Here is a 144,179-nt window from a genome sequence, read left to right on the forward strand (position 1 = left end):
GTTTGGAGAAATAATTCACCTCCTTTAAAACTGTTCTTTCCTCTAAGTCCCCAGACACAGTCTGCATCTACATTCTTCTCTTGAAGTCATACTTATTATCATCCAGAGCAATTATTTCCATGACTATTTCTGCCTTCCTATCTGTATGAGTTTCCTAGAGCTGCCTTATCAAAGTCCCACAAACCTAGCGGCTTAAAATGACAGAAACGTATTGTCTTATAGTTCTGGAGGGTAGAAGTCTACCATGTTGGTTCTTTCCACAGCCTCTGAGGGACCATCCTCCCTGTGCCCTCTCCTGGCTTCCAGTAGTTGTCAGCAGACCCTGGTGTTCCTTGGCATGTAGAAGCATCACTCCAACCTCTGTCTTCACATAGCCTTCTTCTAAAGACACCAATCATTGGAATTAGGGAAACCCTAACTCAGTCTGATTAATTATATCTCCAAAGATCCTATTGCCAAATAAAGCCATTCACAGAGACCAGGGTTAAGACTTCAACATACCTTTTTGAGTACTGAGAACACCATTCCTGTTCACTTCAGATCCTTGTGCTTCCGTCAACTGGACTTTAGGACAGATAACCTGTTCTTTATTCCCAGGGATGGAACCAGCTCAAGGAGCCATCTCCATCTCCTCCCAAGCTCAGAATGCCAATTCCATGATGCAACCCCATGGACACAGCCAGCCATGCTCCTCACAAAACTGCCACTCCCTTCCAAGATAGAAATATCTATCAAAAAAAATAATGAAACCCTGCCTGTGTTTCCACCATCCTGAAAACCCTCCCTGCTGGTGCTGTTTTTCCACACCTACTTAGGGGGAGCTGATAATAAGGCACAGCAGGCCCTTGGCCACAACCCAAACATACCCATCATGAAGACAACCGGGTTCCATTTTGGTCAGATTGGGTGGTAAAGAATGAAGTCTCTTATCAAACAGACCTGAATGTAGATAAATCCTGGCTTTGTCCTTTACCACCTACGTGACCAGAAACAAGATACCTCACCTATTTTGCCTCAGATTTTGTATCTGAAAATGAAGTTATTAATAGTACTAGTCATGGAATTATTATAAACATTACAAATGAATATGTAAAGTGTTTGGCTTGATGTCTGTGATGGGCTGAATTGCATCCCTCCAAAATTTGCATATTGAAACCTCAAGCCCCAATACCCCAGAATGTGAGTGTATCTGGAGACAGGGCCTTTAAAGGGATGACTAAGTAAAAATGAGGCTGTTCGGGTGGACTCTGATCCAATCAGACTGGTGTTATAAAAAGGAATTCAGAGGCACAGAGAGACACCAAAGATGCCTGAACTCAGAGAAAAGCCCTGTGAGGCCACAGCACAAGATGTGCATCTATAAACCAGAACCAAGCCTGCCCACAACTCGGTCTTGGGCCTCCAGCCCCCAGACCTGTGAGATAATATATTTCTGTTGTTTAAGCCACCCAGTCTGTGATATTCTTTTTTTTTTTCCTTCCAGCTTTCTTGAGGTAAACTTGACAAATAAAATTGAATGTATTTCAAGTGTACACTGTGGTGTTTTGATGTAAGTATGCATTGAAAAACAATTATCACAATCAAGCTAATTAGTATAGCCATCACCTCACATAGTTACCATCTTTCTTGTGTGGTGGGAACACTTAAGATCTACTCTCAGCAAATTTCATGTGTTCAAGACAGTATTGTTAACTACAGTCATGATACTGCAGCGTAGATATGCATCTTGCATAACTGAAACTTTATACCCTTTGATCAACATCTCCCGTTTCCCTTTCCTCCCAAAACCTGGAAACCACCATCCGACTCTCTGCTGTTATGAGTCCAACATTTTTTAATTCCACATATCAGTGAGGTCATGGACTATTTGCATCTCTGTGTCTGGCTTATTTCACTTAGCAGAACGTCCTCCAGGTTCATCTACATTGACACAAATGACAAGATTTCCTTCTGTTTTTCAGTGAATAATATTCCATCATAGCTAGACACCGCATTTTCCTTATCCATTCATCCATCAACAAACACCTAGGTTGTTTGTGTATCTTGGCTATTGCAAACAATACTGCAATGAATATGGGGATGCAGACATTGAGATGCTGATTTCATTTCTTTTATATAGATATGCCTAGAAGTGAGACCACTTCTTAATTTTTTGACGAACCTCCCTACTGTTTTCCATGGTGCTCCACTAATTTACACCTCACCAACAGTGTACACAGGTTCCAGTTTCTCCATATGCTCGCCAGCATCTATTATCTTCTGTCTTTTTGATAATGACCATTGTAACAGGTAAGGTGCTATGTCATTGTAGTTTTAAATTGCCCTTCGTGATGACTAGTGATGTTGCACACCTTTTTATATACATGTTGACCATTTGTAAGTCTTGTCTGGGAAAATGTCTATCGGACCCCTTGTCCATTTTGTAAATCAAGTGTATTGCTTTTCTTAAGCTGCTAGGTTGTTTGAGTTTCTTATATATTTCCAATATTAACTTCATGTAGGATACATGGCTTCCTGGGCTTGCCTTCCTCCTCCTTTCATCAAAATCCAAATGTCTTTCAAACTTTGGCTAAAATGGCTCCTTGATAAAAGCTTCCACTGGGAATCATCTGCCCTTTCTCTGCCACATCCCAGAGGCCGGGAAACAGAATCCAGATCCACCTCCACTTGCCTTCTCTGTGTTGCTGAGCACAAGTCCCCACTTGTGCTCAGATAAATTCTGTTTGAAATGAGGGAAAGTAAACATAAAGCTGCAGCCTGGAGTAGAGATGAGGAGTGCCAGGACATTGTCTACTTAGGAAACAGCTTTATGTTGCAACTTTGGTAAAATTCAAAACAGGAAACCCTCCCAATTTGAATTCCAAATCCAACGGAATTCATAGGGAAGGAATTCTACCGGCCCCTCCAAGAAACATGAATCTTCCAGACACAATGAGAGGCTAGCTATCTTGTCCAACACCCCAGATTCTCAGCATCTCCTGAGTAAAGAGAAAATGAGTTTCAAGGGAACAACAGAGGTAGCTACTGTCCCAATGGTGTCTGCAAGGCTGAAGGCGTACGTGGCTTTCAAGCATAATTTAAATGAACCTGAAGAAAGTCTAAGTGTTGCCAGTGACAAGTTGCAAAAGGTAAAACCTCATTGTGCACTGCCCACAACACACACCAAGGCAGGCTGGCCGGCAATGGGCATCAGAGACAAGAACTGGACCTCATAGCCACATGGCTATATTTAATGATAGGGTAACTTTGGACAAATCACTTAACCTTTCTGGGCCTCAGGTTTCACCTATCCAAAAAGAGAGCCATAGAAGTTAATGTTAAGTTCTTACTACACCCTAGACACTCTGCCAATTGCTGTCCATGCCGTATGCAACCAGATTGAATGAGTTCACGTGTTTAAAGCTCCCACTTCAGAATGCAACACAGGATAAACATTGAAAACAATAAATGATGGTTCTTGTTACTGTGAAGAAAGATGTTATCCCTACAGCCCGTTCAGATGGACTGACAGATTTTTCGTTTCTCACAGCTCAAGCACTGGCTTTGTCCCCCCACCTCCCACCCAACCCCTCAACCCCCACCCCCCACCCCCCACTGGATGGGGGCTTGGCTGCACTTCTAAAGATTCTCAGCCTCCCTGTCTCTGATCTTCCAAATGTGCGTAACAATCCCTGCTTCACAAGGTCGTTGGGACCAGACACCCAGGTGGGATGTGGAGCTGAAAGGCCTTGAAACGTAATGTATTTTGTGCATGAATAAGAGTATTCTGATTATCCCCCCCACCACTGTGTTATCTTCTGCTCCCATTCCCACAGTAAATGACCATGACTGAATGTTTAAGGGAAGAGAAGATGTATATCAAGCCTCCCCATGGGCAAGTACAGAGGACAAGCTATAACTCCATGCTATGCCATCCCAGAGGTCTAAGCCTTGTACCCTTCAAATTTAGAGGCCACTAATAAGCCACACCCTGGTAAGGTCAACAGAGCAATAAATGGGCCAATGCATTTGACCAATCTCTCTGTCCTCCCCACACCTGTCGCACCACTCTGGCTGCAAGGAGAGATGGTCTACTTAGAAGGTAGTTGCGATGACAATGAATGGCATTGGTGGGGTGGAAGAGGGGTGATTAGAAAGGAAATCATGGATTTTGGAGAGGCACAAGAAATGTTTACTTCTAGCCCCTGCTTAAGTGTGCTTCCCCTGAAATGTTTCCTGACCATGCTGTCTGAAATATCCCACCTTTCCTCATGACTTTCTACCTCTGTGCCTCAGTTTCCCTTTATAAAATGAAGATAACAATTATACCTCTTTTAGGTTGATGATATGGATTAAACACATTATACAGGTAAATGTTTGCAACAGGTATGGTGCGTGGGGTTTCACAAATGTTAGCTTTCATCAATAGTCTTAGTATTACTATTTCCATCTAATCACTATTTTACTCTAGCAGGTATGTTATTCTGAAAGCATTATCTTGGCTTCTGACTTCTTTTATGTGGTTGTTACCTGACTTCCCCACTAGGTCTCAACCTTTATAAGAAGGAGCCTAGACTCTCTCTGCACTAAATGCTTAATAAATATCAGTAGGTTGGATAAATGAATGATTTAATGACTCAATGAATGAAAAGGCAACCCCCACACTCACAGGACTCATCTCTCAAATCCCAACAACATATTTGTAGAACACAGTTTCTTTTTTTTTTTTTTTTTAAGATTTTATTTATTTATTTGACATAGAGAGAGGGCTTGAGAGAGGGGGAGAGAGAGCACAGTAGGGAGCGGGGCAGAGGGAGAAGCAGGCTTCCCACTGGTCAAGGAGCCCCTGCAGGGCCCAACCCAGGACCCTGGAATCAAGACCTTAGTGGAAGGCAGATGCCCAACTGATTGAGCCACCCAGGTGCCCCTAGAACATAGTTTCTTATATAAAGTTTAGACATGAAGAAATAGGGACACTGAAAGATGGACTATCCACATAGGAATGTGGGTGAGCAGTATGCTGGCTCTATGCCAGGCACCATGCAAAGCCCTATTGATTGATTATGGATTGATTTAACCAACCTCGTGGTTGTCTGTTCCACAAATATATGTTAAGTTCCTTTCCTGGACCACGCACTGGGCTCCCCAGCCCCATCCACAAGGGAGACTGTCTTTAATCCTGGGCTGCACCATACTGTTGGGCTCGCAGTTATACACACAGGAAAGCAAGACTGGGGGCAGACCTCACAGTGAAGTGGGGAGGCTGGAGGCCACAGACCCCACAGCACTCCTCCTGAAACAGCTGAAGCACAATTGAGTCTCTTCTTCCTGTGACACCTGATTTCCTCATAGATGACTGTCACAGCCAGAGCTACATTGTCCCAAGGACAAGGCCATCTAGGTCCAGTTTCGTGAGCCTGCAAGTGCAGCTTTGTTTGTTCCGGTGGGGGCAGGGGGAGGATGTTGATAAGCATCACCATGATCCATGACTTACCGTTCATTTCCTAATCAGTCATCACATTTTGTTCAAGCTTAATGCTGACCTATCGTATTTAACGCCACATTCCACAGCAAAAAGCTACTGCTGAGATTACTGAGGGAAACCCGCCAGCTCTTGGCCTTGCTGCTGCCTCAAGCAAAAGAAACTTGGATTTTCAGGATATTTTCCCTCTCGTTATCTAGGGGTTTTCACTTTGTTCAAAGACTGTGTCGACCTCCTCTTCCCTCTTTCCCTCTGTGGTGCCGAAACAACCCGAATTACTTACAGCAGAGCTATGTTTCGCAACTACCTCGAACTTCTCTCCAGCCCCTCCCAGCAGTTGCACGCACACGCATGCGCATACACGCATTATGTCATTAGCCAACACAACTTGAGACCTTCGGCCAATCACCTCCCTCTCAGCCTACATTTCATCAACTCTAAAATGGGGAGATTGGACTAGGTCATCCTTTTCTGTTCTGAAATGACACCATTCCAGTTTCGCATGATTCTCAAATGATGGCGTTAGAGTCCTAAATTATCTAAAATGGAAGAAAGGTGTCGAAATAATCCAAGATGCCATCCTCCATCTTCCAACGGTTTTTCCACATCTCCATACCAACTATCCTATTATTTACTCAATTATTTTCCTTTAAGTTGACTTTTTTGCTTAAAGGCCTGTATTTAAAAGGGACAATGTATCACTACCATAATCAGAAAATCATAATCTTTTGTCATAAACAGAATCATAACTAAAGGAAAATAAAGCAAACAGAAAATTCTATCTAGGTACTATCACCCACCCGAAGACACTAGCCGGCTGCTTGCACCTCTGTGTTGAAATGGCAGCATAGCTGGTGTTGAAAGGTGGCTAGAGTAATGCTTCCACAAAAGGTGATTTCTCCTGGCTTTACTCACCATTGACAAGGGCCACAGTTCTCTCCCCAAGGCGTGCTGGTGTAATTTATCAAAAAGGCTGGATGCCATGCCACCCAAGTTCACTCTCACATCCTTCTCTTTGTGTAAAACATCTTCACTGTTGTTCTTTGTTCACTATGATACAGTGTTGGAAAGTGTCCCTGTCTGCATTTGTGACCATCTCCTTCACCTCCAGGTACTGCCAGGCAGCCAGGACAGGGAAGTAGAATACTCAAACATACCCTTACACACAAGCACAAAATACCCCCCCAACAGCTTAAAAAAAATTAAAAAAAACAAACAAACAAACAAAAAAACAAACAAAAAACAGCATACTGCCTTCCCTGGCTCTTCCCCAAGTCCACAGCTCTGGGACTCTCTGACCTTGGGCAGTTCAATGTTGCTGCCTTTTTGAAAGAAATCACTGCCAGTGTACAACCAAGAACAGCTTCCCCTGAACAACTGAGGAGCCTCTGGGCAGTTTGTCCTTTTCCCCTTCCTCTCTTCAGAGACACCAAGAGGAGGAGGAAGAGTGGGACAGAGACTAGAGGGGTAGAGGCAGGAAAGAGCACAGGGGAGGCGCTGCCTTAGTTTATTTAGCATGGTGTAGGGAAAAAACACTTCAGTGTCTCCTCCTTGGATGCAGTCTGGCATCTACTTCCAATTCTATCATTTTGCAGCAACATAAACTTGGGTGAGTTGCTCATCCTCTCAGAGCTATCATCTCGTCCTTTGCAAAATGGCTCCTGTTGTGAAGATGTCCAGAGTTCCATCAGGTACAAGGCCAGCCAGGCAAGAGAAGAACACTCCCCAGAGATACCTTCTCTACCTCTTTTAGCTTTTCTTAACTTTGGCATCATTCATGGAGGTCCAAAATCTGCCCTCTTCATATTTGTTTGTTTGTTTTGCCTCCCAAATCCTGGGTCTCATCTGCAAAGTAAAACAAAGAGAGAGAAAGAGAGAGACAGAGAGAGAGCACGTGCTGTGAATTTTCATAATTTAAGGGTTTCTCCTATGATCTGATTATGGAAAGTGATGTATAGGGGCCCAGTGGAATGACAAGGGAGCAAAGAATGGGGAAGAAAAGACTTTACACCAGCAAGCCCAATAATCAGCCGCTTTTGAATAATCATTAGCAGCCTACTGGAAGCTCCAAGTCCCCAAAAGGTTTTCGGGATGAGAGAGTAACACCATGAATCTAGGAAATGTGGTGCATTTTGTGCATAGATTTGAATTAGAATTCTTGGTTGGTTTTGCCTCTGAAGTTGGGGAGGTAGGCGAAGGCACAAAGAAAAACAGAAAAACACTTCCCCCTGCTGGCGAGAAGGTAAATAGCAGCATAGATGTAAAAAATTTCCATGAGTGTGGATGTAAAAAATTTCCACTCATGCCCTAAATGTTTGCAAAGGATTCACTACGTGCATTTGAATTTAAATTTTATGGAATCCATTTTCCCATCTGAAGCGACCTTCAAAGGTTGTAGAAGTGATCAAAGAACAGGGGCCTGTTTTCCAATGATTATGTTCTTCACAGGACATTACTTCTTTTCTTGAACAGGAAATACATTAATATGATTTTAAAATCAAAACAATATAAAAATGATATGTTGAAAAATGTCACCCCTGTTTCTGCCTTCTTTGCCCATACTTCAGATGCTTTTATTATATTTTTTATGTAAATATAAACATAGGTGGCTATATAATCTTTTTCCCTTCTTTCTCATACAGTAGGTAGCTACTCAACACTGTTCTGTATATTGTTTTTGTCACTGATATGTCTCAGAGATGTTTCCATTTCAGGACACTGTAAGCTTCCTCATTCTTTCTTCACCGAGCATCTTAAATACAGAAGAAAAAAAAAAAAAATACACTGCCAGTTGGGAAACCATATACATTGGTTGACTTAATTGCAAAATGTGAATGATTTAAAATTTTTAGCATAGAAATGACCTTCCGCCCACATGACCCACAGACAAGCACTGTCCATGACCCTTTGTAATAAACTTGTCTCCTGCTTAGATTTTTGTTCCGGTCCTCCTGTGAATTAGCATCTCTGCCGTGGTACCCACCGCGTTCTGTGCCAGAACAGAGCTTTGTCACCACTGAACTTTACAAGCTGGCGCTCAGAACTAAAACAGCTTCATGCCACCGAGATTTCTATTAAAAACCCAGGGTGAAGAAAAAAGCCTTTCGCTTCAGCTGAAATGCTCTCGTAAAGGGCAAAACGGAAAATACAAACACCGCTGCCTTTTTGCTGGTTGGTTACCACAGCCCTCAGCACCTCCCAAGCGTGGCAGTGGGAGCCAGGTTTGGCTTATTTGAAACAGTTAGAAAATGGTGCTTCCAGTGCAGACAGCAAGTCAGTGAGATTGTCAAGGTCAAAGAAAAACCCAATTATCTATAACAAACACTGACCGTACAATTAAATTATACCAGTCAGAAAAATGTTTGATCCTCTACAACTGGCTTTTCCAGAAAATTCACCCTCAAAGCAGTCTGCACCATTGGTTAGCATCCAGCTGACCAATTTCCTTTTGTCAGCCAACATACTGCAACATGTCACTAGTCAATACGTCAGTGCCCACTCACGTTTCCGGGGTCCACCCTAGCAGTCACCCACAGCTTCAGTGCGAGCACACAGATATCTTACCATCAAGGAATTGCTTCTCTCTACCCAAGGGCTTTTCTGGCTACAGAAGTACGCTCTGGACAGTCCAGGCATGCAAGGCAGGACAGAAGTGCCAGGACATGAAGTTCCCCATAGAGCAATGTGGGATGAAAACTGGTAGATACATACCATAAATAGTCAGCCTCCTTCCCTCTTGCTGGAGTGATGCTGAAGGGTGTTGTACCCAGACTTTCGGGGGACACAAGTGCAAATGAGCCCCAAATGCTCACAGTAGTGAGCCACTCATTGACACGTTCTATGTTGGCTTTTTTCCTTCTCCACTCTCTTGTATTCTTCCTGGGATCCCCCCCCCCCCAATGACAATCTGGGTCCAATCAGGAGATAGAAAATACACAGTAACCCACACAAAGAAAGTTGAGTACAAAGAACCATTAACTGTGCTAGAGGAACCGTAAGATACAAAGAGACTCTGTAAGGCACCCTATGGCTTCAGATGAGTACCCATGGAAGAACCAGCCTTGGGAGGGATCCAGACATCTTTGGAGAAGGTGTGGCTCTGCCCACCAGGGAGCCAAGAAGTCTGCTGCTATGGCCAGGCTAGGGCTAGTCCAGAAGTGCTTGTGAGGCCACACTCCAAAGAGCAAGTGAGAAAGCCAACAACTAGAAACTGATCTTAGGGTGTAGAGTCAGGGAGTCCTTCAGAGACTGTGCTGCAGCCTCTGGTTTCCATGTTGAAGGGGCTACACGAAAGTTATGACCACCTTTGCAGAGACTGCAAAGTTGCCAAAGGGCCATGTTTTGGCCTGTGGCTGAGGGAGGCCCCACTGGTGCTCTCACACCCTTAGCTGAGCTTCATCTGGTCCAGAAATGATAGGAGACCTTCCTCTTTATTACTATTAATAATAATAATAATAATCTTATTATAACAAAAGACAGAGTCTCTGAAAGACTCCCTGACTCTACACCCTAAGATCAGTTTCTAGTTGTCGGCTTTCTCACTTGCTCTTTGGAGTGTGGCCTCACAAGTACCTCTGGACCAGCCCTAGCCTGGCCATAGGCCATATCTACTGAAGTTAAATAGTCACCAAACCTGTGGTCTAGTAATTCCACTAGCAAGTATAGACTGAAAAGAATAAGAGTATATATTCACCCAAAGATACTACAAGAATGTTGACAGCAGCTTTACTCACAATAAGGAAAAACATCAAACAATCCAAATGTCCCCCAAGAAGAGATTAGATAAATAAATTGTGATGTATTCATAACAATGGATAAAAAAGACAAAGTACTAATATGACATGATAAATCTCACAGACATTATGATGAACAAAGAAGGAAGTCTCAAAAGCAAAATTACTATAAAATGCCATTCTTGTGAAGTTAAAGAACAGTGAAAATTAATCATTGAGGCTAAGTGTCAGAACAGTGGTTATCTCTAGGTGAAGAGGTTACTGACTGAGAAAGCACACGAGGGAACTTTCTAGAATGGTGACAAAGTTCTGTATCTTAATCTCACTGATAGTTATACAGGTGTATTCAAATTACCCAGGTATATTTAAAAAGTCCACAAGCTGAACACTTAAAATTAGTGCACTTTGACAAACCTTGAAGTTCTTAATTTTACCTCAGTTTTTTTTTAAGATTTTATTTATTTATTTGACAGAGAAAGATCACAAGTAGGCAGAGAGGCAGGCAGAGAGAGAAACAGACAGAGAGAGAGAGAGACAGGCTCCCTGCTGAGCAGAAAGCCTGATGTGGGGCTCAATCCCAGGACCCTGAGACCATGACCTGAGCCGAAGGCAGAAGCTTAACCCACTGAGCCACCCAGGCGACCCTCAGTTTTGTTTTGTTTTTTTTAAGGACTTTATTTGAACACCCCAGTTTAACAAATTAGTAACTGAAAATAAAAGGCCTTCGGAATCAGAGTTCTGGGTTCAAGTCTCATTTCCACCACTTCCTACCTTGTGAGAACTTGAGAAATCTACTTAGCCTGTCTGAGCATCAATTTCCTCATTTACAGAATGAGCATAATAACTCAGTTGTCTCCAGTCTGAAGACAGGATTCTACACATAACACGTGAAAAAGCACCTAATACTTACCAACTATTGTGTTCAATAGCTCTTCATTCCTTCTCCAGGAATTTCACAGTCCCTTAACTTTGACTTCCCCAAAGCATGGTTTGTGTCTGTGATGGCAAACGTGGGATGGGCTCGTCCCCCACTGTCCATTCCCACACCTGAGGATAGGGTAATCAGTGGCGCTCCTCTTCCTTGCTGACCCCTAAAGCCATCTCCCGAGGTGTTCCCTGAAGCTGCACATTCCATGAGGGCTGGCACATGAAATAAAACCTATGTCCCATCCTGACCCAGGTTATATTCATCTTTGCCTTGTCTGTAGCGTCTAGTACAAAGACTTGTCGAGGTTGTGAAAAACGATAAAAGAACTGATATTTATTTAGCATCTAAAGCTCAACAAACTCAGCCCAGGGTCATACATACAGAGATGGTACCTCTTAAATCTTCACAAAAATCTTGTGAGAGAAACATAATTCTTGTTGAGTAGTCAAAGAAAATGATGTTCAGTCTTACTGAAGTAAGAAGCACCAATTCACAGATCACAGGTGGCTAAGGCAGGTATAAATCCAGGTCAGTCTGTCCCAACACCCAAGGTCTGTCCACCATGGCATGCCACACTCCATCAGCTATGGAAAACCAATGCATGCCTAACATTAGACAACAGACAATTATGGATGAATCATTCAGAATCGAGAACAAGGAAAATAGACATGCATGCTGCCATTAAGAGTGAGTTAAAAATAGAACATAGGAAATGATTTCATGCCAAGAAGTAAATAAAAATAAGTGAGCCCTGATGGTTACAAAGGAGCAACACAGAATCACCAGTCTGCCACAGTAATAATTTATTGGCTGCTAATTCTGCAGATTTGCTTTTTCAAACATGAACACATGAGGTATTCTGCCAATGGAGCAGAGAGCCCCTTGGCTAATCCCAGCTGAAGGTCAGCTTCACAATCTCTGCAGAGCCCTGCCTATTTTTCTTGCTTTCAGTTTGGTCTGCTTTCCTGCCATTCCATGTACCTCATCAGAGATCAGAGATGGGAAAAACAGAGCTGGCCTCTGACAAAACAGAGCTCTTTGCTGGGGAAGACTGAGAAGACCCAGTGTGCACAGGCCCTGTGCCATTTTGAATCTGGAAATACACATTGTAATGCCTTCTCTCCTGGGGAAGCAGAGGAAACAGGAGAAAAGACAGGGTGGGGTAAGAATGCCAGACTGTTAGAGCCACGAGGACCTGCAGATGCCATTCTGCCCATTTCTCCAAATGCCAGTCATGACTACCATATTCCTATGCCATCTTTATTATTATTTTCTTATTCTCTTCCTTTAAATAAGTCCATTTACTTGACTGTATTGACCCTCATCCTAGGAAGCAGATCAGTGAAATTATACGTTTGATGTGCTAGCTGTAGTTTTCCTTACAGATATTAAAATAAATATGGTAGTTATGAAAGTTAAAAATGTTCACCCAAAATCATGATGAGATATCACCTCACACATGTCAAAATGACTAAATCGAAAACACCAGAAACAATAAGTGTTGGTGAGGATGTGTAGAAAAGGAACCCTTATGCACTGTTGGTGGGAATGTAAAGTGGTACAGCCACTGTGGAAAAAGCATGAAGGCTTCCTCAAAAAATTAAAAATAGTAAGAGTACACTTATCATGATAAGCACTAAGTAACATATTGAATTATTGAATCATTATATTGTACAACTGAAACTCATATAACACTGTATGTTAAGTATACCTCAATAAAAAAAGAAATGAAAAAATTAAATATAGAACTACAATATTATCCAGCAATTCTACTTCTGGGCATTTAGGAATCAAAACCCTATTTCAACAAAATATTTGCCCCCTCACATTCATTACATTACTACTTATAAGAGCCAAGACATGGAAACAACCCAAGTGTCCACTGATGGCTGAAGGAATAGAGAAAATGTGGTCTGTATGTAAAATAGAATATTATTCATCATGAAAAAGAACAAAATCCTGCCAATTGTGATAATATGGATGAATCTTCAAGACAGTATGCTAAGTGAAATAAGTCAGACAAAGAATGAATATTTACATGTGGTATCTAAAAACACTAAACCCATAGATACAGAGATTATACTGGTGGTTACTAGAAGCAGAGTATGAAGGATGGGAGAAAATAGTTATAAAATAAATAAGTCCAGGGGATATAATGTACAGCATAGTGACTATAGTTGATACTATACTATAGATTTGAAAACTGCTGAGAAAATAGATCTTAAAAAGCTCTCATCACAAGAAAGAAAAATTGTAACTACTGTGGTGATGGATGGTAACTAGATTTATTGTGGTGATCATTTTGTCATATATATGATATCCAATCATTATGTTGTCACCTGAAATTCATGTAAGGTTATAGGTCAAGTGTATTTCAAAAAAAAAAAATCGTTCAGCCCTCTAACATGTAAAATCAACAATGCAATCCCCTAGTGGGGCATGTACCATTAACATGATGACAAAATATTGCTAAAGGTTGTTGGATTCTAGATTTTTTTTCAGTAGTAGCAGAAATTCAATGGTACAGGCATCTGGCTGCCTCAGTCAGTAGAGCATTTGAGTCTTGAACTCAGGGTCATGAGTTCAAGCCCCACATTGGATATAGAGATTACTAAAAATAAATAAAATAACTTTTTTCCGAAGTGTCCATTTCTAGGGGCACCTGGCTGGCTCAGTTGGTACAGCAGTGACTCTGGATCTCGGGATTGTGAGTTCAAGCCCCACGTCGGGCATAGAACTCACAAAAAATAATTAAAGAAAAATTAGAAGTTTAAAAAAAAAGAAAGAAAGAAATTTAGTGGTCCTAGGGGATTTTAAGGAAACCCAGCCTACCCAGTCCACAGCATAGTGACTCTGATGAAAGAGTAGGGTGGCCAGGAACCCCAACCCTTTAGCATCCACACTGCTGCCACCCCATCCCGAACCCCTGGCTGCCCCTTGTAGATCACATAAAGTGCAAAGAGGGGTACTGGGGACACTGTCCTTGAGGAGGAAACTGAGGCACAGGGGAGAGAGCTGATGAGCAAATATTGAACATGGAAGTGATTGCAGGAAAGATCTTGAGCCTGAGGCCTCTGACATACATCTCGAGATACCTGTATTACCCTTGTGCCTTGCAAAAGCTTCCACACTGGGCCAAGGAGATGGCCCATGGTCTCCCTCCTCCTCTGGCTTCCTCCACACCTCTGGTCTGGAACAACCCTTGAAGCATGAGAAGAGGCAATCTGGGCCAGGAAGGAAGGTAGAACAGTGGGTTTGGACGACGATGGCCAAGGTGCTACTGTTCTGAATGCTCTTTGCACCGAGAATACACAACCAATGCATGAGAGCTTCAGGGAAACAGACACAATTCAAATGCACCTGGACCATTTGGGCCCCCGTTCTCCCCTAACAGACACTGAAGCATCTAGAAACGCACCCACCAGCAAACCCAAATCCTACTCCACAAAGATCGAAGAATAATTTGAGACAGCTTCCACATCTCGGTCTCTTTCCTCAACTCCTCCCTTTTCTCCTCACCCTATCCCTCTCCAGCCATGCCTCTCTGGCATCCCTTTCTCAGGATCTTTCTCTCTCAGGGCATCCAGTATCGTTTCACCTGGAGAGCACGCCAGCCTCTGCAGATCTCCCCACCCACTGTGCTGTTCCACACACCAGCGGCGCAGCCCACCCTGCTGGTGATGGAGTCTTCCTCGTCTGAAGCCTGGAGGTGGGATCATAAACAACAAAATTCGAACCGTCTTTTTCTGTCCACCAGATTTTAGCTCAATATAAGCAATCATTTTCCAGAGCAAGAGGGAGAGAGAGTAAATAACACAGGGCCCACAGCCTGCCTTTCAGTGAAGAGCCCCATCACTCTAGCTAATGTGATTCCTCCCAATGGTGATCCTGTGTTGGTTAGAGGTCAGGACCACTATACTGACAACTGCACAGGGGTGGGGGGGTGGTGTGTATGTGTGTGTGTAAGAGGAGAGAAGATGACTCAGTCGTGGGGTACTCGCTGTCCGGAGGGGCAACTCTGATTAGATGCTGATTAGAATAACTAATTAGTAACAGACATAATAATAAGACATTACAAGTTGCTCATTCCATGTCTTGTTTATTTTTCTCAACCGCCCTGCGAGGTTGCCATTCATATCAACCCCATTTATGTGGACCAGGTTGCCCAGAAGAGACTGAATTCTAAAATTGGTTGATAATAAAGAAACTACCATCTCGAGCATTTTGTGTGGTTTCTCACGTGAAAAACTTGATCCTACTTTTGGGGCAAGTGGTCCTTTGTCTTGGAAATCCCCATTTCAGAAATCCCTCTGGGTTACACATATGCAGAGTAAGTTCATTCATACCCACAGATTTTGGGAAAAGGGGCTGTTTTAGTGGAGAGGGTGCTTGGGAAAAGACTGTGTTTAGAAGAGAAAGGCTGATAAGTGGAGTGATAATGGATCTTCTCTCATATATTTTTTAAAATTTTGATTCTTTATTTATTTATTTTTTTAACATTTTTAAATCTGTAAGAATCTACATAGTGGGCCAAGAAGCCTTCTGGGAGAAGAGGGCTTGGTGTTTACCTACTAATTACATGTATTAGAACACATCCGATGGACAAGGGTGGACACATATGAGGCCAGATAATGGGAAGAAAAAGAAGGATCTCCAAGAGGAAATTCATCAAGAAGGAGGAGTATGGATGAGCACCCCAAGCACATGTTGTTGGAGCACTGCTGGTTCTGAGTCATGAGTGGATGCTGTAACTCCCAACACTGCTCTCCGGGTACCAGGCCGTGACTTAGGAAATATGGTTGCTCTGTGGTGAAGTGGAAGAGCTGACATCTGATGGGCCATGGACCTGCAACCCAAGCCAATCAGAGTATTCCTAGTCAAAGGTAAACCAAGAGAAGGACCATCATGCATTGTTCTGAGGGACCATTTCTGCTCACCACAGGGACAGCCCAGCTTCAGCATGGGGACAAGGTTGCCAGGTATTGTTTGATATAGGAAAAGACATTAGGGTTCAAAGCCAATGGACAAGAAAGAATTCTTGAGACGTCTTTGATGCAAAAAGGTAGTTTTATTAGAGAACAGAGACAGTGTGTAAACCTGGTGATTCACAAACCTGTACCCCTGGGGCTAATAATGTATGTTAATAAAAATTAAAAAAAAAAAAAAAAGGAAAAACAGAGACAGGACTGGTGGGCAGAAAGAGCTGCACTGGGGTCATGAGGAGTGGCCCATTATATGCTTTCAAGTTGGAAGGGGGTTAGGGTAGCCTAAGTCTGTAAGGAATTTTGGAAGCAAGGTTTCCAGGAACTTGAGGGGGCTACTTATTGTTGGGAAAGGTCATTTATTACTGTCTAATAAAACCCTAATTATGAGACCCTTCAGATGCTTGGTCATGCTTGGAGGATGATGGCCAACATGTATCTTGGGGGATAGAGATAAAGGAAATTTCCAAAGCAATTTTTTCTTTTTTTTTCCTTTTTTTTAATCTATTTCTTTTCAGTGTAACAGAATTAATTGTTTATGCACCACACCCAATGCTCCGTGCAATACATGCCCTCCACAATACCCACCACCTGGCTCCCCCAACCTCCCACCCCCCACCCCTTCAAAACCTTCAGATTGTTTTTCAGAGTCCATAGTCTCTCATGGTTCATCTCCCCTTCCAATTTCCCTCAACTCCCTTCTCCTCTCCATCTCCCCATGTCCTCCGTGTTATTTGTTATGCTCCACAAGTAAGTGAAACCATATGATAATTGACTCTCTCTGCTTGACTTATTTCACTCAGCGTAATCTCTTCCAGTCCCGTCCATGTTGATACAAAAGTTGGGTATTCATCCTTTCTGATGGAGGAATAATACTCCATAGTGTATATGGGCCACATCTTCCTTATCCATTAGTCTGTTGAAGGGCATCTTTCCAAAGCAATTTTTATATGTTAAAGTAGACTTACAGGATTCTGGGGATTGGGCTAAAATTACCTGTTGCCCTTAGCAAAATATTAGCTGAGTCCCTAGAAGAAGGTCACTCTGCCTGTTTCAAGGACTTGTCAATGAGCTATAGGTGTAGGGAAATTTAGTAATTTCTCTTCTGCCTTTGTTTCCTGCATTATTGTTCTTCTCCCCCAGCAGAACCCCAGTGGGGATTCTTGGGCATCTCATGAAAGGCCCCTGAAGACAAGGGGTGGACAGGGGAAGAGACGGCACTGCCTGCTCATCTGAGCAGGAGGACTGCAGGTAGGAGGACTGTTAGCAAAGGGAATCATGTTGTATTTCTATGAGCTGTTGAGGTCCAGGGATTTTCAGGTTATGAGCCTATGAGCCAACTGAGGCTTAGAGAGGCTTAATAAGAGGATCTCAGCAGTTCTTAACCTTCACAACTCGCAGAACCACCCAGGGAGCTTCTCAGACAAACTGATGCTGTGTTTGAAACCTAGTCCAACTGAATCAGTCCTCTGAGTGGAGCCAAGGAATTGACAATTTTTGAAAAGCTCCCTAGGTGAATCTAATGTGTGGCCAGGTTGTGAAGTACAGGACTAACTCAAGATAGAGGAGTAGATGAGAGAGAGTGAGAGGGAGATGCTGCCATTTTATGGATTAGGAAGCTGGGAGCTAGAAATTCAAAGGAGCAGCCCCAGTTCATTCTGTCAGTAGCAAAATCATAGGTCACGTCTAGGTCAGTCTGACTGCTGCCCCACGTGGATTGTATTCTATCATGTTGCTTTCACAACTGGAGAATGAGAAAAAAGGAACCAAGACAGACAGAACAACAGAAACACCCTCCAAGACTTCAGCTTCCTACCTGTTAAAAATATCCTTGCAGGAAGTAAAAGGATTTTACAATACTCCTGCATAGCAAGGAAAAGCCACTCAGGCCAGATCAACATATTTCAATAAAGGCTTCTTTCTCCCCACTTCTTTGTAGCTGGAAATGTTAAGCTCAGAGCACTGAAGGTATGGAGACCAGAGCTGCATGAAAGGGAGAAAGAACGCAGCTGGTGTGGCTTGGACTCTGAGGGAATCACAGGCGTGCCTGGGCTCCCAGCCACAATGAGCTCAGACAGAGACCGCCACCTTGTGGGAGAAATAGTGCAAGACAGGCTGGTCCCAGAGCCTCAGACGTCACCAGAGATGTGGGGCCTCCGGGCACTAGCACTTTCCTCAGAGTGTCTGTGAATATGCAGTGAATTTCAATTAGAGCTTCCCTTAGAATTTCAATCAGAGCTATCATTTATTGAAAGCTTACAATGCACCATGTTCTAAGCAAGGCCGTTTAAGGGGGCCCTTCACAAGCCACCCCCACCAACACCAAACAAACACACACAAACCATGGGGTTGGCGGTATTCTCTTCATGACAGCAATGAGGAGACATGCCTAGAGATGTGGATAACTGACTAGCTCAAGTCACAGAACAAGTAGTGATGAGCCGGGATTCAACCTTGGGCTCAGGATGGGGGGTGGGGGATGATAGTGACCCTCATTTGCTATTTGGAATGCAGGGTCCATTGACTCCAGAACTCTTGGCAGAGTATGTGATGGGGGAAAATGCAGGCAGGAAAATGAATGCCAGCCAAAAACCTGTCCTGGCAACTGTCCCACTCGCTGTCTTTTTATGCCCTCTCCTTGGCCTGTAACTGGGCAGAAAACATGGGTGAACCTGAGGGGCACTTGAGTGATGTACTGGTAAGTATTTAAAAACTGGCTTTGTTGGGGGGAACCCTCATTCGTGGCATTTTTCAATGTCTGTGGTATAAATATTCCCATTGTGGCCAATTTCAAGCTACCAACTTGGCATCAACTACTTCACAAATTTCCTGAAAATTTAACACAAGCTTATTGTCTGAACTGGCTCCAATATACCTATGGAACCGATTTGGTCGAAGAAAATAATACTGGGCAGTTAGAAGTAGGGACCACCCCATCCCCCAGTCGGTCAAAATAACCCAGAGTGTTTTAGCACCCTTCAGTGATCTCATTCAGGTTTCTTCTCACAAGGGCTAATGTGTAATTTACTTCATTTTGGCAGACCCACACAACCGGGTTGTGCGACTGGCATTGTGCACAGAACACTAATGAATGAAAGCTCTGGGTTCCACAGGCTGAAAATCCAAGTGAGTGACCTTCCAGACCAGAGGAATAGGTTTCATGAATCAAATTGGAGAAAAGGTCCATCCAAGTCAAGACTGGGTTCCATGGATGAAGGAACAAATTAGAACCCTTAAAAATGAAAAAGCAGAGTGAGAGTGGAGATGAACTACATATATATATATATGTATGTATGTATATACTCTCTATATGACTCTCCCACTGGGGGAGAGGAGGTCACAATGAATATTCGTCTTTGAAAATCAATATAAACCTAAACAGATAATAATGGGATTTCTATAAAAGAAAAAGGAGTAAGGGGAACCTGGTGGCTTAGTCAGTTGAGCAAGCAACTCTTGGTTTCAGCTCAGGTCATGATCCTGGGGTCATGAGATCAAGCCCCACATGGGACTCCCGCACTCTGTGCAGAGTCTGCTTGAGATTCTTTCTCCCTCTCCCTCTGCCCCTCCCCCTGCTCATCCTCTCTCACTCTTTCTCTCTCTCTCTCTAAAGTAAATACAATCTTTAGAAAGAAAAAGGAAGGAAGGAAGGAAGAAGGAAAGGAAGAAGGAAAGAAAGGAAGGAAGGGGAGGGAAGAAGGAAGAGGGAGGAAGGGAGGGAGACAGACAGACTATGGTAACTGGGGATCATGCTTTCCTTTGGATTCAGATTCACTTTGCTGCTTCTTAGAACACTGGGTTAAGTTTGGTCTTCCTGGGAGGGAACAGTGGAATGCCTACCTGCACAGGCTTTGGGGTGACAACCTGTGGCACTGATCAACTCATGTGACATTTATAAGCCTCAGATTCCTTGTCTGTAGAATGGTGGTATTGATGATACCTTCAAACCCACTTCTCAGGTAAATTGAGTGTGAACATTTATCCACATTTTATTTCAAATTGTCGCCAAGGGAAAATACTTCAAGAACACTAGTTCAAAGGTTTTCTTTGAGGAGGAAAACAAATGTGATTTAATAAACATTACTTGACTGGAGGTTTAAAAGATGAATGTGTGGTTTACAGATTACTAGAATAGCATCAGGCTTAAAAGAGAATTGTACCTTTGAATATCTGGTTAAAAGTTATTGCATGTATCTAAAGAACAAGAGTTAGCAGAATGGAGTCAATCTAACTTCCCAGAAGGACTCTAAATCACATTAAACTCCATCAGAAAAAAACACCAGCACTTTATCAGGAAGGCTAGAGGCTTCCCAAAGGGGCTAAAAATCACATCAGCCCACAAAGTTCTGCCCCGGATCAGATTTGGAGTGATTTCCTTTCGTGGTAACCATCACACTGGGCTGGTGTGAGGATTAAATGAAGTGCTAACAGCAGTTAACTTCTACTAAATGTGCATCCTGTGCCAGGACCAGTGGTGAGCACTTGACATCCGTTACAAAATCATGTCATTCACCAGTTTAAAATTCTCCAGGGGCTTTTCCTTGCACTTAAGACAAAACACATCTCCTATCCTTGATATCAAAGCCCTACATGGTCTGATTCCATCTGCTACCTCTTTACCCCTTGCCCAATATCCTCCAGCTGCAAACCTTATTTCTGCTCCTCAAACATAATAAAGCTGAATCCTGCCCCAGGACCTTCGCACTAGCTGCTCTCCCTGCCAGGGCTGCTTCTCTTCATTTTCTCATGGCTGGCTTCCCTAGGACCTTCAGATTTGAGAAAGACCATCCCTAACCTGAAAGCTGCTAGTCCCTCACCCTCAATCATATGGCTCTACTTAATCTTCTGTAGGGCACTTATCTCTGTCTGAAATGTTATTTTTGCATTTATTTGATGACCAGCTAATTCCACTGGGACAGAAGCACTGTTATGACAAAGGCTTATCTGTCTGGCTTACCTGCTTTCCCTCCAACATCTAGAACATTTCCTGAGAGGGCACCTGGGTGGCTCAGTCAGTTAAGCTTCTGCCTTTGGCTCAGGTCATGATCGAAGGGTCCTGGGATGAAGTCCCACATTGGGCTCTCTGCTCAGCAGGGAGTCTACTTCTCCCACTCACTACCCCTTTGTGCTTTCTTTCTCTCTCTCTCAAATCAATAAATAAGATCTTTAAAAAAAAAAAAAAAGAACATTTCCTGACATGTAGTAGGAGCCCAAAACATACTTGTGAAATGAATGAATGTTATCAATCATATCTTCTCCTAAACCATATGGTTGCTCTATTATTCTTTGCATTAAACAAATAAGAAAACAGCACAGAGAGATGTGGAACAATTTGCCCAGTCAGACTGCTAGAAACCAGCAAAGCTAAAAATGCATACCCAGTTGTTGCTCCAAAGCCCCTAGGCTCTACCCCTTCATAGTCATGCCCATAAAAACAAGCTTCTTCACTCATATAATCTATTTTATAGAATACACATTTAGTCTAGGAAATTGGTATAAATCTGCCCTTGCTTTAGACTTTAATCTGTTCTTCTACATTCATTAGTCAAAGAGCTATGTACTGGTTTATGTTAATCAAAATTAAGAAATATGCTCACTTCAGGAGTGAACATGCCCATATTTGTAGGACTATATTTTTCCTATGTCTAACCTTGAAAATTAAGCTTACTAACTTACTTACTCATGCCTTCCACACCCCCTGCCCACCCACTATCATTTCTTTTAAAACCAGGTTCAAGGCTGCCTTCCTACAGAGTGCTTGCTTCACCTCTGAACTCACCTTACCCCAGCACCCTTCCATATATGTACACGTTCATTTTTTTTTCCATGTTGTCCTCATTTTTTACATGATTTGACTGCATTTATTTTACTTCAAATATATATTATAATTTAAATTGAAGCTTAAAAAGTAGGTATTGTTTGTACTTGCCAAGCATGTTTTGTCTTAACAGTGAGCACTCTGGCTCCTTGAGAATGGGGCCCATGCCCACGGGGCTTCCTGTATTAGGCAAATGTACATGAGACCAACAAGATAGTGGAGAACATCCCTTCAGTTGCCTATTAACAGAAAATGTGAATATATAAATAAAAATGCACTTTCTTCTCTCTTCCTTCCTTGTTGAAATGTCTAGATTTGGGGAACAACACAGATATTTTCTTTATTGCAAAACTCACTGTTTAACCATGACTGTAATTTGTTCAACATATTTACCACATCAAAGTATGTATTTCTGATCACCTAAAATAGTGGAAATTCAAGTTTACATTCAAGCTAAAAGAATCTTGACAGCTAGTCAGGCTTTTTTTTTTTTTTTTTCCTTTGAGAAATGGGGTTGGGGAGGCACAGAGGGAGAGGGAGACAATCTTAAGCAGACTGCATGTCCAGCACAGAGCCCGATATAGGGCTGGATCCCATGACCCTGAGATCAAGACCTGAGCTGCAATCAAGTCAGCGACACTCAACCAACTGAGCCACCAAGGTGCCCCAACTACTCAGGCTTTTATTATCATTTTTTTAAATGGTTACCTGAATCTCACCTATTAATTATGATCTCACCCCTTTTCACAGAAAGAGTGTGCAAAACATTTGAATAACTTCCTAACTTAAATCCAGAAAAGCACAACCATTGCTTTAGTATTCATTGCCAAAAATAATTACTGATGACTATTTTATTGTTTTCTTTGAAGAAGTGAGCATTTGTCTTATCTTTCTCTAACTAACTTTGATATCTCTTGAGGCATATGGTTCAACTCCATGGAAATCATTCTCTAGGGACACCTGGGTGGCTAAGACAGTTAAGCATCTGCCTTTGGCTCAAGTCATGATCCCAGGGTCCTGGGATCCAGTTCTGCTTCACCCTCTGCTTGCCACTCCCCCTGCTTGTGTGCATGCTCTCTCACTCTCTCTAATAAACAAATTAGAAAGATCATGATCCCAGGGCCCTGGGATCCAGTTCTGCTTCTCCCTCTGCCTGCCACTCCCCCTGCTTGTGTGCATCCTCTCCGGCTCTCTCTAATAAATAAATTAATAAAATCTTTAAAAAAAAAGAAAGAAAGAAAAAAAGAAAGAAATCCTTCTCAAGTCAAATCTTTGTAGTGAGAAAGTTCCTGCATTTTAAGAGCTGTCCCCACCCAACCCATGGCCTCTCTGAATAACTGAGGCACTAATATGGAAAGAACAATTCATCTGCCTCGAAGAATATCACATTTGTATTGACACTGTGATGCACACCCGCATCGATTAGGAGGAAGTGTTGAGGTCGAGGTGGTTTACAAAGGGGTAAACACTGATGAACGTTGGTGTTCATTAGGCTCCTGCACACCTGACACCACTTTTCAGCATCCCTTCCCATCTTAGTTCCCTCCCATAAACATAACAAAGCACATTCCATATTAAACAATAGGACTTTCAACAGTTAGGATGATTTTTGCAATTTGTCTCACATAATCAAAGATGACTAGGACAAGTAACTGGGTTGCAGGAATATGGGGAATGCGGGCAGAGCCTTCACCGCCGATCTCTCATCTGTGCTTCACTCGACGGGTTCACAGATTTTTTTTTTTTTTTCCCCTCTCACAGACTGACTCTGTCCGTGTGGGACAGGATCTAGTGGTTGACTACTCCAGACATGTGTTTACAGCGTGACGACCAGAGAGGGACACCAGTTACCTTCAAACGTCACAACTTCTAATTTGTGCAGCTCAGATCAAGGGATTAACCCTAGATTGTTAACGGTTGTCTATAAACCTCTTTATTTTCCTCATTGTCTACAAAGAACATGAGTCATCAGTGTAATCAGTGCCACTTGAATTTAAAGCCAATAAAACTGGTCAATAAAATTGGATGTGACCTGAGATAGCCTAGCTGGCCACCCACACTGCTTCCCATGGCAATGGCTCAATTGGTTCACTATAGCGTGGGCCCACCCTTCAGTCTTGCAAGGCCCGAAGGTGAATATCAGGACATGAAGAATGGATCTGAATCCAGGTAGTTTCACAATTAACCAAACTCTTAGAGCTTTGTACATTAAAATAACTCCGGGGACTGGAATTAGACTAAAAAAATTAAAATCATTCATGGGGAGAGGTATTTCCACCCAGTGGAGAGATTACTTTGACTCTCTCCAGGTGTTGAACAGCATCTTTTCTTCTGATAGTAAACTCCCCCCCTCTTTTTTTTTTTTTTTTAAAGATTTTATTTATTTATTTGACAGAGAGAAATCACAAGTAGGCAGAGAGGCAGGCAGAGAGAGAGGAGGAAGCAGGCTCCCTGCTGAGCAGAGAGCCCGACGTGGGGTTTGAACCCAGGACCTGGGATCATGACCTGAGCCGAAGGCAGCGGCTTAACCCACTGAGCCACCCAGGCGCCCCATTTTTTTTTTTTAAGATTTTATTTCTTTATTTGACAGAGAGATAGCAGAAGAAGGGGGAGCAGCAGGCAAAGGGAAAGGGGGAAGCAGGCTCCCTGCTGAGCAGAGAGCCCAGTGTGGGACTCAATCCCAGGACTCTGGAATCATGATTTGATTCCATGATTTGATTCCAAGGCAGACGCTCAACCAACCGAGCCACCCAGGCACCATCATCCCCCCTCCTAGTAAAATCCAAATGTGAAGCCAAATATGCCCCCAATGTTACCTAATGATCACAGAGTCACAAGAGGAACAATTAAGATCATCTAATTAAACTTAATGGCTTCCACCTAATAGCTGAAGGGGTTCAGAACAAGTGTTTCCAAAATATGCCACTTTGGCATGAGGATTATTTTGAACTAAAGGTAGTCAAGACCCAGCAGATTCAGGAAAAGCTCTTTGCCTCCTCCTTAGCTGCCTAAGCTTACACAGGAAAGGGAGCCTGTAACACAAAGAGAACTATTACCAGAAGACACTTTTTTTGAAAAAGTTCCGCTTTTTATTGGACATGTTACAAAAGAGGTTTAGTCAAAAAGACTGAAGTCCCCGTCATCATCAGGCTCCTCAGATTCTTCTTTCCTTACTTCCATTTCTTCTCCTCAGATGGGACAGCAGGGTTGAAAGGGGCAGGAGCTCCTGCTAGGGCAGTGCCAGCTGATGGGGCAGGTCTACTAGTGCCTACACTGCAGCTGTGCTGACATTGGCCAAGGTCACTGCAAACAAGCCTTTACACCCACTGCTTTACAGTTGGCATTGATCTTATCTTCTGTGACTGTCACCTCATCATCCAGCAGAGTGGATGCAGGTGAGCTCCAGGGGGAGGCCAGACTGCAGGTAGCTGGATGAGCACTGCCAGGCACCATGCTAGTCACTGGTGAAGGAGGACCTCACCCCAACATGGCCTCACCTTCCTTTGAACAGCTGAGCACCTTAGTGGCAGCTGAAGAAAGGGGTTAAGAGATCCTTTCTTTCCTAAGAATGGTACCTGCAGAGCAGGGCAAGCTTTGTTTTCCAAACATCTCTTGCCTTTCCATGAATAGCCTTCCTTCCCTTCATATCCCCAGACCTCTACCACTTTCCTCAGTTGTTACCTGGCTGCCCCCTTCGGGTCTCATATGTTTATAGGGTTCCTGTATGTACAGAATGACATTTGTTTTTCTCCTGTTAAATCTGTCTCATATCCATTTAGTTGTTTGACCAGCCAAATAACCTAGCAGGGAAGAAGGGATAATTCTTCTGCCCCTACATACCAAACATATCCTCTCCATAGACAATGCCAATTCTAGACACTTTGGATCCCTTCCTTTCACAGATGCCTGTCAGCCATCTCCCCTCTGAAAATATTCCTTACTCTAAGGTCAAATACTCTTATTACTTAAGTATGCAATTTCTTGCTTATAATCACTATTTTCTCCTCCTCAGAATTTCCACCTAGAATTTCTACCTAGATTCCACCTAGACCTGAATTGGATTTAAGATATTCAGATAATATCACATAATTTCCATGGATCTTCCTTTCATTTCTACTTTCCCTAATTTCCTTCCAGGAGGTGTGACTTTTTGTTTTCAGGGCACCATCTATCATCTAGAATATTCAAGAAACATATATATACACTAAAGCTATTTTTAAGATAAAAACAATCAGGTGCCTGGGTGGCTCAGTTGGTTAATCTGCCTTGGGCTCATGTCATGATCCCAAGAGTCCTGGGATCGAGTCCCACATCATAATCCCACATTAGGCTCCCTGCTCAGCAGGGAATCTGCTTCTCCCTCTGCCCCTCCACCCTGCAACCCCCCCCCTCGCAAAAATAAATAAAATAAAGACAACCATCGTGAAGACTAATGCTTATTACTGTAAAGCTCCTTTCCGTCTTTATAAGCACATATAGAATATCTTTTATTTAAGCCATCTGCTATAATGTCACCCCAGTTGTCAAAATAGCCAGCAATTCAGAAACATTAATAGATACTGGCTCCTTAACTTCATAATAAATCTTAGTTTTGTTAATCTGATCACTATCATTACCAGTTTAAATCTTAAAAGCTGAGAAATATGAAAAAAGTGATGTCATCTGCGTTAAAGGAGTATCTTCTTATGAAAAAAAAAAAAAAAGTGTTCACACCAGAAAGCATGGAACAAAAATATGATAAAAAGACTCATTTAAGGGAAAGATAAATGGCCATCAGAGTTCCCCAAACATAGATGAGAAAATTCGTATTTTAAAATTCTATCTTGGTATACCCACCATCTCCTTCCCCCAAGGCTAAGAGCGATTTTTTCACTAAGTAGCAAATCTGCATGTATCTTAATGGACAGTTTAATGTTAACTGATGGGCTACATCACAGGATATTTCTAACAGAAATGAAATAAAAATCCCATAATAAATTAACATCTATTATGCATATAGTATATACCCAGTACCATACTAAAGACCTGGTTTTCTACCTTGATTATATTCTCATTTATGGCACTCTGACCTTTTACTTTATACCCTGACCTCTGCTCAACATGCAGAGCTTCCCCCTTTCTCTCTGTCCAAATTGCACCCATTCTATTGGCGGGGGGGGTGGCAGGGAGGCAGAGGAGAAAATCTCAGATGCCAGGCTTGATCTCACAACCCTGAGATCATGACCTGAGCCAAAATCAAGAGTCAGAGGCCTAGGGGCTCTTGGGTGGCTCAGTTGGTTAAGCGCCTGCCTTTGGCTTAAGTCATGACCCCAGATTCCTGGAATTGAGCCCCAGGTCACATTCCCTGCTCAGAAGGGAGCCTGCAGCTCCCCAAGCTTGTGTGTGTTCTCTCTCATGAATAAGTATCTTTACAAAAGAGAGATGCTTAACCAACTGAGCCCAGAGGCGTCCCACAACTCCAACCATTCTTAATGATTTACTTCATCTGGGACGCATATTATAAACCACCGTCATTTATATGACTTGGCTACCCTGTGAAATAAGCATTATTTGCTCTGTTCAGAGAAATAACTTGTTATCTAGTGAATGGCACTTCTTCAATACAGACTTCCCAACTGGAAGGTCTCACAACCACACCTTTTGCTGCCTCCTTCCAGCCCAGGGATTGGCAAACTTTTCCTACAGATTGCCATATGGTAACTCATCTTACCTTTGCCAACCAGTCTCCATCTCAGCTGTAGCCTTGCAGCCAAAGCAGCCAGACAATTGAAACCAAGCAAACCCAACAGGTGTGGCTATGTTCCAATTAATATTTATAAAGACAGGTAAACAGGATTAGGTCCGTGGTTTGTCTAGTCTGGTATTTCTCAGATGGTGATCCCTCAGCGTTTGCTGAAAAGTGAATCTCGGGTCCTGACCCAGACCTATCAGATTAGACTCTGGGCATGGGTTGGCACTGTGTGTTGACCAGTCCTCCAGATTTATGAGGCATGCTGAAGTTTGAGAGCCACTGCTAATGTTCCTGATTACCCCCACAGGACTCTCCTATCGCATCAAGTATGAATAACTAAGGTGACAGATATGTCCCACTTCACCAGAAAGTGTCCATTCCCTGCCTCCCACCCCTCCCCTACTCCTCCCCCACCCCTCCTGACTTCTCTCCTCCTCTGGATTTCCTGCCCCAATATCCCAGGGGCTTATGTAGCCCAAGCCTGATTCTCTGTAGCCATTCCCACTATCTTGTTGTCCCAGTTCCATCATCTATTCTCCTACCAGCTAGGTCTCAGCTGCCTTCTTAAATTCTGCAGCTCTTCCAGGTAACATATGCTCACACAGCCCCCATTTCCAAATCACCCCTATTCTTGAGCACTCCTAGAATGGCAAGGAATGAGGTTTCCAGTGTCTGCCAAATGTTGCCCAGGAACCACCCATCCCCCTCTCTAGTTTATCATCCCCCTGCACCACCCCACCTCCATGTTCTGACCCCAGAGCAAGAAGGCAATTCTTTCAAGCTCCTTCAAGATAAAAAGCAATCCCCCTTTCACGTTCACATTTGATAACGCTCTGCCCAACTATTATCTCCACCTGTACTGGTGATTTTATACTGCAGCAGAAATAGAGGGATAGCTGTGAGCTTGGAGTTTGCTATGGAAAGGCAAATAATACTTGTCCTCTCCCACACAACCTTACAAAAACTGTCACAAGAACTTAGTGGGAGTTTGAACCCCACCTAAAAACGTGTTCTATTGTCATTGAAAACATGAACTTTCGAGGTTTCAACTGGGATCAGTGTTGATGGAGGGTCATTTAGGAAATGTTGGTCAGTCTTTTGATTATGAAAGGCAAGGCCTAGGGTCTGATTTGGAGTGGGGAAGCCCTGGGGAGGAGAGGGAAAGAAACCAATCCTGCCCAATAAGCCAATGGGCTTCGTTGGGGGTTAGGAGATAGTCATAAACCACTGACCTTCACTGGATTAACCCTCAGAGACAAAGTTTAGAGGATGGGGTAGAGGTTAGCGGTCAGGCAGGCTGGTCTGTAGAAGAGGGGGAAATCACAGGGCCCTGTAAGGGCCTATTTAGCCAGAGTGATTCCAACCGGTTAAACAGCGATTTTGTTGTTTATACAGTAGAACTTAAACTGTCCCTGCCCCCTTCCCCCCAAGGGACTTACTTAAAAACTGTCCTAGAAACCAGTCCCAGGTAACAAAGCCCAAATACAAGGGCAGGTCAGGCCAGGTAGAGGTATCCAATCAGTGGGGGCCCATACTGTCTCCCTAGCTACCAAGGAGTATGGGCCCCTCCCTCTGGGCACCAATTCTGACCAAGGTGATAGGCTAGTTCAAATATCTACTACAGGGTAAATTGTAATTCAATTGGTCACTTATGTGTGACCTAGCATGACTGTGTAGCTTTCTCTGTGTGTTACAATCTCATTGGCTACCTGTGCATGGCCAGGCCCAACCACATAGCCTTTGCCCTTAAAAGCTAGTCTGTAAGGCAGAGAGAGGTCTCCTCTTTGTAAGACACGGCCCCAACAGGTCGGTTTGAAGGTCGGTTTGATTCTCGATGCTTGGCGTGAAATAAAGCTTTGCTTCACGTTCGCTTTGTTATCAGTCTCGCTCCTTTGATTATGGACCCAACAGCCCAGACACCTGGCAGGAGTATGGTGTCCAAGGATATAAATGGCTACCAATAAGTTGCTGCCATAATAAATAACATAGATTTAGCAATATATTATATCATTCCCCTCATTCCCAAAGTACTCATAAAATTTCTTAACCATCATCTTAGCATCAGACTTAGGAAACAAAATCTCAATCATGTTCTTTGAGAAAAGCAATTGATCCTTATCAGAATATTCCAAATTCCGACACAGTGGGGTAGGGGAACAATGGCATTTTTTTTTAAGACCTCACACTCTCACTATTGTCAAAAATTATATAGACAATTATATTGTCACAAGAGATATCAAAGCAAAGAGGTCATGGTAAGAAATGATGACTGCTTAAAACAGATTAAAAAAAAAAAAAGATTTAAATATATGCCATTTCCCCTCCAGGTATTCACAATACTCATCTCTAGGACCTGTCTTCAAGAGTAAAGAAAAGTACCTTTGAAGAGCCAAAGCAATGAGGATTAGCGACCCTCATTCTTTCAATGTAACTAGTTGACAAGGCTGCAAAATTGTTCAAGTTACACTGTATCTAGTATGTGTATACCCAGTGTAACTTGAACCCATGGGTACAGTTATTTCTTTTAGATTCAATGTGTATTGTTGAGTAAAACAGTTAACACACATTTTATAAAATTGATTGTGAATCATCTATTTAGATTATAATCAGTTCTCACCTTATTACCTTTTAGAAAATATTTAGGATTTTCTATATGTTACTCACAAAACAAAACAAAAAAATTAAGATTTTATTTATTTATTTGAGAGAAAGAGAGAGAGAACACACAGTAGGGTGAAGGGGCAGAGGGAGAGGGAGAAGCCACTACCCACCGAACCAATTTATTTTTGCCAGCAAATGCCTTATTGTTTCATTATATTTTTAAAACCTAGATCACTATGCCTAATTAAATTTATGGAGTTTTGCTGAATGTTTATGGGTGATTCTTAGTTATTCCCTAAAAGCTGAATAAATTTGATACATGCACCTATATATACCAAATGCCATGGCTCTTATCATACTATACACTTAGTAAATAACACATATTTAGAACCATATTGTATTGCATTGTTGATAATTAAGGGAAACATCACATTTGCATCTTATTTTCTCTAATTTTAAAAATGGATAAAACAATTATGTCTTACACTATTTTAATTTTCATTGCTTCTAGTAATCTTTTAAGATTCATTCCATGACTTTTTCTCTCTGCAGTCTTCATAAAGATTCTCAAAAAGCATGACACTTTATTTGAACTGAAACAATGAAGCCAAACTGTTTCTCACAGAAAGTGAATCCGATTTGGCTAGTTTTATGTTGAAAACAGGCTCTGTTAATTAGGGTATATGACACACTTTCCATGCTTGACAAAGTTTCAACCTGAATGAGCTGTATCATTAGCTGCAAAGTTTTGACCAAAACAAAACTGAAGTATAGGATAACAAAACAAAATTTAAAAAAGCATTTTATCTGAAACCATTTATGAAAATGAACAATGTCTAGATTTTCCCCAAACTTTGGAATATATCAGGTTAAACAAGGTACATCTCACTGAAAAAAAAAAAAAAAAAGTCTCATTTACAGTCGTTTGATATTTTAATAAAGTCTATTTGGTTTATTTCCCAGAAACTGAAAACGTGAACAAGGACTAGATAAACAAATCCTTTGGCAAGTCATGTGGTTTTCAATTCTTTTGCTTTGAAGGAAGGTTGAACAGTGAACTCGTAAGTCATCAAATCTAATTTTTTGATACCAAGAACTGAATGGCATTGCTACAATAAAAGTCCATTCCCAGATATAGTACTTGTTTATACGAATACGGTTTTTCAGGGCATACAGATGTAAAAATTAGAAATAAGAATAAAAGCTAAAAAAAAGAAAAAACAGAAGTGATGCTCAGCTTTCCAGAAACGAGACATATTCAACCACACACATATGAATTTGTAAAAGTAAAATATCCACTTCACCAAGAAAAGTATTTTCCAATAAACTTTACATTCCATTAAATAATTGGGAAAAATATTTATTCTACTTTGACCACCTACAACAGTAATTTAAAAACAAAACAAACAAAACAAAAACAAAAAAAACTCAGTCCAGAATCACCCGATTTGCCTGTTGTCTGTATAACCTTGGGCATTTTACTTAATGTCGCAGTTTCCTGATTTTGCAAACTGAGGACAGTATTTACTAAGACGTAGCTCAATGTTGTTCTAAAGACTGAACGAATTAATGCATATAGGAAGCGCTTAGCGCCATGCCGGGCACAGAATGCGAGCTTTATAAGCGTTTCCTGTTACTACTATTAAAGTAATCCATAGCAAACCCTCAAAACTAAAAGCTTGTGTGTTTGTCTTCACCGGCGGGAAGATGCTGGAGGGATGGACCAGAGGCACCCTCGGAGAGTAAGAGGGGGATGCCCACGGGAAAACAGGACGGAGAGAGGGGAAGAGAGACAGGAGGCCCCTGGAGCTCCCTGCTTGAAGAGAATGGGAGCGGGTCACAGGCTGAGAGCGCAGAAGGGTAGGAGAGTTTAGATAAGCAGTTCCACCTACGGTTCGCATTATGCCTGCGGATCGCGACTGCTCGGTGAAACAGGAGCAAGAGCGTCAGGCCTAAATGCCACCAGGCACCCGGCCAGCTCTGCACCCGCGCCCCCTCGGCCCCCGGCCAGGAGAGTCGCTTGGCTCACAGGCCGGACCACCCCCAGCTCCGATACTGACCTTTGGCCCAGACGCCGCGGCTGGCTCGGCTTTGTCGCCGCCACTTCCGCCGCAGCCCGGCCTCGCGAGGGCGCCCGCGGACAGCCGGAACTGGCCCCTCGCGGCCCCCGTCGCCGCACCTTCCTTGTTATTGTCACCGCCTTTTCCCCCCTCTTCCCCTGGTTCCCTTTCACTTCCGGGGTTGCTCTGGATCCGCTGGTTCCGTAACAACATCCCGTTGGCTTCCCTCAGGCGGCGGGACCGGTGCAGCCGCCGCCTACCAGGAGCGCCCGCCCGCCCGGGCCTGCGCCTTCCCTGGCCCAGGCCTCCATGGCCACCAACCCGCAGCCGCAGCCGCCTCCTCCGGCGCCGCCGCCTCCCCCGCCGCAGCCGCAGCCGCCGCCACCGCCGCCGGGCCCCGGGGGTGGCCCGGGTGCGGCGGGCGGCGCGGGGGCCGGTGCAGGTGCCGGAGACCCGCAGCTCGTGGCCATGATCGTGAACCACCTCAAGAGCCAAGGGCTCTTCGACCAGTTCCGCAGGGACTGCCTGGCCGACGTGGACACCAAGGTTCGGGGCGCGCGGGGGCTGCGGGGGAAGGGGAGGACCCCAAGGGCCGTCTTCTCCGCCACTCACTCTCATTCGTCCATAGGCAGGCTGCGCTTTGACTTCTTCAGCTAGGGCTCCTCCTGAGCCCTCCCCAGGTTCACTGTGCCGCTGCTTCCTCTTTGAGCGGCTGCCAAGCACCAGGCACTGTGCAAGTCTCGGTGCGTTCATTCATTCGCCGATCCTTTCGTTCGTTTAACCGACTAGTGTTAATAACCTACTACGTGCAGGCACTGCTTAAGCGCGTGGAATATAGTGGTGACCAACACGAAGTCATTGTTCTCAAGGAGACTCGTCTGAAACACTAACGCTAATCGGGCTTTCATCTCGGATTCCCCCCCCACACCCCCCCGCGGCTCACTTTGTATCTAAGTTATTTTTGCGTCTTCTTTTGAAGATTTCTGGGCGGTAAGAGTCTTGTCTTTGTCCTTTGGGAAAATGTTTAAGTGATAATGAATCAACTTAACTTGCGGTGTGCCTTGCTGTACACTGTGGGGATGCAAGGGTAAGGAGGCAGACCTAGACGGCTGAAAGGTGGCTTAGGGAGATCGGGACTCTTGTTTCCACCAATGACTACCTGATTAAGGTAGTTTAGGTCAGGTCACTTCTCTGAAGTGGCAGGGGGTTGGGGATAAGGTGAAGGGTTGGAGGAGAGGTGACAGCAGGTATTGAAGGGGAAAAAGGACAGGAAAGAGGAGTGAGTTCTAGAGAATAATGGGAAGAGGGGGAATGGTTAGCAAAGTGCTTCCGTGTATAGAAAGAGTTAGGGGCTAGAAGGGGAAGGATTTTGTACCAAATACCAGAGTGAAAGGGGTGGTAGCAGAAATGGGTACACTGAGCTGGTTCTGGGGAAAATGAGCAGAGAACACCAGGAAAGCGCAGTCAGTGAGACAGATGGAAAAGGGAGTCTGGAATTCTGGAAACTCTTGAAAGAAACAATTGGAAAATTGGGGATTTGGTCTTATATTTGGTTGGGTCCATCAGACTGTAGTTTTGATGGAGTGAGGGTTTTCTCAGCAAATTCAGCTTTTTTGAGGAACCTCGTTTCTTTGAGAAAGGGGTGTTTGCAGCTTCCACAGATGCTTCCTTGTGACTCATAGTTCACCAGGATTTGATGAGAACAGCACACAATTCTGCTGTCTCCTCTGGGAAAACCCTTTGGACAGTCTGGGGATATCTTCTCTTATAAGGGCTCTGGTCCACCTTGCAGACCAGGAGTAGAATTCACCTGTTTACAGTATTGGGGTCTTTACATCACAGAGAATTAAGTATACTTGTGGATGTTTTTCTATGTAGGAAGTATATAGTTTTCTCACTTTGTTGTAGGGAATATGCACAGCCATCATTTTGAAAATAATCCCTATTGCTCCTTTTATTTCCCCCCCCCCATGGGAGATTAGACAAGTCCAGGTAGATGTTACCCAAATAAAGCTGGTTATTTGTATCCATCAAGTAGAGATCTCAGTTTGCTGTTCCGAAACTTAAAGATCTGTATGTTATCCTTGTGTACCCACATTGGAAATTTAAATATGATGAAAGGGGCGCTACATTATCTAAGACTCAACTTTTTTTTTTTAAGATTTTATTTATTTATTTGACAGAGAGAGAGAGAGAGATCAGAAGTAGGCAGAGAGGCAGGCAGAGAGGGAGAAGCAGGCTCCCTGCTGAGCAGAGAGCCCAGTGCGGGCCTTGATCCCAGAACCCTGAGATCATGACCTGAGCTGAAAGCAGAGGCTTAATACACTGAGCCACCCAGGCATCCTAAGGTTCAACTTCTTCTTTCCTACTAAATGTTATTGTTGCATGTCAATAATGTCCCAGCCAGATCCTCTCAAAGTAGAGTTTGAAAACCGTTATTGGGGGGAAGGAAGGAAGTACTGTTATCTTGACAATCTAATGAGGCTAGGACCTTCTCCCAAGAAAAATGCACGTGCATATTAAAATACAGTTTTTGTAATTCAGAAATGGTCAACTCTAGACAATTATATGTGGCTTAAACTAATACATAGTTTCAAGGAGTTCAGTGGCCACAGAATAAGGTCTCTTGTTTTAATGTTTGAAACTAGGGAAGAGTAGAACCGAAATGATACCCCTTCCCTGGCAGAGGAGTTTGCCTGGGTATGGTGGAAATTCCGCAGCCCTCACGTCCTTTCTCTTTCTTTATTCCTGATGCCTGCCCCCTTCTTTTTCTCTTTGTCTTTCTACCTCTGTGAACTGCTCTTTCTGGTTATCTTGCATCTCTCCCCGTGACTGTCTCCCTCTTCCTCTCCTTAGCTTTACAAACAATTATGTCAATTTTAATTTAATTTAAGGTATTTCTTCTTATTTTATAGCATCTTGTACTCCCTTTTCTTATTAAAAAAAAAAAAAGGTCTTAAGTTTGAAAGTCTCAAAAAACATACAGAAGGGGCGCCTGGGTGGCTCAGTGGGTTAAAGCCTCTGCCTTCAGCTCAGGTCATGATCTCAGAGTCCTGGAATCGAGCCCTGCATCAGGCTCTCTGCTCAGCAGGGAGCCTGCTTCCTCCTCTCTCTCTCTGCCTGCCTCTCTGTCTACTTGTCATCTCTGTCAAATAAATAAATAAAATGTTTAAAAAAAAAAATACAGAAGCCAAGGTTTTCTTTGGTATGAGCTTAACATCTTCCCAGTGTGCTGAGTGGACCAGAGTAGGCCCGAGATGCCTCATGCAGAGGAGCATCACTAATAGAACTGTTGAGTCTCAGCTGTAAGAACACCTTACAATTGAGACCTCTTGTGGTATGGTGCTTTTGGTCACTGAACCCAGAAGACTGACCTGCTTTGTGTCAAACTCTAACCTACAGTATATACTTTGTAGGGTTGTAGCAATAACTGAAGTGTCAGTCACATGCATATTTAAGAATCAAGACATTTGATACCTATCAGGTGCTTTCCAAGAGCCGAACTGTCATCCAGCCCAGTGTGTTTAAAGCAAGGCGAGAAGTACCAAAGTCTGCCTCCATTCCAGAAGACTGTAAAACCTTCCAAACTGTCCTGGGGTCCTTAGCCAACCAAGAGAGGGATCTGACCATAGCAGATCAAATCAGCCCTCCTACCCAAAGAATTGGAACCTTGGACATCCTAACTAATGCTAAGGCTCCTGTGCTGTAGATTACACGCTGCCAGATCCCTGGAGCAAACCAGAGGTTACAAAGTTATTCCAACCTTTTGCTCTGAGGTTACACTGGAGAGTATGAAGAGGGAAGATCAAGAGAGGCCCATCATTCTATCCCAGGCAGGGAGCTCACCAACCAAATAAATGTAGCACCTTTCTCCCCAGGTAATAAAGGTCAATTTTGGATGCTTTCTCAGTTACAAGTGTCTCCTGCTCACTGTGATTATTGCCTGTCTTTTTCCTTTTAGATTTGAAAGGAGTACCAAAGAGCATATAAATTTATTCACCCAACAAATATTTGTTACGTACCAGGCACTATGTTAGGTGCCAGGATACCGCATCCCTGCTGTTATGGAGCTTGCATCCCAGCAGAGAGAAACACAAGGAATAATGTGTAATAGGTTCTGTGAAAGAAATAAAGCAGGGTGAAGGTGGAAAGGGATGCTGATTTGTTTTCAGTAAGTTGTCCGGGGAAGATTTCAGTAAGATGATACTTGAGCCATCACTGAATGAACTGAAGAAGCCATCTAGCTATATGGGGCTGAGCATTCTAAGCAGAGACCACAGGTGAGGGGGAAAGTGATAGAAGATGAGATAGAAGTGGCCCTCCTGTCCTCCCTTCACAGATCTGACAGGCCCTGGAAGCTATCATAAGAGTTGGGCTTTTTTACTAGAGCAGAGAAGCCACTGGCAAGTTTTGAGCCTAAGGGCATGATCCAACTTCTCTGTTAGTAGATGGATTGGTTTTAGGAAATTATTAGTAGTCCTGATATGGTTTGGATAATGAATTATATGATTACCCTGATTTTAGAAGATTTACCTAACTGCTGTATGAAAAATAGACCTCAGTTGATTAGGAGTAGAAAGAAGCCAGGAAATCAGTGACAAATCTAGACAAGAGATGAGTGCCTTGGACCAGAGTGGTAGAAGGGGGTGGGTCTGGCCAGATTCAGACTGTATTTTAATGCTAATGGTGACAATTTGCCAGAGGTGTGAAGCTGGGGAGAGTCAGGGATGACTCCAGGTCTTTTGATCAGAGAGCACTGGCAAAGAAAGAAAAGAGAGCATCTCAGAGGAAGGTTGGAATCCAAGATACTGCTGGAATCACTAGGCTTTTTATTGAAAGGAGAGTGTGGCAACAGGGAGAATTACGTATTGTCCTTCAAATTGGAACTTGCTATGGAGCCACTAGAGGGCTAAATACACTGTGATGTTTGAGCCCAGTGGGAAGGATTATGTTTTAGAATCACTGGGTGAAAAGAATTAGTTTTAGTTCACATTGATGTTGGAAAAATGGAGGGGGGTGTGAGAAATGATCATGAGTGTTTCTTGTAGGATAGAAAATAGGTATCAGCAAAAGTCTGGAACTTGGGGAGGGATAAGCTGACATCACAAAGGGATGAAACCTTACCATCTGTGCTGGAGATAGTTATCTAGCCATCTCCTCTAACAACTGCATTTTAATTGCTTATCTGCCAAGCAATGTTGTAAACTATGTGAAAGCAAAGATTAAGGGAGTGGGAGGAGGAGGCTTCCATTCAGTGGAGAGATAAATGCTGGCCCCAACCACCTACAGTGCAAGAGTTGTTGGAAAGATGGTATATATAGAAGGAACATGGGGGAAGGCTAGGGGAGCCTAGTATGGGTGTCGGAATGACATCACAGAGCTCACCCTTGAGCTCTGAAGGTGAGAAGTTTGCCAAATGGAAAACAGAGAATGGTAAGTATAGAAGATTGAAAGGCAGGAGAATTTATCTCAGGAGTATAAGCTTTGAAGGAGAAAGAGAGCAGCAAATGGCAGAAGATGAAGCTGTAGTGTTGCTGAAAGTCATTCAGAGATGCTCAAATTCATCTACATTAAAAGCCACATGAAAGATAGAACATGAGTTGGGGGGGCAGCCTCTAGGAATGGAGTGTGCAGCCCTGCTGGGGTGGGCAAACATTCCTTCTAGGCAGTGTCCTTTTAAGAAGTGACACAATATGGGGCACCTGCCTGGCTCAGTGTGTTAAGCATCTGTCTTTGGCTTAGGTCATGATCCCAGGGTCCTGGGATCGAGCCCCCGCATTTTGCTCCCTGCTCAGCAGGAAGCCCGCTTCTCCCTCTCCTGTTTCCCCGGCTTGTGTTCATTTTCTCTCTCTCTCTCTCTCTCTCTCTCTCTCTCTCTCTCTCTGTCAAATAAATAAATAAAATCTTTAAAAGAAAAAAACAAAGAAGTGACATAATCTGTGTCCTCTCTCCTGATTCCCCTTATCTTAGGGGTTCTCAGCCTCAGCACTGTTGACATTTTGGGCTAGATAATTCTTTGTTGTTCTGGCTTCCCTTCTTCACTCTAAGATATTCAGCAGCATCCCTACCCTCTACCCACAGAATGCCAGTAGCAGCTTCCTGAGCTGTGACAACCAAAAATGTCTGTAGACATCATCCAATGTCTCCTGAGGTGGAAGTAGAGGGCGAAATTGCTCCCAGTTGAGAACCACTACCTTACATCAAATTAATGCCCAGTTCTAGTGTTGCCCCTTTGTAACTTCTCTTGGTTCCATGCCTTTCAGCCCATTTCTACCACCCCAGTACGGACCTTCATCACTGGAGTTACTGCATCCTTTCCTATATATATTTTACGTCTCTTTACTCTCTCACTGTTGGAAGATTAATCATCAGAAAACTCAGCTGTCACATATCACTCTGCTCATGTGCACTCAGTTTCTCTCCTCAACTCCATAATTCCAGGCTTCTTCTTCTTTTTTTTTTTTTTTAAGATTTTATTTATTCATTTGACAGAGATCACAAGTAGGCAGAGAGGCAGACAGAGAGAGGAGGAAGCAGGCTCCCCACCGAGCAGAGAGCCCAATTCGGGGCTCAATCCCAGGACCTTGGGATCACGACCCAAGCCGAAGGCAGAGGCTTTAACCCACTGAGCCACCGAGGTGCCCCAATCCCAGACTTATTATTCAGGTACCCAAAGTGCTCCAGCCCCCAGCCCCAACCTGTTTCCAACCTCCTATCTCTGCCCTTTTATATTCTCTTATCCAGACAAATTGGATGCCCCCAAATGCTCCTGACCCCACATTTTCTCATTCAGTTGCTCTTTGCTTCTGTTGTTGGCTGTTTGTTCAGGGCCCACCTTTCCAATTGCCGGCTGCGTTGGGGAACCTTGAAGGTCCAACTCAGATGCCACGTTATCAGCAAAGACTTCTTCCTTTGCTCTTCTCCCTTTCTTTGTTCCAAATCATCTAACATTAATATTTATTTGTGTCTTGTTTTCTAGTCCCTTGTCTACAAATAAGACATTTCTTTCTTCTTTGTGTTCCTCCCATCTCCAAACATCTTGTCTTAGGCAAAGTAAGGAGTATTTGAATGTCTACATTATCCTAAAGCAGCATAGGCATAAGCTGAGAAACTTAGTTGCCACTAAGTTTGATACGGTAATCTAAAACACATTGACACTGTTAAAAATACTCAAATTCCTAAGGCTATAAATACTGATATTGTATAACATTGGAGATTTTTAACATTTGTGTTGTTTTTTTTTTCTCCCCTCTCTAGCCTGCCTATCAGAACCTGAGGCAGCGAGTTGACAACTTTGTTGCGAACCACTTGGCAACTCACACATGGAGTCCCCACCTCAATAAGAACCAGCTAAGAAACAATATTAGGCAGCAAGTGCTCAAGTAAGTCTCAGAAGGGCCCAGCCCCTGGGCAGGCTTGACAATGTCCATCTACTCTGTGGAAGGCAGGGATGTTACATGGAAGTCTGATGTTATTTTGTCAAGTTTGATTGGCCGTTGCATATGTGATGCTGTGTAATTTTAGAGCGAGCTGTCTTATCACTGCACATTCCCCATAAATTATAGCAGTGTGATTTCTCCTGTAGACCTGGGAACTAACTGAAGGAAGAGGATGACAATGTGACTTAAAAAAAAAAAAAACCCTAGCGTAGAATATTAATAGATGGTAAGTGCCAGAATATTGCTATACCATCCATTCACAACTATTTTCTTGACCCTAAAAGATCAGGCTTTTTTATTCCTCTTTGACAAATAAAAAGACATTCTAGATCATTGCAATTAAAATAATTGCCTCTGGCTTGAGGTTGTGTCTTGTATCTTCTAATACAGTACTCCCAGCCCCCCCCCCTTTTTTTTTTTGCACTTCACTATGACTTTTAACTCTGTTTTTAGTGATGATACGCCCAGTAAAGGAAGGAAAGTGTGTTTGGACCTGTCAGAGCCACTTTTGGGTAAACATAAGATAAAGAGAATGAAAAGAACTGGAATGTTTAGAGGGACCTTAAAAAAAAAAAAAAAAGTATTCCCAAAAAAGCAGATTTACAATACTATCTTGTTCTTGAATATAAATATTTGACAAGACAAGAAGACCTCGACCCTGTATCTTTGCTTCACCACCCCTGCAGCCTGCTCAAGGGATTACTAAGTTATTTAAAGAGTACCATGTCTTCCTCTCTTGACAAATATTTACATTCAAGCTCATCTTTTAGAATGAAATGTGACTTCCAAACCGTTAAATCCATTTTCTACCTGCCACCTTTTCATACTCTCTTGTTCTATAGGAACCTCACTAACCTAATAGTGTGCGTACTCCATTGATAGTTCTACCTGCAAGAAACCCCACAGAACTTCCTACTCTGACTCAAAGACCTATTTAGGTCCAGGTAATACGAGAAACCAGGAGCCTGGGGGCTCTTACTATCTCCTACCACAGAAGAGAAGAGGGAAATAGAACAATAGTTTTATTGCCTACATTTTATAGGAAGTTTAAGGAACCTATAAAAGAGCCTAGGAGAGATCAAAAGATACCAGGGAGGGCTGCATAGTAAGATCTGATGAGAGAAACCAAAGCCCTTCCTAAAAACCTGAGGCAACAGTGGTTTGCTGGGGGGCGGGGCCTGGGGGGGTACTTATTTCCAGGCTTTCAAGAAAACAGTAGGGGGAAGGGGGAGAAGCCTACTGACTATTTCTACAGAGTACTCCTTATTACTGAGGGCTCTCACCCCTTTCACAAATGATTACATAGCTTTAAAAACGGAGTTTTTCATGGGTTGGAAGGGGAGGTGCTCTCTTTTTTTCATATATTGAGAGACTAAAGTGGAAGGCAGATTTCCTTGTATTGCATTTACTCTTTAGCATACAAAACCTAGAAAGGATGGAAGCTGTCAGTTACTCTTTTCTTGCTCCTCTAAAATCAAGCACTTAAAACTCTTAGGGCACCAATATAAGACATTTTCACAGACTCTTATTTGGTGAGGGGTTGCTATACCCCATCAGTAAGGGGTTCTCATGACTACTAATAGTTACTGTTGTAGTATGAATGGCTTCTAGAGACATTTTAGAACAAGGGAAACAGCTGTATCTTGGATAGCTTTGTCATTGCTCTTCTTGGGACATTTGTTAATTTTCTTCTAGCCATGTTATTTATTTTTAAATAAAATATTCTCTTATTTGAATTCCATTAGTAAAGTCACATGTTACTGATTATAACATTTTCAGGCTTCCTTAAAGAGTTGTGTCCAACTACTGTTGTAGGGAGAGGCTAGTCCCTATAAATAGAATTTCGAAGAGTTTTTCATACAAAGACATTGAGAAATATTCAGTTGACCATTAGCTTGAACCATCTACAGTTGCCATTTTTGTAGAACAAAAACCATCTAATTTCAGCAGTTTCAAATAGTTGAACTTAATCGTTGCTATTCTGACTCAGTAGTATTCTTTTTATGCATTCATTTGAACAACAGACTCTAAAATGCTCGTTAGCTCTAAATAATGATCTTAACTGAGCAATTTAAAAGGAAGACAATGAAGTAGCTTCAATCAGGAAAAATACCACCTGCTGGCCTTTTGGCCTTGCCCTTGGATGGATACAGGGTTGTGGCTTCTCAGGTGAGGCAGATGTGACCACACCGCGCTTGAGTGAGCCCACTAAGAGCCCACAGTGCTATTAGTGGGTTTACTTGAGTGCAGTGTGGTCACAGGACTGGCCTCCACTTTAAGATCAGAGCTGACCTTGGTGGAAGACTACACTGAAGTAGATGAGGACCTGGAATATAAGCAGAGAAAGAGGCTGCGGCAGTAATTTTAGGGCGGGTGGGTTTTATTTTTTATGTAATGCCTTTGTATTATGCCTTAAAACATTTTTAAGATTGCTTGTCCTTTTCTTTTCCACCTGCTACACTTTGAAGGCACCTCTAAGATGTAACAGTGTTTGCAGGACTTGCATTTTTTTTTTTTAATCTTAGAACTTTAAAAAGCAGGTTACCTACTTTATATGGTGTTGACTCATTTTTTTCTATGGCCCACATAAGTAGAATTATAGTATGACAAGGCTGCAAGGTGCCGCAGGAAATGGAAATCAAATCCATCCTCTACTCCAGACTGAGCTGCACTCAAAAATAGCATTGTAATGTAAAAGAAGAAACACCTCCCCCATTCTGCAGAGAGAGCCTGAGGCCTAGAGGCTGGAAGGACCAGCACCCTGCTCTTGCAGCACTCTCCAGGGAACTTTGGCTCCTTGGGTGGTTTGTTTTGTTTTGTCTTAAAGAAGAAACACGGTTCAGGTACATTTCTTAAAATCCTTGTCCTCTTCTCTCTCACGCACGCACTTGCTCGCTCTCTCTCTCTCTCAAAAAAAAAAATAAGGAAAGAAAGAAAGAAAATGCTTGTCCTCTTATTTTACTCAGGGTTTTGTGATTTTCTACACATTTCAGACTTCGTTGCTCCCTTTGCTCCTGTATCTCTAGTGTATATTTCTCTGAGCTCTTTCTTCCTCTTCTGTGGAAATCAAGGCTCAGTGCAAATGTCTTCTCTTTGTGATGCATTCCCAAATGTTCTTAAATATATCTAATAATTCTTTGTTCCACTCTTTCCCTACAGTAGGTGGTGTGTTGTAGTGCCTATCTGGTATTTTAATTGTTTGTTTCTATTTCTCCTGCCAGCTGGGGACCAGGTCTGATTTGTAGTGGACAGTGACTAGCATAGTGACATTTATAACATAATGGTTGAATGAATAAATCACCAGTTATTATAGAGGAAGATAATAAAAAGAAAGCCAGAAGTCTTAAGTTTTGTTTTTGTGTTTCTGAAGTTTACTTTCTTTTTTTGTAAGTTTTAATGAAATTACACTCTGTGTGTTCTTCAATTTTCCTAAAGATCCTAATACTACAAAAGTTTTACATTTTTCTGTTAAAAAAAAAAAAGTTGTGGACTACATAGATTTATTTTATACCCAGAATTCAGCTTTAGTGAACATTTATTCCCATATGCCCTGCCAGGGTTGGAGTAAGATAGGCATCACCTGTTAAGGGTGGACTCTAGATAGTCTATTGTGTCTAGTTTTCTTTCTTTTTTTTTTTTTTTTTTTTTTTTTTTAAGATTTTAGATTTAAGATTTTAAGATTTTTTTAAGACAGCAAGAGAGGGAACACAAGCAAGAGAGTGGGAGAGAGAGAAGCAGGCCTCCCACCAAGCAGGGAGCCCATGCAGGGCTCAACCCCAAGACCCTGGGATTATGACCTGAGCCAAATGCAGATGCTTAAAGACTGAGCCACCCAGGTGCCCCTATTGTGTCTAGTTTTTAAGGATTTGTTTTTTGTTTTGTCTGCTTTAGTATTTCCACTAGTGATACCAATGATAAACAGCATACCGACTTTCTTGTAGTGTGGCATATTTCCCACCGCCTATCCTTTCCATATATTAAGATGAGTGGATCAGGGCAATTTAAGGTTGCACATACATGTAATAGATAGAGTTTACTTAAAAGTAATTAATGCAAATAATTTGAAATTGTTTTTTACCTTTCTGTGAAAATTTTCTTGCGTTTCAGATCAGGAATGTTGGAGTCTGGTATTGACCGAATTATTTCTCAGGTTGTGGATCCAAAGATCAACCACACATTCAGACCTCAAGTAGAGAAAGCTGTGCATGAGTTTTTGGCCACACTAAATCACAAAGAGGAAGCAAGTAGCAGCACAGCCCCCGACGATGAGAAACCAGACTCTTCCATCATTACACAAGGTGCCTTGCTTTTCCTCTTGGTCAGTTCCATTGCTTTGCTTCTTGAACCGAGTATAAAGTTAGGGATATGTAGTTCCTTAAAACATCTGTCTCCATGGCAATGCTAGTGAAATTATATTTATTTTAAATATCACCTATATTCCTTAACTGACAAAACGTTTCTTTTTTAGATTAACACAAAATAATAGACATTTTACTAATGTATTGAGAGAGTGTGTGTGTGTGTGTGTGTGTGTGTGTGTGTGTGTTTATGTGTGTTTCAGTAGAGGGAATAATTAAAATAACTAAAGAGAATTAAGACTATTCTCAGTATGGTGGCTTTCCTGTGACTCAGTATTAGAACAGTAGAGAATTTAGAATGTACTAGGTATTAACACTGGTATCCAAAAGTCTAAAGAAATATGAATGGTGTGTATAGCATATGTGTCTTATAAAGATGGCAGTGGCTTGTAGTGTTAATTCAGCAGAGGGGCTTACCTTCTGCATAAATTTTTTCTTTCTCTTTTTTTAAAGGATTTATTTATTTTAGAGAGAGAGTGCAAGTGCACGAGCACAGGGAGGGGCAGAGGGACAGGGAGAGAATCCTCAAGCAGACTCCCTGCTGAGTGCAGAGCCCCACACAGGGTTCAATCCCATGATCCTGAGATTGGGACCTGAGCCAAAATCAAGAGTTGGGCACTCAACCAAATGAGCCACCCAGGCGCCTCTGCATAATTTTTTTTTTTAACACTTGTCTTTCCCTCAAAGGTGTCCCAGTTCCTGGACCCAGCGCTAATGTAGCCAATGATGCCATGTCAATCTTGGAAACCATAACTTCTCTTAACCAAGAAGCCAGTGCGGCCAGGGCTTCGACAGAAACGTCAAATGCCAAGACCAGTGAGAGAGTATCCAAAAAACTCCCTTCTCAGCCAAGCATTGACACTAGTACTGAAAAGGAAAAAACTTCAGAGGACATAGCTGATAAAGAAAAACCTACACTTGATTCTGCAGGGGAAGGACAGGAGACAGCTCCCAAGCCTGAAGAATTTACTGATCTCCCTTGTCCAATTGAAGAAATTAAAAATCACACGAAAGAGAACAATAATTCAGTTCTGCTGAATAAGGATGTTCAACAGGAAAGCAGTGACCAAAAGAACAAATCAACAGACAAAGGTGAAAAGAAGCCAGAGAGCAATGACAAAGGAGAAAGAAAGAAAGAAAAGAAGGAAAAGACTGAAAAGAAATTTGATCACTCCAAAAGGAATGAGGACCTACAAAAAGTAAAAGAGGAAAAACAAACAAAGGAAAAAGAAATAGAATGTTCAAAACTCCCTTCAGAAAAGAACAGTAATAAACCTAAAACCATTGAAGGGACAAAAGAAGGTATATAAAAACTTGCAAAAATCTACAACTGTTTACACATCAGAAAGTGTCCATCGGGGACAAGGTGTCAAATTTGCCTTCAGATTTTAGTAACTATTTCAGCTGTTTCAAAAGCCTAAAAAGTCATATCCCCTTTGCTAAAAAATGAAGAATAAACATTTGTATATTTTCCATGTCACTGTACCAACTCACAAAGTAAATGAAGAGAAAAGGTCTAAACCTTATAATTTAACTTGTAATTTATGCACATACATTATTCCAAGCAACTTAATTCATAGTTATATATCCTAATCTTTAAAATATTAGTAAATAATTCACTTTCTTAATATTTGCTTTGGTATATGTCATTTACATCATAAATTAGTAGTTATTTTTACAGAATACTAGTTTGCCTTTGTATTTTCTCAAAACAGTTCTACCTTGATACTGGTTGCAAATGATGAGAGATTTCTTTTTCTTTTTTTTTTTTTCTTTCTTTTTTGAGAGATTTTTATTTCTAAAGTTGAAGATCCTTGACATGTATTTAATGCAGGAATTATAGATGTAATTAGGAATTGGGTGCTGAATATGTTTTTGTAACAATGTGATTTATCTTCATGTTTTGTTTCCTTCTTGAAGATTGCTCTTTGATAGATTCTGATGTGGATGGACTTACAGACATCACAGTTAGCTCCGTCCATACCAGTGACCTTTCCTCTTTTGAAGAAGATACTGAGGAGGAAGTTCTAATGTCTGATAGCATGGAAGAAGGAGAGATTACATCAGATGGTAAAGCATTTTACTTAATAATGCCTCTATGAAGCTTCCCGTGGAGCATCATTTGTATATTCAGATGGCTGTTTCGTGAAAGACAGTATGGTATAGTGGCAAGAGTATGGGACTTTGTAGTTGAAAGATTTGTTTCTGAGTCCCAGCTCCGAGGTTGTCTGAGCAAGCTTGGTAAGTTACTCAACAAGCCTTGGTACTCCATCTTTTAACTCCATTCCTCAGGTTTATTAGAAGGTGTAGATGAGACAGGGTACATGAAGATGCTGTATGTGTGAGTGTATGTGTCTGGGGTTGTACAGGTGATGTTGAGGGAACACAGTCCACAAGATTGCCGTTACTTCTGACACCAGTTGCAAATTTGGGATCCCAAGCCCACCCTTAGGTTTGATAATTCTCTAGAAGGACTCACTGAAAGCTTTAAAATTTATGGTTATGGTTTGTTACCGCTAAGGGACACACATTAAAACCAGCCAAGGAACAGGCATATAGGTCAGAGTCCAAGAAAGTTCCAAACATTGAGCTTCCAGTTGGCCTTTTCCTATAGAGTTATGGAGAGCATTGCTTTCCTGCCATTGATGTCAGACAATATGTATGGCTAATCGCCGACTAGGGAATAAGCCTTGATGTCCAAAGTTTTTGTTGGTGCTTCATCATGTAGACATAGTGTCTGATCTCAGTCCCCAGCCTCTCTGAAAGTCAGGCTGATACCTCATGGCCCAAATCTTCTACCCCAGATCATACTGTGATATGATTAATTTGACCCAAGAGCCCCAAGCAAACAGAAACACCTGTCAGACACAATATTCCAGAGACTCAGAGATCACCTCCCAGAAGCTAGACCACAGTCATGCCTTGTCCCAGGACACAACCATACTTCTCTTTACAGTTCGTTTTTCAGCTAATCCTTATTAAACACTTACTGTATTCTAGTCATTGTGTTAACTTCTCACATTCCTATGTGTACAAGCTTCTGTAATCCTCACAACAGCCCTGGGGAGTGGGTCCAAGTGAGGAAACAAAGTTACCAAGAGAAAGTTCCTTGTCCAGGGTCACGCAGCTATTGAGCTACAGGGCCAGTTTCAAACCTGAGTCTGGGCTTCTAACCAACATTTTGTGTGGCTCTGTATCACATGATTAAGTTCTGCTTATGACCTTTTTAAAAAATCAAATATTTGCAACTATTTGTAAGTAGCATTTTGTAAATTTGCTATTGACTTTTGGATAAAACACTGTAAAGAGAAAATCCTAGAGGAGAAAAAGTAGATGCTTTTAATTCCACAGATGTATTTTTCAGTCTCTCCCATTTTGCATTCTTAGTAGCCCCAGGATGACCAGCTCAAAAAGCAACATCAGTATTCAGCCACTTTTCATACCTCTTCATGAGGTCAGTTCTGTAGGCTTTATGTAGGATGATGGATGCTACTCATCCTGTGAGCACCCCGCTTTCTGAAGCTGACTAAAATTCTCATTCTGGTTGCTTTTGTGGGGCTCTTCAAGTTTTTTCCTAGACAGGACTCCTGGTTTTCTATGTATGAGATCCAAAAAGTAAGAAGGTGATTATTTTTAAAGTACTAAGTGGTAGGAAATGAAAACCTTGTTTACAAGTGTTCTACTTGACTGTGTCATGGGGCAACATACCCACCTTCGTAGGGTAGAGGTGTTTTATTATTATTTATTTTAATTTTGTTTATTGATTTGAGAGAAAGAGCATAAACAGGGGGAGGAGCAAAGGGAGAGGGAGAAGCAGACTCCATACTGAGCAGGGAGCCCAACTCTGGGCTTAATCACAGGACCCTGAGATCATGACCTAAGCTAAAGTCAGATACTTAACCAACTGAGCCACCCAGGCACCCCAAGGTAGAGGAGTTTTAGTGTATACTTTGTGTAGGGCCTCTTGTGTAGGGACTCTTGTATCATTAAAATCTCAAATTAAAGAAAAGAATTTCAAGCCCATTTTAAATTTTGCTTCAAGTAAATTTACTCAGTTTTACGGTGGTAAAATATTCATACCAGGTCCACTGACCTACAAATGAGAATTAACTATTTGTCAAGGAACCATAAATAGCGATAAGATCTGATTTTTCTTTGCTTTCTTTATGTGTGAGAAGTTAATTGTAAGAAATAAATTAAGATTTGGATTACAGCCATTAAAATGTTTATTTCTGATTTTTTGCATACTGATATTTCCTGTTGGACCTCAGATGTACTTGAACTACATTGGTACTCTTTTGCCACTTGATGTGGTTCAAGCATAGTGTTAATTTTATTGGTCATTCACAGAAGCACTCCTTTTTCTGTTGGCTTTCTTCCAGATGAGGAGAAGAACAAGCAGAACAAAACAAAAACTCAAACCAGTGATCCCAGTGAAGGAAAAGCAAAAAGTGTACGGCACGCTTATGTTCACAAACCGTATCTTTACTCAAAGTATTACAGTGATTCCGATGATGAGCTTACTGTAGAACAACGGCGCCAGTCGATTGTAAGTTCAGACTAGATCTGTTGCTATTTTAACCTATTTGACTGGTCTGTGTGCAGAGTACTGGACAGCACACCAAACTGACATGTCGGTTCTGCCTTCAGGAACTTGTCATTTAATGAGGCAGTACAGACATAAACATGGAATGTGGGTCTTTGTATCTTGATCAGTTGTGAGAACTTGGTAACAATGCTTCACAGTATGGACATGTTTGAATCCAGAGTGGATCGAGCCATATAAAGAGGATGTGCAGCCATCAGTATAATATGAAGAGGGGGTACAGTCTGCATATTTTCTAGTTAAAGATGAGTGCTTGGATTATTAACAGCTTCTTAAAGAAAAAGATTGCCACTTCATCATATGTGTACATCTGTTTTAAGATGACTTAACAGTTTTAGAAACATTAAAATACGGAATTACACATTAGAATAAGGAAATAATGCACAGAAAAATAATTTGAAAGAAGTAGGAATGCTAATAATGGCTTATCTCTTGAGAAACTGGCTTCATCAGGATTTATGCCTATACCTAGGATTTTTGGCACTTTGAGACTTTGAGTTCTGAGTGGGAATGGGGTGGTGGGAGTAACCCACAATAACTGGATTCTTGGCTTTTTTTTTTTTTTTTTTTTTTTTTTGACAGACAGAGATCACAAGTAGGCAACGAAGCGGGCAGAAAGAGAACAGGGGGGAGGCAGGCTCCCTGCTGAGCAGAGAGCCCAATGCAGGGCTTGATCCCAGGACCCTGAGATTATGACCTGAGCTGAAGGCAGAGGCTTAACCCACTGAGCCACCCAGGCGCCCCTCTTGGCTTTTTTAAATAGAAAAGCAGAAAGTCCCACATATAAAACCTGGGTTCCAAGAACATAACCAGCCAGTTGTATTTGTTGTAAGACTAGCCTGTCTCTTAAATCTGCACAACTTTCTCCTTTAGAATAATTTAAAAATTATGATATATTTGCCTATGTATACTTGATGTTCATACATAATTTCCAGCTTTTTTTTTTTTTTTTTTGAGAGAGAGAGAGTGAGCAGTGGGGCAGGGGGCAGAGGGAGATACAGAAAGAGAATCTTAAGTAGGCTCCATACCCCAGCGCAGAGCCCCACATGAGGCTCAGTCTCACAATCCTGAGATTATGACCTGAGCTAAAATCTGGAGTTGGATGCTTAACTGACTGAGCCACCCAGTGGCCTCTCACAGCCCTTCTTTTAGTTAAATTAACTGGTTTATTAAATCACCATTTCCCAAAATGATACCTTTCCCATTCTTTAAACTAATGGCAATCTGAAAGAGTAATAAAAAATTTTCACATCTGTCTTACTCTTCTGGTAGCTTCCAAATGGTATAATGAATATGCAGCATTGCAAAGCCCCTTATTTTGTAAGAACATCTGAAGGGCAAACATTTTTTTTTTCAGTGTTTTTGCTTTTTCCTCATAGGGTAACTGTGACTATTTTGTGGTTTTAGGCTAAAGAAAAAGAAGAGAGGCTTTTAAGAAGGCAAATTAATAGAGAGAAACTTGAAGAAAAACGAAAGCAGAAAGCTGAAAAGACAAAGTCTTCAAAAGCTAAGAATCAAGGTATAGGAAGTGTTAACTTTAATATTTTAAATGTCTTATATACTTCATTAATTTTAGATACCCATATTACTTATGAGATGATTATAAAATATAATGATCTAAATTACATCTCAAAAAACTGTGTTAAAAAATTAATCTATTTTCAGGTATGGGAGATTCCTTTTTAATCTGATGTGTTGAATAGCTTTTTAAATTATATTTCTGTGTCTAAACATTCTGTCGGGTGCCAGCTTATACAACTCACATTTTAGCAATTTACTTTCTGTGATTATGGAATGAATTATCTCTGGAAAATCAATTGTTATCCCATGAGTAATCAAGCCTTGATGGTGATATCAGTAGAATTAATCAATGCTTTATGTTATCTAAAGTGTCAGACATTTATCTGGAATATTTCATTGACCCAAACTGAACTTACTCTGGGCAGTGATCCTGTATAATATACAAAAACATATATACATTTGCAATTAAAAAAGTAAGGCTCCTCCATCTAAAATATTTATTTTATCCCAGCACAACTTAAGGATATTAAAGCTATCTAGCATTTTTACAATAATTAGAAAATCTTAATGAAAAAGAAATACTAATGTTGTTTATAAACTCTGTTCTGAAATACAATTTATTGATTCTTTCTTTCCTAGGCAAAAATAGTGTGGATTTAGAATCATCAGCAAAGAGTGTGGAACCTAAAACCCCCAGAATTAAAGAAGTCCTTAAAGAACGGAAAGTTTTAGAGAAAAAAGTAGCCTTAAGCAAAAAAAGAAAGAAAGATTCGAGGTACTTATTTTATCTGGCAGCATTCCTCTGGTAACATTCCCCCGGCATGCTTTCAGAAGAGAGGCATTGACAGGGTTAATAAAGAGCAGCCATACCTTGAATGTGTGTGTCATTATCACGTTTATGAAAACCATAGGGTTTCACTTCTTGTCGCATAATTCATTGTGTTAATATCTATATTTCAAAATAGTGTTTCTTAATCATTTTTGGAGGGTGGGTCCCCAGAAAAACACACATGCATAAACTAGTTGTTTCTAGAATTTCAGAGTTCATAGCCCCTCTAGAATCTCAGGAAATATCTCCACTGTGGACATTCAATAACCGCTTATTTACAGTGACTGCATGCATTTTCCAGGCTTGCTAGGCATTCTCTTCAGTGGTAATCATGCATCTCCCCATAATCCAGAGGGCTGAACCAAATTCTTACTTATCATTGTGTTATCATAGTTAATTCTATAAGAATTAGAAAGCTGAAGAGACTCTGACAGTGACTCTGAAGTCCTTGGAGCCATAAGCTATGACCAGGTTGCAATTATGGACATTTATCACAGACTTCAAGGTAGCAGAATCAATAATCTGCAGAACTCAGAGGAGTCTGCTCTCAGTTTTCTTATTGTACCTCATTACTGTTAATCTGAATAAATATGACTACCATATTTACTCAAAAGATGGTAAGACGTTTGAAATCTAATGATAGCCAATAAAGTATTCATTTTCAAGCAACAAATTGGGAATTTTTTTTCAAGTATACTTTCCTTTAGTGCCAAGAGTAAGTTAGTCACACTGGGGATTATGTTTGCTTCTGTTGACTAACATAGGAATTAAACTGAAATGCAGGGAGGCTTCATTTATGGATCAAGTGTTTATAATAAAGAAAAACGAAGCTTTTTTTTTTTTTAAACCTTCCTGAGAAACACTTATATTTGATTCAAATCAAGTTAATGTATGACTCTTCCTTCTCATTTAGGAATGTTGAAGAGAATTCTAAAAAGAAACCACAGTCTGAAGAAGATTCAAAAGAAACTCTCAAGACAAGTGAGGTGTGTCTTAATTAATAAAACCTATTTTAAATTCTCTTTTGTTAGATGTAGGCCATTCAATCCTTTGGAGTAAAACTTAGAAATTCAATTTGCTCTTTTCCAAGTTAGATAAAAAATCCCTCATCTTTAGCATTCTTGAACTCCCATTCTATTATGGCCTGAATTCCTCATTTTAACTAGTTGATTCATGTAATCTTTTATTTAGTTAACAGCTACTTTTTCCTACTTTCCTTTCCCTCACCCCTAACTCCCCACCCCTATTTCTTATACTGACAATAACAAAATTGCCAGTAATGATAATAAGAAAAATGGGGGGGTGTGGCGCCTGGGTGGCTCCATAGGTTAAACATCTACCTTCCGCCCAGGTCATGATCTGAGTCCTAATATCAGTCCCACATTGGGATCCCTGCTAAGTGGGGAGTCTGTTCTCCCTCTGCCCCTCCCCCTACTCATGCTCCCTTTCTCTTGCTCACTCTCTCTTTCCCAAATAAATAAATAAAATCTTTAAAAAAAAAAAAAGAAAGAAAGAAAGAAAGAAAAGGGAGGGCTCTAAAATCCCTCCACCATAGCGGACCATCCATTTCGTTCTCATACACTCTTCATCCATAAATGTATGTAATTTTGTAGAGTGGATATAATCTTGCAAAATGATTTTAACATTCCTTCTTACTCATCTCATGTTACTTTGTAAGCTTCTAACTATTATATTTAATGATTGCATAGTGTTTTATTGAATAGACATACCATGATTTAAGCATTTCCTTAGAGTTGAGCACTTAGATTACTTACAAGATTTGGTCAATTGAAATAGTAAAAATTACGTTCAGTGAATGTTTGGATTATTTTCTTGGGGTAAACTTTTACTTTCACGGATTTAAATCCTTATTTGCCCTGCCATATTTGTAATTCTGAAGCCAAACTTTTTTCTTTTTCGAGTAAGCTCCACACCCAACCTGGGGCTCAGACTCATGACCCTGAAATCAAGAGTCACATGCTCTACCAACTGAGCCAGCCAGGTGCCCCTAAACCCTAACTATGTTAGGGAAAACTAGTAATTTAAAGATTATTTGTTTGTAGCCAATAAATAATCTTCATTTCTTTATTTAGAAATTAAAGGTATATTTATGAGTATATCCTGATGTTTTAATGGCGTATTTTAAAATATTTAGCTTCATTTTGTGATAAATTTCTTTGAAAAAGTATCTCATAAAATTTTATTCATGTTAATTGGTTGGAATTACTATAAAATTAGGTTGATAAAATCCTGTTCTTTCTTCGATGAATTTTAAAGTGTTTTTTTAAGATTTCACTATGCCCTACTCCCGAGTTAGTACAATTTCATTAATCTTTGTGTTAAATGCTAAGACAGTACAGTGATAAACTGACCCAGAGACACAGAAATCTTTCTGAGAACTTCACCCCATTATTTGAATCAGAATAATTATGTAGTAGTGAGACTGTACTAAAGTATATTTCATTTATTAAATCTAATAATCTCCTCAGTGTCATACCTTGGGGCTGGGAGGAAGGTCAGAAGTGCTCGTCCGTCAGTGTCTTCCTTTGGTTATATAAACATACACATGCTTGGGGCACCTGGGTGGCTCAGTGGGTTAAAGCCTCTGCCTTTGGCTCAGGTCATGATCCCATGATCCTGGGATCGAGCCCCGCATCGGGCTCTCTGCTCAGCAGGGAGCCTGCTTCCTCCTCTCTCTGCCTGCCTCTCTGCCTACTTGTGATCTCTGTCAAATAAATAAATAAAATATTTAAAAAAAAACAAACATACACATGCTTTATATGTGATATGGTTAGTGTTACAGTGAGTTATCATGTGCATTTGAAACTTCCTAAGTAAAATGTCCTACAAGTAGCCTGCATTCATGAGGTTTCCATAAATAATTCAGGCTCCTAAATTAAAATGTTAGGAAACCTTTATTTATTTCAGTATAAAATTTTTAATTATCTTCAATGTCAGATATGCTTTGGGACTAAAAAGAATATCGGACTGTCATTTGTGCAGCTTATATTAATGGCTACTGGGTATTAGTGAGCTTTAATAATTTGAAGTTAAAGGCCTCCCAAATGCATGGACAGATCTTAGGAGAAATAACTAATTGTGCACAGATGTCTGTGATATAGTGGGAAGCGTCCCCAACTGAGAATGAAATCCTCTCAACTTGTTGCCTGGGTATCAAGTTATGGAGCCACTCTGACCTTCAATTTCCTGGTGCATAAAATGAGGTCACCCATACTTACCACAGGCTGCTGGCTGAGATTAAGTGACATGTCACACATGAAAACATTCAGCATATCCAGTGTACCCAAATGTTAAGTTTAAATATAAAAGTCGATTTTAGTATTGCTCATATTTTAACTTTTATTTTCTTACAGCATTGTGAAAAGGAAAAGATATCTTCTTCAAAGGATCTGAAGCATGTTCATGCAAAAAGTGAACCAAGTAAACCTGCCCGGAGACTTTCAGAATCTTTGCATTCAGCTGATGAAAACAAAAATGAATCCAAAATAGAAAGAGAACATAAAAGACGCACGTCTACCCCTGTTGTGGTGGAAGGGGCACAGGAAGAGCCTGATACAAGAGATGGGAAAAGGCAAGCAGAACGGTCGGAAATTAGCACAGAAGAGCCCCAGAAACAGAAAAGCACACTTAAAAATGAAAAGCATCTAAAAAAAGACGATTCTGAAACAGCACATGTGAAAAGCCTACCTAAGAAAGAGACAAAATCTTCCAAGGAAAAGCCTGAAAAAGACAAGACTCTGTCAGAAGACAAATTATCTACAAAACATAAATATAAAGGTGACTGTATGCATAAAACAAGTGATGAGACTGAGCTTCATTCTTCAGAGAAAGGTTTAAAAATGGATGAAAATATTCAAAAGCAAAATCAACAAACGAAACTTTCTTCAGATGAAAAAACTGAACGAAAAAGTAAACATAAGAATGAAAGGAAGTTATCAATTTTAGGCAAAGATGGAAAGCCAGTTTCTGAATATATTATAAAAACTGATGAGAATGTTCGTAAAGAAAACAACAAAAAAGAGAGGCACATATCAGCCGATAAGACTAAGGCAGAGCACAAATCAAGAAGATCAAGTGATTCTAAAATTCAGAAAGATTCTCTGAGTTCTAAGCAACATGGAATCGCATTACAGAGAAGATGTGAAAGTTATTCGGAGGATAAGTGTGATACAGACTCAACTAATTTAGATAGTAATTCAAAACCAGAAGAGGTGGTTCACAAGGAGAAGCGAAGAACAAAGAGCTTACTAGAAGAGAAACTTATGTTAAAGTCTAAACCAAAAAGTCAAGGCAAACAGTTAAAAGTAGTTGAAACGGAATTACAAGAAAGTGTCACAAAACAGGTGGCCACTCCAAAGCCAGATAAGGAGAAGAACACAGAAGAAATCGACCCAGATAGACAGCGGAAGTCTAAAGTTGAAGACAAACCTGAGGAAATTGGTGTCGAAGTTGTATTGGACAGTGCCGCTTCCTTAGCACATGGTACACAGAAGGATTCTAGTCACAGAACCAAGTTACCATTAGCAAAGGAGAAATACAAGGCTGATAAGGATTCAGGCTCCTCCAGACCCGAGAGAAAGTTATCAGATGGGCACAAAAGCAGAACCTTAAAGCATGGTAGTAAGGAAATGAAAAGGAAGGAAGAAAATAAATCAGATGACAAGGATGGTAAAGAAGTTGACAGTAATCATGAAAAGGCCAGAGGGAATAGTTCGGTTTTGGAAAAGAAATTAAGTAGAAGGTTGTGTGAAAACCGAAGAGGAAGCTTATCCCAAGAAATGACCAAAGGAGAAGAAAAACCAGCAGCAAACTCCTTGAGCACTCCCAATAGTTCCTCTGTTCAGAAACCAAAAAAGAGCAGTGATACCACAGTAATGCCTGAACAAGAGCCAATGGAAATTGATTCTGAGCCATCTGTTGAAAATGTATTTGAAGTATCTAAAACCCAAGATGGCAGCAGTAATAGTTCTCAGCAAGGCAGTGACTCTGAAAATGTTACGAAACAAAAAACCAATATCATTCTAAAGGATGAATTAAGAACTTCCACAGTAGATTCAAAAACAGCAGCTCCAGCCTGTAAATCAGGACGTGGAACAGGAGTTGTTGGTAATTCTGAAAAGCACGCTGACCATAAAGGCACCCTTACCAAGAAAGTGCATATCCAAAGTGCTGTGTCCAAACTGAACCCTGGGGAAAAAGAACCCATTCAACAGGGAACTCATGAAACAAATACAGACTCTGAAACTAGTCATAGACTGTTGTCACGAGCCCCATCAGAAAATGATAGGACACAGAAGAATTTGAAAAACACAACCAGACTCACTGAAGAACATGTTGCTCAAGGAAATGCTGATCGTGAGCATTCCCCAAATTTAGATCCTTTACCGTCCTTAAGTTCAGTAACTGTGACCCCTCAGAAAGAATTTTGTGATGCAGATATAAGTCCTTTGATTGACAAAAGGACTGTTTTAGAAGGTGGCACAGCTAGCACTTCCCTTGTAGAGCACTCTGATATTCCTAACCAAAGTTTGACTCTTAGGGAATCAGAAGTCCCTAGGACAAGTGACAGCAAAGAAAGTGGAGTAGTTTCCACAGTAGATACGCTGGCAAAAGCAACCATGGATAGCAGAAGACACATTCCAGAAGGTTTCCAGCCTGCTGTGCTGCACACTAAACAAGGAAAAGTAATTGTGCCTGTTGGTAGCAAGTTAATGGATGTGAATACAGAAAATGAGAATGCTCACAAAGAAGGCAGCTTTATGGACATGGCCAGAAAAGAAAGTGACTTCAACACAGAGCCCAGTTCAAAGGAGACAACAAGAGCGGTACTAGAAAATGGCAAAAAGCATGGCATCACTGTTGACCCTGTGGTAGGCATGAGAACAGAAAAAGATACTGAGACCGTCAAACTTAAGTGTAGTAATGGCCCAGGTGAAATGGAAAACAAATCAGTTGTGGTTGAAGGAAGGACTGAAAGTAGCGAGGTTGACACCAGTGCTGGAAGTAACGCTGCTTCCCCAGTTTTACAGCAAAGGAATGGAGAAACTGCTGATGGCACAGCCGGGTCTGGCAGAGCAGAAAAGACTTCTTTTGCCACTAGCACTGCAAGGAAGGACGAAGGTGTTCCCCTAAATACAGTAAAGGCAGGGGATGCCACGACCACTTCCTCAGAAACAGGAGAGGGTGAGGTGGCTGTGCCCTGCACAAGCATTGAGGCAGATGAAGGCTTCATAACAGGTGCATGCTCTAAAAACAATCCTCTTCACACTGGGGCAGAAGCCAGTGAATACACGGTTTTTGCTGCAGCAGAAGAAGGCGGCGGTGTTGTCACAGAAGGATTTGCCGAAAGTGAAACCTTCCTCACAAGCACCAAGGAGGGAGAAAGTGGAGAGTGTGCTATGGCTGAATCTGAAGAGAGAGCAGTGGGCCCTGTGACTGCTCACGAAGTCACGGTTGAAGATGATGTCAACAGTGGTGTGACAGAAGAGAAGGATGACGCTGTCACCAGTGCCGGCTCTGAAGAAAAATGTGATGGTTCTTCACGTACGGACTCGGAAATGGCTGAAGGAACTATTACCTTTATTAGTGAGGTTGAAAGTGATGGCGCGGTGACAAGTGCTGGGACAGAAATAAGGGAGGGCTCCTTAAGCAGTGAAGAGGTGGATGGATTCCAGAGAAATCTGACAAGAATGGGCCCCAAAAAAGAAACTGAGGGAACTGTGACATGTACTGGAGCAGAAAGGAGAAGTGCTACTTCTATTATGTGCCCAGTAACAGGCGCCAAACGACAGGAAGAGCATGTGGTTACAGGCGCAGCTGTGGCCCTTGTCAGTAATGACACACCACCAGGAACCAGTGCCCCCCAGGAAGGAAATGCTTCTGTGAATGATGGGGCAGAAGGCGAAAGTGCCGTCACCAGCACAGGGATAACAGAAGAAGATGGAGAGGGGTTGGGGAGCTGCACAGGTTCAGAAGAGGGCAGTGAGGGCTTTCCTCTAAGTTCTGAATCAGAAGACAACGGAGAGAGTGCAATGGACAGCACAGTAGCCAAAGAAGCCACTAACGTACCATCCGTCGCTGCTGGGCCTTGTGATGATGAAGGAATTGTAACCAGCACCGGTGCAAAAGAGGAGGATGAGGAAGGTGAAGGGGTGGTGACCAGTACTGGAAGGGGAAATGAAATTGGGCATGCATCCACTTGCACTGGGACAGAGGAGGAGAGTGAAGGGGTATCAATTTGTGGAAGTGCCGAAGAAGGTGACAGTCAGATTGGTACTGCAGCAGGGCGCGTGGGAGCAGAGGCTGGAGCCACCATCACCAATGCCAACGAGAGCAATGTTGACAGCATGAGTGGTGCAGAGAAAGGCATGAAACATAGGGAGATCTGCTCCAGTGCAAAAGGGATTGTAGAAAGCAGTGTAACCAGCGTGGCCTCAGGGAAGGGTGAAGTGGCACCAGTTCCTGAAGGTGGTGAGGGTCCCATGACTAGTGCAGCTTCAGGTCAGAGTGACAGTTTGCTCACCAGAAAAGAAAAAGTTGATGATACCACAATTTCCACCGGCCTGGTGGGGGGCAGCTACAAGGTGCTTGCATCCAGGGCAGTCCCAGAATGTGAAGCTGGTAACACATCACCCAGTGGAAAAGAAGACGAAGGTATCATCACCTCAGTGGACAATGAAGAATGTGATGGCCTTATGGCTAGTACAGCCAGTGACAGTGTTACTAACCAAACTTGCTTAGCTGGGGGTAAAAGTCCAGGCAAAGGCTTGATGATTTCCACCAGTACCACGCATGAGTACAGCACTCAGTTAAGCACAGTTACAGGCGTGGAAGAAGGTCATTCAAGTGCGCTGAGAACCGGAGAAAATAAGGACGGCACCAGAATAAACATGGAGGAATTTGAGGCCCCCATGCCCAGTGCAGTGTCAGGAGATGAGAGCCAGCTCCCTGCTATGAGAAATGAAGAGAAAGATGAGTGTGCCATGATTTCCACGAGCATAGGGGAGGAGTTCGAAGTGCCCATCTCCAGTGCCACAACCATCACGTGTGCGGAAAGTCAGCAGCCAGTGGCCACCATGGAAGAAAGCTCTCAGGACCCCGGCCTAGTGAGCACCGACGACTTCGAGGGGCCCATGCCCAGTGCGGCCACAGCGGTTGAGAGCCCTCTTGCCTCAACCAGCAAGGAGGAGAAAGATGAGTGCGCGCTCATCTCCACCAGCATAGCAGAGGAGTGCGAGGCTTCTATTTCTGGCGTCGTCGCGGAAAGCGAAAAGGTGCGACCCACCACCGTGGGTTTGGAAGAGAAAGACGGGAGCGCCATCATCTCCACCAGCTCGGGAGAAGACTGCGAGGGCCCCGTGTCCAGCGCCGCCCCTCAGGAGGAAGTCCAGCCCTCCGTCACCCGAGCAGAGGAGATCAGCGACACCACCATGATTTCCACAAGCACCTCCGAAGGCCGAGAAGCAGTCATGATGGGCGCTCTCCCGCAGGACGACGAGCCACCTGGCACGGCAAGGATGGAGGATTTGAGTGACGCCGCCATCATCTCCACCAGCACGGCTGAGTGCGTGCTGGCGCCCGCCGGCCTTGACAGGCTGGATGAGAACCCGCGGACTGCGAGTAGCGTGGATAGGAAAGCGCAACCGTCGGCTCACAGGATGAGCAAGAGCGAGGCCCCAAGGCCCCGCCCGATGTGCGCAAACAGCTGTCCACACTCTGGGCCGCCGGCAGGGGGCAGAGCCGCGGGCACCGAGGAGGGGCCCCGCAGGGTGGCATTCCATGAGCCCTCTGCTGCGGGCGGCCAGCCAGGGGCTGCACAAACATCGGAGGAAGGGTGCAGGCGGGACGGTTCCTGCGAGGTGCCGCTAGTGGGGAAGGGACAGAGTGAGAGCAATTTGGGCCTCATAAATGCGGCAGAGAGGAGTGTGTGGCTGAGCTCTGTTCAGAGAAGACGGGGGAGCCAGGAGGCGGCTACCGCAGGCCATAGCACCTGTTGGGCAGGAAGGGATCTGCGGAGGGGAGTGGACTCACCTGAGGATCTGGCGGGACCAGAGCAAAGGGCGGGGCCAACGACTGAGGACCCCTCCCTCGGGATCCACTGCTTACCAGCAGTAAGTCCTGGTGCTAAGAACACCGATGACGTGCTACCTGCCAGAGACACTGCAGTGGAGCCATCCTCCCCTGAGCAGTCCTGGCCCATGCCCCCCGTGAACACTACCACTGAATGTATTAATGGCCAAGAATCAGAAATTGGCCCTTGCCACGCGCTAGTCCTTCCAGCTGCCTACAGTGTAGCTCTGTCTGCTCCAAACTATGAGCACGACCTGAATGTAAAGGGTGATCACAATGGCAAACAGCTGGTTCAAGGGTCCAGCGAGAAAACAGGAGATGCTAATGGCATGAGGAAATCATCCCAGGAAGAGGCAGACCTCAAGGTTCCTCCTGAAGAAAATTTGCATGACATAGGTGAGAATCTCTCCAATTGCACATTTTAACATCTTACAAAGATGATTGCTTGTAGAGTACATTTTAAACAGTCTTCCAAAAGAGGATTTTGGTTCCAGAATGTCACAAAATAATTTCTCAAATGGGAAGATTGAGCTTAGAAACTTGGGTTTAAAACTGAAAACCTTAGACCCATTTTTCCTGTTCTAGGAGAGCAGAGGCAGGAAGCTGGGGGAGGGGAAGTCAGCCAGCCACGTGCAAGTTGGTATACTTTGACCCTCAGGTTTCTTGTGAGTCAAAATGAACACTACCTTACAGCAGCCCTGCGAAATGAGTATTTTTTTTTATCATCCTCATTTTACAAATGAGGAAATGGGTTCTGATTGTTTAAATAACTTGCATAGTCCTTGGGGCCTGTTAGAAAAAAATTACCTCTGAGCTTCAGTTTTCTGTTGTGTAAGATGGGGACAATAGTAACAAACACCAATCCAGCCTTCATCTGATGTCCTATTGTCTTGTGGTATATGTCAGTTCAGTTCAGCTGGCTACTTAAAATCAGGGAAGCACTTTTTTTTTTTTTTTAAACTGAGTTTTATGTTCAGGTAAAATGAGTTTCTGATTTGAAATTTGAAAGAAAAGAAAAATGTTTCCTCCTGACAGGCTTCAAAGAGTGTCAATCTTGCTAGACATACTTGATAACTTTCAAAGGGGTAAGCTTTTGGGCTCAGTCATTCACTATGCCATACAACTTGGAACACTCCGTGCCAGCTACTACTGTGCTAGGCTCTGGGAATGCAAAGGTAACTCTTCAAAATGGGAAACAGCTGTGAATCCAGCCTTGTATTTTAAGTAGGCAGTGACATTCTGGTGGCAGATGCTTAGAATCTTTGAGAACTCAGAGGGACATCATGGGCTAGACTTGAAGGGGTCAGGGATGTTGACTTTTCTACTCTGGCTGTATAAATTTTGGTGTCCTGGACTTTTAAACTGGAACAGACTTGAATGTCATCAAATACAGCCTCAGGAAGCTGAGGCCAGTAGATTGAGTCCTGTTCATTGTAGGGACTTAAGAAAGGCGCCGTTAAGAAGTGTTCCAAGTGTTGAAATAACTTGAAATTTTTCCATTGAATTTAGCCTGGGTAAATTGAATGCTTTGCAGATTTTTATGACTTAACCCTTGCTACAGTCTGTTACTCCTTCCCCTCCCCACCTTTGTTTCCCTGAAGGAGCAAAAAACAGAAGAGGTTTTACCAAGGAAAAGCCTGCAGCCTCTTAGAGAAAGGAAGGATTTTCTCTGGAGGCTTCTGTGTGGGTGGGTGAAAGAACTGGAAGCCACAGTCACAGAGGGACAAGGGAGAGAGAAAGGACTACAACAGGGATAGGATTGAGTCTCCACCAGAGAAAATGCCATTTTCCTTTTGTCTGCCTCATGGCTTCCTAATTTGATTTTCAGCTTTGCTGTGTCAGAGTGAAGCAACAAAGTGAGTCTATTCATAAACATTTTCTTTGTTGAGAATATATAACAGTGGCCCAGAATATTTTCTTTTAGGGCCAAACTTGATACAGAACACTGTAGAAAAATATTTGGAAATGTGATGTCTCCAGAAATAATCTTTTGTTATTCTTTCTGGGCAGCCGTCTTAACAGCAAGAAACAATTTCACTTCCCAAAATGAGTAAATGACCCCTGCCTTTCATCCAAGATTTTTCATCCATATTCCTTTTATTGTTTTCTACTGATGGCAAAATAAAACAGCAGAGGAAGGGGTCATGGCATGCTAGATAATAGCATCCTGTTACCTTTTGATTCAGCGTGTATTTTGTAAGCAAATTCTTTAATTGGTTTAATGGTCTGAATTTCATTAGGCAATGAAGAATCTCCACTGAATGTTCTGGGAGGACGAGCTCTGAAAGGCACCTTGAAAACTGAGGTATGGCTGATAGTCCAGTTATGCTGAGCTATAGGTGATATGAGTGCCATTTGACTACACGCAGATGTATGTGTCCTTAAGCATCATGTGGCTCCTGTTGCCAATGTACTTAAAACACTTACACATTGTTTCTGTCATATCATGAGGCAGGAAAGCTAAGAACCTCAACAATCTCAGTAAATAGTGCCATCATAGTTCCATTTTCTCAAACTGGTCAGCAGGAGTCACCTTCAGTCTCTTCTTATCACCCCATATTTAATCCATTGCCAGTTCTTGCCCCATCTATTTCCAAAATATATCTTGAATCTCCACACACCCTTTGCAGCCTGACCTCATGGCACCCTCTTGAGTATATGAGAGACAAGATAGTAGTAAACCCTGGGACTATGTACATGCAGAGGAGACTCCACTTACTAGCAGGAGCCATGGGTACACAGACAGGAGGGTTTGCAAGGAAGATATTGGAGTGGGGTTTTACAAGTAGAGTAGAAGTTTACCAGAGGAGAAAGAAACAAAAAGAGCCTTGCAGGCAAAGATGCATGTTCTAGACACAGAGCAGAAGGGCCAATTTTGAGCCATGGGCACTGCAGTGATAATGGCGTTGTGTGGACAAATGCAGACCTGACGAGGGAAGGGACATGATTAATGAGGGTCTTGTGTGTCATTACTGATTTGGAGTTTAACTTTTAAAGCAACGGGAGAACCATTGATGAATGAAATAGATTAGATTGATTTTGTTTTTCATTTTCGAAAGTTGGCATGTATTCATTTTCAATTTTGCACAGACTTGAAAGTAGTCTTTTATGTTGTTACAATATGCTAGATGTTTTAATTAAGTTTAGGTTAGTCGTGACTTCTTGTTCTAAAAACCTCAGTTAACTTAGTTTTTTATGGTGCTTTGGTCTTTTTAGACATTTATACCATCGGAGGAAGAGAAAAACCATGAAATTCTAACAGCACCAGCAAGTCCATGTGGGAGAAAGCCAAGTGGAGTAGGTAAGCTCCTTTCCGTGTTGGTTCACATTAATTTCCTGGCCTATGGTTTTATCTTTCATTACAGCTTAAAATCAATAACTGAGAGGTGCCTGGGTAGCACAGTCAGTGAAGCATCTGCCTTTGGCTCAGGTCATGATCTCAGGGTCCTGAGATCAAATCCTCCATCAGACTCCCTGCTCAGTGGGGAGTCTGCTTCTCCTTCTCCCTGTGCCCCTCTTCTCCACTCATGTTCTCTCTCAAATAAATGAATCTTAAAAAAAAAAAATCAAAATAATAGCTGATTCATAATAAAACACCTGACAGGCAATGTGAATTTGCCTCTCACTTTTTAAAATAGGGTGGAGAGGATTCTTTACTATTTTATTTTTAGCATATACTTTTTCTCATCAGTTATCGGTCAGTTTTATGTAAGGTAACATGTAAATCTCTTATTTCCAAATAAGTACAGCAGAAAGCAAGTTGCTTTGAAGCAGACTCTTGCTCTTTCCCCAAAATGTGTCTCCATGCACCTTCCTGCCCTTCCAGGTGCTGTCACACCTCCTTTCCAAAAGCTAACTTACAGCCCATGCACCCACTCACACTTCTGCCTGTTGGCCCTTGGACTCTAGCTGGGCCCCAGTAACCACTGACGCTGCTGCCAGTTTGTACAGGCTCTTCCCAGTCTCTGTGTGCTGTCTTCAGGGTCTACTTCATGTTTTGTAGGAGAGAGCCTCTTAAGGCAGCAGCTCCCAAACTCAGGACCACTTTATACTCTTAAAAATTATTGAGGATCCTAGAGAACTTTCGTTATATGGATTATACCTGTTGACATTTACCAAATAACAAACTAAAACTGAGAAGGTTATAATATACATATCCATCCAATATAATTAACTCACTGTAGGTTAACATAAATTACACTGTTTTTTGTGAAAAATAGCCGATTTTCCCAAATGACAAAACGCAGTAAGAAAAGCGACATGGTTTTGCATTTTCTCAAATCTCTTTAAATCTAGCATAATAGAAAGCAGCTGGTTACTCGTGCTGTTCCTATACTCAATATGTTGCTGTTGTTGTCTTGGTTGAAGTATATGAAGAAAATTCAGCATCACACTTAACATGGTTGATTTTAATAGCCTTTTCAGATAATTCTGGGAACATCACATGGCCTCTGGAAAATTGCATTGTGTACTCATGAATTTAAAAGGTGAATAACATCTTAGTATTTTGACAGTAGTGTGGACCTCGTGGAGCCCTTGAATGACGATTTCAGGAGCCCCAGGGGTCTTTGGACTGCACTTTGAGAACCACTGGGTTAGGGAAATAGAAATGAGAATTGTGACAATGGACAATTATTTCTGGTTTGTATTCTAGTCATTACGGTATTGTCTCTTCTGATCTGCATGTTAACTAGGGGGGAAAGTAAAAGCAACTTTAGAGCCTGTCATCAAATTTATGCTATTTCTTTCTTTTTTTTTTTTTTTTTTTTTTTTTTTTTTCCTCCCATGTTAAAATGTCCATGCAAGCTGCATAGAGCAGTCAGGGTGATTTTAGTTGCAAGTCACAAAAAAACCTGCAAATGTTTATAGGAAATGTTAATTAGCTCACCATCTTAAGCAGTTTAGGCTGTTAGAACAGAATTCCATAGACTGAGTGCTTAAGCACCAAATACTTATTTCCCTTGGTTCTAGAGGCTGGAGGTCCAAGTTCAGGGTGCCAACATGGTCAGGTTCTTGGTAAGGAATCTCTTTTTGGTTATATTTTCGCATGTATGCATGTAGAGAAAGAGATCTCCTCTCTCTTCTTATTTCCATAAAGACACTAATCCCAGCACAATGTTCCACCCTCATTATACTTAAACATCCCAAAGGCCCCACCTCCAAATACTATCACACTAGGGACTTGGGGTTTCAATATATGAATTTTGGGGGGACTCAAACATCCAGTTCATAATAGTATTCACAAAATTGCAAAGTTCAGGCAGAGCATGATCCAAGAGCATGGTGATGTCCCCAAAGACCCATCTTGCAAAGACCCAATTTCTTCCCTTTCCCTTAGACCCCAGTAGAGGTAATTGCTTTCTTATTTGTTAGTCTCTAGAGAAATATCTTTGTCCTCTCATTCCTGGCCAAAATCCCAAGACTTATTCTGATTCAGCTTAGTTACCTTTGTCCATCCTAAACTAATTACTTTGGCCAGATGAACGTACTTGCTGGTTGATTAAAAGTAAATCAAGTGCTCTGTTCCTGGGGTGAGAGTAGAGCTGGTATCCCTGGAAACACATTGTGCCCCAGACCATAATCCAAGCTCTTGGGGAAGGTGCTAGGAGAGCAACTATATGTTTACAATGTGATGACCTTGGCTCTTTAAATTATTCCCCCAACAAACATTGGTAAGCAAGGTAAGGGAAATTGAGGTAGAGAATGAAGTCCCTGTCTGCGCTCAGGGAGTTTGCAGAAATAACATGCCAGGAGAAAGGTGCTCTCTGTAATAAAGATACATTCGTGTCTGGTGGGGTCAGCTTTGCTGGGGAGGGCTTTGGGGAGGGCAAGGGTTTAAACTGAACCAATCTCTCTCTCCCCTTTAATTATAGAAAGTAAGACACATAGAAGTGCATAATCGTTTTCCCACTTCTCATGGTACCCTCCTTAAATACAACCCTTTATTTAAACAAAAATGTAATCATAGTATTTATAGTGTTTTCTAATTTCTTTTCTTTTTTTTTTTTTTTTACTTAGTGTATACAGATTGACTTCATTTGTTTTAACAGCTGAAAGTAGTCTATAACGCCTTTTCCTACTTGTTAGATCTTCAGTGGTCTCCAGTTTTATAGTATTTACTATTATAAATAAAGCTGCAATGAATTTTCATATGTGTGTAGTTACGTGTTTCCCTAAGTATTTCCATGAAAGAGAATTGAAGGCTCAAAGAATATGTAAGTTTTGAATTTTCATAACACTCGTCACTCCCCCTAAGTTGGAACCAGATATGGAGGCATGAATAAGTTTGCATTAGGTGGACACAGCAAAGGGAAGGGCAGTGTGTAAGGAGTGGTGTGTATAAATCCTCACCCAGGACTAACTGGGGTGATCCGGGGCAGGGACCTTCTAAGGCAAAACTATCTGAAGAGGTGACCTTCGAAGTATGTGATCTCAAAAGCCTTATAAACAGAAGTATCAGGCAGTCCTGGAAGACCACCCCCAAGGCCTGAGAAACCATTCATGCTGATGTGTTAAAACCATAATGATGACAGATGTATTCAAAACCTAGATGTATTAGTTAAAACTTGTATATATGTGTTAAAGTACAAATAATTGAGCACCTAGGTGGCTTAGTTAAGCTTCTGCCTTCGGCTCAGGTCATGATCCCAGGGTCCTGGGATGGAGCCCCACATCCAGCTTCTTGCTCAGCAGGGAGTCTGCTTCTCCCTCTGTTCCACCCCCCCATGCTCTCAAATAAATAAATAAAATCTTTATTTAAAAAGGTACAAATAATTAATAATCCCATTTGTTAATTGTCAAGAAGGTAACATTTTTGGATTCTGAAGTCCTTTGTTCCCACAGTTTATTCCAGATGACTTCACTGTGTTTAGGTACGATTCAATAAGGGATCTACTTACGTAAAAGGAAGTTGTTTAAAAGAAAAATGTGTGTTCTGTCATTGTTGAGTAGAAACAGTAGACCTCGTACTTCAAGTTTCCAGAGAATATAAATAGACCATTGCTGTTTGAAGGAATAGAATCTAACTTTTCACTTGATGGCATTATTTTTAAATGAACCAGTGTCACTTTGCTGCTGAATAGTTACAGCAAAGGTCTACCTTTCTCCTAAGCTTCAGATGATCAAATAGGTAAATAGGTGCAGGGATTTAATGGACCACTGCCATTATTATAAAAATGTAGGCAACATTAATTTCTGTTGTTTTTCTGGAATAATGGCAGGCACAGTTTATAGAAAATAATTGGTCAGAATTTAAATAGTTCACAAGGCAGCTAGGCAATAGCGACATAGTCCTGCTTTACCTTTAAAAATCCTAAGTTTATTCTCTGTGGTTCAGAAACAATATTCAGTTTCCTTATTTCTTATTTTTGTTTTTGAACAGCCGAACTACAGAGGGAGCCTTTCTTGGTGAATGAATCACTTAATAATGTAAGTCACCATAATGGTTTGGGTTTTGTTATGGGGCTTGGTGTTTTGAGAGCAAATGTAAAAGGGCCATCTAGCAAAGGTGGTCTGTGCGTTCTTCAGGAGACAGGAGGCTGTTTGTAGTGCGCTCTCCACTCACGTGCAGCATACCAGCTGAGATACTCAGGCCAGTGTGAAATTGTATTCGCTGATGTTGGGAATTTTAGTTGTTTTCCCCAAGAAAAAGATCACTCTTGAAACATTTAAGGAAACAGAAGAAGGCCCAGATACCTCAGACTAGGAAACTCACCTCAGAATTACTAATGAAATCCTTCAAAGAACCATGAACTTTCTACTTTTTATTATTGTAACAAGTTTGATAATTGGATTACAACATCTGAAATTATCCTGGTGCTATAAACAAAACATTTTATTTTAAGAACTAAAGTTCTTTTTGTGTTTCTGGAAAGCCTTTATGAAGATACTACACTCTAATTGCCACGTATACATATTCTTTCCCAGCTGTGGCTGTCATAATGTCTTTGGTGCTTGAAAGAAATTTTATGTCTTTCTTAATGCACAGGGGACCTGATACCAGGAGAAAACATTCTGTAAAGTGCCTGCAAATTGCAAAGAGACACATTATTTCCAGTGTCCCAAGAGAACTCCGGGGAGCTCTGTGCACTGCCAGACATCAGAGGGCTATCTTCACCCCTTGAAACATCCTGCTTTATGGCTAGAAACTCATATACAGTCAGCTGAGTAAGAGGAAAGAGAAAAGCCCACTTGGTTTGGTTCAGATTTACTCTCCTGTGGAGCCAGTGCTCCTCCTCACCTCACTACCCTGAGGACCCTGGCAGCTGCCTTTCCCCAATCTGAGAATATCACTGGCCTTTCCAAATATGCATGAAATTCTGTAACTAGGATTTAGAATGTTGTAGGAAATTCTAAGACTTCCCCTCAGTTAAAAAAATAAAAGTACAGTTGACGAGATTTGCCAGAGAGATGATGACAAAATGACAGAATCCTTTAGCATTTTTAAATAAAGAAAAAAGTCATGAGGATATGGGATGGGAAGAAAATTCATAGAATTCAGAATTTATTTATTTATTTTTTTAAATTTCTTACACTTTTGTTATAACTGTTCTAAAGACAAGGAGAATAAAACATAGTAGGATGATAATTTGTTAAACCGAGACTTCTTCAAAAGGAAGATATTCTGTGCTCTACCTCTTGTGGATGAAATTTAAAAGAGCATGTATTCCAGCCCATTTCCACATTTCCCACAAACAACCAGGTTATGTCAGTTCTCTTACTTGTTTTTTCTGCCTTTAAGACTTTGGTGATATTATCCATAAATAATCTTTTCTGTGGTATGTTTAGGCCAAAAATATGGGCTCAAGAGCAAATGAAGAACTTTGTAGCAAATCTCCTAACAAAGAAGGTAAGTTAATGAATTTTGTAGTATTAATGTTGGTTTTAACTGTAGTTTCCATTTGTTGAATGCTTTCTATATGCCAAGCCCTGTGCTAATTACTTCACAAATTTTCTCTTACTTAATTCATATGATTTGGTAGGTATTAACAGCATTACTTCTGTAGCTGGGGAACCAAGGGTGTGAGGGGTCCACTGCCGTGTTCAAGGTCCTGCAGCTATTAAGTGGTGCCTTGACGTAAATAGCTACTAGAACTTTCTCAGTAACTTCACTGTGGACTTAATCCAATGGGAATACAAAATGTGTAGCTGCCTGAGGTTTGTACTGTAGAAGTTCTGTGTTTACTTCTGACAGGCAGTCTCTGTTTGGTAGATCAAGTGTATCACATTTATGTCGATATTCTCCTAGGAGTCAGGCCTCATTCCATGAAACCTGTGGAGGCTACCAACTCCAGAGGGATACTTCTCCTCTCAAAAAGAACATAGAATGTTGTTGATACCTTATTCCAAGAGTGGGGAAAGAAGTCTTTTTATAATAATATACCATATTTCAAACCAAAGTAAAGCAGCAATAATTATAAACAGTCATGTACTTATCACCTAGTTTTGTCATATCTTTAAAAGTGTAGTATATTTGCTTCAGGTGCTTTTTAAAAAAAATTACAGATATAGTTGAAATCACATATGCCTCACTGATCCCAGTCTCTCTTATCTCGCTCAAAAGGGAGCCACTGTTCGGCAATTGCTATATATATGTCCATAAAAAATATGTAGCCTGATGTTGCATAGTTTAGGAAGAGGAGATCACATTAAAGAAACTGTCTCCACCTTGTTTTTTCATTTGGCATTATGCTCTGAAATTGTGTCATGTTGATATGTATAACTCTAATTACTTTATTTCAGTTGCTCTTTGGTATTCCATTGTGTGAATATATCACTGTAATTCTCTTTTGCTTTTGTTGGTGGGCATTTGGGTCTTTTGCAACTTTTCCCAATTGCAGAGTGCTACCACACATGATCTTGTACCTCTCTCCCAATGCATATGTCATGTACCTGGAGCTTAGTGTGGAATTGCTGAGTTGGGGGATACCTCTTCAGCTTTACTGGATGTGCCAAATTGTCCCTGGGTGGTGTACCAATTATAACTCCACACCTTCTCCTTTTTTGGTTTTTACCAGACTGGTGAATGTTTGCTAATCTGACAGCTATGAAATAATACCTCTTGTTTTCCTTGGATACATCTTCATATTGTGTTGCTCCATGAGCTGGAGGAAACTGGCTGTGAAGTCACTGTGCAGAGTCCAGTGACCTCATCCCTCCATAAACCTTTTTATTTACATTCTGCAAATGGGAATCAGGGAGCTTACGTGGTTGCTATGAGGACCCCGTCAAAATGACTTATAAAGTGTCCTTCCCGCTGCCATGCACACCCTAAGATAAGTATTGAAATGAATAAATACTTAACTTTTTTTTCCTCTTTTTTGTATTTATTAATCAGAAATATCCAGCGGCAGAAAAGACAGTGAAGCCTTAAGAGATCACAGTGTTGAAGCAAATCCTAAAGAGGTGGGTTTGCATAAGAAACTCAAGTATTCGTGTTTTGTATATAGTACTTTTGTACAAAGGCCTTAGTTCTTTGTATGTATTAAAAATTAAGTGGCTCTCCATATCACTTTTATCTGTTTATACTCTCGTGTAGGTAATTATTGGTAACTATGTCCACATTGTAGTCAGGAAGGCTAAATGTTATTTCTTACACTGTCTTTCCTCAGTTCTTTGCTAGGCCACTGAAAGAGGAGAACACTACCAATTAATTTAGGACATGCCACTGATTGTAAGACATATCTTGACTTCAGAGATGGGAAAAGAAGCATGTTGTTGTTTTTTTGTTTTGTTTTGTTTTGTTTTGTTTGTAACACATTTTAGAATGGTTGGAATACAGTGACTAACCAGAAACAGGTTCTAATGTTTTGTATGGATTTACATTCAAATACAATACAAAAAAAAAAAAAAAAGAAGAAGACTCAACCTTACAAAATAAGTATCATCCAAATCTAGATGCCGAAAGTGTTATTCTAGATTTTTAAAAAACTTATTTCAGGGATGCCTGGGTGGCTCAGTGGGTTAAGCCTCTGCCTTCGGCTCAGGTCATGATCTCAGGGTCCTGGGATCAAGTCCCGTATCGGGCTCTCTGCTCAGCAGGGAGCCTGCTTCCTCTCTCTCTCTCTCTCTCTCTGCTTTCCTCTCTGCCTACTTGTGATCTCTGTCAAATAAATAAAATCTTTAAAAAAAAAAACTTATTTCAAAGACTAAAGCTAATAAATGTACTGTCATTTCAGTAGATTTGGTTCCAAATTCTGTTGACTTTAATATATAGTCATTCTTGATTCCAGGTTGAAGAGGAAGAAAGGCAGATGCCTAAAAGAAAAAGAAAGAAGCATTATCCCTCTTCAGAAGATGAACTGGGTAACATATTTAGACCATATATATTCCTTTTTCAGACATCTTAGAAGATCGTATTATTTTTACATCCAAAATTTTGGGCCAATATCGAAAATTTTTGAGAGGAATAATTGCTTACTTTTACAGCTCTGGAGTCCAGTTTGTATCCAGACTGGCTTGGCATCTCCAGGGCTTTTTCTGAAGTTGATTTAGAAACTACATTTTTACCTGCAGAAGACCCAAACCCTGGAACTCAGACCCACACTCCCTCTGTAACCTGTGCCTGGGCCCAACCAGGTGCCATCTAACTCCTTATTTTATATCATCAACAGATGCCCCACAGAGCTAGTAAAGCACGTTAATAAAAATTCATGTAATAGCCCTTGTGTGCTTCATACTGTTGATTTTCCCATGGTCTATAACAGTGCTCCCACAGAACTTGCCACAATGATGGAAATGTTCTTTTATCTAGTACAGTAGCCACTAGCCATGTGTGACTATTGAGCAATTAAATGTGGTTGGTGTGAATGAAAGACTGGATTTATAATTGCATTCAATTTTAATTACTCAAATTTCAGCATCCACATATAGCTAATAGCTACCCTATCAGATGGTATAGAGACTTATACATTGATACCTGGCATGAGGTACAAATGTAACAAATATTTATTAAGTCATATGTGAGAAAGAAAGGAGAAATACTTTCCTTTTTTGGTTAGGAGCATGTAATTATTTTTTAATTCTTGAGTTCATATTTTAGATACTATTCATGTTATTTTATACACATAATAACTGTGTGAATTAGGCATTATTACCATTTTATAAATAAAGAAATTAAGATTCAGCAAGATTGTGACTTTATTCCCACCAAGTAAATCTGATTCCTAAACCCATGGTCTCAATCACTATGCTGTACCTCCTAGGTGGTAACCACATTCAGGAAGTTAGACATATCTCTGGGAACTTTGTATGCCCTAAGCCCTTACCATAGAGTCTTCTAGCATATTGGTATCAGCTAAGCATTTGTGGATTTTTTATTTTATTTTTTATATTTTACTTTTTTTGGTTTTACAGGGGCCACAGTCAGTGTTCAGTGCTTAAATCACATGACATAAATACATTTAGAATAACTTTTCTCTTCACTGTATCACAAGACTAAAAAAGAAGTCTTAAACTGTCTTAAAATAGAACTATGCATTTCATTTTTCATTTAGCTTTTATTCCTTTGTGATTCTGTCCAAACTGATTTACAGATGATAATCCAGATGTCCTAGATTCCAAAATAGAAACAGCACAGAGGCAGTGTTCAGAAACTGAACCACAAGATATAAAGGTATTCTTTCCATGTATTAATTTTAAGTTTTGGGGTAACCTAATTTCATCACTGTGAACACTTATTAAAATAATTCTTTTTCATTCTAGTATTCTTTTTACTTTACGTATCTCTAATATTCATTATATTATAAAATGTATATTTTTTAGGATCCTGCAGGAAAAAAAAATACTGTACTTTATTATTTTATACTGTAAGAGTGTATTAATTTCACAGTTTGTGTATAACCATTGCATAGGTTTCTGTTCAGTGATGTCATTGACTTCAGGCTTCTAGGTGCTTCCTTCCAAAGTGTCAGATGCTTTACCACAGATGTGCTTGTACCAAAACATTGAAATAGAGTGATATATATTATGTTAAAGTTTTAATAACCTGCCTTCTCTCTACTTTACTTCCTGCCTCTAAAATATAAGTTGTCCAAGGATTGGCCTCTCTCATTGCCTTTTTTTCATATGGTCTTATTTTCATCTGATGACTCAGGGAAGTGGCTCACAAATTTTATTTCTGTTCCTGCTCTCTAGGCCCAGATTTCTCCATTTCCTGCTAGATAGCTCTTCTTAGGCATGCTTCCATTTCTGAGACTCAGTGCTGCTCATTGTCTATTCCAAACTAGTTCCATCTCCTTTCTCTGTCTTTCCCTAATTTATTTTTTTCCACCATGTTCCAAAAGTGTTTAAGTTAGCTTATAGAAACATTCAGTTGAATTCTAGCTTACTAAAACCAGTTCAGAGTCTCTGTTTTCTGCCAGTGACTGATGAACTAAATAAAAAGTAGTCAAAGAATTTTAACAACCAAGTAGAGAGTCCTGTATCGTCATGAATTTCAATTGGTCATGGTGAAGGAAAGAAACGGGATTTTAACCCCATCCTTCCGCCTGCCCTGTCTAGAACAAGAATCCTGAGACAGTACTCTTTAATTTGGAGAGAGGCAGGAATATTGAAGGGGTCTCTTTTTATTATCCCTTCAATATCATGAAAGTTTTTTAATGCAGAATTTAACTAAAATATACCAACCATTTTCACTAAGAAATCACATCTAGATAATGTTTTCAATGTTTATAAGACAAATGTTTATAAGACAATTCTAACTTTATATTTTAATTTGTGTGGGTTGGGTTTGTTTTGTTTTTTACATACTATATCAGTATTACAGTACAACATTTTGGTATTTCATGCTGAAAACTGTTTTGCAACTAAGAGTGAATGATTCAACTGTTGAGAGACCGTTGCTCTAAATCAGCCTACCCTGATACTCTGAAATTCTCATAGGCACTTTCCCTCTTTATCCCTTCCCCTAGTCCCCTCCTCCAACACCCAATAAAGAAAAGAAATCTGTTGCAAGTTCCTATCACTTCCTTCTTTGGAGTTTCTCTCAGAAAGATAAAATACGGGATGAGGGAGGAAAAGACCGATTCTGTTTTGCAGGGAGGAAGATAGTGCCCCTGTTGCTTTATGGTTGAGTTTTATCTCATTCTGTTCTACCTTCAGAATTTGTATCTCTTTGTATAGCTTCACTAGCTGCAAGAAAGAGTTACTTTTTAAAATTCTGTGACAAACTTATTAAAAAACAGCTAGAAATTTGTTTTTGAGATAAAAAGGAAAACCTTGGGGAGGACAAGTGAGGCAGGGTTAAGAAGCTTCTTGTATTGTTTAACTTCTCCACAGGAGGAGAACACTGGAGATTTGGAAGAATTATCTAAAACAGGTTCTAAGACAAACAGCACTGCTTCAAGGGCCATGGATGAAAAAGGTGAGTATACTATACAGACTTGGATGAATTGTTTTGAGATGAGACTCATCTCTCACCAGGCTTCATAGCCTAAACCGCGCCAACTTGTTTGCCCTCCCTTGAGAATGCACTTTATACTCACAGGGCTTGGGAATCATTTTGAATTTGGGTCTTAACCCAAAGTGCGCTTCTTATCAGTTAGCCAGACTCCTGCTTGTTAACTTCAGTGGCATAGGCCCACGATGACGTACATGTGCATGTGTGACTGGGGCCATGCAGGACACCTGGGCAGGTGTGGTGGCCATGTGGCTGACTGTGGTCCCCAGACCTGAACAGAGCTCTGCTGTCTCTGCAGACGAATACAGCAGTGGCGAAGCTGCTGGCGAAAAGACAGAGCAGAATGACGATGACAACGTGAAATCTCAGGAGGTAGGGGATGTCTTTTTTGTATCTTCCTGTTCAGATATTTAAGTACTAATGGCAAATAAAATGCATTAAGTGCTATTACCTAAAGTTTTTGTCAAGTGCTTTTGAAGTAGTTCATTTTTTTAGTGCAGTGGGACACCCTTTCATACTATGCATTTTATCAGTGTCCATTTGATTAATTTTGGTCTCTTCATTTTCATTTCATCCAAACATTTGTTTGAGACCTATTTCTGTCAAGACTGCATAGGATCAGCCCAGAGCTGTACCTCAGTTGTTAAGTCACATTCCTGTCCTGGCAGTGGGGCATGGCCAAGTCAGGCAAGTGTTTAGGTCAGAGAATCGGGCTGCTGAGCCCTGGAGTCTGGACAGGACAAAATGGGGGCAGCACAGCGGGATGTGCAGAAGGCCTACAGCTGATGCCCAGTGAAACCCAGTTTTGTGAGGCCAGGTGGGGGATTCCTGGAAGGCAGCAGGAACAGGCCAACCTCCAGCCCTGCCCCTCCCTGTCTCAGGGGATTTGCAGGGAGCCCAGTGCAGGGAGGAATCCACTGGCCTGAGACAGGCCCTAAATCAAGGGAGCAACCTATACAACAGACACATCTAGATAACCATTACCAAGTTTGTCTGACACCCTTTTTTTAATTTTATTTTTAAATTCAAGTTAGTTAACATGTATTATTAGTTTCAGAGGTAGAATTTAGTGATTCATCAGTTGCATGCAACACCAGCACTCATTCCATCAAGTGCCCTCCTTAATACCCATCCCCCAGTTACCCATCCCCTCACCCACCTCCCCTCCCACCACCCTCAGTTTGTTCCCTAGAGTTAAGAGTCTCTTCTAGTTTGCCTCCCTCTCTTGTTTTTATCTTGTTTTATTTTTCCTTCCCTTCTCCTGTGTTCATTAGTTTTGTTTCTTACATTCTACCCAGTACAACTTCTTAATAGTTCCTATTGTTTTCTCATACTTCTGTATGAGAAGTTCAGTGGCCTCCTTTATTTTTCGTAAGGGATAACATTTGGTCACAAGTGACTAGGACTAAATCCAAATTTAAATGTGCATGCATACCGATTGCCGAAGTCAAAGTGGACACAAAATGCTCACTTCGATTACCTCATCATAGTTTCACAGTACAGTTCTCAGTGTTTGTCAGGTGATGGAATGCACAGAGAGAAATGAAGCACAGGGGTCATGTATTATTTTAAGTGACAGGATCGGAGACCTCTGAGGAGGGAACTCTAAATTTTTATTGCTTTTTTCCCCCTCCCTTTCCCCCTTAGGAAGATCAGCCAGTAATTATTAAAAGGAAAAGAGGAAGACCTCGTAAACACCCCTTAGAAACAGCGTTAAAAACAAGTGAGTATTTTTTATGTTTTCGGTTCACACGCAAGACATTTTCAGGGGGTGCCTGGCTGGTAGAGTGTGCAGTTCTTAATCTCAGAGTCGTGAGTGCAAGTTCCATGTTGGGTATAGGGCCTACTTTAAAAAAAAAAAAAAAAAAAAAAGACATTTTCAAACTGATTTTCTAAGTGAGAATTTTATTTTTTGCTTTTTAGAAGAAGACTGCAAAACAGATACTGGCCTTGTCACTGTAAGTAATTGTAACAGATGAGAACTCTGGGAGTTCTTGACCTGGATAGTGTATACTGCAATATTTGTATTTTCCACTACTTTATTTTTTCAAATATTAGAAAAGTATTAAAAGAATCCCTTAAATAAAACACTGAATAACTATTTAAATAATTTTTCAGTTACTAATGTTTTACATAAACAGTCTTCAGTCTGATCCCATCCTCACTTATGAGTTTGCTTCTATAAAAATTATCTAGGGACTTAGCTTCTTGTCATCCTTGATTAAAATACAGAAAATGGTCGTTTTATACGGTTTTTAGGTAATTGCTTCTTTATGGAAATCTCCAGTGTGTCTCACCTCTTACTACTCTCTGTAGAGTTCCTCTCATAACAAACATACACTGATTTCAGTGCAGGAAAATCCTCAGTGACACTTTATCTTTTTAAACTTTATCTTTGACTCTGAAGTGTATATTCAGCAAAAATCATTGTATCAAGACTTCATTGCATGACAGCATTAGTAGAAGGACAAATATATGTCCAGTGTCCTAAAAGCAAATGAGGTTCCAGCCTCGGCTTTGCCACTTACTCCCAGAACTGTGATGCCGAGCTGATCATGTGACCCTCATAAAGCTCCTATTGGACATAAAGTAGCATAAGAATACCTATAGTGCTCACCTCAATAGAATTATTACAAGACAGCAAAATGAAAGCACCATAGGCAAACACATTTGTCAGCACATAAGACAGCATGGGGAATATGAGCAGTGGCCTGGCTGCGTCACCTCCTGTGCCCCTCTCCCAGGGTTGCAGTGGAATGGCTGGGGAAGAGGCTCGTGGGAGCCCTGATTGTCTTGTGGAAAGACCATGTGTTCAGAAGCATGGCATCTATATTTGCTTGGTATTCTTAATTAGCTGCAAAAGATAGGTTCCAAGTACTCTGCCTCCATAATAGAGGTCCTAAACCTGCCTTGCAGAACAGATGACTTTCTTTGTGATGATGACTAACTGCTGACTTCAGTTTTTTGTTGGTTTAAATTTAGGTAGAACAGTCTCCACCTGGCGGCAAACCAAAATTCACACAGACAGGTGTGTACCTAGAGCATTGCTCTGCGTTGGATCCAAGGAAGGGGTGGGGGCAGTTGGCTATTGGGGAAGGTTTTAGAGTTTCATTGTTTTGCCATGAAGTGGATTAGAAGGTTGCCCTTGTAGCCCTGGGAGACTACAGCTATTGGCTTTTCTTGTGATCTGAGCTCTTCTTGGTTTTGGAAGTGTCTAAGAAGCCTCCAGAGAGGAGGGTAAAGGCAACAAAAAGTAAAATGGGGATGACATTGCTGTGTCCAAATCATAATTTACTGGATATGTTTAAGGGAAAAATAGATCAGCCTAGGAACTAGGCACTCTTACCAGGAAGTCAGGAATTTACTCAAGAGCCTATTGTTCTCAGAAAAAGAAGAATTTTGAAAGCAGCCTGTGTAGTTTCTAAAGCCAGAGTGCAAGAGATAAAACTGTTTCAGTTATTTTTTGTCCTCCTTCCAAGGAGAGAAATACTCCAAAATGTTGACAATGATTGGCCCTGGGTGGTTAGATAATGGGAACATTCCATGTTGTTAACATTGCCTGAATTTTCTGGAATTTTTACAATGTGTATATATTAATGTCTTGGTTAATTAAATTTTTTTTTTTTACATAAAAACAGCAAGACCGGGGCACCTGTAGCTAGGTTGGTTAAGCAACTGACACTTGATTTTGACTTAGGACATGATCTCAGGGTCGTGAGATCAAGCCCCATGTCAGGTTCCGTGCTCAACAGGGAATCTGCTTGAGATTCTTTCTCCCTCTCCCTCTGCGCCTGCCCTCAGCACACACGCTCTCACTCTCTCTCATAAAATCTTTTTTCTTTTTTAAAAGGCAACAAGGCCTTTCGGTGAGTTTTAAAGTGATGGCATAGGCAAAAAAGATGAATGTGACACCTGTTTGGGGTAAAATAAATAGCTGGTGCGATCAGGAAAGTACGTACATAATCTCACCAAGGTACAGCAAATACGTAATGTGGAAACCTTTCCACGTAGTTAACTGTGTGATCTTGTAATCATATTTCAGTTGTTCTTGTCTCTTGGAAAATTAAGGTTGATTTATTATTTTTTTTTACAAGGGAAAATTTTGCTTATGTTTGGTTTTTAACCAGTTTTTATTCATAATGTTATAATATTTTGAATCGATACAATGAGAAAGAATTATAAAGAAACCTTTATAATTTGAACGCCCTTTAAGGACTGTAATTGGAGCTCTGCGGGTATGTTTGGGGTTGGGCAGCACTTTTCCGAGTCTGGGTAATGGTGACCAGTTACGACAGGCTTCTTCGCTCTGGCGTTCTTGGTGTGACTCTTCTGCCCACATCAGTGTACTGAACCTGCAAAAAGGGTATTACATGGACCTCGCCACCAGTGAGAAGTACCTTTGGGTTGTTGAGTGTCTAGGGAGCATCCCTGAACTTTAATTTCAAACAGTGCATTAAACTAAACTTCATTTTTCCCCAAGATACATTGTCAGAAAATTGTAACTTCTACAGAAAGCAAATATATAAAGAATAGGCATACACAACCTAAAATAAGTTAGATATGTACTTTTCTAATTGCTCTGATGTAACTGTTTATAGTCAAGAGAACTCTAGCTATTGCACTACTTATTAGTCCTGTGACTGAACAAATTACTTAAATCAAGTTACTTGAGTCTCGGTTTTCCTAACTACCAAAGGGATATCATAATGGAGAGGGAGCTACATAAGATATCAGTGAGATCTGTAATCCTGACCTGTGGGTCCTGGTGTGGTTTGAGGGCTCCGCAGATGTCCCTTTCCTCCTCTCTTTCTGGGTGCAGAGTATTTGATCTGAAAGGGACCATACAGGTGGTCTGACCCTTTTATCTTATGGATAAAAACCGAGGCTTGAAGAATTTAAGTAATTTTGTCAGATTGCATAGGTTATTTGTGAAAAGTCTGAAGTGCAAATCTGGAGGTCCTGACTTGTATTCGAATGTACTTCCTGCTAGGTATTCTGACTCAAACTCTGCTTGCCTGATACAAAATAATGATAAATTGTTAAACAGTACATTAATCAGCACTGGTACATTCAGAGACAATAAGCCAGACTGTTGAAAAGTTAATTTTATACTAAGAGAGTGTTAATGCAGACATTTTCCTTTTCTTAAAGATGAGTCCAATAAAGAAACCACGACCCTACAAGAAAGAGGTATAAGCAACGTAAGTGTCAGTTTTCTTATCAAGGTATGTCCTTTAGGTACTGAACAAGGTATGTTCAATTAACCATCCTTTCAACTTTAATTTTATTGCTTCCAGGACGATGGTGAAGAAAAAACAGTAGCAAGTGTGCGTCGGAGAGGAAGAAAGCCCAAGCGTTCACTCACTCTGTCAGATGATGCTGGTGTGTTTCTGGCACATTTCTTAATTGCAGGGTCTTACCATTTCAAAATCCCCTTTTTTAAGAGTTTTTCTCTGGATAAGGAAAAAATCCAATGGGGCACAGTCAGTATTAATATTACATAAATATGTGTGAAATGACTCTAATCCCATGTCAGAAATGGTACATCCCAGATGCTTTTCTGAGTACATGTGAATTTTTCATGAATGCTGGCTGTGAACTGCCTAAGTAAACTATCCCAAATGTGTTTGAGATTAAGTTAAACAGTTGTGAATTGCAAGTGCTGAAACAAAAGGAAATGGAAAACCACTTCTTCTGCCTCCAAGTCCCTAATATCCTACATTCTAAACTCCATGACTCTCCTTTGGAAGTGTCTTGGGGAATTGTACAATCCAGGTGTTACCCTTCTATTTGAACAGAATCTTCAGAGCCAGAAAGAAAACGCCAGAAATCAGTTTCTGAAGCCACTGAGGACAAGAAGGACCAGGATTCTGAGGAGGAAGAGGAGGAGGAGGAAGAGGATGAGCCCTCAGGAGCCACTACAAGGTCCACCACCAGATCAGAGGCTCAGAGGTAACGGGGGCAACAGAGAGCTTCCAAAGGCCTTCACCACCTTCTCCATCAGACAGCAGCTTTGCCTTTCATGTGATTCTCTTTTCATTGACTCACTCGTGCCACAGTGTAAGCCATTTCCTTTCGTTTTATCTTAAGCAGAGAGCACATGCTCTTAGCCCTTGGACACTGCAGTTCTTCTTGGAGAAACCCGCCTTGCATCTTAAACGATTGTTGAGGATCACACCAGGCTTTGCCAGGTTCAAAGTGCCTGTTCGGTGAAACCCATTCAGTTCCTGTACAGATATTTATTGAGCCTCAGTAGCTATCTCAGATACTATTCTGGGCCCGTGGGTGAAAGCAGGTCCTGTGTATACAGAACAGTCCCTACATGTAGCACGCCCGGGTCAAGTGCAAGAGAAAAGGCAGGCATACCCATCACCATCCTAGGATGCTTGGAATTCTGCAGTGCTGTGGAATAGGTTGACATGTGAAATTGCCCATGTGCAACCATGTCTTACTAACATAAATTAATTTCATGTTTCCCAAAGTTTATTCTGCCAAACCGCAGTATGACCAGAAGCCCCTGGAAAAAAGGTGCCCTGGTCAAATGAGTTTCAGGAATGCTGGTGAATTCCTTTTCCTTCTTAAGTCACAGCGCACATTAAAATATTAAGAGCCTGGCATAGTCCTAAAAGAAAGAAACCTGTTAAACTTTGAACAAATATTATTTGCCAATTATACCCCAGCCGGTACCCATTAACATCAGTGTTCTTTTCCCACTGCACATTTTGAGACACGTTGCATCCGTTTACTGTTTATCAATCTACTAAAGCAAAAATATTTTCCATTTCCAAGGTGATTCAGTAGTTGTTGATTTGGTATCATCTTTTGTCATTTCATTAGCCATCATTAATCAAAAAGTTCAGGGACATTTATTTCATGAGTATCACTTACTATATCTGTCACCGAAGTGTAACAGTAATAATGTCTGTGTTTATATAGAGACTTAAAATCAGCCTATTTCTGTTCACTTCATACTTGCATATTAATAGCCATTCATGCCATGGTTTGATTTCTCAAAAGAGTCAGATTTTAGAGCCACAAGACTTTAAGAGCTCCCACAGCTGAAGGTAAGGTGGGGTCCCATATTTGTTTTTAGATGGAACAACTCAAATAAACGGAAGAGATAGAAGCAAGTTTCCTGCTGATGGGAGAGGCTGGGGGTGCTGGAGCACACCCCCCCAGCACCACCACTCCTTAAACACCCACACAGAGATCACCCAGGACAGCAGGGCCCCACTTCAGATAGTTTCGTAAGCCACAAGTAGTGGTGAGGTTGCCCTTTTAAACTTCGTTCTTTGAAAACAAATCTTATTTGACCTGTGATTCTGTAAACACCTAGACTGTCAGTACTCCTCCTTAACGGACCTTGAGAACTTTTGATTTACAAATGGATCCTTTTCTCTTTGTTTAGATTCGTCAGCATCAGTTTCGGTTCCTGGGCTCTGGCATCTTCCTCATTGCAGATTCTTAGGGTTGGCTGGGGTCTTTATGGGTTACTGCCTCACTGTCTGCACCAGCAGCTCCTCTGCAAAGGTCTTTCTGCTTGCAGGTTCCTTGGGGACAGGGAAGCCTCCTTCTCCTCAGCTTTCTCTTCCTTGTGTCCAGTAGAAGTCGGCCTCCCTGAGGCATCTGCTCTTGTTCTAGTTCTGCTCTTGGGGCTTCTCTGCAGCATTTCCCTGAGCATTGGAGGGCAGCTTCCAGGTCTTCTGTTTCGATCCCCCTCCTCACTCCTGTTTGTTCCAGAATTTATCTGCTCTCCTCTGTAAGGAAGCACAGGTTCTGCACAGAGTGTGGGCTGATGAACTCAGAAGAGGGTTGCCCCACCTTATCCTGGGGTACCTGCTTCCACATGCACCCAGTCTCTGTTCCCTTGCTGGACCTGCACACTGGCTCAGCAAGTCCTTTCTCTTACAGTTTCATTGGCAAGCCTGCTCTTCCATCCCCTAGTCCTTGTGCAGTTGCCTGCCTGGACCAGTTGCAGGGTCTGACCAGCTGGCCTTGTGAATTGTACTGTTTTTTACTATCCTGGCCCTAGTGAGCACTTGAGGAATTGTCATCTTGTCCACCAGTGTATTGTTTATTATCATGGAGTCGTCTTTCTCTAAAATCATGACAAAATACCCTGCACAGTAAAAGCAAAGACACCATCATGCAGGCAGTTAGTTGTGGATGACATCAGACCTACTTTTTACCAACAGTCCAGAAAACCAACCATTTTCTGCTTTTTTTGTCCCCATTCTCTGACTCACCCATGAGGAGCGTCGTCCTTTCTGAAGTGGCCCTGGGCCTGGCGTGTTCAGTATACCGCTGCCCGGTGTTTTTATCATCTGTTTCAGAAGGCATCATAGCAAGCCATCAGCACGTGCAGCATCCACGTTTGGCAGCCCAGAAACCATTTCTGCTAGAAATCGCCAAATATTAGCAAAAGAGAAGTTATCTACCCGCGAAAAAGTTAGTAAATCTCCCCCATTAGGAAGGTAAGTCCCTGCTTACACTTGAAGTCAACTTTAATCCCCAGAGACTATTTTTGGTATGGTAATGTTTCCTTCCCAAATTCCTTTAAGATTTTTCTCTTGCCACATAACTGTCTTGGGATCATTGGTTTCCCAAATGGAAACCCACTCCAGAAGGCATTGGGGCCGCAGAAGGAATCTCAGGCCTCGTTTCACGCCCTCCTCCACAGACTTGCCCTTGAGCTTTGTGAGCCTTACACACAGACTCCTGTCCACCAGGACCAGAGGTGAGGCGTGTTTCTTCCCGAGTGTCCCGGGTCCAAGTACTTGGCTAAAGCGGCACAGCATGGCCAGTTGCGTCACAGCCCAGAATCGTTTCTGTTTTAGCCAGCATGTTAGAGAAGCAGTGGGGTAAACAGAGTAAAACAGCCACTTCCAGCTCAGCCCCTGGCTGGCTCCCACCATCTACAGCCTCGTTCATCCTACCACTTCCCACAGGCTGCGCCCAGCCCTCCTTTGTGGCCTTGGCTTGTGCTGATTCTTGAGTGCCCTTGCCCCAGCTGCCAGCAGGCCAGGCACTGCCATCCTTCCCACTCCCTCTTTAGGAGGCCCCTGCTGCTTTAGTTCCTCTCTGTCCTTCCCGCAGCACTACCAGCCTGCTGTGCACAGGATGGTGGTGTATGCCATCTCTGAACTCTAAGCTTCTTTCTTGAGATGTGAGTCTTGTCTTATTTTCTGTACATTATAGCATCGACAGAGCTAAAAGACTCTTCACAGTGTACCAAAACTGTCATGATCTTCCTAGCATATGGGTAATGTAGTATGTGTTATCAGCCCCATGTTCTAGAAAGGGAAGCACAGTAAAGTGCCAGGCATCTTTCATACGCATTCTCCCACTTAATCCTCATTAAGTGAAATGTCATATTTATCCTTATTTTATAAGTGAGGGAAGGAATCTCAGGAAGGTCTGGTCCATATTTCTCAAAATGGAATTGCAGACCAGTTGGGGAAACTCAGTGCTAAGATTCTGATTCTGTAGGTCTGGGTAGGGCCTGAGAGTCTGCATTTCTAGTAGCTCCCAGGTGATGCTGGTGCCGTTGGTCACAGACCACACGTAGGGTGCAGGAAAGGGCTTGGGTGACCCCCCTGAGCTCAAACAGCCCGGAGGACGCACCCTGACCCCGAGCTGCTGTCCCCTGCTACATGGAATCTTGCACAGCACTGGCATGCCCACTGCTCTCCAGCCCTTCTCGGTACATGCATGTATGTTGAAACTGTATCCTATGCAGCACCGAGCGACTCGGTTCGAGTTTACTCACTTGTGCCGTCAGAACAGTAAGAAGACCTGTCTTATCAGTGCAGCTCCATCAGTCCATCTCTTGCGGTCTGGGTTTTCCAGGCCTTTTCCTTCATGGATAGAACTATGGCTGCTTGCTGATATGTGCCTTTGTGCAACATACTGGGGAGAGAAAAAGGAGTAATACCCAGCAGTGGCCCTGGAAAAGGATCCTAGCAGGGACATTCGTCCATGACTTGGAAGCTTTTTTGGCACCACTCACACTAAAACTCTGTTTCGCAGTACACTTGCAGAATGCTCACATTCTGCCTCTATCACTGCAACAAAACTTGCATATTGTTCAAAATAATGACTATAGCCTACAGCTGGCAAAAGCCAGCAGGTAATTGACAGTGGTAAGCACTCTGTTGAAGACACAAAGTGCTGTGGATATCCAGAGAACATCTTACTCTCTGGTGAGGAAGGCTTGGAGGGCTTGCTTTTGAACTGGGACTTAAAGACAAGGATGTCTGCTAGATGGGAGGTATGGGGTGATCTCTAAAAACTCACATGCCAAAGCATGAAAATGTGAAAGAATGTCCTGTGTTTGGGAATGGCCATATTTTGGCAGGACTGTAGCCCAGGGTGGTGCAGAAGCCAGGGCAAATTATAAAGGACTTCGTGAATTCTCGGGATGACTGATCCAGAGGGCATCAGATAATCAAGAGGAATATACGTATAAAAGATAAACAGGACAGTGACTTGATTCATTGGGGTTTCTGACAGATAATTCTGGCAGATGGGAGAGCAGGGATAGGCTGGTGGCAGGGAGATTGGCCAGAATGCTGCTCTGAAATTCCCGTGCCTTTTCTAACATTGCCGGCTCTCCTCCGTAACACTGTCCCATGAGACATGATCAGGCACCACTCAGACATAGTCCACAGTCCTCTATTCCCACTGGTCGCCTCAACTTGGGACAGCATGTGGAGGACTGACTGGCTGTTGATTGTTTTGTAGATAAAAGAACTAGGACCCAGAGAAGAAGGTAGATTTGACACAGGCCGGCACCGGGAGTGTGACCAAGCTGGAACAGGAGCACAGGCCTCCAAGCTCCTCTCGGGCCATTTGGGTGTGAGCTGGTCAGCAGATGACCAGTTAGCATTGTTCTTCTATAGTCTCCTCTTCTATATAAATGTGACCCGGGTTTTCCCTTCCTGGCTCTCAAGTCAAAAACTTTCCCTGTTTTAAAGAATTCCCAAATTATTGAAGCCACTCCTTTCAGCTCTTACCACTATCTTGATTTTGGTTTACTACAGATCGAAGGCCCAGCTCTCCCCTTCTAGCAAGCGCAAGAGGGAAGCCAGCCCCCCCGGAGCCCGAACCAGAGGCCAGCAGAGGGTGGAAGAAGCCCCCTCGAAGAAAGCCAAGCGGTAATCCTGGCCTCTGCTGCCCCTGGCTTGTTGGGGACACAGCCAAGAGAAGAGAATCAAGCCTTGGGGCCACAGCTTTTTTTTTTTTTAACCAGGGAAAGGACATGCATGTGCTCTAAGTTCCTAGGTGCAAGCTTTTTCTCCTTCTGTTTTAAACAGCTTTATAAACTATTGTTCATAGAAGATATTATGTACATTTATTTCAGATAAAGGAAAATAAGTTTACTTTGTATCTGAACTCAAAACAAAGTAGTTGTATATTTTAACATTTGAAATTGGGATTTCCCGATGTGACACATCACTAATGCAAACCCTTCCAGCCCATCATACACCAGGCTGCCTACTGGTAATCTGTGTACAGTATATAAACATGTAAAAATAGGTTGTATTTTACTCTATGTATGATGCTAATCAATGAACACTTTATTTATTTTACAGAGAAAACTTATCTGTGAACTTTACTATATATCTGTTTATTTTATTTTATTATTTTTTTTTTTATTAAAAAAAGGGGGGGGTTTTAAATGCTATGCAGTCATTAGTAGAAATGTTTTAGGATGCTGCCTGCCTAGTAACTCTCTGAATATGATCTGGCAGGAAATACAGAATCTTCTCGCATGTATCCAAGTGAAGTAGTTTAGCTCAAGAAAGGGTCTGCATTGCTTCTCTGTTCACAGTTGTGACTGTTTTTAAGAATGTAACTTGTTTTTAGATTATGCTCACATCTGTGACTTTACTTCCAGCCCCACTGGTGTGAGAGGTTCTGGTTCAGGTAAAGTTACATCCTGTCACCTGCAGCAAACATGCCTCTATCGTTGTTCATTCTTCCCCTCTGTGCTTTTCTGAGGCTTCTGCCCATTCTCTTTCCATATTGTCCTTTTCAGTGAAGGGAAATGCATCGAGATTAGGTCACTCATGTCTATCAAGCTTCTGGATTTTATGTTGTTTTATATGCAGTTATTTCAAGATAGAAACTGGCTTTATTGCCAGATTCTTTTTTAGACATGTTTTAACTCCCATATGAACAAACTGTCCAACTTAAGTTTTTCATAAAATTAAATTTTTCTTAAGATCAAATTTATCTCTAGCAATGATGTGATGAGTTGCCAAATAATTGAGATTATTTTAAAATGTTTTGTTCATATTGTTTTATAATTAAAATTTACATTCAGTGTGTGTGAATTTTTTTTGACTCTTAATGTAAGGTGGATATTTCTGTCATTTTACATGGTTTCTTACAAGATTTTATATATAAATTATAAAATGTTTCCAAAACTTGAGTGGTAAGAATTTTTTTTCTATATTTTAAATTTTCTCCCTGTGGAAACCATTTCTTCTCTCCAAATACTTGGTCTTAGGTATATTGTTCCATTTTCACATTCAAGTATGAGTCCATGATGGCCTCCTGGTAAAACTGAATGTTGGATCTGGAAGGGACCTTGGAGACAAGGAACAAGATGAATTTAACCAAAGCCCAAAAAGCTAAAGGATTTTTCTTAAAGTTGGTCAGGAGAAGCCAGAGTAGGTCCCCAACAGGTTCCCAGGCTCCAAAGTCCTTGACCAACAATCTCTCTGCCCTGTGAGTGTCAGGTTGGTTACACACCTGAAGATGTGTTCTCAGTGTGTTCAGTTTAGTCATGCCTGCTCTGAGCATACAGGGACCAAATAGTTGGGTTGTGAAGATATGTTACCTCTTAAAGTTGGAACTAAATATTGACACTGGAATAATGAATTTTCTGGTGGGAACTCAACTAGACCATTTCGCTTCCAGTTGTTCTGAAACCCAGGTAGGAAAGAGATACCATCCTAGGGGGCACTAGAACTGCTGCAGTTCCTGGTCATCATGATAACTCGGTCCTGCTAGTATTTAGTAGAAGGAAGGTCAGGAAGGCTACACCTTCTACAGTGCACTAGACAGTCTTTGCCTCCATAGAAACATCTATGCCAAATGCCCATAGCTTCCCCCTGCAGACACACTGAGAAACACTCCAGACCATTGCCATACTTGCCACTGCCTGGTCTCGGCTCACTGCTCCCCCATAAACAACCTGAATGCAAGGGGGAAAGCAGATGTGCTGTTGTTCGGGTTGTTTATGGGAGAGCAGTGAGCCGAGACCAGGCAGTGGCAAGTATGGCAATGGTCTGGAGTGTTTCTCAGTGTGTCTGCAGGGGGAAGCTATGGGCATTTGGCATAGATGTTTCTATGGAGGCAAAGACTGTCTAGTGCACTGTAGAAGGTGTAGCCTTCCCGACCTTTCTTCTGAGAAAAAAACAGGGTTTTGGAGGGGAGGGAGGTGGGGGTTAGGTGAGCCTGGTGGTGTGTATTAAGGAGGGCATGTATTGAATGGAGCACTGGGTGTGGTGCATAAACAATGAATCTTGGCACACTGAAAAAATTTAAAAAAAAAGTGATGGGACTAATTCCTCCAGCTGAAGCTGGTAGCCCACAGGCACAGTCCTTCCCTCCCTACCTCAGGCCTCTCAGCATTACGACCCTTGGCCACCACTGCCACCACACCACCTAGACTTGCTAACTATGGCTTGTCTTAAGCACTCCAACTAGAAATGGCCATCATGTGACATTCCTCTACCTGACAAGATCTCACACTCAGAACGGTTGGTGGCAAAGTTGAGACTAAACTCTTCTAATGCTCAGGTCAGGGTTCTTTGTGTGAGACCCCATGAGAGGGGGCACTGATGCACCTCGAGAGCAGGCCCACCAGCTTAAAGACCATCATCTAGTGGAGATTTACCCCAGACATGCCTTGCAACTTAAAAACCTAACCAATTTGAGATTGGGGGGTTGGTAAGTCGAATTTGGAAATACTGAATAGGTTTGCTTTCTGTAATTTTATTTTCATGTCTTTTATTCACCCTATGTGCAAGAGCACTTCACCACATTTCCCAAAATTACTACTTACCTATCATTCTATGATTGAGTCAAGAACAAAGCAGTTTTCATTATTCATGGACAGATGCTTCTCACAGGGGAAGGAAATGGTTCTAGAGCCTCCATCTTCTGACTGATGAGCTCCTGTGTCATGCCCAGCACAGGGATGCAAGTCTCGAGGGGTGACAGCCCCATGAAGCAGGCAGCTGTGCTGCACTGGGATTGGTGTCCAGTCACGGGGCATGCTGGGGGAAGAAAATCTTCCTGAGGGAAGCCGATGAAGGACTAACTCCTGACAGATGAGGAAGACTGGGTTTTTGGTTTGGTTTGGTTTTAAAGTATAAAATAGAGTTTTAAGCAAGGTTAGAACCTAGAGATGAGGACATTTTGGAAACTGAGGATCAGAGAGAACTAGAGGTACTGACATGGGTTACTTTTACCACCAAGTCAACCTTCCAGAAACTTCTGGAGAAAATCCATACAGATAATCACTATATAGCTCTACGTCACACAAAATACTAGTCCCAAGAGCTACTCCTCACACTGCAGCCCTTCTGCGATATTCATGGGACACATTAGTAGTACACATAAATTTCCAAGAAATCAGGTTAACTTTTTCCATCCTTACTAAACCTAAAACCCGTTTCCTCACCCCATTTGTGCACACACAAACTTAACATCCATGGACATTGGTGATACACAAAACTTTGAAAACTACAATCAGTTGTGAACAGCCCTGTAAAGGTGTATCAGACCCCCTACTTTACAGTTGGGGGAGTGAAGCCAAGAGATTCTAGAACTCACTGTTGAGAACATACGCATTATACACTGCTAGGACTGGAACCGAGATGCTGTGAGTCTCGTCAGAGCTCTCTCCACAGAGCAGCTTTGCCAGTGCCTGCCACAGCAGGATCTGTGTGACCTGTGGGCGCACGTCAGCTACAATTTTGTCACGTTCTCTTAGTTGTATGCTTGACTTTTTTTTTTTTTTAACAAATTATATGAAATCTGAATGTTGCTCAATAATGGTATTTTTGTTCTCAAAGTAATGTCCTAGTCATAGGGAAAAAAGAAAAACAACAACAACCATAGGCAACGATGAAAAAAAATCACTTTTATAAACTCACAAGTCAGATGTATTATTTCTTTGATAGCCAATTCCTCCAGACTTTTCTATTTAATTAAGTCCAGAACTCATATACTGTATTTCATCTCATCTAAGATGCTGTTGACAGTACACTTTATATACTCCTAAGGGGAAAAAAAAACTAAAAGTGTGACACAAAAATTAATCACAGTCTCACCAGTTGCGTGAATCCATCATATCCACTTGCTGTTGCTTTGAAATGTCTTTCCTCTATTCCAGGGGATTTGATGATTCCTCTCACCGTTAGCTGTTTGACTGGGAATGCACTGGATAATACCTTTGCGCATATATCAGGAACAAAATGCAACAGCCTCACTACCCTGGAATATCTTCCTTTCTTAGGTCTCAGAAGATCCTTGGTTGTTACATTGCAAGAAAAGATGAGATCACAAGTATCTCTTCAACACTGAGTATTGGCCTCCCTGATACAGAATGTATTTGTTGTTGCCAGTTTCCTGTGTACACAGTACCCCTGGTTTGTTGCCAAATTATAATGAAATCTATTTAAAGACATTTTAAGTGGTATTTAAAATCAAAGCGCATAGAATCAATGATGCACATAATTGACAGTAATATCAATAGTTAGAAACAGGAACACATGACAATGGTGATTATAGCCTAAGTGCTGCTTGTTCAGTAGCAATTTTAAGATACTTTCTAATTTCATGGGTGTTAAACTGTGGAAAGAAAAAGTGTGCATTTGAATTAATGAAATATGTAGATACTTCTTTTATACAAAAAAAAAGTGGGATTTTTACCTATCTACCTTTTTATACCCTTTTAAAAATATTATACAACTTTATGTAATATTTTTTAAATGATTTTAACTTTAAAATTTTAAAATTTTGATTTTTAAAAAAATTTTTAAATAGTATACAACTATATGGAATATTTCTTATAATCAAAAGGATAGAGAGCTTTTATATATATACATATACATATGTATATATACAAGTAGATAATAAAAATATTGTATATCTAATATGTATATATAAGCATAGATATATCATGTGTATATGCACACGATATAAGATTATATATATATATAATGTATATATGTATATATAATATATGTATGACATATTATATAAACAACTGGTTTTTTTAAATCCCATTTACCTACCCTTCAGCTTGAGACAGAATAATAGCAACATCTTGGAAGCTTCCACATGTCCCCAAGGTTACCAACACTTTAAATACAAGTTTATCATTTTAACTACATATGTATACAACCCTACCCATTTTAAGTTGTGAATGTTTATACACCTTACATAAATAGAATCATATTTTAAAGATTATTTGAGATCTGCTTTTTCCTTTTATACTGTGTTTTGGAATTCATCTCTGGTAATGGGTATAGCTCAGATTAGTGCATGTTCACTACTGTCTAGTATTCCACTGAAAGCCAGCGTTGCAACATACTAAAGCCATTTCATTGCCTGGTCCTGGTCTTTGGGCTGTTCCCGGGTAAAGAGTGGTGCTGTTAGTATTCTATGAATATGTTGTGGGCAGACCTTAATATCATTGTACATACAAAAAATTCTATCTGTAGGCACACTGAAATAAGCAGAAGACAAGGCTGGTTGCTGCCGGAGGAGACCATAAGCCTGTGAACCAGAGGACCAGGTCAGCCATCCACTCTGTAGGCTAGAAGATCAATATGTCCCTCTTATCCACACCAAGACATACCCAGCTTTCTGCTTCAGGGGTACAACTGCTGATGTCCAGGGTAAGCACGTTTTCAGCTTTGCAAGGTAATGTCAGAGGGTTTCCCAAACGTTTTAACCACCTTGTGCTCCCACCAGCTAGGAACTTCTCTCCCTTGACATTTGGTAAATTTAGGACTTCTTGATTTTTGCCTATTTGGGTTTTTTATTTGCACAGGTTTCAAGAAGATCGAATATCTTTTCATGTATTTATTTTCCATCTTATTTCCTCTTCTGTGAAATGCCTGTTCCTGGCTTTTGTTCATTTTCCCATTTGGCTCTTTATGTTTTTCTTATTGATTTGTGAGAGTTCTTTATATATTCTTATATAAAGATATAAATATAGCGGTGCCCGGGAGGTGCAGTTAGTTAAGCATCTGACTCTTGGTTTTGGCTGGGGTCTGATCTCAGGGTTGTGAGATCGAGCCCCATGCCAGCCTCAGTGCTCAGCCTCTGTGGGTTTCCCTTTCCCTCTTGCTCTGCCCCTCTCCCTTCTGAATAAATAAGTAAATCTTTACAAAAAGATATAAATATATATCTCTAGGATTTGGGGCAATAACCTTTGTGTATATGTGTCATAAATACCATGCCCTCAAACACGCACACACACCACACACCACACACATGAAACACCACACACATACCACATACACACACCACACACATGCACACACACCATACACCACATGTACACACATACATGCACACACCACACATACACACTGCATACATGCGCGCCACACATACACACACACCATATATGCACGCAGCACACACACATACATGCACCACACACATACACACACTGCATACCACACACGTGCACACACATATACACACCGCACATACACACCACACACATGCACACACATACCACACATGCACACACATACCACACATGCACATACACACCACACATGCACACCACATGCACACCCCACACACATGCACACAATACACATATTATGTGGTTTATCTTTCACTTTCTTTGTCGTACTTTTCGTGAACAGTTTTTAATTTGAATGTGATTGAATATAAATTTCATTTTGTAGTTAGCTCTTGCATCTTAATAGATATTCTACAAGTTTTGATGTTTCGCCTCTCACATTTAGGGTATGGAGAGGAAAGCAAGGGCTGTATTAGCGTGAGACCCAGGCAAGCCAAGTATATGGAGAAATCCAGCCAAGTTCTCCCAGCCCAAAGCCAGAAGGCCTCTTGCTGAAAACAGCTCCCCACCTACTGTCTCTTGGGTCACGCTCCTCCAGTGTCAACTAGCCTCCCCCTCATCTGGGATCCTCTACCCACTGCCCCAAGGATGCCCTTCACTGATCTCTTGGATCCCCTAGGCCTGTATCATACATCTTCAGCTGTTGTTTCCTCCCCTATTTCGATGAAGCAAGAGTAGCATTCTGAGAAATGGCCTCTGTAATAACATGAAGGACCAACTGTCAAATCAGACTCATCTGTATCAGAGCTCTTACCCAGCATCACGTGTTACTAATTAAGTCAAGGACACGCGTAGTTGCTGGGCACAAAGGAAGCTGGGCACAAAGGTCTGGGCCAGGTCCCTCAGTCCCTTCTCAGCAGGACACCCATGTGCCCTTATGAGTGCAGGTCTCTGAAAACCCCCTGCAGCTCTGTTATTTACAGGGAAGGAAGATGTTTCAATCATGCAACAGCCCTCCTCAGATGATTACGTGGCTTGTGTGACCTTTTCAGGGAGCTATGCCCATAAATCACAGATTCCAAGCGGGGATTGTTTGTTTGTTCTGTTGTTGCTATAAGCAACCCTGGAGGGACCAGGTACATCCTGCCAAAAGCATTCCCTATCAAGTCTCCCACAGCAAGCACCATCACTTGTCCGCCTGGGGCCCTTCGTTAGCAGATTTTTAAGAACTTCCAGCTCCAGGTCACCTTATTTCTTTCTCAGGGCATCTCTCAGTATCGGATAAAGACCTGATGTTATTCATGTTCTTCCTATGACATTATAGCAAATCATTTGAGGCCTGTTTCATCCTGGTTCAGTCAGCTATGAGAAAACACATCAGTTACTGTAATGAATAACTCAATCTAGGGAACTGGCTTTGATTCACAAGCACCAGAGTGACACAGATGGAAAACAGAGTAACATCAGACAGCCACCATCACCACTGTGTGGCTTGGGAAGCACAAAGGCAAGGTCGTGACTGGCAGGAGACAGAAAGAGAAGAGTTCAGGGGCTCAGACTCAGAGGGGTGCTGCCCGTGGGGCACTGGCCCCCCCGACACAGAACAGGGAGACCCATTCCAAGCAAGTGGGGCAAACTGGAAACTGAAGTCAACTGTAACCCACCAGCTGCCACCACTGGGGTGAAGAAATGTTGCAGGAGTGGCACTAACAAAAGAGTGAGCCAACAGGAAGCAGCAAGCCCCCTCCCCAGCTTCAGCCTTTGTCTCTTTTTAGTGCCTCCAATGACAGACTACAGAGAGCCAGTGGGATAGGGAGGAAGCCGAGCTGCAGAGAGCTGGTTCCGAACCACCAAGCTGAGGAGTCCTCCTGGCTCAGAAGCTAAGAATTCATAGCTTAAGCATTATCAACAATAGCTGGGGATGCCTGGCTAGCTCAGTTGGTTAAGCATCTACCTTCAACTCAGGTCATGATCTCAGGGTCCTGGAATAGGACCCCACCTTGTGCTCCCTGCTCAGCAGGGATCTGCTTCTGCCTCTGCCCCTCTCCCCCACTCATGTTCTCTCTCTCTCTCTCTCAAATAGATAAATAAAATCTTTAAAAAAAAAAAAAAACGAAAAACAATAGTCAAACTATGAAAAAGGTCAAATGGCCATAGACAGATGAATGAATAAAGATGAGGCATCTGATGTACACAATGGACTATTACTCAGCCATCAAAAAGAAAGAAATCTTACCATATGCAATGACATGAACAGAACTACGGTGTATTATGCTAAAGGAAATAAGCCAATCAGAGAAAGACAAATAATACATGATCTCACTCATATGTGGAATTTAAGAAAGAAAACAGATGAACATATGAGGGGGCAGGAAGGAAGGATGGAAACAAACCATAAGAGACTCTTAACGATAGAGAATAAACTGTTGGGTTAATGGACATAGATGCCTGGGGGATGGGCTAGATGGGGGATGGGCATTAAGAGGGGCTCTTGTTATGATGAGCACTGGCTGCCACATGTAAATGATTAATCACTGAATTCTCCTCCAGAAACCAATATTGCACTGTATATTAACTAAGTAAAATTTAAATAAATAAATATTTTTTAAAAGCACAATAGCTTAATAATCGGCACATGCCACACTTCTGATACTCACCCCCTACGCCATGCATACATCCTGAAATTTCGGTACAGGAATGATAGGTGGCTTGTGCATTTCCCTCATTCTCTAGCAAGCTCAGCAATGCATTTAAGTCTGCAATCCAAGTGTGTATCACCTAGCATCTGGGTGTTTTGCTGCAGTAGGGCCTTGGTAAATTCCTACTATGGCATGCTTTCTAAAGTGGGGACTCCAAATACATGCTTCAAATCCTCTGCAGAAATCGTTGGTGTCCTCATTCACTCACTTTATATCTCCTGAAGGATCAGCCTCTCTGTGAGCTTCTAATAAATGTGTTCCTTATGACCACTAACAGAATCCATGCAATATTTTTTTTAATATCATCTTTTCAAAATGAGCTTATCATCAAAACGCGGACTTGTTTTTATTTGTGGAAACCAACCTGTCGGTCTTCACCAAGCCTTACTTGAAATAGTCAACATTTTTTTTCAACTGAAAGGAAGTACTCCACAAGAGCTTGCCTTTTCCTGTTTTGGCTCATGTGTCCCTGTTTACCCTCAAACATTGTTGTTCACTTCATCTCTGTCAGTTTCAAGTCCTCTGGTCCTTTTCCCAGAAAACACTACTAGAGTTTAAAAGGATACAGTTTGGGGGCGCCTGGGTGGCTCAGTGGGTTAAGCCGCTGCCTTCGGCTCGGGTCGTAATCTTGGGGTCCTGGGATCGAGTCCCACATCGGGCTCTCTGCTCGGCAGGAAGCCTGCTTCCCTCTCTCTCTCTGCCTGCCTCTCCGTCTACTTGTGATCTCTCTCTGTCAAATAAATAAATAACATCTTAAAAAAAAAAAAAAAAGGATATAGTTTGGCAGCGGAGGGCGCCTGGATGGCTCAGCTGGTTGAGCATGTGACTCTCGATTTTGGCTCAAGTCATGATCTCAGGGTCATGGGATCGAGCCCCACTTTGGGCTCCAAGCTGAGTAGGCAATCTGCCCGAGATCCTCTCTCTCCCTCTCCTGCCCCTCCTCTCTCTCTTTCTCTAAAATAAACCTTTAAAAAAATTAAAATTAAAGGATATAGCTGGTCATTTTGAGTTCTTAAAATTAAAAAAGTAAATCTAACCTTTAAGTGAAACACATGTCTCAATAAATGTGTCCACCCTCCCACCCCCAGAACACCACTTCCTTGAATCTGGACTGATTATAGAGCCACAGTTTGGGCAGGAGGTGCCTTTGCTTTTCTTTTTGTGTATTTCACTAAGAATCCTTTCTGAGCCTACAAGAGACACTTGTCTCCAGCCCAGTTCACCTGCGTTTGTGCAGGGATTTCTCCAAAGCCGCCTCGAGCGTCTTCCTTTGACAGTTCCCAGGACAGCTCGGTCCCATCTGTTCATCTGACTTTCCATTAAGTCTGCATGCTACCACGATCTTCTGTGTTCCCCTTCCTGTTTCTAGCCACACTTACTCAGACAGAATGACAGTTTGCTGTAATTCCTTAACATAAATCTCCCCAGCGAGCTTTCTCCCCTGCCCTACACCCCTTTCTCTGAAAGTGCAGCCTTCTGGCCCTTTCCCTTTCAAAGCCCAGTCCAAAATATCTCATAATGGAAATAAATATCTCTAAGTTAGGCTTCAAAGATGATTTAACAACAACAGAAGAAACTGAAATATGTTATTTGTGCTAAAAACCTAGGGGAACAGCTCTGTAACCGAAGATGATGGAGAACTCACACGTTTTACAGGGCAGGCCCCCTAATGCAGTGGTCGTGTTCTGCATGACCTTGAATAAGGCCACTTGGCCCCTCTGAGTCTCAGGTTCCACATCTGTAACTAAAAACTCTGATACCCACCCCACCGGTCTCCAGCATTGTGTGAGGATAAAATGAGACCATTCAGGCAATCGATATTTGCTAAGGGCCTATGAGGTGCCAGGCCCCTCCTGGGTATTGGAGATGCAACCATGAGTCATTTAAAACACCGTGTTTATGAGATCCTTCCATGCAGCTGCATGTGGGATTAGACTGCTGATTCTCATTGCTGCATAGGATCTTATTCTGGGACTGTATCAGACCAGATTTATCCATCTATTCTTCTTCTCCTTCTCCTTCTCCTTCACCTTCTCCTCTCCTTCTCCTCCTCCTCCTCCTCCTCCTCCTTCTTCTCCTTCTTCTTCTTCTTCTTCTTTTTTAGATTTTACTCTTTTATTTATTTGAGAGAAAGAGTGAATATGATCCAAGGGAGGAGCAGAGGGGGAGGGAGAAGGAGGGGTAAGAATCCCTAGCAGACTCTGCACTGAGCCTGGAGCCCAACGCAGGGCTCGATCTCATGACCCTGAGCTCATGCCCTGAGCCCAAACCAAGACTAGGACGCTTAATCGACTGAGGCACCCAGGTGCCCCATCCTTCTTACTCATAATGAGCATTTAAGTGATTTCCCGGTTTTTGGAAACTAGAAAACAGGGCTATGGACATACTGATATATATCTTTGGCAAACTTATGTACACATTTCTGTTGGGTTGGTTCCCTTTCAGTCTTTTTTGTTAGGTCAGAAAGTCTCCGGCTGGAGCTAGCATGTGGCAACATCTCTCCACCACATGACAAGCTGTCCCTATAACAGGGAGCCAAACTCGGGCCCCCATCTTTAGTATCCCGTTATATCTAGCTATTTTACTAACACTGTTTTATCGGCATCCAATATTTTTTCAGATTATATTTGGCAAGAGGTTCCTGATGCTCCATTTATTTTTATACTTATATGTAAATATATGTTATTTATACAAAGGTTCTTTTGAAAATAAACATCTTTCAAGTTTAAAAAAGTACATCACTTAAATAAAGGTGTTAAGTAACTAATGATTATAGGTGGTTTTGGATGGCAAAAAATGTGAAAATGGTGGGGCACCTGGGTGGCTCAGTTGTTAAGCATCTGCCTTTGACTCAGGTCATGATCCCAGGGTCCTGAGATTGAGTCCCATATAGGGCTCCTTGCTCTGTGGGGAGCCTGCTTCTCCCTCTCCTTCTGCTCCTGGTTGTGTTCCCTCTCTGTCTCTCCCTCTGTCGAATAAATAATTAAAATCTTTTTTTTAAAAATGTGAAAACATATCAAACGATGGTAATTTTGGAAAAGCTATTCTAAAAATAACCCACACTTTCTAATTAAATATCTTTGTTTATCATCATTGGGTGGCAACTTGCCCAGATGAGTCAGTTTAATTAAAGACAAAGTGTTCAGGTCAGGTGCCTCAGCAAATCATCCTAAACCACTGTTATTTTTTATTTTATTTTATTTATTTATTTGAAAGATAGAGATCACAAGTAGGCAGAGAGGCAGGCAGAAAGAGGCAGAAGCAAGCTCCCTGCTGAGCAGAGAGCCTGACACGGGGCTCGGGGCTCGATCCCAGGACCCTGAGATCATGACCTGAGCCAAAGGCAGAGGCTTAATCCACTGAGCCACCCAGGCTCCCCCAGATGAGTCATTTTAATTAAAGACAAAGTGTTCAGGTCAAGTGCCTCAGCAAATTATCCTAAACCACTGGGTTTCCTCATTTCCAGGAGGGAAAAAGTCACAACAGGTACAGGTGGGAGGGTCCCATCAGACTCAGAACGAAAGCAATATATGAGCTGAGCTCAGCATGTGGAGAACAGTATCTTTAAAAAAAAAAAATGTACATTTCCCTTCTTCCGTGTTCTTTTTCGGACTTTGTGGGTCAGTGGGATCTCCACAATAAGTTACAGGGCAGAAGGTAGGAGGTGGGAGAAATAGGAGCCAAGGTTGAAGGGGTTTCTTAGGAACATCACAGCATCACATGGCTGTGTTAGGAATTAGGGAAAGAAGGCAGGAGAGCACCCCTAGTTATCAAAGCTTCCACCCACCCTTGACCTCAGCATCACCAACAATCTGAGCACCTCTGAAATCTTGACTGTGTCCTCAGATCTATGGCCATGGCTCTTTCCAACTCATATCCCTGATACTCGGGCTCCAGCAAGTATCTTACTCTTCCAAGACTTCTAAGCCTAAATCTATCCTAAATCTATCCATCACCTTGCTCTCGTCATTATTTTTGCCCTGATCCAGCTTAGACTCCTTGGTTTCCTGATTATAAGCCCTCCCCTACAGACAGCCTGAAGCCCTGCCTGCTCTTGTTCTAAGTGGCCCCTTTATGCCCTAACCTCGGCAAATCCAACTGTCTACCGGTCTACACTGGGGTTGTTTTGTTTTGTTTTGTTTTGGGTTTTGGTGGGGGGGTGATCTTTTTGTTGGTGGTGGTTTTTTGTTTGTTTGTTTGTTGTTTGGCTTTTGGGTTTGTTTTGTTTTACCCAGAGCAGGGAAACATTGCTGGACAGAAGCACACATCCATGCTAACTGGTCACACTTCAAGTTCATGCATGTGGGGGCGCCTGCGTGGCTCAGTGGGTTAAGTCTCTGCCTTCCACTCAGGTCATGATCTCAGGGTCCTGGGATCGAGCCCCACATTGGGCTCTCTGCTCAGCAGGGAAACTCTTTCTCCCTCTCTCTCTGCCTGCCTCTCTGCCTACTTGTGATCTTTGTCAAATAAATAAATAAATAAAATCTTTAAAAAAAAAAAAATAAGTTCATGCATGTGAATCTCAAACAAGCTCTCAGTCCTGCTCGGCTCTTCTACCTTACCCTGGTATCTTCCTACCCCATTGTCCAAAGTGACTACTTTCCACTTCCTCACTGCCACCACCCAGTCCTCCCTGCCCCACTGTCCACACTCATCTTGCCCATTCTGGTTAAGAGAATGAAATCAAGTAATAAGCATTAAGCACTTGGGGCACCTGGGTGGCCCAGTCAGTTAAGCATCCAACTTTGGCTCAGATCATGATCTTGGGGTCTGGGGATCGAGCCCCACATGGGGCTCCTTGCTCAGTGGGGAGCCCGCTTCTCCCTCTCCTTCTGCAGTTCCACCTGCTTATGCTCTCTCTCACTCTCTCTGTCAAATAAATAAATAAATAAAATCTTTATTAAAAAAGCAAACAAACATAAATCACCTGAACAGTGCCTGGCTCATGTGCTCAGTAAATGCCAGCCACCATTATTATCACTTCACGACCTTGATAACACCTTCCAACATTCTATTTACCAGAGATCAGCCCTCTCATATTCTCAGGGGCTTCACTTCTGCAATTTTCTCTTTTCTCCTGAACTATTAAGTGTCCCTCTTTATTAGATTCTTTACACAAATACATAAACATATTCTAGCATCATCTATGTAAAACTGACATTCTAGATGAAAGAACCCTTCCACTCCCATCTCATTGCTCTGTAATCCTTCATGGTCAAACTTCTTTAAAAAGTTGTCTATATCTACTATTTTCACTTCCTCCCCTCCTGAGCTCATTCCAGTCTAGTTCTCTTTCAACTAATTCCCAACACGCTGCAAGACAGTGCCTGTCAAGTTGGCCAATGACTTCCATTTGCCAAACCCAATGGCCGTATCTCTGTCTCATGCTACTGAATGCAGCATACTACATAGTTAATCTCCTTCACCATGCCAACACAGACTTCTCTTGGCTTCCTCAAATACTGAACTCTCCTGGATCTTTCTACTGCCCTGGTGATTCTTTCTCGGTCTCTTTTGGTGGGTCTCCCTTCACTGCTGAACCTGTTGGATAACCCAGGTTGGAGCTCTCTCTCATTCCTAGGTGACCTCACCCAGTTCTATCCATGCTACCTACTGTCTGAAAAATACTCAAATTTCTGCTTTTGGCCTGACCTTTTCTTGAAATGTTATATTCACTGGCTGCCTTCACGCCTCTACATGGATGTCTACGAAGCACCTCAGACATAATATGTCCCAATGGAGCTTTCCTCTCACTCTCACCCCCAACAAGTCTCTCAAGTCTGTCCCACCTAGGTGAGCAGCAGCCCTACTCACCTGAGCCCCAGTCCAGGAGGTAGCTTGGGTCAATCCTTTTCTCTTGCCTCTCCATCCAATTGACTGCATGCTTCAAATATACTGCCAGGCAGTCCACAGAATAGTAGAAATATTTGATAATTATATATCTGATCAGAGATCAATATCCAAAATACATAGAGGACTAAAACTCACCCACCACTACCACAAAAACAACCACTCTGATAACATGAACAAAACTGTCTACAAAGATATTAAGATGGCTAATAAGCCCACAAAAACAAGCTCAACATCACTAACCCCTGGGGAAACAAGAATTAAAACCACAGTGATGCATCACTTCATACCCATTAGCATGGCTACTATCAAAAACACAACACAACAAAAAATAGTAAGTGTTGGCAAGGCTGTGGAGAAATTGGAACCCTTGCTCACTGTAGGTGGGACTGTAAAATGGTGCAGCCATTATGGAAAATAATATTGGGATTCCTCAAAAAACTAAATGTAAATTACCATGTGATCCAGGAATTTTCTTTCTGGGTATACACCCCAAATAACTGAAACCAGGGTCTTGAAGAGTTGTTTGTACACCCATGTTTATATCAGAAGTATTCACAATAGTGAAAATGCATATAAGCAACCCAAGTATCCACTGATGGATGAATGAGTTGTTTAATATGTAGTATATACACACACAATGGGATATTATTCAGTCTTAACACAGAAAGGAAATTCTGACATATGCTACAACATGGATGAAACATGAAGACATGATGCTAAGTGAAATAAGCCAGTTGCCAGAGGAAAAATACCGAACGATTCCATTTATATGCAGGACTTAGAATAGTCAGATCCATAGAGACAGACACTAGAATGGAGGCTGCTGAGGAAGGGGGTTGTTTCATGAATACAGTTCTAGGAGTTTCAGTTCTGCAAGAAGAAAATGTCTGGCAATGGTTGGGGGGGATCGTTGCACAACAATGTGAGTGTACTTAATGCCAACGAGCTGCACACTTAAAAATGGGTAAAGTGGTAAATTTTATGTTATGCACATTTTACCATGATTCTTTTAAAGACATTGTTTTAAAAAAAAAAAACACACCCCCAGGGCACCTGGCTGGCTTAGTCTGCGGAGCATGCAACTCTTGATCTCCATGTTGTAAGTTTGAGCCCCATGTTGGGGGTAGAGGTTACTTAAAAATAAAATTTTTAAGGGGTGCTTAGTTGGCTCAGTCAGTTAAATGACCAACTCTTGGTTTCTGCTCAGGTCATGATCTAAGGGTTGGGAGATCAACCCCCACCGCGGACTCGGAGTTCAGTGAGGAGTCTGTTTGAAATTCTCTCTCCCTCTCCCTCTGCGTCTTCCCCCACTCGCTCTCTCTCTCTTCAAAATAAATAAATCTTAGGGGCGCCTGGGTGGCTCAGTGGGTTAAGCTTCTGCCTTCAGCTCAGGTCATGATCTCAGGGTCCTGGGATTGAGCCCCGCATTGGGCTCTCTGCTCAGCGGGGAACCTGCTTCCCCGTCTCTCTCTGCCTGCCTCTCTGCCTACTTGTGATCTCTCTCTCTGTCAAATAAATAAACACAATCTTAAAAAAAAAAAAAAAAAAGAACACTACCAACATAGATGCCAAAATCTGTCTATTTCCTCCTTCTCCAGCACCACCTAACCCAGGCCACCAACTCTGCATAGGACTCACTAGCTTCTAGCGGGTCTCCCTGATTCCCCATTTGCCACAGCCAGAATCTTTTTGTTGCACAACAACATGATGAAACTCATATTCCATTAGCTCTGTGCTTACAATCTTCCCGTGACTTCCCATCATGCTTAGAATAAAGTTCACGCCCTTGACTGTGTTTTATAAAGCCCCATGCCAACTCATCCTTGACCAGTCTGCCCCTCCCACTTCACTCTGGCCACAGGAATGTCCTGCCCCCATCCCAGAGTACATGGACTCTCCCCACTGTACGTCCTGTGTAGTATTTTCTCCCTCGGAAAATCTTATCCTCCATATCTCTTTCTGCCTCGAATCTCACTCCATCTAACGCAACCCCAAATCACCTTCAGCCACATCACTCTGCTTCCTTCTTTTCCCAGCCCTAACACCATCTGATGTCGCTCCGCTGCTTTCATTAGACATTTGTTTCTGAATGGTATTCCTCCACTAGAATGTTAATCTGTGGGGAGCAGTGCCTTACAGCGCCTTCAACCCCAGGGTCTAGAACCTCTCCTGAGACACTGTAAGCGCTCAGGGAATATTCGGTGAATAGGAAATGAATGAAGGGAAGAAACTAGAGAAAAGTAAAGAAGTTGGAACTTTTTGCAAGGAGAAACATGCATAAGGGTTTGAGGCCCCCCAGGATAGTTACTTAGAGACAGGAATAGGATAAAATCCGAAGACTCCACTTGTATTTTATAAGCATCTCAAACTCGACACAAGCAATGGCATATAACATCTCCCTCTTTACCTAATCAAACTTGCTTCTCAGACTTAGCCACCCTTCCCTCAATTAGCACCATCATCTGCCCACTGTCCAATAGACAGCCCAAATGAGAAAATAAAACCTGAGGGACAAGATGGGTTTGTTTGTAATGCCTGAGCTTTCTGATGTTTGAGGTGAAATACCCCTATTAGTCTCATAAAGAAACTAGCTCCTGAAGAAACAGGAAAACCTTCATACGGCCCCAGAAACACAGTGTGTGTCCTAAATCACCATCCATCGGGAACCTGGTCTAGCACTCAGCCTACCGAGCCAGTATCCAGGAATGGAGGTGCTGTTAGGTCAGGAGGTCTCTGGGATCTCCCCACTGCAACCACTTCGATTCTGTAACTGGGCTCTTGGCACGCCCTGGGGGAATCCCATCTTCCCCTGGCCTTGAGTGCGGGGAGTCTCCAGTGGGGTTCCGGACGGTGTCTGCATGAGTTTTTAAAATGGAACACCTCAGCTATTACATCACTGACAATGCGAGACTGGGGAAACATAAAACTAAGAGCAAAAACATGCCGTTTTGAGGAGAACGCCATACATCCCTCAGAGATGCCCGCTAGGTGGCACTCGTCCTCCACCGTACCCAGGCGGGTTCCGGAGCCCGTACAATTCTTTTTAAACCTGAGAGGCTTTTTACAGGTAAGAAAACGAAGCTCCAAAGTGTCTTTCGTGAGGCCGTTTCACTGCATCTTGGAGCCTCGATCAAACTCAGGTCCCCATATTTCTGAACCCAGCTAACTTCCATCACCTGGCTGTCTCCCTCTACACACGGTTTAGTTTATTGATTAAAATAAAAACGGTGTTTCTTTCTTTGTATATAACAAGGTTTGGGTTCAGATCTGCAGGCCTCAGAGTCCTTTATTTTCAAACGCTCGGAACAGAAAAATCGTCATATTTGCCTGCCTGGGTCCTTTCTTTGATTTCCTTGAGTTCCGAGCTCCGTTTCTGATGAATGAGTAGCACAGAAATGGGTAAGGAAGACTATGGGAAAAGTTTAACGAGAAAAAATGTGAAGGTTTAAGAAAAAAACAAAAAACGATTAGAGTAGAAAACCCAACTAGATTGGCATTAGATAGTCGGATTTAAATCCTGATTTAGCCACTTGCTGATGTCAAGTCATTTAAACTCCCTGAGACTCGGTTTGCTCATCTATAAAATGGGGATAATCATGTTTTCTCCTAACCACACGCCCAGGGTTGTGCAGACTAAGTAAAACAATAGGCTGTGGCTCCTGGTATATTGTTGGTAAACGACATTTGTTTAAATACAGAACCTCCTTGGCCCATAATAATCCTCTCTTCAGTCTAATATACCTGAACCATCTTCATGAAAAGCCCTAGTGAGGTAGGGAAACGGACGACTTAGGAACCCAGGAGCCGGTGTCTGCTGGCGGGAAAGTGGTGTGTAGCTTGAAGTTTGGGGTGCTGCGGCTGCTTCGAGTGCCCTCAGGAGCCCGCGGATGGGGACAGATGGTCAGTCTCAGTCCCGGGAGAGACCTCTGCCTAGACTTGGCCCTGACAAGCCTGCACCGCCTCCTCCTCTAGCCTGCACGTCAGTGCGCACGGTTCAGGAGCGCCTTGGAAGATGCTACACACAAGCCCTCGCTTTAAAGGACTGGGAACCCTGGCCTAGAGAAAGCAGGTGACTTCAGTCAAGGTCATCGGCGTCTGAGGGCCAAGTCCCGCGTGGCCTTCCACTGCACAGCCGCTGCGGGAATGGCCTCACTCCCTGGGGCCTCTTCCCCGCACAGAAGACTGTCTCTCCTCCCCACCACTCAGACCGAGGACCGCCAAAGGCGCAGGTGGAAGGCGGCGGGGGCGCAGACGCGTGCTCAGCAACTTTCGGCGCGCGCCGGAGGGCCCGGGTTTCCCCTCTCCTGGCCCCCGCGCCTCTCCCACCGCCCTCCCATCTTGCGCCCGAGGCTTCGCTGCCCGGCAGCGCTTCGGGCCGGGGCCGTTCCTGGGGCGGAGGGGCCGCGGCACGCCAGGGGCGCGCAGGAACCAAACAGCGGAGGAGAAAGAAGAGAGAGGGGTGGGAGGCGAGAAGAAAGGGAGGAGAGGGAAAAGACTAGGAAAGAGCGGAACGTGGGGCCAGGGAGGAGGGCTCGGGAGCGGAGCTCCCCGGCCTCCTCCTTGAAGGCTGGCCGGCTGCCGGGGCTCCCCGGCTCCGCCGATTCCCGCGGCGGGCCCAAGTCCGAAGCGCGGCGCCGACGGAAGGTCAGGCGCGGTCAAGCAGCCGCGGGGTTCCAGGAGCTCGTGGCCACTCCCGAGGCAGATGGCCTCAGTGGGCTAGGAGCGGGGCCCCGCTGCGCCCGCGCGGACGCGCCCCTTCCCCGCGGACCCCCGGCCCTCTGGCACCCGCTGACCTGCCGAGCCCTCGACAGACACCCCAACTCACCGGCCTTGACTCCGCGCGTGTCCGGGACAATCTCTGCCTACGACCACTTCTGCTCACCGTCTCCGAAAGCCTTTTCATTTTCATCCCCACCCAGCCCCTTACTAGCAGCTTTTAGTTGTAGTTCCAGACCAGGGTACTTACACACCTCCTGGCCCTGCCACTCACCAGACTTAGAGGCCAACAGCGGCGGCAGTTGCCCAGAGATGACACGGGTCTCTCTCACTTTGTGCCTGCTGAAGTCTCGGAATGCAGCCAGTGTCTTGCAGTCTGGGGACACACAGAAAACGGACAACTCAAAACCTCCTCGGAACTGCATCTTTAATGCTTTGACAACCTCTGCTGAAAACTGTGGCAAAGGACATATCCTACCGTGGATCGGGTTTCTTTTTAAAAATATATTGGGGGGGCAACTAAATAGTAGTTGCTATTTACAAGTAAGTCTTTGTATAGCCCCCAAACTTACTTATACTAGGTCATTCAGCCCCCAGAACATCTCCGTTGCCTGTGTGTGCAGAACTCACCCTATTATTTGTCCACACCAAACCCTCACCCCACAAAGGCACACAGTTCACACCTGTTCATCTCTCACCTTCTGGGGGACCTGTGTCAATCTCCCCCTAGACGTGATCCCCAGAGAGTAACAGGATGGTGGGGGAGGGAGGTAATTTAAAGAGTAAATAAAGGTCAGCAGAGGAAGGAAAGGACACACTTTCTTTTGAAACCTCTGAAGCATTCTGTTCTGTTTCCCTTCCGGCCTGAAGAGCATCCCGTTTCTTACATTTGCGTTATGCTGACACCAAATTTAAGCACCTTTCCCTCAAAAGTGATGTAACTCTAAAGAGCTAGAAAGGACAATGATCTTTTCAAGTGAGAATTTGTAACCTAAGTACATTACAGGATCTGCACTGTAGTGTATTGGGGATGCAAAAAAAAAAGCATCATGTAGCTAAAATTCTGGAAAGTACAGATGCTGCAAAGCCCTCTTCCCCTCCAACACACCGAGCTGAAAACTATGAAGAGTGTGTGTATTTCGTACTGCAGTGCACAAGTACCACCAAAAAGAAAGCAACAGGGAGAAATGCTATTTATTTTAGTGACACCAAAAGCACCAATTTACTAAACTAAAATCACAGTTCTTTAAACTTATTTAATGGTTCAGATTGTGTCTTTAGTGTTAAGTTAAACCTTTGTAAAATTTATGGAAGGCACTAAAGTATGTTACTCGAGTAAATTTTTTATTTAAAAATAATTAATGTAAATAAGTAACAAATGTTTTTATACTACAATATTTGTGTTTCATAGCTCGGTTCCTTCTATTACATAAAACAATTCATTACTTACTTTTTTAAGAAAATTAATTTAATGTCGTCAGTTCAGGATCATGAGTACGGTAATTCCCACATAGTCCTTTAAACAAACACATATCTTTTCTAATCTTATTCCACTCACAAGTAACAGAATATTTAAATAACAAGTTGAAATATTTTTCCCTCCTTCCTGGTGTAAAATTTAACAAACTCCAATTAAATTCAGTATTAACTGTCCAGGGAAATAACCGCGCAATTTCCAGAAACTCTCCCAAAGATGACTTCTCATTTCTCGCCTGCCTTTAGTTCTCTAACTGTACCATCTTTTTCTTTTTAGTTCCTCCATAGAAATCGAATCAAGTAAAATAAGGTGAAGGAAAAAAAATATTTCTAGTGATTTTAATTGATTATTTCAGTGAAAAGAATTAGCAGGAAGCCCTGAAACTATAAAGGTTAAAAAAAAATTTTATTTTCTTATCTTTGACCCTTCCTAGAAAACAGAAAACTGAGCGCGCGATTTACCGAACTGCGTTATCTTGGATTTCCCCCCTCCCCACATTCCCACGCCTAGATTTCGACTCGACTATCAAATATCGTGTTCCACAAAAGCGCAGGAATGGGTGGATACATCTGCAGAGATAAGAAACGTGGTTTCTCAGACACCGTGTGTGGGTGGGTAAGCCTCCGGTTGCTGGAGGATGCTTCAAGAACCAGGCTTGGGAGGAAAGGGGTTAAGCCAGACCCTGACTTTCTCCGCACAGCGTGCCCAGTTTTGTCTGTTAAAGTCAACGTCGCCCAGCTGGAGCCAGCCAATAGGCGGCCTGGAGGGCCCCGGACAACCCAGTGAAGGGCGTGGCCTGAAGCTGTCACTCAGCGGTGAGGAATGACACCCGCGCGGGAGGGGGGGATACGGTGGAACGCCGGGGAACGAAAGAGAGAAGAAACAGATAAAACCAGAGCAGGGGGTAAAAAGGTGCCCCGCGCCTCTCAGAATCCAGAGGCCGCCGTCGTCGCCGCCGCCACTGGGGGTGGGCTCCGAAAGAGCCGGACCAACTAGGAAAGGACTAACCAGGAGCGAAATCCTGCAGCCAGTGAAGAGACCGAGGCGCAAAGAAAAAGTGACTCCGGCCGTGCGCCCCGGAGGCGCTCAGGAAGGGACTGCAGCCGCGGTGGGGGCCCCGCCGATCCGCCCCCAACATCCTCCGAGGGGGCAGACCCCGGCCCGCCCCTAAGGGCGCGAGGCGATGAGATAATCCAGCTGAGCTGCGAAAGTCGAGCGTCTGGCTCTGGATTGGGGGGGAAGGGGTCTTCGGGAGGGGTGGGCCTCGGAAGTGGGGGTGAGGGTCGGCGCTGATCCTCGGCCAGAGGGAGGCGGGGGCTGCTGGGCCGCGCAGGAGTGGGCTGCTGGGGCCTCGCGAGCCGGCTCACTCGCGCTGCGGCGGCCCGCGCACTGCGTCCAGCTCGGAGCTGCCCCGCGCCCCAGCCGCCCGGCCGGCCGGCCGCTCTGGCTCACGGCGCAGATGGCTGTGCGCGGCGCCAACACCTTGACGCCCTTCTCCATCCAGGCAATCCTCAACAAGAAAGAGGAGCGTGGAGGGCTGCCCGCGCCAGAGGGGCGCTCGGTACCCGGGGGCACCGCAGTGGCAGTGGCTGAGGCGCCCGCTGTCTGCTGCTGGCGATTGTTCGGGGAGACAGACGCGGGCGCTCTGGGGGGCGCGGAGGACTCTCTGCTGGCGTCGCCTGCCGGGACCAGAACGGCTGCAGGGCGGACCGCGGAGAGCCTGGTTGGTTGGGACTCGGACTCGGCGCTGAGCGAGGAGAACGAGGGCGGGCGGCGCTGTGCGGACGCTCCGGGGGCCAGCGGGGCCGGCTGTGCAGGGGGGACGCTGGACCTCGGCCAGCCGGTCTGCGAGCTGCCCGCCGCCAAGGACCTAGAGGAGGAAGCCGCAGGCAGGAGCGACAGCGAGATGTCGGCCAGCGTCTCAGGTCTGCCGAGGCTTGGCGGGGAAGGGGGCCGGGCAGAGGGGCTGGCAAGGAGGGAAAACATGCCGAATGGGGTGGGCCTGCTGTGAGTACCCTACGCCCTGGGGCCCTGGGGCTGGCCAGGACCCGAAGCTCTTCGCGCTGGCGCAGGCTGCTCTTATTCTCTGGGAACCGAGCCCGAGAGAGAACCGAGAAACTCCTCAGAGCCTGCGTCCTGGGGCGAGGCCTGAGACGTCCTGGGGCAATTGTGCCCTAGACTGCGCTAAAAGAAAACCACTGCACCCTGCCTTTAAGTCCATCGCCAGTGCTTCGGCCCTGTCTATGTCCAAATCCCCCAAATCAGCGACAGAGAAGATCCAGGGGCCCGGAGACCTCGAGTAGTCAGTGCCATGGTCCCTAGCCCATAGAGCAGAAATGCTCCCAGCTCCAGGTCCCAAGGCTCCTAGGTCCTCTGCTTAAGGATAGGTGGTGAGGGATACCTCTAAGTGGTACTGAACATGCATGTGCCAAGCCTGGGCTTTGGGGGGAGGGCTTATTTAGCTTTCCCAGACCCCAAGTTCAGGGGAGCTCGGATGGGCTGAGGACCCAAGACCTGGCAGCACACCCTGCAGCCAGCTGAAGGCAGGGGGGCTTAATGTGGGTCATTCCACAAGTAGCACGGAGAGGAACATCCCCTGCCAGAGTTGGCAGGTCCTTGGGTCAGAAAGAGACCCCACACCCACTCCCCTGTGGACTGGTCGCTGCTGTAGGCCTCACCCTGGCTCCAAGTAAAGAGTACTTGCCAGAGGCCAGATCTCTGAGCCTCTCTGCTAGGGTCTTGTGGGGAGATCCAGGAAGAGGCTGAGGAGCTGGTGTCAGATTAGGGTTCAAAGACGTGAAGCCGGGGCACCTCTCTCTCTTCCCTTCAATCTTCTCATTTCCTTGCAGAGAGAGAGAGACAGAAGCCCACCAAGGCTGCTCTATTGCCACAGATCTCACACAATTCCAGGAGGTTGAGGGGTTGGGGGTAAGACTCGGAATACATCTGTCCAAGGATTCAGCCCCCCATCTTTCCCTTAAGTGCAGTTGACAGTGTGTGCTGCACCGATGAGTGTGTATGAGCGTGAGTGTGCCGGTGGCGGGTAAACCCAGGGAAAGAGCAACCAAGAATTCCCCCCCACCCCAGAGCTCAGCGCTGAATACTTATAAGGCTTGTGAGGATGCTTAGGCCTGGTGGCCCCACATTACTGAGGGAAGCCTGGGGCCCAGTGAGGACAGGGAGCTGGATCTTGGCCACACAGCATTGATACAGCGGCGGAGTCCCCTTCCCGAGTGGGACAGGCCTAGATGTAAGAAGCTAGTGGAACAGGGTTCTGAGACCGGTCTATAAGGACCCGCGGCTTACAGACCCTCGCCAAGTGCTCTGCTGGGATCAAAGCGTATTTTCGTCCCCCTCCCCCACACCCCGCAGTTGGGGCCAGACCTCCTTTGTTTGCGGCGCTGACAGTCTGTTGTTTCTGTTCCCACTGGGGTTCGCAGGCGACCGCAGCCCTAGGGCCGAAGACGACGCTGTTGGCCCCGGAAGTGCACGCGTACCCGCGCTGTGCAGCCGAAGTGGCGGCGGGGGCGGCCCGGCGGGCGGCGCGGAGGAGGAGGAGGAGCCCGCCGCGCCCAAGCCGCGCAAGAAACGCTCGCGGGCCGCCTTCTCCCATGCTCAGGTCTTCGAGCTGGAGCGGCGCTTCAACCACCAGCGCTACCTGTCCGGGCCGGAACGCGCCGACCTGGCCGCGTCGCTGAAGCTCACCGAGACGCAAGTGAAGATCTGGTTCCAGAACCGTCGCTACAAGACCAAACGCCGGCAGATGGCTGCCGACCTGCTGGCATCAGCGCCCGCCGCCAAGAAGGTGGCGGTGAAAGTGCTGGTGCGCGACGACCAGAGACAGTACTTGCCTGGCGAGGTGCTGCGGCCGCCGTCGCTGCTGCCACTGCAGCCCTCCTACTATTACCCTTACTATTGCCTCCCTGGCTGGGCACTCTCCACGTGTGCAGCAGCCGCGGGCACCCAGTGAGCCGGCCTGGGTCGAGGCAGCAAACTATCCCCGGGCCCCAGCTCCGGACGGCCGCTGACGGCTGTGCAGGTTGTGCTCTGTACGAGGGCGCCCCGGCGAGAGGGCAAGTGGAGGATGCAGTCCAGCGCAGGCTCAAAATCCAGGAGTGTGCCCTGGCAGCGGGACTGAGTCTGTCCAGAGGAGGCGCCTTTTTCTAATTTGAAGGCACCCTATGCCTAATTAGGAGGCATCCTATGGCCTAGGGTCCTTGCTCCCACGTTGCCTGCGTGGTAGCTCTTGGACATTATTTATTATCACAACAAAGTTGGATTTGGATTGTATCTGCCAGGACACGGCGTTTCCCTGGAGCGGAGAGAACTCCTGGATCCACATAGCCTGAATCCCCAGAATTTCAGGCTGGCTGGGAGCTTCGTGCAGTAGGCCACAATAGTTCATGGTATCCATGCTACCAATCTATGTTTATCTACGTATCTTTTTTTTTTTTTTTTTTTTTTTTTTTTGGAAATTGCATTTGTAAGGAACGGGTGCAGAACCTTGACAGCCCCAAGGAGCCCGGAGCCATAGAGGGTTGATTTGAACCATGAAAGTTTTGCTTTTTGGGCCCTCTGCCCCCACCCCTCCGCATGTCAGAGCTGGGGTGTGGACACCCTTTTGGGTGCTGAATGTAAAGAAGGGAGCTTCTGAGCACAGGGCTGGGCAGAGGCCCCCCAAAATCTTTCCTCTCCCGAGTCCACCACCAACTCGGGAGCTTCCGGGAACCTGGAACCGGGAAAGGGCAAACCCAGCAGCCCTTGGCAGAAACTTTCTTTTATTTCTTTTTATTTTTTTTAAAGGAGGTTAAAACTTGTAGCACTTTTCGGTTGTTTGTATTCAAATAACGGTTATTTTTGTATTCAATGTGAATATCCCTGACCGGCCTTTCCCCAGCGTACCCCGCAGTTCAGATGCCAGGCCCTCTGTCTCTAACGTTCCCCACGATTCCTGCATTCTGACCCAAGATTCTCCCATTCCAGCCCCTGTCCCTAAGACAGATGATCCTGTCAACATTGTCGCTTTTTGCCTCCTTAAGGGCACTGTGCACTCAACTAGAATATTAACTTTAAAAAGATTTGTGAAGTTTGGAAGTTCTGTTCGCTTTATCTTTCTTTTTCCTTTAATTTATAAACTTTTAGTTTCACATGCCCTCCTGGACATCGTGTTGTCTCTGAGCCTCTCTCTGTGCAGCTGTATGGTAAAAATGTCTGGGGCTCCTTTCCAACCACTTTTCAGTCCTGGACCAAGAATGTCTCCTCCCTCTAGGGAGCGGCCTGGCTCTCCACCGGGAAGAAAGTGTTTAAATCCACTAAGCTCAGGGAATTGCAAAGTAGGGGACTTCGCAAAAGTCACAACTGAATCCCACTGAATAAGGAGCAAATGGCTAGGATTCTCTCTCTCTCTCTCTCTCCCTCTCTCTCTCTTTTCCTCATGGGATTGGTCTCAGAGTCTGGAAAGCGTCCACAGCTGAACGCACAACCAATTTCAACCTCTACCGAACCTGCTGTCTCCTTCACCTGCCCACGTCCTCTCTGCTTTTGATTTTCCCAGCATTTCTGTAACTGACCCTGTCTTCATTTCGTTTGGAGAATAGACTAGCAAAAACTCGCCGAAATTCTGAAGGCTATAATAACCAGGTCTATAATAAGAGGTCTCTTGGGGAGGGTCAACTGAGCTTTGACCCCGGCAGAGTGCACATGGCCCTCTACATTGTTCCAGAGCGATGCCACTCACTCCGTCTGTGACATGGTCTCATGTGATCCACACGGAAGCCTAAGGTGGAAATAGAGGAGGACTAGGGCCAGGGTTATTTATTATTTACATTTTAAAGACGAACACCCGCCCCCATTGCACAACTCCCCAGGCTGTCAAGGATTCGCCAGAGCAAAATGCTTAGGCTTCACTCCTCTCACTCTGGGTCCCGGTCGAGCAAGGAAGAGTTAATGCCACATTGCAGGCCCAGAGGCCTCCAGCGGCCGGCGGGAGCCGGGAGTTGCCAATCCCAGGCCCCAGCTACTTTCAATTTTACCCCAACCAGAAAGGCCTACCAGCCCTTTTCCGGGTCGGCAATCTTTTCCAGCCTCAGGATTCCCAGGCCTTTGTATCCCAAAGTCATGGCCAGGGTTCTGCGCCACCCGCCCCCCTCCCCCGCCCCCGGCCCAGTGACAAGTGCTTTTGGAGAATGATTCCTGCTTGTGGAAACAACAAAGCGAGAAGGGAAAGGCAAATGCCCTCAGGATGCACACGCCCTTACCCCCAAGTCCAACCACCTTCTAAATGGTTCCTGCAATCATTTTATTTATTTTTGGCATGTTTTAATAATTCCATGTAAGCTTCATAATTAATCACATTTTACTTGTAGAAATTTTTAATCACATTTTACTTGTAGAAAGAAAAAATGTAGAATGCATTTTACTTGTAGAAAGTTAGAACATTTTCAATAATGCTAGAATTCACTCCCTTCCTCTCTGCAGAGATCGCACTACTGAGGGGTTTTGGGGGAGGAAGCTTCCCCCCCCTCCTGAAATGTCATTTGGTTGTGACTGCATCCTAAGAGGTGAGTTTGTCCTCCATCCCTGCGGGTTTGAAGTTGAGGGAACTAGGGATTTTCTCTCAAGTAGGCCGGCGGCGCCCCTTCCCTTTCCCGTCCCTTCTGCACTCCCCATCTGGACCAGCTATGCCGGGCTGGCTCCAGACGCCCGGGGAAAAATGACTCAAACGAATTCAGTTTGCCCCAGATTGTTGCAGTTTCGCTCTGAGCTGCCCCGCACCCGGCTCTGGCAGCAGCACCTTTAGATCCGATTCGTGGATTCGGAATCAGCCCGCGGGGCCAGCTGGGCTTCCGAAGATCTCCCCTCGCATTTGGAGACCTGAGACGGGTGCCTTTACCTGGGGCTCCCCCCGCCATAGACAAGGCTCCTGTTGGAAATCGGAGCTATTGCTTTCTGAATTTCCTCTTCCTTCTCCACTCCCAGCTCTGCCGCCGCCCCCGCTGCCTCTGCTGCTTCTTTTTCTTCTTCGTCTTCTTTAAAGATGAGAAAGAGTCAGTTGAGCTCTTTGGCCTCCTTGCTTTCTGACGGAGGCTCTTCCTCCACCACTCTCTGTGCCCCTGGGGCGCAGTGCTCCTTGTCGGCTTGCTTGGGGCCTGATTTCCCCCAGAATAGTGGCGGGCGGAGCTTTTGGACCTATTCACCTTTCATCGTCCTTCTGGGTCCTTAGCGAATCTCAGAGCTGACCTTGGAGATAGCTGGGAAGAGGACACAATGTTACCAGCCCTGAAATCCATCCCAAGGAGTCAGGCTTAGCCCACGAATCTTCCTCTGGCCAGCAATTTGAGATCCATCTACTACCAAATATCGCTAGTGTGTGTGTGTGTGTGTGTGTGTGTGTGTGTGTGTGTCTGCGCGCGCGCGCGTAACTCAAATCCCTGGCCTGTTGGTTTCAACTCTCCCAAGCTGCGTCTAACTCTAACCCACTAGGTTGGAAGGACCCTCAGACCCTTAGGAGAATCTCAGAAGAGCTGGGCCAGGCAGTGGGAGTTTGGGAATGGGTTGCATTTCAGGAAATAGATGCCTTCCCCGCCACTGAGAATCCAAGTGCTCTCGCCATTCCTCCGCACTAGCCCAAGGTAAGAGGTTGACAGAGAATCTGATTTTATGGGAGAAGGTCCGAGGAAGGCTCAAACGAGATATCACCTGCCTGGGATCCCGAGCCCCTAGGGGCTGGGCCCCTACAGGGGTGGTGTCTGAGGGCTTCCGGGAAATGGGGAGATTTTGCAGACCGGGAAACTGGCAAAACCTGGAAACACCATACCAAGCATCTCACAGAAGCAAGACGTCTTCCAAGGCCTGCAGACATCTCTCCGGCCGGGGATGCTGTGACTTTAACTCCCCAGCCGGCCGCCAAAGCTCTATCCTGGCCAGGCGGCCACTCTATTCACGTTTCATCAGTCTTTGCCAGGAGAGGGTAGAATACAGCCTCCAGCGCATCCACAGAATTCAACTAGGCAGACGGAAGAGACTTCTGCCTCAGGGGAAAGCTGCCACCACCGACGGACCCTGATTTGCGGAGAAATTTAGACATCTCCCCGAAACCTGAATACTGGCAGAAGAGGTCCTGGTCCGCAAAGGATGAGGAGGGAAGCGACGCCAACCCGCCCCGCCCCCCATGCCCAGGCGCTGCAGGGCTTGACTGGCGGGCCACCTGCCTCACTCCGCTAACAATCTTAATTGGGAATCACACCGAGCTGCACGGGGACTGCAAGACACATCAAATGTTTGAACGCGCTTTGTAAGTCAGGAAGCGCTGAGGGCGGGTAGTTACACACGCTAGAGGCGCGTGGCTACTGCACAAGCCCTGGCCTCGAGGGAAGGCCGCGCCCAGAACCTGAATGTAGCAGGAGCTGAGGCTCTTAATCGGAGGGCGACCTGGAGAGCAGCACATAACAACAACAAATATCTATAACTACATTCGTTTGTTCGGTTGTCTGGGACGCTACACGTGAAAAAGTGCTTCTGCATTCTGCTCTGCACCGTTTTCCTGAGGCAGCCTGAGCAGCGTGGACATGGCCTCCATTTTACAGTTGGGTAAACGGTGTCCGAAGTCACAGGCCATAAGGAGGCCTTTCAGGGTCTTTCAAAGTTCAGAAACATATTTTAGTATTTGAGGCCAGCAGTGTGGATAGATAGTCCCTTAGAACTAGCATCTCCTGGTTTGGCTTTGGGGTGGTTGGATTACTAAGGGTGAGTGTGTTTTGAAAACCACTAAGCACTGTAAAGCTGGTTTGGACTTATTACTAACGTTGCCATTATTATTATTATTATTATTATTATTATTATTATTACAAACTTCTGGGCAATGCTTAGTAAGCTGATCTGAAACAATCTTCCTTAAATTCCTGCACCCTTCAGAAGTTTCCAAGTGACCTGCGGTGTGCTCAGCAGAGAGTCCCTTAGAGGGGTAGAGACTCTGGGCTGCCACCAGTTTTCAAGTCTCCTGATAAATATGTTTTTTAAAATGAAGAAATGCCAAAACAGGTTGCAAAAAAAATTGTGTTATATTGTAAATGGTTACATAATGTAATAAATTAATTTTTTTCTGTAGTTACACATAGAAGTTATTCAACATAAACTAGGTTGCTCAAATCATTAACACATTTATAAAAGGAGATTGATTCCCAGGGCCTTTCAAGCAGGGGTGGTCCGGTATGGAGTCCAGGTTAAGTTGAACGATGAACTTCTTTCAAACCTGTTGGGTGTGTATAAGGCTATGCCACCTATGAAGGAAACGTCCAACGACCAAATTTGGGTCAACTGAGGACGCGAGAACTGGCAAACGGCCCTGCCGCCCCGCACCCCTCCCGGAGCGCTGCTGTTACTGTTACTTTTTGCTTTGAGGCGGGCAGGGAAAGACCGGCGGGCACCTGGCTTTTGGCGGATCCGGAACTGACCCAGAATCTGCCGCACAAGCGAATAGCACTCATGGGTTCCTGTTGGAAGGTCAAGTTTAAAGGGAATACACAGTGGCTGCAGGAGCGGAGCCATCACTTTGCCCGGAGCCTCTGGCAAGGTGAGCTCGCTCCCGGGCTCATCCTTTCCCCCTTGCTGCTGCGACTGTGCGTGACAAGCTGCCTCCTTTCCTACTCCTCCCCCCACGCCCCTTCACCCCAGTCGCCCGGAGCCCACTCACTCCACTCTGCCTCCCATAAGCACCCTGTTTTGTCCCTGGGTGCCCTGCCCACAGGTCCGGTGAGGCCCCCCGCAGCCCAGGGGTTAGTGCGCCTGCGGAGCCCAGAGGGCGTGGTCTCTGCTTAGGCCTCAGGGTCTTCAACGAGCACCTACATAACTCTTTACTGTTTCCGCAATTGCAACAAGAGCTTCTGGCGTGAGGGGAACTTCTGGGGGCTTCTGGGGGCTTCTCAGTGAGTCCTTCTCCTCCCCAGCCTGGCCTGCTTCTGATTGTCACGCTCAGGCCACCTGGCTGAACAGGGCTCCTACGACTTGGGCGTGTGCCCTATCCCTTAGGTGCTTGCGGTTCTAGACGTCTGGGAGACCAACGTGAGAGCTTCTCCCTGCAGCCAGCACCAGCACATCTGGGGGCGGGAAGTGGTCAAGTGGGGCTCAATGGCCTCCAGGATCCATTAAGTGATTCTACCTGGGTCCTGTGTCTACAGGCTGGAGGCAACTCTGCCACTGACTTGATGAATCCTAGGCAATTAACTTCTCTTCTCCGCATCTATACTAAAAAGGGAGGGGGGAGTATGAGATGCTCCTTAAATCTGAGTAATGTTTGGAGTCCACACTGACCTCTGGCTTGGAATGGAGGTAAAAGACAAAGTCTTTCTATTTTAAATAATGAGCCATGCCCTTCATGCGCAGATTTTGGAAGGAGGGTTGTTTTGCTTCATTTTTTAAAAAGAGCTGGGTCCCCCAATTCCAGTACCATAGGTCTCTCCAAAGTTATTATCTCTGCGCCTCCTTTGCACTTCCCGAGCCTGGGTGGGCAGCTGTGGTCCTCGGTTTAGACTTCTCTCCACCCACCGCCCTCCGGAGGTGGGAGGCCTGAGGCTATTCCGCCTCGGTGGCCGCATTGAGCCCCGGAGAGTCCCCTGTCCTTGGACGGAAATCACGGAAAATACGTTAAGGAAAAAAAAAAAAATCAATGCCACTAGTACTTTCTCTCCCATAGTCCACCAAGGGTGGGCAGCATGCTGTAAAACAAGAGCCAGTAAACCGATTATTTTAATAAGCTTATTAACATTTTTGAATGGCTCCCCTTGTGTGCGCCAAGGCCTCCCTCGGTGGAGCTGCGGAGTTCTGCGGAGGGGTTTTCGGAGGTTTTTACGCAAGGACACGCACGTTACCGAGCCGGCGCTGCTGCCCTCTGCGCAGGGGGCCCTGTCCCGGCTGGGGCTGCCAGGCTGTGCCCACAATGTTTTCTCAGGACCTCGGTGTCCCCCGCTGGTCCATGCTTTGATGTGTGCAGCCCAAAAGGGCTACACAGGGTCAGAAGTCGCCAAAGAGCTCGAGTGACCCAATGCCGCACTGAAGTGTCCCCACAGCTTCGAGCAACCCGCAGGGCTGGGGTTTTGTCCCGCCCCACTACATTTTTGCTCGTGTTTTTGCGATAGTCGTCCCCGAAACTGACACTCTTCCCTGAGGATCGAAAACTAAATAGTAAAATCTCCTCTCTTGGACATGTGTCTCGGGTATTCCTGCGGACAGGGGAGGCTTGGGTTTGGTCCACATGCGTCTTAGACCTGGAGCAGGAGTGTCACTAGGGTGATGACTTCTGGGTATCCCTCTCTGACGAGGCCTGGGACACTGCCCCTCTGGGGGAACTTGAGCGACTGGGCTTTGTCCCCACCCCCAACTGTGGGAAAGGAAGCTACAAACACGTATAAGGTGGTGACAACGAGGAGAAAGATCTTCGAGGACACAGAGCAGGTGAGAGAAAAACCAGGCTAATGGGAAGACCTAGCCTGCCCAAGTTCCCATGTCCCTTCAAGTCTCAACTTACAGGTCTCAGGCCTTCCTGAGTCAATCCTCCTGGGAAGTTTCAGTTAGATGTTGCTCCTGAAGCTGTCCCACCTACTTGCTGCAGTGGTAAGTAATACTGGGTTCAGTGCGGAGCTCTAGCATGGTCTGACCTGGCCTTGCAACCTCTGGGAAGACAGGTTGGGAGGGCCTGCCCCCACAGGGACCCTAAGTGCCTAGCATGGAGCCTGTTGCTCTTGGATGTTGAATACGTATTTGAAGCACTCATGAATGAGGATCAGAATCCTTCAGCTTTATCCTTGTCAGCCCCCACCACATCCCTCCCTCCTGGCTCCAAGTGCGTACCCACAGGTCTTGTTGAGAAGCCAGCCAAGGGCAGGAGGGCCAGCGGAGCTTTCCCAAACCTCATCAAGGTCTTCTTCTCCTGGCCAGCTGGGCGCCAGTCCTGGGGGTCTGAGCAGGTGACCCCCTCATGTCTTGGGGTCAAGCTCTCAGGCCTGGGGCTCAAATTCTTCCTGGTACCACCTTAGCTTTGAGCAAACTTGACAAATCATCTCATCATCTCGGACATGATCCTATTAAAATGTATACCATGCCTGACCGGTTGAGGGCTGAAAAACACCATGGTGTTGAATGAACCGTTGTACTGCAGATTTATATGGGGGTGGGAGCTGGGAGTGGGGTGGGAGAATGCTCCCGTTTGGAAATTGGAGAGCATTAGCTGCCCCACAGAGCTCAGAGCCAGGCCTGGTGGATGGGGATACCCTTGGAGAGGTATTTGTGGTGGACCTAGTGGTGAGACAGGCCTAAGGGTGGGGGGGGAGCTCAGTGGCTCTGGGCAGAACTGCTTCACCTATAGGCCTTGAGGTGAACTTGGGATCCTACCTGCCCTCCTCCCTGTGTGGGCTTATGATCACACCTAAACACAGTGCTGCTAGTTGGGTAGCTGCTTTGGACAAAGGGCTCAAGGTCTCTGGATTCCCAACTTGGGTCTGGCACTCACATGTTTTCATTTTTTTTAAGATTTTTTATTTATTCATTTGGGAAAGACTGAAACAGAGAATGCATAAGCAGGGAGAGAGACAGAGGGAGAAGCAGAATTCCTGCTGAGCTGGCTGCCCCATGTGGGACTCAATCCCAGGACCTGGAGATCACAACCTGAAAGTAAGGCAGCCACTTAACCGTCTGAGCCACCCAGGCGCCCCTTCACATGGTTTTGTTTTATTTATTTTTTGAAGATTAAATTAGAGGTATTTGGGGTTTTTTTTAAAGATTTTATTTATTTATTTGACAGAGAGAGAGATCACACACGGGCAGAGAGGCAGACAGAGAGGGGGAAGCAGGCTCCCCGCTAAGGAGAGAGCCTGACGTGGGCTCAATCCCAGAACCCTGAGATCATAACCTGAGCCACCCATGGTTTTAGATGAAAATTTCCTACTGTATAGTGTCTTATATTTCATGAATGTATTCTCCAGCCCATTTCCATTGAATCTCACTAGCAAGGAGTTCTGGTTCCATGAGTAACCCCCAAAGAGGAAGAAGGTGCTGTTAGCTGGAGAAGCTGAACCCAGGCATTCAAGCACGAGGTCTTTTTAATTCTCCAGGAGGGAAGGCATTAAAATATACCTCCTGAAAAACCCCATGGGGACAGAGCATGGATTTGGAACGAGGTGGTTGATGAAGACCCAAAAGGAGTTGCTCTGCTGAAAATATGGAAAATTACCCCCACCCCCATGAAGATAAGGGGGTGTTCCCTGAACAGTAGTCACCATGAAATACTTACAACCTAATAGATAATATTATTTGCCAAGTTAAACAAAGACATTTACCATTTAAAGAAACTTATCTGTGGAAATGGGAAGGGATAGACAAGCAGTGTTGAGTGATTATAAAAACAATCAGAACAGAAGAACAGTTAGCCCTCATTGGAAACCTTGGCTGCAACATGTTCTGTACATTGTTTGCAACTGCAGTTGTACTTTTAAAATAAATTCAGTATATAGACTTCTAAGGCTTAAAAATGTACAGCAACTGCTTTCCAGTTGACTCCTTCTTTTTTAAAAACTATTTTATTTTTTTTTAAAGATTTTATTTATTTATTTGACAGAGAGAGATCACAAGCAGGCAGAGAGGCAGGCAGAGAGAGAGGAGGAAGCAGGCTCCCTGCTGAGCAGAGAGCCCGATGCGGGGCTCGATCCCACGATCATGACCCCAGCCGAAGGCAGAGGCTTAACCCACTGAGCCACCCAGGCGCCCCAAAACTATTTTATTTTTTAAAAATATTTTATTTATTTGAGAGAGACAGTTCAAGAAAGCATCGTGAGGGTGGGGGGGGTGGTCCTCACTGATCAGGAAGCCTGGCCATAGGGCTGGGGCTTGATCCCGGAACTCCTAGATCATGACCTGAGCCAAGGTAGACACTTCACTGACTGAGCCACCGAGATGTCCCAAGATTTTATTTTTTCAAGTGATCTCTGCACCCAATGTGGGGCTTTTTTTTTTTAAGAGTTTATTAATTTGACAGAGAGAGAAAGCAAGGGAGGGAACCCAAGCAGGGAGAGGGAGAAGCAGGCTTCCCGCCTAGCAGGGAGCCTGATGGGGCTTGATCCCATGACCATGGGATCATGGACCTGAGCAGAAGCCCAAAAACTGATCTACCCAGGTATTCCCAATGTGAAGCTTGAATGTACAACCTCGAGATCAAGAGTCTCATGCTCTAGGACCGAGCCAGCCAGGTCCCCTCCAGCTGATATTTTTCTGCCCACAATAACTTGCAGAAAAGTTTCTTAAAATAATTATTTTATAAGACGTATATTATTTATTTGATTTACACTAATTGTTCTCTGCAGTGTTTCCTAAAGGAAGGCCCTCCCTGTCGTGCTGGTCCTTCTGTTTGTGAGAGGCTAGTGTCCTACTTTATGATTCAGTCTAGAGAAGGAGATGCAGAACTCACTCAGAAAGATAGCCACAGGACACATAGGGAGGAGAACTGGGGTCTTACCCTTCATGGGTGCGGGACCAAGGGGAGGGCTCAAAAGAGCTGGCAGGGGAATTATCAACAGGGAGGTTTTTTTAAGAGAAAAATATTTGCATGGAACTGGCTGACATCCTCTTTTTGTCTTTTATTCATTCATCCAAATATTAAGCCGTATTTGTTAAGCAGCTACTCTGCCTGAGGGGTACAGAGGAGAAAGGCCCCACACTGGTGGAGTTTACCATCTAGTGGGAGACAGAGATAGAAGTGCCAAAAGGAAAACGAAGTAAGTGTAGGTTATCGCAGGGCAAGCACGGGGTATCATTTGAGAGATCAGTCAAGGAAGGTCACTGGAATGTTAATTTTTTTTAAGGAGGGTGAGGCAGTGGGAGAGGGAGAAAGAGACTCCTACCAAAGTAAGCTCCACACGCCCGCAATGGGGAGCCCAAGGTGGGGCTCTGGGGCTTGATCGCACCAATCTGAGATCTTGACCTGAGCGGCAATCAAGAGTCCACTGCTAAACCGAAGGGGACACCCAGGAGCCCCTTGGATGTTAAATGTTTGTAAGAGCGTTTTTTGGTATGTGCTAATCGCTAGGGACAAGTCTTTGCTAGACTCCGTCATAAGGTCTCTCTATTCAGGCTAAGTCTCTGTCCTGCTATGCCCCCCCCACCCCCGTTTAATTCCCTCTCTGAGTCTGCCCAATTCTGAATGTGCACCGAGTGGAGAACAGGCAGGGAGCTCCAGGGGTCTGGTGTTCCCGCCCATCTTCCCCCACCTTTTTTTTCTTTTAAAGATTTTATTTATTTATTTGACAGACAAAGATCACAAGTAGGCAGAGAGTGTAGGCAAAGAGAGAGAGGAGGAAGCAGGCTCCCCGCTGAGCAGAGATCCGGATGCGAGGTGCGATCCTAAGACCCTGGGATCATGACCTGAGTGAAGGCAGAGGTTTTAACCCACTGAGCCACCCAGGCACTCCCATCCTCCCTTTTGAACAACTCCTCCATCTCCCAGGGGAGGATCCAGGAGGCACAGCCCCAGGACCCAGGAGCCCTGTGGAATTGATGCCCCCATTCCCATCCCTAGTTCTAGGAACTGCTGAAACACTGAGAAGTTTCTGGAGGGGGCTGGGGTCAGCGTCTCCTCCGCCCGGCTGCGGCCCTCCAAGCCTGTCCAGGCCAATCATTGCTCTGGTAATCAGTGCTTTATTTAGCGCTTATTCTGTTTCCCTAAGTGCTTTCCTTGAATTATTTCATTCATTCCTCCTGGCAGCTCCATTACTATTATCCCGCTTTGGGTATGGACCATACGCTGCGGCTATTGCTGGCGGAGATGGGGTTCGAACTAGACTGTCTGGCTCCAAAGTACTCAGCGCTGGCCATATTTCCGTTCTGTTCCCCACCGCAGAGCTGCGGCTGCAAGGATCCCATTTACAGAGGAGAAGAATGAGGTCCGGAAATGTCAGGGCCCAAACTAAATGTTTTACTGCCTTAGCTCATTTCATTTTCACCACTTCTCTGAGAGAGGGGATTCCCTAACCAGGAGCAAGGAGAACCAGGTAAGGGAGGGGTGGATGACCATGGCCTTGTAGGCAGAAATGGCAGCGTGGTGTTACGGCTTTGGAGGCAGAGCAGGCTTGACTCCCACTTCTCCCAAATTCCAGCCCTTGGGTGACTTCCCTAACCTCTGACCCTCAGTTTCCCCACAGGAAGGAAGTATGGAGATAGAGGTTTGGTGGGAGATAAAGGGGGACAGTGTGGAGTTGGTGCCTGGCCCAGGGCAAACTCTCAGAGGTGATGTGGGTCCAGAGCAGAGCAGGAACCAGCTTTCCCAGGCTCACACTTGAGCAGGGGGAACCCATCTGCAAAAAGGGGAGAATCCTTCCCAAACTCTGAACAGGGCATATCAGGGGATAGTAAAGTGCCTTTTCATTTTAGCAGGACTAGACAGCTGCCTGAAAAGGAAGGTTTCTTACTCTTGGCTCCTTTACCATTTACCTCTTTTGGCTAACAGTGTGCGGTTCCTGGTGACACCAGGGATCCTTCTGGGCTGCTGGCGGGGGCAGGCCCAGGGAGGCAGCGGGGAGGACTTAGTGACCCTTTTCTTTGGTAGTGTTATAGAGAAGGGAGTACACGGTCTACCCAAGGCACAGGGGTTGCTCTGAGATTACCCCTCTGGGATTTGCAGATTCTGACTTCCTTTCTCAGGGATTGATTGGCAAGAGATCCTTAGCTCCACCAACCCCTTCCAGCGCACCCATCAGCGCATTTCGCCGGGACCCAAAACGGAGTGTTCCAGGGAGGGAAAAGGCATCTCCCAGGTCTGAGGATTTCTAGTGCGCTCCGGTGACGATATTTGTTCGCATTTAAGCCTCAGGAGAACCCCATGAAGTGGGTGGGATTATCTCTCCTTTACAGAGGAGGGAGCGAAGTTCAGGAGGGTCAAGTGACTAGGGCAGGGTCACAACTTGCAAATGGTGAGCCTGGTACTTACCCAGGGGGCCTGTGGGACTTCAAAGCTTTCAGTTACTGCTTACGACGCCTCCGACACCTCCGCGCCCCACTCCCTCTCTTGGGGTGGGGGCTGGGCGGTGGGGAGAGGCGGAGGAATCCCATGGGGGGCGACAAAGCGGGTATTAATTCTCTGGGCAGTTTCCTATTAAGAAAACACCCGGCTCTGGCCAGCCTCCTCCCCAGGGCTGCTGCTCGGCTGCCTGAAGGCGAGGCCTGTATATTTGTAGTTTGATTCCGCCCGTCAAGCCTAATTTCTCCCTACAACTTAATGGACTCGGCTTGACATGCGTAATGATTCCTAATCACGAACATTATTTTCGCTAGCGCGGAGACATGTTCCAGTTGTTGTGACAGATCGCGTTTCAGCCATAATGACGGAAAATTACCATTTCTAATTCTCCGGTTTTTGACACCTAAATCCACAGACCATATGTGGCAGCGGGAACTCTGGGCCCCACGGTTCTCCCTCCCCGCTGGGGCAAAGAGAACTTGTGGCTGGTGCTTCCACCCACCCGCTCAGCCGCGCCCAAAGCGGTGGAGCTGGAAGGGCCCTAGGGATGGATCCGTCTTTGCTGGCTCCTCAGTCTTCTGGCCCCTCCCTCCGACAAGAACCCCCGCCACGCCAAGTACCAATGACAAAAACCGGAACTTGGCAGGGGCCTCAGAGACTGATGCATTTTAGGGACCCACTTTACAAATGGGGACACAGAGGAGCAGAGAGGGGAGTACTTCTTGTCCAAGATGTCAGGGCTGGTAATTGGAGGGTATGTTTTTCTCAAAACCATCTCTGGAATTCTGAGCAGGGAGGCTTTTGTGTCCCTCAGCCTGAGAAGGGAAGACCTGGCTTTTTCTTTTATTTGCAAGCCTCAAAATCAGTGAGGCGAATCTTTCTAGGGAACACTGGGGTAAGCTTAATGCAGAGGGAGAGGTTGAGGCACAGAGAGGTTAAGTAATTTGTCCAGGAAGATAGGGCTAGTGGAGATGGAGTCGCACCCAGAACTTGTGCTTTTGACTGCTTTCCAGACTGATGCAATTCACCTTGACCACTCATATTCATCGCTCATACCAGCCAGGTACAGATTATTATTCCCACTTCTCATTGTGAAGAAATTAAGGCCAGGAGGCAGAAAGCTAAAACCAAGATTTTCCTGTCCATGTCTCAGGTGTTGCTCACTTTAGAGGCTCGGTGGACCTAGCGTATTCCACTATCAGCCAGAATTCTCCAGTTTGCTTCAAGAGTAGCTTTCCTTGTGCTTCTCCCATCTCCCCTGTTTCAAGTGTGGGTCTGAGGGAGACCCTGAGGATAGAGAAGTGAAGAGATACAGCCCCTCTGCCAGAGGTTCCACAATAAAAATGGCTCATCACATAGGCCCAAGGGGCCTGATGTTGACCAACGCACTTGGTTCTACAGAGGGACGAAGGTCCAAGGGACGAGTTGCATCTGCTCAGAATTTAATAACCGGACCTCGTGCATATTTCACAGAACCTCAGAACCATTCTCTGTAAGATGGGGTTGAAAATATTCACCTACAAAAATGACTGGGAGATTGGTAAAGGCCTCTTATCCAGGCACTGGGTAGGTGCCAACCTTGACTGGGGCTCTGTTCCAGCAATCCCAAGATGCCACTGTGCCACTTCCCGGTGGTGGGAAGGGATGCTGCTATTGCTAAGAAAGGGGGAACGCTACTGTTGCTAAGGAACGCAACCCAATCATATAAGGAAACCCGGAGCTTCCCTAGGGTGTGCAGGTGAATCCCAGAGGTTATCTGTTGTCCCCACGGAGCCCTGAGCCAAGGGTGGCATGAGGGCCCAGAAGTAGACAAGCCCTTGCTGCACTCTGCGAAGTCTCCTCTGGGAGGAACCACCAGAGTTTGCAGACACTGCTCCAGTGTAAGCGGCGCAGCAGCTTCGTAGACCCAGCAGGGTCAACCAGACTACGCACCCACTCCAGAAACAACTGGAGAAGAGAAAACAAAAAAACAAAAAATAAAAAACAACCCAAAACACAACACACCAAGGTCTGAAAGCAGGTGCGGTTCTCCACCTCCACCTTACCCCATCCCAACCACTTGTGCTCCCCCCGCCCCCACTTAGCTCCCTGCTGCATTTACCGCCTGGCATCTGTCCCACGGATCTCGTGGGTCTCATCATGCTGAACACCTTCTCCCCCACCCAACCCAAGGTCTGCTGTGGACCACACTCCATCACTGCTGCAGTCTCAACTCTTTCTGATCCAAGGACTTTGGGGATGCCCAGAGAAGGAGTGGGAAGAGGATGCAGCCCAGGTGTGCCAACCAGTGTAAATGCTAAATCAGCTGGCTTCTCTGTCACATCTGCCTCCACGCAATCCCCAAAGTTGGCCTTTGTTGATTAAAAAGAAATGTGTTAAGAATACATTTTTTAGACATGAATAAGTTTGAGGCTTCCGTGGAGGAAGGCTGAAGATAATTAGCTATCATGACAACTGGGAACTTGTTTGTTCAAGACCCAGGCCAGCCTGAAGCCAAAGTGGGTGTTGTCCACTGTGATTTCTGGGTTTTGGTTTCTTATTAAAAGTTAAAGAGTAACAGACCTCCCTTCACCTTCCTGAATGGAAGGCACAAATGGAAGGGTGGGTTTGAAAGTGCTTGGTAACCCCCAGAGTATGCAAAGAGCCCTGGGGTGTAGCTGATGCACACTTACCTATGAAGACCTGCCCAGAGGCTGTAGAGAGCCCCTCTGGACAGGATAGCCATCCTGTCATTCAGGTTCCAGGCACAACTTTCAAGCCTCAAACCTACAAGACCTGCATCGACTGCTCATTTTACCAATTTAGAGACTGAGGCCAAGTTTGGGGGTGGTGGCTCTCCTCTTTCCTTTGGGCTGGTTGTGCTTTAGCTCTGTAGAGAAGCTCCATCAGAGAGGACATCCTCTAATTAAAAAGAGAAAGAGGGAGAGAGATACATAATGGTGCAGTAGCTCCTAAGCAGAGGAATCTTACATTTTCACATCCAGTATAGAATCATTGATAGTCAAAGTACCTGGGAGTCAAGCCTTTTACTTGGGCTTCTGCCTTTTACCAAGTACCAAGTACCAAGGGATTCTGCCTTTTACTGGTCAGATGACAGTGGGCCTCAGTTTGCTCATCTGTAAATTGGGGATAGGAATAGAACCTACCTTATAGGGGTTTGCTTAGCATTAAATGAGTTAAAACTTAGAATAGCGCCTGGTATATAATAAGTGCCCAGTTCATGGTGCCCTGGGTATGATAAGCAATCAGTACATGTTAGCTGTTTTCAAAGATGCCATGGCTCGCATGTGAAGGAATCCCAGGTCTTTGCTTGGATTTAAACAAACATTTATAGAGGCTACCATTCACTGAGAGCTTAAGGAGCCCTGCAAAGAGATGGTGTAAGTGTTGCCTGGATCCTGGGCGTTTGGAGGGTAGCCTGGATGTCAATTTCAGCCCTGCCATTTCCTAGCAAGGTGACATTAAGCTAATAGATACTTAATCTGTTTGTGCCTTGGTTTCTTATTGTGTAAAATGATTTTTAAAAGGTAGAGGTAAAGCATTTATCTCACTGCCTAACACTCAGTAAGAGTTCAATATTGTTAGCTCTTATGAACTGCCCTTATAGACACTTACACTCCTAGTATAGAGGGAGGTGACATTAGTTGTTTAATGCTCTGGTAACTAACTGGGTGTGATTGCTCAGAGACAAGGACTTTAGAGAAGACCTGAACTCAAGGTTGACATGACCACTCACAGTTGTGTGGCCTTTGCACCCATTACAGCCTCTTTGACCCAGCCTGCCACGTCTCCAAGAAGGATAATGACTTCCATTAGCAGCAGAGACTCCAGAATTTCCCGATAGGAAGGGCTGTGGAGGCTTGGGTCAGTTGTAATTGTGTCTTAAAGGTGTTCTGTCAGAACAAGCAGATTGACTGAAATTGGATGCTGTGATCCACTGGAAGAGATACTTCAAGGCCATGGCGCTTGTTGCCGCTGGCTGTCCAGTCTATTTTTTTTTTTTACATTTTTTAAAAATTTCTTTTCAGCGTAACAGTATTCATTGTTTTTGCACCACACCCAGTGCTCCATGCAATACACGCCCTCCCCAGTACCCACCACCTGGCTCCCCCAACCTCCCATGCCTGCCCCTTCAAAACCCTCAGGTTGTTTTTCAGAGTCCATAGTCTCTCATGGTTCACCTCCCCTTCCAATTTCCCTCAACTCCCTTCTCCTCTCCATCTCCTCATGTCCTCCATGTTACTTGTTATGCTCCACAAATAAGTGAAACCATATGATAATTGGCTCTCTCTGCTTGTCCAGTCTACTCTTAAAGAGGAAAATGCTATGCTAATATTCCTCTTGTAGTCCCGTCAGGTCTGTGGGTGGGGCAGGCAGGCTGAAGTCTGATAGAGAGGGGTTCTTGCTAGGTAGTCCTCCACAAAACACCAGTGGAAGGGCAGAATTGATCTGGGATTCATGGACTCCTTTTCTGCAGGACAACTGATCACAAATCCTGATTACTTACTAGATCTTAGGAACCACATTCAATATGCCTGCAGGGTTTAAAAGGTCCACAAAGCTTCAGGACCTATTTTGTAGATTTAGAATTAGAGCAAGTAAAATATTTAGCAATGTGCCTAACACTCAGTCCTGGAAAAATGGGGGCCCTTATTATTAAGTCAGATCATAACCTGAAGTGAAACGGCCTTTGGGGACTTGTTCACAGGAAGGTTCACGGTGCATTTTTAAACCTTTTCAGCTGAGCTTTTAAGAGGCTTATGGTGCAACTTCTGTCCATCTCACTGAAGGACATCCTGAGACAGAGACTTTTTCCACTGGAATTCCCTAAGATATGAGTCTATCTAGTAACTCATTTCCGAAGAAGCGAAGCTGGGGCCTAGCACCACTTGCTCCAACTCTCTGGCTCGGGTGCCCGGTGCCCAGCGCTGTTGCTTCCTGAGTTTGGGATGAATTGTGTGGGCGGCGGCACCTGCAACTCCTCTGCGCGGCTCCACTGACGTCTGCGCCCACGGTTAGTTCTGGGATTCCTGGACGGCGCCGCGTGCCGGGCGCACTGCTGGATCGCCTCGCGCGACCCAGGACCCTGAGGTTTGGGAGAGCGAGCAGGATCTCTGTGCTTTCGGCTTTTCGGTCCCGTTGCCAGGGGCCGACGGTTGGCATCCACCTGGCTAGCGCCCAGCATGCGGGCTCCTCCTTGAGTTCTTCACCTCTGCATCCCTTGCTTCTGATCCTTATGGAAACGTCGTTGTCAAGACTGATGGGTATCACGCTGCGCTCTGAAGTGGGAGCATGGTAGTGGCAGCTCAGAATTTGTTGAGCTTCCCAGAGGGGCCAGTCACCCTGGCAAATTATCTACGCCCTTTCAATGATTTGTCACATCCGTTCCATGAAGGAGGTATTGCTATTCTACCCATCTTACAGCTATGAGGACTGAAGTACAAAGAGCTGAATTTTTCTCTGGTCCTATAGTTAACCAAGCAATAGAACCTGGATTTGAACCTTGATAGCTCGTGTCTTTAACCACGCCTCTACGCTGCTTTCTGCTTCTGTGCCTCCGGCCCAGAACGTTGCCCGACATCTGATAGTCTTCTCTGAATATTTGTGGAGAGAGGAAGGCATTGTAACCCATCGGTTATGGATGATGAGCAGGCGGACAGACTTGCTGAGCTAACCCCTGGCTGGACGGAGTCTGAGACCACGCTGGCATGTGTCTTCTCCTCTGCGTCCCCGGTGGACTCCAGGATCTGGAACAGGGCCGTTAGCCTGATAAACGCTGCCTTCAATACCTGGTCCTTCAGTCCCAAGCAGAGCACAAACTTCTGTGAATTAGGGCTATTGGCCTTGCGCGCAGAGGACGCTGATTAAATTTTATTTCCGAGAGCTCCAGTCGGAAGGCCACCCTATTACCACCAACTAACCGTTTCCCCGGTTCCCCAAACACTGCGCCCTTCCAGGATGCTGGAAGCCGAGGCTCGAGCCCCGGGAGTGTAAAACGGTTTGGGCCTGGAATCCAGTCCCAGGATGTTGTCTGGAGCAGCCGCGTAGGTGGGGTAGGATGGTGACTGGCGTAAGCCCCGCGTGAGTGGAGTGAAGCCGGGCGGGGGGCGGAGGCCCCGCGCGGGTGGAATGAAATGGGGTAGACGCCGCAGCGCAGTTTTAGTTGGATGGGATCGGGTTGAAGGACGAAGCCCGGGCTCTCACGGAGATCACCTGGCCCCTATGCAAAGACGCCCGCCAGCGGGTCCTTCCCCCATTCCGCAGGACAAGTTGGGTGAACTAGCCCCTGCCCTGAAGCTGGGTGTTCCTTTCCGGCCCGTGGAACGCCGCTACCCCCCACCCCAACGCCAGCAATCGAGGTTGGGGGAAAGGTGGAGGGGAGTCGGTACGCGGGAGCAGAGGCAGGAGAGGGGACTCTCTCCAAATACTAGCAGCCCAGTCTCCGTCGGACAGCGCTTGAACCGCGCACAGCCCCAGCCGCGCAGGGCCGCTGCCCACATGGGGCTTTGGGCATCCACACCCCTCTTTGTGCTTCAGGTCCTTCTTCTGTAAGATCGGGCTGGTAGTATCTCTCTCCTTCCGAGGCTACCCGCGTTTCCGAAACGAAAAAGCTGCAGTCGGTCAGGGCCCAGCAAGCCTCCCAATTTCAGCGCAAGTAAAAATTCAACGGAGCGTGTGCTTGGTTTCAGTGGGTGAGGGTGAGGCCCAGAATCCGCACTTTTAGCCCACGGGTGGTCCTGGTGCACGTGGTTTCATGGACCTCACAGGGAGATGCCGCATGTTGCGGGGACCGGTAGGCGAGTGCAGTGCCGTACTGCGGGCCTGGGCTTGGTCAGCGTGTCCCGGGGGCCAGGGTGCTAGACAGCTAGAGATCCGTCCTTGGGGAGGTGACAGTTTAGCAGTTGAGAGTCGGACCTGGGACCTGGGACCAGGACTGTGCGTTTAGGCCACTTCGTCCAGCGAGGCCTCCCCGCCGCGAAGTCTGCAGCGTCGTGAGCCGCCACCAAGCCGCAGTCTCCCCAGGCGCCTTCGGCCTCCGAATAGCTGTCGCACGGTTGAGTCTGGTGGCTCACGCGGTGCGGGGCTGGGGCAGCACGCGGGTTCCCAGGTCCGGTCAGGGGAGGGAGCGGCAACGCGCTGCAGCTTTGCTGGAGCCCCGAGCGCTTTGGCGAGCGTCCTGGCCCACAGTCAATCCGGAGACGAGGCCTTTGCCAACTTTGGGGATAAGGGGGTGGGAGGCAGTCACCAGCTGGTGAGTATGAGGTCGAGGTTTTCCTTACTCGGGTCTTGCCGCGGTTTGTCCCGAAGCACATCAGCAGACTGGGCCCCGCTGCCGCCGACTCGCGGAGGCCCATTCTCTTTGTAGAGAACAGGAACATCGCTTCCTGCCAGCCTGGGCGGGGGTCAAGTCAGGCTTCCCAAGCAAGCGGGTTTGCGCCTGGCCTTGCTGCCAAGAAGAGCCACCTGCGGAGGCCGCTGGCGAGTGCCTAGCTGAACCCACACCTGGAACGTGCTCCTCCCCAGTTCCCTTCTCAAAGCCCTTTCCTGGCGGGTCTGAAATGAAGTGAGAGGCTCTGCCTCCTCCCTTGGGTACAGGGCAATGAAGTTGTCAGGGATTCACAAGCAAACAGTGTTTGCTCGCCTTTACCTATCCAGGTGAATTATTTGCGGTGACTTCTAATTTCCTTCCCCCAAAGAAAACCATGTCCTCCCATCTTTCTACTTTTTTTTTCCCTTTAGCTTAAACGCTTATGAAAAAATTGATGGAAAAACATCTTCAGTGGCCTTTGGGTTCTCCTAGAAAAACAATCAAAACCCAGACCTCACTAGTAATAGTGAAAACCTTAAAATTCAGCTCTTTATCCCATGCTTCCCCAGTTTTCAACTGACAACTCAAGCATGTTTGGACTTCAAATGTCAAACTTGATATCTGGCTGTTTTACAAAGATGGCTTGGCTGAGAAATGACAGAAAACATGAAATGTTAATTCTGACAGATAGGGGATTCTCCTTTTTCTTTTCCTAAGCTGGCCATGGCCTTGCTGAGTGACCATGCTAGTCACTGAAAATTTTGTGTCAATATATTGGCAGTTAATAGGGGAAAAAAATAAGGTAGAATATTGAGCTAATGAAATTCAGTAAGAATACCATTAGAATTTTCCCTTATTCGTCATTCCCCCTTGGTTTCTTTTACATGGAATTCCATATAAAACACAAACTATTTATATAAAAGTTTGCAGTGTTACATTAACCAAAAATACAGGGAATGAAACAATTAGGGAGCACATATAGGCATATTAATTATCCCACCTTGCACTTGCAGCTGTATGTTCTACATGGCATTTTTCATTACTACATGAGCTGTTAAATGTATAAAGTAGGTACATTTGTGAGCACATTAACACACTATGAGAACTTGAACTTGTTCATTTCCTGGCTTTTATGGGCCTGGTTGGGCTGTATGGGCTTGCTTTACACAGGCTCACATGCCCTGAACTCCCATTGACTTCTCGCATCCCCACCTCCATGGACAGAGGGAGGCAAGTAGAAAATGGCCTGGTTAGGTATAAGCTGGTGCAATCTGTGTTGTCTTGTATGCCTAAAAGCTGGCCCCCACAGTGGTCTAGGCCCCAGGACAGGAGGAAGCTCTTGATTCCTCTGGAAACTGGGCCTGGGCACCTTTCTTCAGTCAGTCTTCTCTTCAGAGATCACATGGCAAGTGCATCATTATATTGGAGGTGGTGTTTGGGATTTTGTTTTGTGTTATTTCACCATTGCTTTGCTTTGGCTATCCTCCCAACTTTACCTTACAGACAGAAAGCCTAAATTGAAGCTGCCCTAGCCCCTGAACAGGGTATCCAGTTCCCTTCTTTAAAGCAAATGAGCTTGAAATAATTGTCACACTCCATGCAGATAAGCCACCTAAGATTTTTATTGTGGGTTTCTCTACTCCTTTATTTGTAACCATAAAACAAAATAATTTTCATAAGATAATTAGAGATCTAGAAATGAGTTGCTCAGTAAAGAACAGGTAGATTGGCATAAAAATAAAGAATCTTGGGTCCTGATAGGTGTTGCAATGTAAGAAAGTTAGTTCATATTACTTGAAAAAGCATAGTTTGTGTATACAAGAGAATAGGAAAAAAAAAAACACTATATACCCTTACTTTCCAAATACACACACACACACACACACACACAGAGTTTTGTTTTGTTTTGTTTTTAATCAGGACTCTCCCCCAAAACAGTAGCTTGTTTGAATGGAGAACTAGAATAAAAAACAAGGCTTGAGAGTTCTACTTGATGGTGGACAATGGGAAGAAATTTCAAAGTCAGCTTCAAGATAAATCTTGAAATAAATACTTAAAATACAATTTGGTTTACATGCAAATGACATAAGAAGGAAGACAGCACAATTATTTTTAAGATGGCAAAAGGCTTTGAAGAAAAGTGAAAAATGTTATTTGTCACTTTAAGCCCTGTTTACAGAAACATATAACCAGATATTTTGGAGGGAAACACTTGACATTTGTGTGTGTCTGGAGAGGGGAGGAGTATTTTATAAATGATCCAGGTTTTCACATTTTATCTGGTGGATATAAGCAGTCTGCGTGGGATCAATTGAAATTTGAGCTGAGGATTGATAAAGTTTTACAAGATGTAACTGACCATTTTGGTCTAAAACTGTTCTATTTAATTTTTTAATATGATCAAGTCAAGCAGGGAGATAACTATCATTTTGGAGAGCTTCCCATGTGCTAACCACTATGCTAGATGCCTTACAAACATTATTTCCTCTTATGATAATCTTTGATATTATCCCCACTTAGCAGATGAGAAGGTGGAGACTTGGAAAGTGTAATTAACTTCCTTACAGTGATATGGATAGTAAAGAGTGGAACAAGGATCAGTTGACTTTAACATCCAAATTTTAGCCACTACTCTAAGCTACTCCCTCCGTTGATATGAATAACCATGTTTCACTGAACAGACATGAATTCACAGAAACTTGTGTTTAAAAAAAAATGTTTACTAAATTGAATGGTTCAAGTTGAAATGGAAGAATTGGCTATGAACTTAGACTTTGAGAAAAATTACCTGGCTTTCCAGAAGGTGGTCTTATTTGCTAGGCCTAAAACGTTTTACTTTACTGTTCTGTTTTGAAATGTTATTTTTTGGAACAAAACCAGTGGTAAGATTCAGAAATGGAAATGCCAATATAAAGGATGAAATGCTGGAATCTTTTCAAGTTGTAAAGCAGAAAGAGCTCAAGTGGAAGAATTAATATGTATATCGGTTTCATAGCTGAGCATTTCATATATCTGATAGACTTTACATGGCCTCTTTCTGTTGGAAACATTTTTCTTTAACATTTGTTTGCTAAAAAGTGTAACTCCAAGCGCCAAATTCTCTGGCTTGTGTACTGAAGATATTCAGCTTTTTGAGTGTTAAGAAGAGCTGCGAATTAATCCCCGGGAAAAATTCCTTCCATTTCCAAGTCTGCCAATGCAGGATTTTCAGAAAGGATAGTTGACCAAGGAAATTAAACTCCCTTTTACTATGCAGATGTCAAGAAACAGCGTGCTCTTCAAACCAAAGCTATGAAACACAAGAATTTTTTCTTCACTTTGAAATATATTTTCTTCTCGCGTTTGGTATCTAAATAAGTTTGAATATCCTCTGAAAGGTTTAGTTTCTTTATTCTTTGCTACGGTGTGGTACTGATTTTTTATAACCCAGCAACAATACCATGTAAAGGAAATTCAACATTTCAGTTGCAATATCCAATTCTCTAAATGGAAAAAGAGTAAACTGGAATTAACATACACACCATTGAATGTTGGAATTTTAAATTTGGTCATAATTGTCCCAATCCTTAGAAATAGCAAAATTATTTTGTGGTTAAATATTCTTTATTTAATAGTATTTATAGAATGTGGTCGATGCTGGTTGCGCAGGTTAATGTGCTGCCTTTTTAATAGGGAGCTATTGCTACTGACTTACCTTCCATAAGGCATGTACTTGGATTTGTTTTTCAGTGCTGTGAGCACTAATGAAGGCCAATTTAAAGCAATTTTCTTGAAGATTGCTGTTCAGCGCCGTCTGACTTGTAATTCCAACACTTACACCAGGCAGGACGGTGTAGCAAGAGGTTAGTAAATACAATTATATTAATATTGGTGTTATTTTTGTTACTAAGAGTTCAGTTATCTGAAGGCAACCAGTCAACTAATATAGACTGAATATATTCAATGCATACATTACACCAATAACCCTAGCATTTTAGCAAACATTGAAACTAAGTGTTTGAGGAAGAGATAGCATTTAAGTATTCCTGTTCAGCCTAAGCTTGCCCTGAGTTGATGAATGAGGGCAAAAGATCTTTTTTTAAAAACTCGAAACTGTGATAAGTGAGTTATTTGGCACATTTAGATGTGTCACTTGCTGTGTTTACCATGAAATTATTATACTGTCAGGTTTTTGTTTTTTTGTTTTTTGTTTTGAGAGGTGAAATTCTTTTGCTCTGTTAGAGATATGATAGTCATTTATGTTTTCTGAATAAGGTGTAATCTTCCAGAACGGACTTATCAGCACAGAATTGAGTGGCTCAGTTGGACCCACAGAATTCAGACAAAGGCTAGTTCAGTGATCTTTGCACAGTGAAAATTCAGTGGGTCCCTCTAGCTCAGTGGCTTCATTATTAGGAAAATAAAAGAGAGAAAAGATGACTTTTACACATTCTTCTGTCATTTTGTAGCCTCCCAGCCATTTTCAGGTTTCACTTTTCATTTTAAAAACAAAGTTTCATATGCTCCCTTCCAAACTGTTTAATTCACTGCTGGCAACTAAAGAGAAAAATGAGGCATAAATTCCTTTTGAAAATTTAGCAAGTTACCTGCATTACTGAACATAATATTGTATAGGACTTAATTGAGTATAATGTTTTATAACTTAAATTCCTTTGAGACCAAAATGAAAAAATGTTCTCTTTGAGTCAAAAGATAAAAATGATTTTAAACACAATGACTAAAATATGGTATTTTTTCTTCTTTCTTCTTTTAAAATTATGTCTCCTTGTCTAAGAGAGAAGGCAAAGTTCCAGGGAGGAAAGCTTAAGGATATCTAATATGCAATCAAAACTAGTAGGTGGGTATTTGGAATTTCTTTTCAATTTCTGAACTGTAACATGAAGATTATTTGATTTATCAAAGACGTTTTGTGGAACTTAAATTGAAAAGAAAATAGATCATGCATAGTAGGTAAATTTTGGCATTTGAAGAAAATTACTTAACTTTTTTCCTCCAAGCATCAATTTATATCAACATATAAAGATGTGTCCTTTTATACAGATGCCACAATTATAATTCTTTTTTAGAGATAATTTAAATAAAATTTAAAATGAGGTCATTTGAATTTCCATTGTTGTCAGTGATTTCCATTTAGTTCAATAATTCAATTTTTAAAAAATTTGAATAATGCCAAGGAAAATCTGGATGAATTTTACACTTTGGGCCTTTTCCTGCTAGTTTGTTTTGACTTGTTTATAATGGAAATACATTCTTAAAAAAAAAAAAAAAAAGAGGACGTTAAAGTTGGCATTCAAGGCTTCTTTGAATGTTAAAAAAATGAGATACTTCACAAGCATAATGTGCATTTTCCTGGGGCTTGCTTTGAAAGAATATCAGATTCATATTGATAGCAAACAATTTTAAAAGACTATATTACAGTGTGGCTCTTATAAAAGTGTGAGAACACATCCTCTCTCTCAGAGTCTCTCTTTGTTTTTCCATTTACGTGGAGAATAAGGAAGTGTGTGTAATTTATTACTATTAAGGAACTTTATGAATGGTCTTTCTCATATTTCCCCCTTGGAAGCCATTAGATAATCTGTTTTTGTAATACTGAGTCAAACATTTGGTTTAATATTCTTTTTCAGAACTGACCACATAATCATAGGATTATTAGACATGTCATAATTTTTAGAGGTGTCTTAAACCCATGCACGGTTATTCCTGTGCTGAATTTCCTAAAGTTACAATCTTTAATTCTTGTTCTCAAAAGCAAACAAACAAAAAATGTTACCCAAGATGCACATAAAACATGCATTAAAGGCGTTTCCTACTCTATGTTTTTTTATTATCCCTCTACCTTACCACCCACCAGTGTTGTGGATTTAAGAGAGTCGACATAATTGAGTAAGTAAATTACCAAAAACCTAGGCAGCTGTTGCAGACACCTAGCAATTGGCTGTTCGTTGGTTCTAATGTTCTCGTATTAGCACATTAAAACAAGCAGAAAGGGGGCTCTTAATTATGCCTCGCTTTATGGGAGCACAATAAATTCCTTTTGTTGACCTTACTGCAAAGCTCAATGGTGTTTTTGTGCAGTGTTGAATTAAGAGATATCAAAAGTCATAGATTGAAGGATTATTCTGAGCATTTCAAGAACGTGTAAGTAGGTAGTAATGAACCCCCAGTACAACCAAATCTGCTCCTCTGAATGCGAAAGTACCCGTTATTCAACATTTCAAACTGACAGCTTGTAAATGTAAATTTTATTAAATGCACAGCAATAAAAATTTGTAGGTTTCTGTCACTTTGAATTTTAGTGGCTCAAAATGAGGCCTCTAGCCTTTTAAATCACAGCAGGTAAAAGCAGAACTCTCAAGCATTCAGCATTTTAAAACGGGAACCTTTTTCAGGTTTCACTATGTGCCTTTGCTCACATAATATTCTTTGCAACATTCAAGAATGGATGTGTTATGTCACTTAACAGGCTTGCATTTTCCACAGCCTTTCTATCACAGTTCACAGAATGTTTCTCTGGCAACCTTAGGAGAGAGGGAAGGAGATAAGGGAGGAAAAGAGGGGGTGGTTGCTTAAAAGGAAATAAAGAATTTAAAGAGATAAAAAGAAAGATAAATTAAGAAGGATATAAGAAGGTGCATCATATTAATGTTTTACAGTATGAACTGATACATTTTTTTCAAAACTAGTTAAGCTCCTTCTTATGGACATTATGGAAACTATAAACTTGGTTAAAGTCGTATAAAATAAACATATAATGAGAAAATATTGTGGGGAATACAATCTTAGTTAAAAATATCCTGAGGACCTCTAAAACCTAGAAGGAAAATTAAAAAAAAAAGCATAAAGGCTCAGTTTATTGGACAAAATGATGATTGGTGTTTCATTTAAGGAAGTCCGATGCTAGATTTAAATAACAATTGTTTCCTATGTTCTAGCCTTGCTTCTTAACAGAAGCAGCTCAATTCTCTAGTTGTCCTTTGGAGAAGTAGTTTCAATTGATAACCTGACAAATGTCAGAATTTAAACATAGTGCTTGAATATGCAGTTTCTCAAATAATATTGTTTTACCTTGGTGAATATTGTTGCCATAAGTGACTTTTCTGATGAGACTTATGAGAAGGCATTTGGCCACCTGCAGTTGTTAAATATCCCCCTGGGACTTTTTCTAAGAGTTGAAGTATTACACCGTGTTTTGGCCACATTCCAGTTTGGGCTAATGGCATTCGTCCTTTCGAAGTTTCCTTTGCAGTTTTAATTGGGTCTGACCCTTTTCTTCACTTTGGGGAGCCTTCCCTCTGCCCCCAAAACGTTCCCCATTCTGGCAGAAAGAGGGAAGACAGTCATCCCTTCTTTGACTAAATTTCTGAGAGTATTAGGATGTTCTGTACATGATCAAAGTAGCTAAAGGTGAATTTCAACACTGTGCATGTGTAAGTGTTAGAAGACGTTTAGCATTTCTAAATTATAAACATTATTTGGTGGGTGCATAGACTCTTTCTTCAAAAGATTTTAATTTTAAAGTATTTAAGGGATGACATAAAGCAGTTATTTTAATCTCAGAGTTTCAACAGCTCATTTTCAAAGTGGTGGAAATCAAGAATGCTTTATGATAATAATTTATACATATTTAAAGATTGTGATTACTAAGATAGGAATCGCATCTTGGGAGGCTAACTTTCCTTTCTGTATGAGAAGTCAGAATCCTTTCTTCAAGACCTGTGTGGATCAGCCAACATCCTACTTGAAGCTGTTCCAGTTTTAATAACTCTTGCCATTGTTTCATACTGAATGAAGACTAGAGTTAAGCATGGAGTACATACCAGTCACATGGTTCTTAAGTTTTCCTGAGCAAATATGCTTAAATTTGAGAGGTGGTTACTTTTGAGAATATTTCTATTTCTGGTTTCTCATCTTGCCTTATCACTTCTGGCTGAATCTGCTGCCAGGGTCAACTCTGTCTTGTTAGGATTACCAGTATTTGGGTGGATTGCTGTCCAATGGGTGGAGGTAAAATAAACATGGACAAGTGGCCTTAAAATCATGGAATGTCAGAGTTGGAATCTCAAGGCTCACATTCAGCCACCTTATTTTAACCTACTTCATGTTCTTTTTCTATTTTTATTTCAAATTACATTAGTAATATATGACTATTAAAAATATATAAGTTATATAAAGTAAAATAGTTTACTCTCCCTTCATCTCCCTCAATCCTAGAACCTTCCCAGTGGTGATTACTGATGTTACTTTGGCATCAGTCCTTCCAGACACAAGTGTATTTTCTTTCTTTATTTTTTTTTAAAGATTTTATTTATTTATTTGACACCCAGAGAGAGATCACAAGTAGGCAGAGAGGCAGGCAGAGAGAGAGGGGGAAGCAGTCTCCCTGATGAGCAGAGAGCCCGATGCGGGGCTTGATCCCAGGACCCTGAGATCACTACCTGAGCAGAAGGCAGAGGCCCAACCCACTGAGCCACCCAGGTGCCCAGAAGTGAATTTTTTTTTTTTTTAGATTTTATTTACTTATTTGACAGAGATCACAAGTAGGCAGAGAGGCAGACAGAGAGAGAGGAGGAAGCAGGCTCCCCGCCAAGCAGAGAGCCCAATGCAAGGCTCGATCCCAGGACCCTGGGATCATGACCTGAGCCAAAGGCAGAGGCTTTAACCCACTGAGACACCCAGGCACCCCAACAACTGTATTTCCATACATAATTTTGTTTTATGTGATTTATTGCAGATATAAATGGAATCATACCATACTTCTTATGCAAACTTTGACCTTATAATATTACTTAAAGAGCTTTCCATATTAGTATATATAGATATACCTAATTCTTTTTGATCGGGGCTTGTAAATCCATCCTATTAAGCACCTCTCAAAATTTCATTATTATAACCATGTCCTTTGCCCCTCTTTACATACATGTGGGATTATTGCAGTGGAGCAAGTAACTGTGAACTGTGCCAAAATCCTCTTATTTTATAATTGTGTCCCCCAGCGTCCATAGAGATGGACTGATTTGCCTTAGGACTGGTAAAGCCAGGACTGAAGCCCAGGTCTCCTGGTTCGTAGTTCACAGACTTTTCTGTGACACCATATGTGGTGGCTACTTGGAGTCTGCCCGAATCCTCTGTTCACAGAAAACGCTCCCCTCCTCAGAGGCTGGGGCAGCAGCTTCTGGCAGCTCATGGCCTCAGTGCTCACAGAGGACTGCCCTTGGCTGCAGGAGACTGCTCTGGCCAAGGTTGTGCCCTTCTCCCAGAGAGTGTCTCATGGTGAGCGACTGGCTGATTTAAGAATACAAAGATCTGGCTCTCCTCTTTCCAATTGGGACAGCTCTTAAGAGCCACACCAGCTCCCGAGCAACCACATGGAGTGGGCTGAGGCCTCAGTCACAATTGCAACAGTGTTCAGGTCAGCTCCTCATGCTGTCCAATCCTGACTTCCTTCTGGGAATATCTCGCTAGAGCACTCACCAATCAACATTTTGCATGCAATTCTCTGGCTCAAACTCTGTTTTCCAGGAATCCTGTCCAAGAAACCATGCGGCTTCATGTATATCTTCCCAAAATATGAACTTGGAAGTTCATAGGCAGGACAAAAAGTAATGTTAAGAACTAGGTAGTGTCAACAGGCCCTGGGATTCCTGTACGCTTTAAGACTACGTGTAAGCATGCAAGGCTAAGCATTGCATAGAAACGGTCCTAGAAGAAAAAGTGCAGAAAGAGGAATGAAGGGGGAGATGTAGAGATGAGAGGAGCTTCTGTAACCATTTTTGGGAAGAGAGAGGATAAACAATAGTAAATAAACAGACATAATAGAATGGAGAAATGTTGTTCGCCACAGTACCATTTTTAGGGATAGAGCTATCTTTTAGGGTAATGCAGAGATTCCTGTGATGCTCTCCCACTTCCCAACCTTGCCCATAACACCTTCAACCCAGATATGCAGGCATAGGCTGGCGCCAAGAGCTCAGAGGATAGAGAAGGAGAAGTCTAACTTCTCAGAGGATAGTGAAGGAGAAGTCTAAAGTTCTAAGGGAAATCAGGAAGAAGGCAAATGAAAAGAGGGTAGCTGGGTGTTGCTTAAAAAAGACAAACAGGAGGGGCCTGGGCAGAAAGGAGGCTGAAATATAAATTTGAAGGATAAGAAAGTCTGAAGGAATTTCTGCCAAGTTGTTCCCTATGGACTATGCAATTCAAGACAGCTTCTGCTCACCCTTTCTCAGGTTAGTGTCCTTCCCTACCAAGGACTTTGTCCTTAATGGAAGCCCCCAGCTTTCATTGATTAGACTTGTAATAGATCCCTCGACCCAACTGGAACAGTGAGAAATTTGGAATTGGGATTCAGAGAGAGAGAATTCATCTGTGCATGCAATCGGAATTACAATAATGTAAGCCTGAGAACTGAGGCATGGTTGTCTTCCAGACAAGGAAGCAAAGAGTACCGGGCAACTAGAGTGGGATATATCATATACATAGAGAAAAATAAATATGAGAGACAGGCAGAGTACTCTCTTTTCTGTATGGATTTCTAGGTCTTGTTTAAAGTGTTCTGGGAGCTTCAACTCCATTCTTTGATTCTATAGGAAACTCCTGTATCCTGATAATTAAGTCTAGTTCAAGTCACATTTTACTATTTTAATCAAAAGAGTTTTCTGGGGCGCCTGGGTGGCCCAGTGGGTTAAAGCCTCTGCCTTCGGCTCAGGTCATGATCCCAGGGTTCTGGGATCAAGCCCCGCATCTGGCTCTCTGCTCAGCAGGGAGCCTGCTTCCTCCTCTCTCTCTGCCTGCTTCTCTGCCTGCTTGTGATCTCTGTCTGTCAAATAAATAAATAAAATCTTAAAAAAAAAAAAGAGTTTTCCACTTCTGGGTTTTTTCATGTGAAGAAAATGGAAAGACTTACTTAAAAAATAAATGCAGCCCCATATTCATTGCAGAATTACTTATCATAACTAAGACGTGGGAGCAACCTAAGTGTCCATTGATGAATGAATGGATAAAGAACATGTGGTGTGTGTGTGTATATATATATATATAATGGAATATTACTCAGCCATATAAATGAAGGAAATCTTGCCACTTGTGACAACATAGATGGACCTGGAAGGCATTATGCCAATTGAAATAAGTCAGACAGAGAAAGAAAAATATTGTGTGATCTCACACTTATATGTGGAATATGGAATCTAAAAGGAAACAAAAGAAAAAAAAAGAAACGGAGCTCATAGATACTGAGAACAGTATCTATAGTGGTCACCCAAAGTGGGGGGTGGGGGTGGACAAGGTAGGTAAAGGGTGTCAAAATGTACAAATTTCCAATTATAAGTTGACTAAGTACTGGGGATGCAATGTACAGCATGGTGACTATAGTTAATGATACCATATTTTGAAAGTTGCTCAGAGAGTAGATCTTAAAAGTTTTCATCACAAGAAAAATAAGTGTAGCTATGTGAGGTGCTGGATGATAATGAGACTTATTTTGTGGCTATATTGTTTTACACCCAATACTAATATAATGTTATGTGTCAATTATATATTGGTTAAAAAAAAAAATCTTAACTAGGATATTGGTACCAGAAGTTGGATTGCAAACAATAGTCCTTTAGAGAACATGTAGAATTGGCTCAGCTGAAATGATATAAGATGAGGTAAATAATGAAGATTTCTCTTGAGTGGGACAAGAAAGTAGCTTGATTTTGTTACATGCAACTGTGCAAATTTGGCTAATGATTGCAGTGGGGAGAGGAAAAATACCAAGGGAAAACCATTTCACACATTCCGTTAGAGATCAATAGAGAAAAGAAATGGGCATAGAAAGGAGAATCCAGTGTTTTTATCAGGTAAAAATGTTCAGGAAGTGAACTGATAACAATATTTATGTCTTTAGATGAAGAAAATGTTAGGAAGAAGCAAAGCCAAACTTACATTTAAGTCTGACTAAATATGAGCACTTACAAGTGAAAAAAGCAAAACGTAGAATGGTGTATATCCTATTTATGTTAAAAAAAAAATGGAGGGGTTCTATGTTAGTTTCCCAGGGCTACTCTAACAAAGAAGCACAAACTGAGGGCTTAAAACAAAAGAAATTTATTCTCTCACGGTTCTGGAGGTGAGAAGTCCAAAATCAAGGTGTTTCCAGAGTCACACTCTCTTTGGAGGCTCCAGGGGAGAATCTTCCCTTGCCTCTTCCAGCTCCAGACATTCCTTGGTTTACAGCACAATCACTCTAATCTCTGCCTCTGTCTTCAAGTGGCCTCCTCCACTCTCTGTTCTCAGTGTCTTCACATGGCGTTCTGTCTTTGCTCTCTCCTCTTCTTATAAGAACCCCAGTTTTATTAGACGAAAGCCCCACACCAATGACCTCTTTTTAACTTGAGGACATCTGCAAAGAACCTGTCTCCAAACAAGGCCACATTAACAGGTGCGGTAGAGGAGGCAGGGAGCTGGATGGTTAGGACATTTTTTTTTTTTTTTTTTTTTTTTTTTTTTTGGTGGAGGTAAACAATTCAACTCCAGATGGGTTGTGTAAATACACCATTATTCAGTAGACAAGTGTTTTTCAGACTGTGGATATTTTAGCTACTATCTTGCAAAAAGAGTGGCAACAATGTCTCCTAGTCTAGGTACTCTCCTGCAGCCTGTGCCTGCCACTCACTCCTCTGTGGATACATGGAGTATAATTCCCCCTTCCTGGAATATAGGCCTGATTTAGTGACCTGCTGCAACCAGTCACATGCAGCACAAGTGAAATCCTATGACTTCTGAGGCTTCGCCAGAAGAAGCTTTGCAGCTTCTGCCTTGGTGTTTGGGAATGCATGCTTTCTGGTCACACCTTCTCAAGATGCTCCCCCTGGGAACACAGCCACCATCCCGTGAGGAGCCCAAGACGCAGTGAGAAGCTGCAAGGAGATGCTCCCATGACAGCCCCAGCTGAGCCAAGTCTTCAGGTCATCCTTGCATAGAATGAATCCAGGCATTGAATGAAGAAGCCTGCCAATGACTCCAGAC

The 144,179-nt window shown here is 43.6% G+C and overlaps 2 protein-coding genes and 1 long non-coding RNA gene across 3 annotated transcripts; 2 read left to right on the plus strand and 1 right to left on the minus strand.

Annotated features, from left to right (window-relative positions):
* Positions 1 to 6,954: 6,954 nt before the first annotated feature.
* LOC111149103 lies at positions 6,955 to 32,364 on the minus strand. Its single transcript, XR_002640745.1, has 2 exons — positions 32,315 to 32,364; positions 6,955 to 7,306 (listed from the first exon to the last, which is right to left on the minus strand). It is a non-coding gene; the product is annotated as an uncharacterized LOC111149103 (long non-coding RNA).
* Positions 32,365 to 32,522: 158 nt separating this feature from the next.
* On the plus strand, positions 32,523 to 86,976 carry LOC111148900 (biorientation of chromosomes in cell division 1 like 1). The gene is made up of 26 exons (XM_022505676.1): positions 32,523 to 32,860; positions 39,572 to 39,696; positions 43,861 to 44,051; positions 44,799 to 45,413; positions 46,032 to 46,181; positions 48,494 to 48,660; positions 50,125 to 50,236; positions 50,878 to 51,013; positions 51,981 to 52,053; positions 54,442 to 60,553; positions 62,398 to 62,462; positions 63,374 to 63,458; positions 67,539 to 67,585; positions 68,945 to 69,005; positions 70,494 to 70,561; positions 71,389 to 71,461; positions 72,691 to 72,770; positions 74,435 to 74,519; positions 74,854 to 74,927; positions 76,203 to 76,278; positions 76,479 to 76,513; positions 77,538 to 77,583; positions 79,707 to 79,756; positions 79,853 to 79,937; positions 80,354 to 80,507; positions 85,598 to 86,976. Exons 1-26 carry the CDS (start codon positions 32,624 to 32,626, stop codon positions 85,713 to 85,715), a joined length of 9,120 nt encoding a protein of 3,039 aa, XP_022361384.1. The 5' UTR covers positions 32,523 to 32,623; the 3' UTR covers positions 85,716 to 86,976.
* A 21,349-nt stretch (positions 86,977 to 108,325) lies between these two features.
* Positions 108,326 to 110,836, plus strand: LOC111148803 (NK3 homeobox 2). Its single transcript, XM_022505617.1, has 2 exons — positions 108,326 to 108,791; positions 110,307 to 110,836. Exons 1-2 carry the CDS (start codon positions 108,326 to 108,328, stop codon positions 110,834 to 110,836), a joined length of 996 nt encoding a protein of 331 aa, XP_022361325.1.
* Positions 110,837 to 144,179: the final 33,343 nt, after the last annotated feature.

This window comes from Enhydra lutris, unplaced genomic scaffold, assembly GCF_002288905.1.
Source record: "Enhydra lutris kenyoni isolate GAN:26980312 unplaced genomic scaffold, ASM228890v2 scaffoldscaffold21, whole genome shotgun sequence".
NCBI lineage: Eukaryota > Metazoa > Chordata > Mammalia > Carnivora > Mustelidae > Enhydra > Enhydra lutris.

What these genes read in the sequence shown, in the direction of transcription:
- LOC111148900 (XM_022505676.1), top strand. Translation starts at nt 32,624, where the DNA reads ATGGCCACCAACCCGCAGCCGCAGCCGCCTCCTCCGGCGCCGCCGCCT. An exon ending in AGGAGAGATTACATCAGATG is followed by an intron (nt 46,182 to 48,493) that starts GTAAAGCATTTT and finishes GCTTTCTTCCAG; the next exon opens with ATGAGGAGAAGAACAAGCAG. An exon ending in AAACTCTCAAGACAAGTGAG is followed by an intron (nt 52,054 to 54,441) that starts GTGTGTCTTAAT and finishes ATTTTCTTACAG; the next exon opens with CATTGTGAAAAGGAAAAGAT.
- LOC111148803 (XM_022505617.1), top strand. Translation starts at nt 108,326, where the DNA reads ATGGCTGTGCGCGGCGCCAACACCTTGACGCCCTTCTCCATCCAGGCA. An exon ending in GATGTCGGCCAGCGTCTCAG is followed by an intron (nt 108,792 to 110,306) that starts GTCTGCCGAGGC and finishes TGGGGTTCGCAG; the next exon opens with GCGACCGCAGCCCTAGGGCC.